The sequence below is a fragment of the Hyposmocoma kahamanoa genome, unplaced genomic scaffold (genome assembly GCF_003589595.1).
Source record: "Hyposmocoma kahamanoa isolate Upper Pololo Valley unplaced genomic scaffold, ASM358959v1 262, whole genome shotgun sequence".
NCBI lineage: Eukaryota > Metazoa > Arthropoda > Insecta > Lepidoptera > Cosmopterigidae > Hyposmocoma > Hyposmocoma kahamanoa.
The window spans coordinates 1,215,440-1,359,618 of NW_020653765.1; the positions used below are offsets into that span (position 1 = coordinate 1,215,440).

Below are 144,179 nucleotides of genomic sequence, written 5' to 3' on the forward strand. Positions count from 1 at the left end.
CAAAGTGTCCCTAAACACTTTTGAACGGTTGTGAAATACTGAAAAAAAAAATGTTATTTTTTTAACACCGACGGTTTTAACGGTCAATTTCATAATTTAAAAAATAAATAACTAAATAAATAATTTAATAAACTTATACTCATCATCATCATCATCATCTCAGCCCGTTAACACCCACTGCTGGGTATAGGCCTCCTCTTTTGCACGCCAGCTCAATTTTTTTTTTTGCACTAATATAATACAGGACTGCTGAGCCAGATCTACGCTGGTTAGTGGATAAGTAATAGAGTAATTTATTCTTTTAATTTGTAAATATGTATTTATAAATTAAAATAATATAATAAATAGATATTTGGTACTTGGTACTTGGTGTAACGGGCTGGTGTCCGCAACTCGACGTCAAGGCGCCTATAAATAGATATTTTTATTTAACTTGAATGGGGTAGGTAATCATATATTTCAAAAAATGCCTTGATCCCTATTCTTCACGTGTATTTATAATAAGTTTTTTTTAAACTATATACAAATGCGCGTTATTGCAAAATAAACAAACGCATGTTTTCCTCTTCCAATCTTTGAATAAAACTAAAAATAAAGCATAACGAATCCTACAAAACAAAAATATCAAACAGTCATAGGAATTCCATCCCATCTATTGATATAAAATAACTATCACCCATTATACAGTGTGGTAAATAATTGGTTATAGTAAAGTAATTAGAGGTTATAAATATAATTGTCCGCACGCGTCCGCAGCGAACGTGTTATTATGAATGATAACACCAAATTATGGTTACGATTGGCTTTAGCTATACATAAATAAGTATAGTACTTCTATTGTGTGAATTTTGATAAAAAAATGGTATTCATTTTGCCTTTTCCCCAATAATGAAATACAATAGATTTATTCGTTCATCCGCCACCACAGAATATCAGCGTTTAGTTCATGTTTAAACATGAACTAACATTTAGAATATACATTTAGAATATCAGCGTTTAGTTCGTTTAGGCTGTCCTATTGGAATGGCTTAGAGTTGAATTTAAATTATGCATTTAGCCATAGACTGACATATCGTAGGTTCGTGCCTATAATCTGAGTACAAATCGGTTACAATCAGAAACCAGCCGAAAAAAACCGGGACCACCTCATCTAAAGTCCACTATACCAACCGTTTCCTTCGGCCACAGGTCATTTAGGTCGTAGAAGGAAGGTTTTTTTTTTGTTTTATGATGCCAAGACCAACTGTCGTACTCCTGGTGTAAAACGATACGCCTGTCCACAGCAGTTGCAGTGCTATTCAGTGCTGTAAATTGCAAGTATCTGAGGAACACTGCTACTGCGTCTGTCACCCCGAGACATAAGTTGACAAGTTCCATGTGCCTGTAATTTCACCACCACCCTTACTTACCCTTCAAAACGCAATCATGCTCACATTATTGCTTGATGGCAGAAATTGGTAAGATGGCAGTACTTCCATGTACGAAATCTTTCACAAGGAGCGCTACTGCTACTACTGCGTTAGTGATGCCAACCAAATATTAACTATTTCGAATTTATTATATTTCCCGTAAAGACCAGTTTTAACTGAGAGGCGGCACTCATCGGCGTACAGGCATCAAAGGTCAAAAGCATTTTTTTCCACACAAACAGAAGTAACAAGGCAACAAACCCCCATAACATCCTTAGAACAACCTTGTCCAATTACGTACAAAACCATCTATCAAGTGTTAGTACATATAAATGGTCCCTCGCGCCATTGTGGGGTACAGGACAGACGGATCAATGGGGCAGCACTAACTAGCGAGCTGTGAACTTATACAAATGGTCGAATCGACATGAGAATGTTTTGTGTAATTTCGCTTTTGCGCTGCCTATTTTATGTTGTAGATATTTATTTTACGAAACGAAATATCGTCTCCTTTAACACGAAGAGACATAACTAACAATTCTGACAGCAAATAATTATTTACATACTTATTTGCCGTTAATACATATGTTCGTCACTTTATGATGTAAATCTCTTAGTAGCATTGTAACTGTTATGAACAGGCGTGTCGCTTTCCACCAGGCTCACGACTTGTTCGTCTTATATCACTAGACATTATAAGAAACAAAATTTAAAAAAAAATTCATCAGTTTGTAAAGCATGTAAGTGTAAACTTGCATACGTCCAAATTTTTGCAATTTTATATTTTTCCTTTATAAACAAAACGTGATGTAGAAAGAAACACTTCTAATTTGAATTTTATTACAAGGAAATCATCTTTACACATATTTATCACTGGTTGCTATAATATGTATAGTGAAATATTCGTTTCAAGTTAAAACACAATTACTGTATAATATAATAGATATATTACAGACACTTGTCAAATAGAATATATGGTACGGACAACAACACATCAGACTACACATTTTTGTTCGAAAATCGCCTCCAGTGCAACGGAACAAGATACGTCAATGTGTAGCTTAATGTGCTGGCGTTGTACATATTCAAATTTTTATTAAATTGATATTCAATTATTTTTTATGTGAAAGTACTTATTAATGAATTAATTAATTAATTACATCAGACACATCGCTGTTCAGATTCTTTGAGAATCAGTGGTTCCTTTTACTTGACACAGATAAAAATAAAATTATCTAAGTCAAAATTCTGTGTTCCAAATTGTACCTTACGTCATCATTCAGTATCTTACCTATTTTACATAAAAAAGAAAAAAATTATGTTTAAATTAGTTTGCAAAAGTGAGAGTTTTTTTGCCTGGTATATGGCTGAGTGTAAACAATCAGTACAATGCCCCACACGTAAATCTTTGTAATTCTATATCTATCTATCCAATACTATACAATACTCTTCAAGTCTAGAGTTAACGGGCATTTTTCCCACAAATTTGTACCCTCGTTAGTTAAATCGTTGCTTAACAGAAGATTGTGTTTAAACTTGTGTTTTTGCTTTAATAAAAAAAGTCATCTATAATATTAAAATCAAAAATCAAAAATCATTTATTCTCAGACAACTACATTCCATATTTTACAATTATAATATCAGCTTAGATAATTAGAATAATTAAACAAATTAAATTAAATATCAAATAAATCATTGACATGGTTTTAAATGCAGTTTCATGCAATGTAGCATGATCGAGCAATCCACTCTACCAGTCACAACGCGCAGAATCTCATTCGTACCGCAACGGATACGACTTATTAATGAGGCAGCTCTCTTTCTAAGGATAGCATGGAAACCATCGGTGTGGGCATCCGCGAACATGCCTGATGCGCTGCAGTACCGTGGCAAACCCAATACAACCCTGAACGCGTTGTTGTACTGAACGCGTATTAACATGGAGTTGAAACTTGCATTTCAAAAAGTGGCAGTATGCTTAGTTTGATTTGTGGCTGTATGTACACACTTACAACTTACACCTTTGCAACTCTAACTTACTATTTTGAGAAATATGTTATTATCAATGTCAGTCAGTAATAATAGAGATTAGTAAAATTAGAACTCCTTGTGAAAGAGTTCGTCCTGGGAAATACTGCCACGTTACCAATTTCGGCTGCCAAGCAGTAATGTTAGCATTACTACGTGCCGGTTTTGAAGGGTTACGGCCCTGGTGAAATTATAGGCATATAGGACTTGTTAACACCTTGTACACGACTGTTCGTCCCGTCACATGGTATTATAAAAAAAATAGTTTGATTCGTGGCAGTGCGTACACATTTACAACTTACACCCTCGCAACTCTAACCGACGCAACTTACTATTTTGAGGATATGATATTATTAATGTCACAATTTTGAATCAAACTATGTAAATAACTTAATTCGATCAAAATTGTAACTTACGCCCATTAAAGCTAAAAGGGACTTTATGACTCATAATCTAAGTACCCTGCCTATAGTCGTAGGTAGTAATCACAAAAAAGTCACGCCTTCATGGCGCCAAGAAACTTATCAATGACAACACAAATAATACAACTCAATTTAGTACTCAGCGACATACATTAATGAGTCAAGATAAAGTCGGTACGTTCAAAGAGATTCGTATAAAGATGGCGGCTGAAAAGCTTATTGTTTTATATTAAAGTGAAACAACAATAGGTAGCCTTTTCAATGGGAATGCCGCCACAATGAGAGATATAAGGGTGGAGTTACACGAGACTATTGTATGTGTTTGTTTAAGCAATTTTTAAGGCCTCAATTTTTTATGATAGCAAGTGACGAGACGAACAAGTCGTGCGCCTGGTGGTAAGTGACACACCTGTCTGTAGCAGATTGCAGTATCCCATAGAGCATTCAATCTCAAAGATTTGAGGGGTACTGAGACATAAGTTGACAAGTCCCATGTGCCTGTAATTTCACCAGCAATTTTGCCCTTCAAAACCGGAACGGCGGCAGAAATAGGTGAGGTGGCAGGACTTCCCTGGGCGAACTCTTTTACAAGGAGCTCTACTGGTACTAACGACTCCGTACAAGTGGTATAATAAAGCCATATACAATACATTACTTTTACACTTTGGATCGTTTTTATTGTAATTGACATAGAGTTGAATCAAAATTTAAACACTAAATTTAAGATTGCTGTTTCGTGTGTCTACCTTTGTTGATATGCTTCATGGGATTTAAATAAAAATATAATAATAATGTAACATAGTTAAGTTAACTTTAACCGTCATGTAAACCACCCCTTATCGAATCCCGAACACTCACGGACAATAGCGGACAAGACTCACCTTGTGAACATAATGTAAATGTGAAACATCACATTGTCCGGTCACCTGCGCATGCGCAACGCGATGCGCGTACGCCATTACTGCCTTTGTTTTTAGACTGATGATGTGACAATTGCACTTTGTTGCTTGTTTTTGTTGTCTTATACTTTTTTTAAGAGCGGTTTGAGAATTCATTGCCGGTTATCCAGGGTCTTATGCTTTTTTGAGAAAGGTGCTATAATGAGCAGTGTACACTTTGCAATTAATAATCACATTTTCGTTGCTCTATTACTAATAGTACAAGAAATCTGTCAAACTGAAAAAGTTTCATGGTAAATATTTGAAGGCATTACAAGTTTATGGTCTGTTCCTCGGCTTTATGTACTCAAGAGATGATGTTAAATGAAATATGCCCCATAAACCAGGAACAAGACTTTTAAGATCATTTGATGGGGTGCGCCTCATTCGTGTGAAATTCAAATAAACTAATTTAAAAAGATATGTCGTTCATTTAACATAATTTGTACTTTGACTTAATTAACTTCCTATAACTTGATTTCATATAATTCAAATCATTGTATATATTGTCAATTTAAATAATGTTTACGTGGTAGTATAATCAATCGCCGTGGTACTTGTCAGTTCGATACTAGAATGTAATTTAAAAGCCGGAGTGTGGAGTGTAAGCAGACCACGCCCGCTGTAACAAATCTTAAAATAATGTACTGTAGATAAGATTTTTAAAAGGGTAAGGTCAAATTTATGTACGCTCCTCCTTTAGTAGGTTAGGTTAGGTTAGAACATGAAAAAGCAGGACGAGCCGAGCGAGCGAGTGTGCCGCAATTGCGACTGGCGAGTGCCAGAATCGAATTTGTTTGCGTTTCCAAATATGCTTTCAGGTCGAATTATGTCCTAATTAATATATTATTTCTTTACAACAATTTCCTTTTACATTTCAATTTGAGTTGTTAGAAGAAATTAAATTTAGCTAAGCTGTTATTATGTTCACTGAAATTTATAACTTATGATTTTTATTAAATTTAGAATAAATGATTGTTATCAAACATGAAATTATAGAATGTAAGTTTATATGAAACGTCCGTTAAATTAAGTGAATTGTTATATTAAAATAAGTTTATATGAAATACAATTATGTCAATTAAATGTTATATTAAAAATGATGTTATGAAATATTACACACCCGTTGCGTGTATTCTTGTCAAAGAGTTCGTCCAGGGAAGTATTGCCACCTTACTTATTTCTGCTGTTAAGCAGTAATATGAGCACTATAGTCTTTCCGTTTTGAAGAAAAATTATAGGTAAATGGGACTTATCAACGTATGTCTCAGGGTGATCAACTGATAGACAGGTGTGTCGTTTATCACCGGGCATACGACTTATCTGTCTGGTATCACAAAAAAAAGCTCCAAGGGCACTATAACTTAGGAAATTTGGTTTTACAGGGTATCAAAGCTCGAGCTTCTTTGGTGTAATGCTGCCGATATTAATATAATCTGTGTGTCTTGCAAAAACGTTTCGTCAATTTAGAATCTGGGCTCCAGAGTGTCTACAAGCAAGAAATTTAAAAAAACCATTCTTTCACGTCGCAATGCATTCACGAAAATGTAATTTATGTTAAGAATATTTTTTTATATATTAATAATAGCGGTAAATATAGTGAGGAATAAAAATAAACGCGCTGTTGATTGTCGTCTTCACAAAGTCCCAAATAAATTTAAAAGGCAATATAATCTCTAAGATTCCGGTTTATATTTAAAATTTACCATTGACTAGGCTTAAAACTATAGTGAAACAAAAATTATACACTTAGCTTATTTATTGTACAGCTTCTGTGTACGTCAAAAATCCATGGTTGTAAACCGTTTAGCTCTTGCGGTTTGTGTCGATCTGTCATATTTGAAATAAATGTTGTAAATGATAAATGTCTACAAATGTTTCTTACTCATTCTTCTAAAGCGTAATCTACTTTACAAATAAGTAGTAGAGTTTAATAGATGTGATGATAGATTATTAATTTAAAAAGTAATTGAATATCAATTCAATAAAAATTTATTAAATCAGTGAATAGCGACATATCTAGCTAGGGCTGTTAGCTGCAAAGATATCTAACTGGATGACAAAATACTTTCATAGATTTCTCATAGATGGCGCTACGGCTAAAAAGTCATTGAAAAACCAAATACAAAGACACGACAAGAAGCACATAGAAAAATTCATGAGGTCCGCTGGTTCGTTCCGTGGCTTAGTTGGTATAGGGTTCGGCACGGTATGCTAGAAAACATCTGTCTGATCGAACTTCGATCCGGCCGAATCGAAGGAATTTTTTGTGAGTGTTCGATTTTTATATTAATAATTATAATAATGTGATGATATCCAATAAATGCAATTTTCTTACTAATTTGAGTTTGGGCAAAATGTACGAGAAATCAGATTTTTTGTGGCTATTTGATGGGAAACCCCATAGTTAAAGTTATTCGTTTTAAGTCTCTCAAATACCATGCAATGAAAACTGTAATCCTGTATATACATACACACGTATGTTCGTAAGATAAGTACTGTACCTGTAATTGTACTAATGGTAGAGACCGACAAATGAATGGAGAAATCTTGTATAAATTTTTAATCAGTTCAATATTGATTGGTGGACATTTTTTAAACTCCTGCGCCGGCAAGGTTTCGCGATATTTTAATGTTACGATTATAATGATAAAGCTACTACTTGAAGTCTGTTATTGGAAAGATTAATGTTTATAAGTTTATAATAAAACGTTCAAAGTCAGTATTTCCTGATTAGAGCGCTTTTTTGCTTATCTAGTTCTTGGTTACGCTTGGAACACCCTTTAGTTCTGTAGCAGTGAATGCAGGAAGTGTCATGCTTTAATTTGCAAGACGTCATGAAACCGGAAAACGTTATTTCTATGCATAGAGGGAAACTGGTTCTTACACTTATGTGAAAGTTGAATTAATACAGAGAAAAAGAAAGACAAATAACGAAATAGCAATAAGAGAACGTTACGGCTTGGAAAAAGATGTAGTGACAAAGTTAATAGATATTTTAGTTTGGAAATGTGGAGATATAGGCAATGAAAAATCCCATGGTCACGGGTGACTGTGACTATAAAGTAAAGTAAAGGGCCCGAAACTTTGGTGTATTTGCAAAAACAAATATACGAGATTTAGATCCGAAAAATAGTTTCATTTCCTATGTGTAACAATCGCAAAAATTTAAGAACTCGAAATGTGGAAATAATGAACGAAAAAATAATTATTGGGCTGTGAGCGGGCAAGTAGGTAAGAGGCAACGAAGAAGAACTTACCACGTCCAAACAAAGACGTCGTAAAGAAAGACCAGGTCAAGAGTACCTTTAACTGACGAACGTGCTTAAAAGCATCGGTGGGTATAGATGAAGTCAATGTCAAAGTCAAACAATCCTTGTTTCATTGGTAAGCAAATTACATTACAAGGGACCACCTTGAGCTACTTGGTCTGGACTTATCATCCAACCTCAACTTAGGGCGATACGTCGAGTGGTTGGCAAAAACTGCTACCAGAAAAGTAGGCATGCTTTATAAGGTCTGCCGGTACTTCACACCTGAACAGCTTTTAAATCTGTATAAAGCACAAGTTCGATCGTGTACGGAGTACTGCTACCACCTTTGGGACGGCTCTGCCCAATACCAGTTAGCTGCCTTGAACTCGGTGGAGTGAAAAACAAAGAGACGTATTAACAACAATTATCTTGTGAAGTCGAAGCTACAAAATCTCGACACTTCGACTCTCGAAAGTAGCCTGCTTGTCGGTTTTCTATCGGATACATTTCGGGGATTGTGCGCAGGAACTTTTCAATTTAGTTAGTATATATATATATATATTATTTAAATTCGCTCATTTCTAAGGCGATTCTTCTCAGAGGAATGAGCAAAAAACTCTAGAGGTTGCTTTTTATGCACATTTAACATTTACAATATTTATTTCAAACATCATAGATCGAGACTACTTGCAAGAGCTAAACGGGTCACTAGCACGCGTCATCCAAGTACGCAGAAACCAACATTTACTATAAAGTGTTTGTTTCACTGTAGTTTTAAACCTCGTAAATGTATATATTTTATTACAAATTTATATATTGCCCCTTAAAATGGATTCGTGACTTTGACGAAGCAAAAGATGCGTGTCAGAATCGTAACAATTAGGAGATTGTGGTATCTAGCTACCTTGATAGGTACTATATATGTATATATATATTAATTTCACCGTGGTATATGCTAATTGTAGTTTTATGAGTGTCGCAAAAGCGGCTCAAATATAATCCAAGATAGGCAACAGTATGTAACTAACTATGTATTAGATTACTAGTAAAAGTGGTCATGAACTCGCCTGCCAAACTTTGCAATCATATTCTTATTTTGAGAAGGGATTTGAACTTAGAAGTGGGTTATAATGTCGTCAATAAGAGAAATTTGACATTTAACAGAATTCTCACTAATTCTGCTTAGAGATCAACAATTAAAAGCAGACCTCCATCATTTTGAAAGCAAATAAAGGAAACAATTTTTAAAAAGTGGAATTCTGGAAAGTATTCCTTTTATATTTTCTTGTTTTGGATACTTATTGTTTTGCTCAAGTTTGTTCGTTTTTTAGTCGGCTCTGGGCACGGCTGCTCATTTGACCGGATTAACAATAAAAACGAAATTTGATCATTGTAAGCGAGTCGGTCAGAATTTGTTAAGGGTAAGCTATTGTGGATCAAGTTCTTTGCTACTTTATTTCCATGTGTCACATCGTCTTTGCCTTTGACCTCTCTATCTTTTTTTTACTTTTGCCTTATTTTATTTTATTACCCGTATTTGTTTTCTCTTTTTGTCTTATAAAAACTTGATTTATCTAAAAAACCACTATATGAGTAATATAATAAAAATCCCAAATTAAGTAGTCCTTTCAGTAGGAAATTAAACGGTTTATTGTATTGTATTTATTTGTACCTTCTTGTACACAACAGCATTTTTTAAATCAAATTTATTCCATGTAAAATAAGAATTTTTATTGTATAACGTGATATTAAGTACTTTAGTTGACTTAGGTTTTGAGCTCGAGTAATTTTGAAACTTTAATTAAACAAAAACTGACTAACAATTATCGTAATCGTTAGTTTCTAGAGTGTGCCTATAAAACGTGAAACTTTTGCTATTTAGTTCCACCATTAACGGTTCGATTTTTTTTTAGAGTACTAAGTGACGGGATGAACAAATCGTGTGCCTGATGGCAAGCGATACGTCTGTCCATAACATTTGCAGTGCCACTCAACTTTAAATCACAAAGATCTGATGGGCACTACCACTGCGCCCGCCACCCTGAGACATAAGTTGACAATTCCTATGTGCCTCTAATTTCACTAGCACCCTATCCTTCAAAACCGGAACGCTGTAATTCTCACTTTACTGTTTGGCGGCAGAATTGGGTATGGTGGCAGTATTTCCATGGATGAACTCTTTCACGAGCTCTATTGCTACTAAAACTACTGAACAGTTGCAGCGCCACTCAGAGCTTTAAATTGCAAAGATCTGCGGGGCACTGCCACTGCGCCCGTCACCCTGAGACGTAAATTGATGTAAATTCTTTCCATTACTAAGTATCATAAAAAATAAGTCTCCTATCAAAACATAAAAAAGTTACAGCTTAATTTTGTTCGCAGAATACTTAAAACTTATCTTCTGAAAAGTTGTAATTTTGCTGATGTGACATTATTATACCAAGGATGCCATATTACGGTCAAGCGTAAATCCATTTCTCTTAAAAATAAAATTGTCATAAAGTTTGATTAAATATAATCCCACCTCCTAACGCCCAAAGTCCTCTTTAAAGTACTTCAGCTCGTTAGTGGTTAAAGCCCAGCATAACAATCGATTTCATCGGCTAGACGCCCGGGGTCCTATTAAAAGGCCTTTAATTTCAATAGCTTATAGATTTTCAAATATCGCGGGGAAGTGCAAGCTATTGTATCCAAACGAAACTTTCAAGATTGTAGTTATCTGTGGACAACAGTAGTGCCAACCAAATTTGAATGAATCTGTCATTTTTGTCTTAACCTCAGAAAAGATGGCAAGACGGAGTGGACGTGGTAAGTAAATCTATTTGTTTCTTTGAAATCTTTACTTTTCTGATTATAATTTTTAACTGAAAATGATGCTAAAAAGGTAAATTTCGGTTTAACATAAAGATTTTATAACGAAACAGAGAAATTTCAGTGAAATTATTCTTTTAATTAAGAAGACCTTTTGAAAGGTGTGCGGGTTCTTACATCTTATTAGATTTTAAAAAGCTTATGGGACGCTATAACAATAAAAAAAAACATAATTTCCAGGATAGTTTTCTTTACGTCCAAAACATATTGTTACAAGACACTTTTACTGTTAGCTTGTTTCTTTGATTCGAATCAATGTTCTATTATTCTATTTCATTCAAAGTTCATGTTTAAGTAAGTACCACCTATCTAAATCACGTTAGTTGTTTCTCCGAACTTTTAAGTTTTTGCAAACGAGGGTAGTACGTAGTTATCAGATGTTCATAGCTTTTTTATTTGTACCAGGTTGTAATCCGCTAAATGAGGAAGAGATTGAATATATTCTAAATGAATCTGAAATTGAACAGCAAGATTCGTCTGAAGGAGGCGATGACATAGCGGACAATGATTTTAATTTAAACCGGGAGATAACCAGTTCATCCAGTTCTTCGGATAATGAAAGTGGCCAGTCAGTTACGCCTATTACACAAACGAGAGCTCGTGGACAAGGACAAAAGAGAGGAACAAGGTCACGAGCGCGACGTTTCCGTGGTAGTCGTGTCGGTCGTGAGTTTCTCGAGGGAGACGATGGATGGGAAGAGTGTGAATTTCAATCACCAGACGTGTTCCTAAGTCAGCCATCATATCTGCCGATTGACCGAAGTTCTTTTAGTGAAGTTGACTATTTTCGGCAATATATTGATGACTCCGTCATAGAAAACATCGTCGAAAAGTCTAATTGGAGTTATTTCGCCCGGTACACGAAGTCGTTAAACCTAACATTCGAAGAATGCAATACATACATTGCAATTTCAATGATCATGTCTTGCATTAACTACCCTAGTCTGAGGATGTATTGGGCAAAAGAATTCAGACTCCCTATAATAGCTAATATTATGCCAAGAAACAGATTTCTTTTACTCAGAACCGCTTTGAAGGTAGTTTTAGATGAAGATGTGGGTCCTGACGAAAGGCAATCGGATAAGTTATGGAAAGTGAGACCATTAATTACAGCTGTATTAAAAGGATGTAAATTACAAGAGAAAACCCAAGATCTGTCTGTCGATGAAATGATGATTCCCTTTCAAGGGACATGTGGGGTCAAACAATATTGTCCTGGAAAGCCCAATCCAGTGGGCTTAAAAGCATTTGTACTTGCGACGCCGCAGGGGTTGGTTTGTGACTTCCATATCTACCAAGGGAGTACTACGTACCCTGATTTCCACGGCACAGATTTCGGATTAGCCGAAAAAGCTGTATTGTCTCTGACACGGGATCTGATACCTGGGCATATAATTTATTGCGACCGTTACTTTACGTCACAGAAACTCGTTTTAGCACTTCAAGACAAGGGACTAAAGTGTACAGGCACAGTCATGAAAAATCGTATACCTCGATCCGCGCGAAGTGTTTTGACTGACGACAAAGCTATGAAGAAGAAACCTAGAGGATCTTGGCACATTGCAGTGAATAAAGCAAAGAAACTTGTTTTGACTAAATGGCTCGATAGTAAGCCCATAACATTTCTGTCTAATATTCACACTGATCAGAATGTGGATGAATGTCAACGCTGGTCAAAATCACAAAGAAAATACATTTCTGTGCCAAGACCTGAAGTGGTCAAACTTTACAACAGAAACATGGGGGGCGTAGACGTCGCTGATAGAATGTTGTCATACTGCCCCTACCGATACAGAACGAAAAAGTGGACACAAAGAGTTATTTCTCATTTCATTGATTTGGCAGTTAGTAATTCATGGATATTATATCGTCACGACAAAAAACAAGAAGGCGTAGATCTGAAATCAATTAAGCAGCTGCGGTTTTTCAAATTGGATGTTGCCAAAAGAATTATTGATGCTAATATTGACACAGGAGATGAAAATTCATTAAATGAAGAATCGCAGCAAGAAAACGAAGAACAATTGCAAGACGATAGTCAAGTGCAACGCCCACGTTTTAGAAAAAGAAACGCACCTGTGCCCCTTCCTTCCGAAAGAGAACGTTATCGAGGAGCTTTACATTTGCCCGAGGTAAGTGACATCCAAAAGAAGTGTCGGTTTGCTGGATGTCAAAAGAAGACTAAGATGATGTGCACGTCCTGCAAAATTCATTTGTGCCTCACTAACGAAAGAAACTGTTATAAAATATTTCACACTCCATGAAGAGTTTTCGACTTCATCTTTTTCTATTTCCCATTGTTATGGTTGTGATTGTTTCCTAAGAATACTTATGTTTCTAACTTTAATTAGTTTTGTTATTTTGAAGAATTATTTAGTTTATGGTATTTTAAAGTATTGAAAAGATTTTAATTTTGATCTCTTTTGTCGTAAAAAAAGCTGATTAATATTTTATACGACTGTGAATGATGTTAAATAAGTTGTAATAGTCTTGTTATTTTATAATTTTTTTTAGTTTATTATTGAGTAACTAAGTGGTAACTATAATTATCGCCAAGCTGCCTTATTTTTGATCTCTTTTTAATTTTTTTGAGACTGATATTTTAAGTGATTGAAGTTCAGTATGAATAGTTCAGATTTTATTAATCGTTTTGATAGGTAGCCTAAGATTTGGTATTGTTTTGTAGAGGGTTACAAATTAAATTTTAATTTTTAAATTCAATTTTACATTTGTTTTTAATAAAACAATATATCATTTAATCCAATATTGAAAACCACAAATTAACAATTAAACACTATTGTCAATGCAGTTGTTGTTTATTGTTTTAAAAGGCCTGTGAGCTTTTATCACTTTTTTAGGTATTGTGGAAAAAGAAAGAACATATTATTTTTACTACTTGATATATCCAAGTCCTTTTAAGTTAATTTTATAATGTAACTGTTGAACTGTGAACCCAGAAAATTGGGCATCTTATACTTAAATTATTCCAAAAAATATTCACTATTATTGGTTGAACAGCTCTTGTATAAATAAGGTTATAGTGACAAAATTTGAAGCATGTGTTTTTATTAAATATTATTAAATAATGTTCTTTCAGTTCATAAAAACGAATCTTTTCGCCTAACTTTTACTTCAAAATCTTTGTAAATACCCATTTTATAAAAATCTTAATTAGTCGGGATTACAACCCGGAGGCCTTTACGAAGGATGTTTAGTTTCAGCTGTTTTCCTAGATGAACGTCTTCTTTACATGTCCCTTAGTACCTTGAAAAAATTCTACGTTTGTACATTAACGGTAAAGCATATTTTCGAATGTCAGAAGTTCTGGGTCTGTACCATGTGAACTTATAAAAAGTACTTTGGGCGTCAAGCACTTGTTGGGCCAAAAAGGTCTGGGCGTTAGGAGGTTAATAATATTAAAATTCGTTAGAACGGGCTCACTAAACTATTATCATAATTATACTCTGTTACTTTGGTCATCGCTACCGCTTCGATTAAACAGCGTCGCCTTAACATCTAAGGCGGTGTTATCAGTTAATCTCGAATGTCCCGCGTGTTATAAATTTGACATTTTACTGCTCCGCCATTGTTATCCTCATTAACCTTTTGTCTCATTAGAACATTAATACAGAGTAACTTTTCACCCATATGAAATGTTTAATCAAGTTTCGTTTCTAGTGGGATTTTACTATACATTATCGAACGATCACATTTAACTGTCAACGTATATAAAATGACATTGGTAAGTTTTTTTACATTCTTTATAATTTTAATATTGGTGGGAGAGTTGTTGTTTATAGAATTATTAGAATATAATTATTTATTTTGTATTAACTATGTCGCAAAGTCATGATTTTTAAAACAACGTCAATTAATGCTATTTGTAATTAATATAAACAATAATCATTTACTACAACATTAAAAAAACACACTGACGTCAGTTACCAAGCTGGACTGCCATGCAAAGGTTTCGATTCCTGGGCCGGGAGAAATATTTGCATGGCCTAAATTTATTTCTCTTGTGAGTTTGGGTTCAATTTGTGGTTGTCTGTATGTGTGTCCATGACGTGTTTAAAAAAAATTAATACAAAATGTTTTCAAAATACGATTTCTAATATGTACTTACCTATGTACTTTAAAAATAAATTCAAAGAGATACAACACAAATATCAACATGCAGAAACCGTAAATGCAAATTAGTACGTAAGCTAAGAGTAGTTATCAAAATAACTACTTATGGTAACTGGAATAAAACAATTTATTGTACACTCCTACTTAAGGTAAGCATGAATTGATAAGTGGACACACTGGTAATTTTTAATCTATGCTTTCGTCGTCGTTATTTTTGGTTAATCTCGATGACAGCTCCGATTAGATACCTTTTTTAAACTTTAAAATTTTTTAAGGATAGGGTTTCATAAAGACTCCAGCCAATCTGTGTTGAACTCTTTACGACCTTAATGTCACGACATTAAGTTCCATGACATTGTTGAGTAAAATCCTAACTTTATTGTTACTTCTTTAATAATATTTTACGATTATCCGTATTGAGCTTTGTAATTGATATTGAAGCATAATGCGGTCTCATGTTTGTCCTTTATCCTCAAAGGTTTAAGTTGTTTTTACTCGACTTCGACGAGGATAGGTATCGATATCAACAATCAATCTATGAACAATCTTGATGTTCCGTAGCGAATAGTAGTAGCAGAAGAGCTTCTCGTGAAAGAGTCCAGGTAAGCACTGCTACCTCACCTATTTGATAACGTAGATATTACTGCGTTTCGGTTTTGAAGGGTAATAGTACCGGTGAATTACAGGTGCATGGGACTTGTTAATTTATGTCTCAGGGTTACGGGTGCAGTGGCAGTGCCTTCAAGTTTGCGATTTAAACTCTGAATGGCATTGGAACTTATTATGAATAGGCGTGTTGCTTACCGTCAAGTTCGTGACTTATCTATCCCGTCACTTGATAATCATAACAAAGGATTTATTTTCTTAAAATTCCGTACAGGGAACCTGCAATGTACATCATACCTTATTGCAGGTACCGTAAGTTCGCAGTGGTAGTGCCCCTTAGATCTTTGCGATTTAAAACTCTGAGTAGCACTGCAACTATCAAATTCAAAATTCAAAACTGTCCTGGACAGGCGTGTCGTTTACCACCAGGCGTACGACTTGTTCGTCCCGTCACTTGGTATAATTAAGAAAAAAATAAGTTATAAAATTTCACATATTATATATAATTTTTTTACGTAGTCCTTATTATTTTTAGGACTGTCATTTGATAAAAGCACTTTTGACGTAATGTCGTTGTTTTGTAGAACGGACGTAAGCGACATTTCGTAGATTTATCAGAGGAGCATGTCTGTAATTAAGTTTTAAAAGTCAAATTTCAACAATGGCTGAAGGTTGAAGAACAAGGACAACGATATGAAATTGCTATCATAGCCGTGAAAACTACGAAACTAAAAATGTCGCATTTTTTTAGTTTCTGTTTTTACATATTTTACATTACTTTAGTTATTATTTCTAATTAACTCTCTTGTATTGAACTGTGTTAAAAATATTGTTATTACCTTTTTCCAACAATTACATTACATATAGTATAAATTTGTTTGTTTTTGTTATTCCTTTTGATCTCGTTTGTCGCGCCCAATTTTCACGTTGATAAAATTACTGTGCAGAACTGTCAAAATGTTTTAAAATCAGCAGTAACCTTGCAGCCATGTTTGGCACCGTGTTAATCTTTTGTAGTCATTGGTCACGGCGCTGGCGATGATAAAAATGATAAATATGATGTCACGGTGCTGGCCACGTTAGCTATTTTGTTAAAATTTTGAAATGCCGGTTTATCACCCGAATTTGAAAACTAAATGTGGATTTAATAGCTATATCTAGGTGGCATACTACGGGGGTAGGACGAGAATATTTTAAAACAGTTATTAAAACCTAAAACATGCTTCCGTGAAAAATCTACGAAACGTCGCTTACACCCTTTCCACCAAACCCCCACACGTGACTTTATTATAACAAACAAGGGTACGCATTTATTCCGACATCCTACCTTAATACTCAGCACAATCTAAAATAGGCTTTTCAGTACTCTTTCCCAGACTCATCAAACTACCTACTAAATGGCGGTCTGTCTGTCAGTGCTTCTGTCCTGCCAGATAATATGCAACAAATTGGCACTATTGCCACGCGTAGGCATTTAACTGAAAAGCCACGTCGATAACGAAATACGGTACAAGTTATGTGATGTAGCGGTAACTTTAGGTCTAACCAAGCCTCTACCATGAGATTACAGAGACCATTTTCGCTAGCGCCCGCGTAAAATGTTTGTATACAAAATGTAGTTTAAAATGTAGTTTCTTCTTGTGATCGCTTATGGGCGCTGTCTGTCTGTCTGTAAACTGTCATAGTAAACTCGTGGTAGAGGCACTGAACCACATAAGTCAAAATTTAAAAAGGATTGATCAACCCGTTATGCAAATGGAAGAAATTATATCAGGCAGTACAGTTACATTTCTCTGAGGTGTTACATTATCGAGGCTGTTCCAGCAGCCCAATGCGGGTGTTATATATAAATGTCTTATATCTTATATGGCTTTCTTCTTAACGAAATCCGTTTTTTTGTTTTCTTGAAGATTTGTTGACAAATGTTACAATTTATAATACCAAATCGCTGTTATTACGGTGATTCTATAGATGGACTGTATTCTTAAGATGATAGGACCAAACGGAAAATAGCAATGTTTTCGTTCGCGAATAGCCATAAGCTCACCATTCTTTAAAGGAGATGCTCTGCACTTATACACTATTGTTTGGAACTACAAAGTGTCCATCGTCACTATTAGTAATAAGCAAACACCAAAAAGACACAAATAGTCAAAATAAAAATGACAATGTAAGGGATTTCCTTTGTCGCGGAAATGCACGCAGAAAGATCATCCAGCCAGTCAAGCATGCAGTCGCGACGTACTGACGTGCAGCTTCTCGAATGGATAGTACAAAAAATGCAAGTGAAATTATATCCATCGATCTGGCGACGTATTACAAAACTATCCACATTTTATAACGCAAAATAATGAAAGATTGTTTAGATAATTACGAATAATCTAAAAAGAAAGAAAATGATTATTTCATATGCAAGACAATGAACTACAATATAAATAAAACAAACGTGTCAAAATTTAGTTACAGAGGAGTTTGGTGTCCCAAACCAAAAAAAAAATTTAACAACACAATATAAAGCACAAATTAAAAGGAATCTAAATTCCGGGGCAGCTTGTTAAATATTAGCAAGGAGTAATAGTTTTTACACTTGTATCAATTGGTACATTTCCTGAACCACTGGCACTGGTTTATCAACCAAGATAATCTGGCTAAACAGTCAATTCAATTGCACCTTTTGTCGGTCTTCTATAGATTGTACCAATCATGAAAGTCGTCAGGGCGGCGCGGGCGCAATAAAGGGCCCTTTGCGCGGCGCGACTACACCTGTTCGTCAGCCCTTTGCGCTCGCCGCGACGATTGTCAAACTTGCCATCGGAACACGAAAACGGTAGAGTCGCCTTTTAATAGCTATTCCGTCGTTTGTAGAAAACATATACATTTACTTATATTTATTTACTTAATGTTAATAGATTATTACTAACAAGGATAAAGATTATACCTACCTAACTTTAACTAACAATATACTGACTCCAAACTTGATATTAAAATACTGTTTAGCGGTAGGGTGCAAGGGTCTGTTAAAGGCTTAGTGACACCTTTTATCAACGACGTCAGTAGCAGTAGAGTTCCTTGTAAAAGAGTTCGTCCAGGGCAGCCTATTTCTGCCACCCAGCACTAATGGGAGCATTACAGTGTTCCGGTTTGAAGGGTAAAGGTGTTGGCGAAATTACAGGCACATAGCTACCATCTACCGGACCTATCAACTTATGTCTCAGGGTGACGGGCGCAGTGGCAGTGCCCCTTAGATCTTTGCAATTGAAATTCACATAATATCATTAAAAAAAGACTCTTACGCACACTACGAGGAATATCAACACGCAGCATTAGATGACTTTGTATCATACTGTAATGTTTTTGTTTATAGTGCTTTTAAAATGTATTAATATGTAAAATAAAAGAATAAAAAGAATGATGCAATATTGATAGCCTAGTTAAAAGAATGCTTGTCTCGGTCGTACGAGGTTTTCGAATTATTGACAGTTCAGGTAGCTTATTATTAAAAGACGAAGGAAAATATCTGGCATTAAATAAAAAAAATTAATTCAATTATTTTGGAAAAAAATGAAAGTAAATAATAATTAAATAGGAAAAAAATTAAATTAAATAAAAAAATGAAAAATTTGAATATTTTGATCACCGAATGACGGCTAAAATATATGCAGAATTAAAATGTATAGGCAGAATTGTATCATGAATTAATTTATTAATTAATTTATTAATTAATTTATTAATTAATTTATTAATTAATTTATTAATTAATTTATTAATTAATTTATGATACAATTCTGTCCTGAATTATGTGAAAAAAAAAGAAAAAGAAAACAGCGACATCGGCTCCACAAATTTTCTTGTCCATGTTAATCAATTAAAGCATAGCCCCTGTCCCTTTCAAACTACATGACAACCATATCGGCTGGTTGACTGATCACCAATTAAGCCTCCAAAGAAAAACAATAAACATACTCGTACATATATTTAAAAACAATGATTGCATACTAGGTCCTATTTAGAGGGTTTTGAGTGGCAAAACTGCGTCACCACTAGGTTATGTCTGTCTCGTGTGCCTTGCGTAATTAGATACAAGGTTCGGTTCACATGAATTTTATTGTAGAAACAAAGAAAGAGTACAGGAAGGAAAAAGAACAGGAAAAGTAAAGGCGTAAAGACTGTAACAAAACAGTGATTTAAAAACAGGTACAATGGTATTAGAACACTCCCTACTGAAATTATATACAGGTTATGGTAAAAAGGAACTTACCCCAAAAGGGCCTGTAACTTCTAGAAATGCTATGCGTTGTAAGCGGTTCGGTTACATGATTTAACTAGTCAGAATTTCACATCAAGTCGAGTGACGCGTGGTCGTAGAATGGCAGGCGTCAATGATGTGAGATTGGGTTCTCTCCTTTGGCGAGAGGTGCGTTGTAGGAAACGTGACGGTGGCGCCAGTTTGAAAAGTTCTTCGAAGCAGTGCTAAGAATGTTCACAATTGGACAAAGTCTTGTTCTTCGTTGTCGTACACAACAATTAATATTATGAGTTGATGACGATGATATTTTTAAGAAATATAATCCACTAGAGCAGTAGAGCTCCATGTGATAGAGTTCATCCAGAAAAGTTATGCCACCTTACCTAAGGTAAGGGTGCTGGTGAAATTACAGGGACGTAGGACTTATCAATAGAGTAACGGGTGTAGTGGCAGTGCCCCTCAGATCTTTGTGATTTAAAGCCCTGAGTTTCACTGCAACTGCTATGGTTAAGCGTGTTGCTAACACCAGGCGGACGACTTTTACGTCTCATGACTTGGTATCTTAAAAATGCCGCAACAGGCATTCAAACCGACCTGTCAAAATCAACCGCTCACTACGTTATCGACGCTCTGACTTCGTATATGTTTTCAGAAACTACGAATTAAAAAACACATGTTGCTAACTGTACTTAAAGTACAGGGTTTTACCGTATCAGTACCTTTAGATAACGCTTAAATGTCGCTAATTACTCGAAGGCTACTTTTAAGCCAATTAAGACCACCCAACGGAAACTTTAAGATGAAAATAGACGCTATTATTTCACATTATATGCATACACTCGTATCTACTATGTAAAACCAGACCAAAGCACTGTAATATCAGTAATATCACTGTAACATTAATGAATTCGTCCAGGGAAGTACTGCCACCTCACTTAATTCTACCGCCAATGTAGATAAAGTAATGTCAGCTTTACTGTATTCCGGTCTTGAGGGGTAAGGGTGCTAGTGAAATTACAAGCATATGAGACTTGTCAACTTATGTCTCAGGGTAACTGTCGCAGTGGCAGTAACCCTCAGATCTTTGCGATTTAAAGCTCTCAGTGGCACTGCAAGTGTTCTGGACAGGCATGTAGCTTACCAGCAGGCGCACGACTTGTTCGTCCCGTCACTTGATAATAAAAAAAAATAAAAAAAATCGAAAACAGCATTTTGAGAAAAAGCTGTTGTGTTTTATTATATTTGAGGTTAATAACATAAAAAGATACATTTATCTTACATTGTACCATTAGATATTATAGAAATTTATCTAGCCATCTTCTATTGAAATTACTTTTCCCTCATTAAAATCCGAAAGCTTCTTGTTGTTATGAAATTACAAAACACTGTATTGAACTTTGTAGTGTTTTAGTTTGCCAAGATAGAATGCCGTTTTTTATTGTTAGAATTTGAGCCGCGACAAATGTTAGTAGACCCCCGCTCCTGAGACATTTGCGCCATCTGAGAGTTTTCGCTAACTGAAGCGCCCCGCAACACTGTATTTCGCGCGCGTAATTATCAAACCAAAAGACTGTATTACTGCGTACCGTATTATGTCAAAATAACTTATAAATTTTAAAACTTACAGTGTATTTTAGTTTTTAATATCTCATTCAAAAACACTTATACCTCCGAAGTTGAAATTTTAGTGTATAGATTAGGTCTAGAGAAATCTTATGAGCGCTGTTAAATGAAAACACTGTAATTGACTTTGTAAGGTTTGGTTTGACACGGCAGATGCGGTCCTCTAAATCATAATTTTGATGCAAAAATTCTTTTGTAATGATTCAGAACTATAAATCGTAAAGATCTGCTGATTGCTGTTGCTATCGCTGTCGTTGTCGCTGTCGCTATCACTGTCACTGTCACTGTCACTGTCGCTGTCACTATCACTGTTGTTGTTGTTGTTCATGTTAATTAATTGGATATGGCCGTTGTAATAAGCATAAATAATAAAATTTTTAAAAGTTTCTAACGTCACGGTAAGCATCACGCGTATCCATAGCAGTTGCAATGCACTTCAGAGCTTAAATCGCAACGACTTGAAGGGCACGGCCATTGCAACCGTTTTATTTATTTATTTTTTTTTTATTAGAAAATAGATTGTGTCGGAAAAAAATACTCTATATATAATTCGTCAATGCAATAAAATGTTTTATCCAACAAGAAATGTTTCAAACTCTTTTTGAATGATATAGAATACTGTGCTATTTTAAGTTCGGCAGGGAGACTATTAAACATTTTTGTTGTTTGATATCTCGGACTATGTTTAGCAATATTTAACTTTGGTACTATTACACCACGTCTGTCCTTCCTCCTAGTACAAGCCTATTTGACTCGGTCTCCTTACTAAATTCAGACGAACTTTCAATCACGCCTGTCAACAACTCCAAAATATCTCAAGAAACTGTATAACTGTATATTATATGTATATATACAGTATTAGTATTAGTATATGTATATTATATAACTGTATATATCACAAGAAACTGTTAATATAGACATTTGTCTAAAGTAAGATTTACACGACCTGGAACCTGTAAAGAGCCCGAAACATTGATTTATTTGAAAAAATAATTATATTTATATCCAAAAAAATGTTTTATTTCACATATGTAATAATCTCGAAAATTTAGGAACTAGAATAATGTCATAATAAATAAATGAAATAAAAAGTAAAATTATACAATACGCCATAATCCACAATAAGCCATAACAATTAACAATACGCCATGCAACCACACCAAATACTAGTATCTGGTTTCGAACTAGGAAATTTCATGTACTAAGAGTAGGTACCAGAGCAACGGAATTCACTCCGAAGCGGGTAGTGCTTCGGAGTGACTTCCGTTGCTCTGGTTCAGAACTAATTTAGAGAAGGTCCCAAATTGATCCTACCGGGAATCGAAAACTGTTTTTTTTATATAGAGTAGAATAGACATTTATTGCAACGCCACTAGACATAAATAAAAAAAAAACATTGATGTCTCTTAGACAAGCAAAACAAAATAAAAAGACTTAATAAACAAAATTAAAATATAAAAACAAAATGAGACAAAACAGAGAAAAAGGTAAGACAAAAAACTAAATATAACAATTACAAATGTTGTGCTGTATGTGTGCGGTTGTGGCGATGGCGTACGCAAAAGGACTTCATTCAGCTTATGCCACAGCCATAATTGGCTGTGGCGCTGGTTTTCAAAACAATAGTTTTATTCCAAAAAACAGTTTTGTTCCAAAAAACATAGTTTTATTCCAAAAAAATAGTTTTATTCCAAAAAACAGTTCTATTCCAAAAAAAATAGGATAATTCCAAAAAAATAGTTTTATTCCAAAAACTGCTTTATTTTTTGGTCCCATGGTCACGGTTTATTAAGCAAAGGGACTAAATTTTGGCTTGCAAAAAAACAAACATAAGCATTTTAGGTTCCAAATAGAATAGTTTCATTTCCTATTCGTAACAGTCGCCAAAACCTAAGTACACGATATACAGATTTTTTTTAATTGAACAGTATGGGGAAATCTGAAATTACAGCAGATTCGAGGAACCTGTCTTAAAAATCTTGAATTCTTTGGTCAAGCGTGAGTTGTGTATAAAAATGAATAAAATTGATTACATTTTTTTAAGTTTATGATTTCACTTTATATTAAACTTAATGGTTCCTAAGACAGTTTTCTTGTATATGTATTTTCTACAGCTTCGGATTTCCCCATACTGTCCCATTTTAAAAAACACTCTGTATAAAAATTTTAATTTGAGTTCATATTACACCATACTTCAAAAATTTCCAGTCACAGAGTTCAGATTCCAATTTCCTTATTAATTTCCTAATAGCGTATATGGCACAAAGGAAAGTCCTGATCAATATCGTCCAGTTCACGAGGTCGTAATTGTGATATGGACCGTGGGAATATTCAATTAAGCGGGCGGACTTAATTGCAACTTGATAAAGTTCGCTCTAAGTGAACTATCTTCTGAACTAAGTTAACTGACCATTATCTTTGCCTTTGTGCCTGGGTAGCTCGGTTGCAACCTAATTGGGGTGTGGTGTCAAGTGATTTTGGAGTAGATGTGGCATTTTTTTAATGTAAGAATACTTATTGCATTTGAACATAACGTAATCGACATATAGACTACAACCCAAAATGACCTCAAATTATTATTGCTGAAGATCCTCTCTTAAGAGGTGTAAGTTGACCAGTAACTAGCACTTTTGATGTAAAATGACCACATCTGCAACGACAATTTTTTAGGAGAAAGGATCCCTTCAGTTTTGGGCCCAACTGTGTATAAAGGTACAACTTATGCCAAAAGAACTCTAAAATTATACAGGTTAGTATATATTAACTGAATTCTTTTAAATTTTAATTAAAATGAAGAAATATATAATTCTACAATCATAGGAATAAATGATACTGCGTTCGACGAAACGTGCATTGTCGTAATTTGACAGCTGTAACTGTCTGTAGCTAATAATCGGGTTCAAATAATATCCCAGAGCTTAGACTGTGGAAACTAAAGGATGTGTTATGTTGACATACTATAAATCAGACGTTATATGTATACGATGCATTTCGACGTCGAAAACATAAACATGTTATTGTCTTTGTTTAACTATTGCGTGCTGTCTTAAACCAAAAGAGATAGCATTACATTGGTCTGTGTCAAACACGGGAATCGAAAATACGTAACGTCATCTTGAATGCCAACCGTGTCCATTTCGCAGTACATGAGGTACATGATACGGTTGTCAAAGGGAAGTACATCAAAATTCACATGTATTGTAATAAAATGGACAAAAATATTGACAGTGAGAACAATTAAGTATTAATAAAAATTCGTCGCTGCTGCATTACGGGATGTGGCATTTGAAAAAGCGAAGATCGACCAAATGTAACATTGTACAGCAAGTGTTATTTTTCTGTCTATAAATCACACAAAAGCCCAAATATCTCCTGTAATTAGACATATTTAAGTAGTTTATTCATAAATCTTGCCAAATTTTGCTTTGGTTTCTTCAGATTATCTGTTTGTTTGTATATTTTGATGATTGTTGTTAACGATTATTTTGAGATAGTGTTGTTCTTGGAAGCGTACATATTATCGATATTCTGTTATTAAAATAATTCACTACGAGGGTTTTACTATTTTTTTATTATTATTTTTACTATTTCAAGTTTACCTACAAATCAAAACAGAAAATAGAATGGTTGAAAATCATACATTAAATCAAAGACGATGGTCTTTGTCATTTATTCGCTTCATTTTGAAGAGTCAAATTTTAACATAACTTTGAATGTAACTAGATTACCTGATAATGCAATCCCATCATTAGGTTTATTGGTAAATAATTTTATATTTAATTTAGATTAAACACGACTCATTTACTAGATATTCTCAGTTCCTGAAAACAAAATTATCCACTCGTTTCCAATATTTTCCCACTGACTACGGTAACTACTAAAAATTCTTATTCTATAAAGCCAGCAATACAAAGACCATGTTGGTCTAACGTTGCCGTGTGAAGGCCAATAGCAACGTATAGACAGCCTATTTGCCTTGCCTTGCCTTGCCATCGGTCGATGTCACTCGCCTAGCTGACCGAGTGAAGGCGAGCGCTAACGTGTATAGAGCTCGGTTGACATGGCTTATCACAACTCGCAGTCGCTCGTGACCACTTGTCTTACTTCGGAGAAGTGTCGATTTTTCTGTACAAATCAAAGGCGCTCGGCCAATAGTAGTCAATTGACATCATATAATCAGACATTTACATGCTATTTAATACATGCGAAACTTATTTATACCAACACATCTCTTGTTGCATCTCCTGTTACACCATGTTTTAAGCAATATAAACGTATGATAATAAAATTATTATTGATAACTTTCATTTATTTCCAAAATTAAATGGTAGTATTAAAGATTCACTTAAATCAGTCACTGATATTAATTCTATACCAATGCATAAATACAAAAAGCTTACACTGTTCGGAATCTGTTTAAAAATTTCTCTATGAAAATATGAATCTTGAGGTTGGAAATGTATAGGATTTATATTTCAAAGTTTTCTCTATTTTATATACTCTCAAATTACAAATATTAATTTTTTCTCTGCAAATTCACGTTTCGTAATATTTGAGTATTTGTAAATGCAATACAATAAATTCTAAATTTCATGTGATACTCCCGGATATTTTCCTAATAACCTAAAATATTCCCAAATTGATCTACTTTAATTAAATGTTGCCATGTCCATAATGACTTATCGATAGATTATGGTACGACACTAAAGAAATCCGCCATTTGTTCGTTCAATTTTTGTTTAGGTATGCACGTTCTTTCCGTAGTTAGGGCAGCTCCTTTCTTTAATTTTTTTCCATCCTCTAAATCCCAGAGAACGAATCAAACGAAACTTCCTTTATATTTTTCCATCATGAACGAAACATGACTATGCCGTCGACGCGTTGACCGTGTGATTATGTGACATTTAAATAGTTTAACAGCTCGGGACATAGTTTTTTAGCCAACCTTATTAGATATTGTAATAATGATAATTGTAATAATGGACTCGTAATGAATAAATTATAAAAGAAATAGTGGATTATAAGCAAGACTTATTTTTTAAATAATCGCGGTACCTGGATACCTTCTATTTGAAACATAGACATTACCATGTGTTATTATTGTGTTGCCAGTCATTTATATGTCCGAGCGATATTGTGAGTGGCACAAGTGATTAAAAATTCTTTTTTATTTTTTTATGAATTTGCCCTAATTTTTTATTCTTATATGTGATAGTGCTTCTAACTAACTGCCTCCGTGGCCGAACGGTTAACATGCAGAGGTCACAGGTTCGATTCCCGGGCCGGGAGAAATATTTGTATGACCTACATTTATTTGTCTCGTGAGTTTGGGTGTAACTTGTAAGTGTCTATTTGTGTGTCCTTGGCACCCGCGACACAGGGTTTCCCTAGTGGGGGGCTATGTCGAGTGTGTGCGAATAAAAAATAATAATAATAATTAAAAAAAAATTTGTGTCCAAGTTGTACAGAAGAAAAAATGGATTCTTTTGTTTTAATTTAAATTAGTCGGTCTTAAGGACACCGAGCGCCGGTCGCGAGGTTTCCAAAAAGCCTGGGTCGCTTGCAGCACAATCGAAATAAACGGGCTAATTACTTTCCAATATCATTTATTATTGCATCCGAATTTCCGATCACCGAAGTTTCCATTTTGACTGCGTGCCTACAAAAGGGCACCAGGGTATTGGTTAACTACATGGGGTAGCGTCTTACGCCCTCAAGCCAATTGATAACACCCGCAATAATACCTTCTATTCGTCTTCTAGTCTTTGTACTATCTGTTAAGATGGTAGCCCGGTACCTAATTCCTTTCATCGTTTCAATATACCACATCCATCCTGTGTGTAACGTAGATTCCGCGATCCGGCGGCATGTCCGGTGACCGTCCGTACTCTAATCGAGTTATTGTGAACGGCACAATGCGGCAATCAGCGCGGTTACGCGCCGGACCGACTAGCACTTTGCAGGTGCTGTGCTTTAGAATATATACTCGCTATTTCTTTGGTATTGTTCAGTATTGTAAAATGAATTAAGACACACTATCAAGTGTCAGAGGAAATACCAAATTTAATTTTGACTGGTCATCAATCTAAGCGTTTGTAATTCTTTGATGTTCCCAAAAACGAGATATGACACACTTCAAAATGAAGTAGTATCTTAAACACCCTTTATTATGTAAGTAGCTAATATATTTTTGAAAAGGTTTTAGTCTATCGTGACAGTGATATATAATATCCCTGGGAGTAATAAGGCCACATCTGCAAATTTACAATTTTTTTAGTCGATACCTTTTTTGTTTATATAGGAGAGCTATAAAATATCACATATACGCATAGACTTACAATTATATGGACGTCGGGTCCGCGCTAAAAAGTGTCCGAACTTATAGGGCGTTAAAATCGTATACAGAGCGTCATTCACGCTTTAGTCTTCGTTTGTTCGACGGACAGCGAAGCAAGCAAAATTAGATAGTACTACGATGAAATTACAATTTAAATTCAACGTTTTAGCTTTTTCATATTCCTTTACATGTCACTACGTTTAAATAGGTTGACTTGGGACATTTTTTCGTGGTTTGTGTATTAGACCCGTCGTCCATTTATTTGTAAGTCAATACATATACGTAATTTGTTTCGTATTATTTTTATGACTTTCATAATAGGATAGAAGCAGCTTTTGACGTATGCTTTATTGTACTGAGGGTACGATATAGTGTATTAAGCAAAATATGACTATTTTTATTACACATTTTTCTCAAAGGTGGCGACACGACAAAAAAAAACTATGAAACCAAAACAAAGACCTACAGTAAGCACATAGAGAAATTCGTAAGGCCTGCTGACTGGTTCAGTAGCTCAGTTGGGAGAGCGATAGTTCGCGGTAGACGAAAATACCTATGTCCCTGATTCATGTCAAGTCATATCGAAGAAACTTTTCTTCAAGTTTGTTCGATCTTTGTATCAACTGTAACGACAAACTAATGTAGAACTTTCACAAAAAAACATACAAATAAATATTGAAAATATTCCTATTTAAAAACAACGGTCAAAAGTATACAAAACATTTAACTCCAATGAGGACAAGCATCCCGGACTATTTCCAAAACTGGACACGAGCATTAACAACATACGAGCATTTCTTTAAATAAAAACCAACACCTTTTTACAGCTTCATGCTTGCAGGTTGAGTTGCATGCAACCCACCACACGCAACAATAAACAAACAATAAGATGGAATACGAAAATACCGGTTGCAAAACAATACCGGCCGGCGGGATTCTTGACGTTTTTATCATTTCCAACCGAGAACAAAGGCTGAGGCTTCCTGTTGATGCTGCATCACCATTCTGGCAGGGCGACTTCAGGAGAAGCATACTGAGGTAAAGAATGGCCAACTAATAAGCCCAGACAGTATTCGATAGACTTTTGTGTGAAAATGTACTAAATAATCGTCTTAAATTAAATAAATAAAATACTTCTATTATTTAAATGTCTTGACATGCAGCACAGATTTTGTAAGATGATATAGGTACTCTAAATTGGTAGATTAGAGTACGGTGATATTTTCTTAGGTTTTGTGGATTTTTTAAAAGTAAATGGACCTGATCTTGATGCAAAGAAAGGGACTACGGACGCAACAAGGTCGCGCAATTGATACCTATTCTGTCACACCTTAAAGATACTCGGAAACTCAGACGCAGGCAGGAAATTCCATTCCTGGGCTGTGCGCATAATAAAAGATGGGGAAAAGTTCTTAGTACGCCTGAAATGAATATCGACCAAGTAGTGATATATAAACGGGGGCAAACGAAATGAGCAGTAGAGCTCCTTTTGAAAGAGTTTTCTTTATTCAAATGTAAGTGTGCATTTTACTTCCATCTCACCTGATGGAAAGTGGCGATGAGGTACACGTAAATAATGCCTATTCACTCTCGCCTTGAAAAGGTCCAAGTTATAACGTTCAGGGACCAAGTCCGCAGGCAGGGAATTCCACTCCATGGCCGTTCGCCATATAAATGTGGAAGCGTAACGCTTCGTGCGAATCTTTGGAATATCCACAACATGGGTGTGGAATCCAAGCTTTCGCCTTTTTGTGCCATCAAGCAATAATGTGCTTTAAAAAGCAACAAAGTTTGTGAAATAACAGGCACATGGGACTTGTCAACTTATGTTTTAGGGACACAGTGGCAGCGCCCCTCAGATCTTTGCGATTTAAATCTTCAGCACTGCAAGTATGGATAGGCGTGTCGCATGGCTTGTTCGTCCCGACATTTGATATCATAAAAAAAACATTGGAAAGAAAGCTTTCGGACGGTATTGCACAATTTATCGATTTTGTTCACCGTGTTCGACAGACCTGAGTAGCTCATCTCACTCAGCACTGTGCATTAACTTACAATAGAGGTAGACGTTCTATTCATCGCCACAATACCTTGATCGGCGATCGGTTAGCTGACGATCGCGCGTGATAGTAATGCGAATCGTATGGAAATATCCCTTATTCCGCTTCTTATGAATCGTGGCTCAGACGTAAGATCTGCTGTCACACTTTCTTCAAAGAATATTGCAATTTAATACCTCTTTTTAAGAGTATTACTTTATTTATGATATGGGAGTATTTTATAGATATTTTAAGAGCGTATTTTCTTTTTGCTCAATATATTACTCCGATTCTTGATGACGGTAAAGTTTAAATTTATCCTACACTTTCAAATACTTGGGAATTTATGTTTTCTGATTTTATTTGAATACACTTGTGCGAGTAACGGTCTATATTTACATTTACAATTTAAATTGTAAATTATAAACTGTAAACTCTATGTGACTTATAACAAGAAAGTTCAAAGTATAAAGTCTAGCGTAGTTCTGATAGACATTATTCAGAAGAAATTTACTTAGAAAAAGTCGATAATCTGCGAAGTTTTCGACTTGTTGATGGTAAATAATGCAATTGGCTTTAGATACTTGCTTTGGGAGACAACTGTAATAATAACTATTTCAAGTAGTAGCCTGTTACACAAGAAACAGCCATTAAATTTCTATTTAAACCATCACGCGGTATATAGATACATGGTGTATGTATAGCCACACGGTGTCACTAACAAACAGCTGTATTTTCATCCACCATTAAATAAAATTCTTGAAAAAAGGGATAATTTTTTACCAAAAACTTTAGGGTGCGTGACGCATTAACACTATTTTTTATTCTTAGGTACAGTTAACAGTCTAGATACACTTTTGTTCGAATATCGCCTCCAGACCAACGGAACAAGATCCGTCAATTTTTAGCTTGATATGCTACCTACCATACTTTAACCAAACATTACATTTACAACAAGTTAGCTACAAAATGTGTTAGCTCGCAAGTAAACATTTTTGAGTTCCATATCTTTTTGGAGAGTGCTAGAAACATATCCATTTAGAGCAAAAATGAGCCCTTTCAATATTCGACATAAGTTGCTTTTATCTGTGCACCGACTTCAATGATTAAGCATAGACTTTGCCCAAACAATTTGTTTGCAAGAGTATCACCAGCAATAATGAAGATATTTCCCACAAATATGGGTGCTTGGGTCGGTTATTTGTCGCGGTAACGAGCACAATGCGCGTTTCGGTCGCGCGCCCCCCGTTGCTAAGCATTTGTCGGCGCTTGCGCATACTATCGTCTATGTTAGGGTCGCAGCACATAAAAATTATTTTTATCTTAATAATTAATATTCTACAAGTCATTTACCTGCCTCTAAATGCTATGCCAATTAAACATTCAACTTCATTTCTTTGTTCATTTAAAATCATAGACTATTAAACAAACATAGATTTTAACATACAGCCCTGGGGCAAATGTATCTAAATTACGCTATGCAATACCAACTCGAAATTCGGGTAACCAAATTGTTTCAAATTAGAGTATTTTGTCTGGCAGATAATAGTTAATACGTCGTCGGAATTGGAATAAATGCGAGGTCGAAAGAATGGTTTATAAAAAAAGTAATAGTTTTACAGTCAATATTACAATACTTAATGCTGCCGCTTCTATGAATTTTAGATGATTTCGCTACTTACTAAATCGCACTCTTCATGGAAGAATTACAAAAGTGGAGTTACGTCAAAAACGTTTATTGCTCCATTACATACAGAAACCGTGCTCCGCAGACGTTTGCTGTCCTCCACGCTAGGAACCAACCACTTGACAGGATCCGTTCTTTTAAATACCTTGACTGTATGGTAAACGATCAGGAAAACCACAGCATAGAAGTTAGATGTCGCATAGAGCAAGCAATTTTATTAAAATGAGCCACCTCCTTTGCAATCGTAGTCTCAAACTATCGACAAGATGCCGTTTAGTGCGGTGCTACATATTTTCAATTATTTTGTACGGAGTGGAAGCATAATGCTAACTCAGACATTATGTAAACGGTTAGAAGCCTTCGAAATGTGGGTTTATCGGAGAATTTTGAAAATATCGTGGACGGATAGAGTCACCAATGCATGACAACGTATTGCGGAGGATGCACAAAGACTTGGATCTCTTAAAAGCAGTAAAAAAGAGGATACTGCAGTACTTCGGGCACATTATGCGGAGTAATAAATATTCCCTGTTGCGGCACATTCTGCAGGGAAAAATCCAGTGCCGCAGAAGACGTGGTCGTAGAAAAACTACATGGTTTCAAAATCTTGCAGAGTGATTCAACATAAGTACCACAGAACTGTTCCGAGCCGCAACTTCACGTACTCAAATTGCCACAATGATAGCCGACCTCCGATAGGAGATGGCACCCTAGGAAGAAAAACGTACGGAAAAATATAAGCCACATCCTCTCCAATTCTTGTAACTCTATGGACTAATAATGTAGAAAGAGTTACAAGAATTGGAGAGGACGTGGGATATATTTTTCTATATCTAACGGAGCAATAAACATGTTTGACGTAACTCCACTTACGCCAATCTTCCATAAGGGGTGCTAAATGCATTTTTGCAAATGGGTTTCGAACGTTAAATAATCCAAACATAATTTAAAAAAAAAAGAGTTTAAAACATCATCAGCAATTATAAACGCAAAATGATACAGAGACAGAATCATCAACAGCACTCGGTGTACCTCATACCTTCATAGTATAAACCACGTACACTTGTTCCTCGTAACTAAGCAACTGAATATCGGTTATCCATAACGTGTATTGTGTATTCTTTTGACAAATGCGCCCGCGCATCGCTCGTTAATACTGCCTACATGCCGATTATTTGTCTTTATGACTTATTGTTTTTCGTTCGTTTTTTTAGCTAGCTGAGAAATGATAATGCCACTATCCCATTAGCTCCGCTTCAGGAGATTGGTATTATAATTCGTAAATTAACATTTACAATTAGTACTTAGGGTTGTCACTCTCCTTAAGGAAGATAAGTGACCAGTAGTGGAAGGTGTAAAGGCAGATGATGAGGTTTTTGGCAGCAGTAGAGCTCCTCGTGAAACGGAAAGTATTGCCATCTTACCTATTTCTGTCGTCAAGCAGTAATTTCAGCGTTACTGTGTTTCGGTTTTGAAGGGCGTTGGCAAATTACAGGCACTTGTCAAATATGTCTCAGGGTGACGGGTGCAGTAGCAGTGCCCCTCAGATCTTTGTGATTTAAAGCTCTGCGTGGCTCTGCAACTGTTATAGACAAGCATGTCGCTTATCTGGTCATATATAAAAAAAAGCTTGATATGGTAACTTGAAACATGTTTAATGTCAAATTATTCAGCATTATTAAAATAGTAAAGTTGCGGTATGCACCAATTACACACACGTTCACAGAGACAGGCATTTCATTGCATTAAGCATTACTGTGTTTCCGTTTTGAAGGGTAAGGGTGTTGGCGAAATTACAGGCACATGGGACTTGTCGACTAATGTCTCATAGTGACGGGTGCAGTGGCAGTGCCTCTCAGATCTTTACGATTTAAAGCTCTGAGTGGCACTGCAATTGTTACGGACGGACGGGTAGCTTACCATCAGGCGCACGACTTGTTCATCCCGTCACTAGATATAATAAAAAAAAAGAAACTTCTTTGACTGTAGAACTTAGTCAAAGCGTAAGATAATATTTTTAGTGTTTTTTTCTGAAAGTAAGTTAAAATAACAACTTAATTTCGCAATCATCAACATCGCATGTCTGATTCTGGAGACTTAACGGTTTACATTGTGGGCGGCTGATGCTCTTCGGTTACACAGCGGTTATTACTATGGGCACTTGAACTTTTCTAATTGGTCCTGGTCCGTTTCTCTGGCACTCAAAGGACTATGCAATTGGTATAGTTGTCTGGCACACATTTATTTAATATAAAATGCTAAGATGGCGTGATCATTGAAATAAAACACGCAAGCATTTCGTTAACTGCAGACCCGTACAATGCATGTTTTTGTAATAGCTAGTCTTTAATACAAGTTTACTTTATTTAATAAGGTACATCTACAGTATCCGTATCACACTTTTCTAAAAACTGAAATAATTATTTTCATTTCTAATACATATCTCATTAAGGACTACACAACATTCAAAAATTATTTGTCACGTTAGATTAATAAGCAATTTGAATTTGAAATAGCATTGGATTCATATAACTATAAATTAATTTCAATATTATATAAGAGCCATAAGGGGGAAGCCACGTGTGCTGACACACGTACCCCATCCCATCTCTAGCACACCAGCAAGAGGGCTGACTCCGCAGCTGAGCTGACGGAAAGAATAAAAAGTAATAACTATCAGGACGTCGGCTCCGAATACCTATTTACAGTCTTTGGAGTCGAAACCCTTGGCCCGTGGGGTCCCGTGGGCATGGCCATACAACGGGGGAACGCTGCTAAATTTTATTCATATAATTTCATTCTAGTTTTACTTTCTAGTATTTAAGCTTTTATTGTACCTTACCTGTATATTTATAAAAATAAATAAATTTAAGGGCTATGATGATTTATACCACTGATTTTGTATATTAACTGCCTTCGTGGTTCGATTCGCGGGCCATTTCTATCGTGAGTTTGGGTGTAATTTGTCGTTGTCTATGTATGTGTCCATGGCATCCGCGATAAAGGGTTTCCCTAGTGCGGGGCTGTGAGTGTGTGCGTTATTATTATTATGCAATAGTTTGACACTTATCAATAATTCATCGTACATAGGTTGTGTCTTTTTGAGGACCCTTTCCTAGCAATTAATTAAACACAATTAAATTAGTTTGACAGATGTAAAATATAAGGTTTACGCTGAGAAAACAAGCTACTGAATCTAGTCTACTACATATTATTTTTTAAATCTTTTAGATATCTACATCATTTACATTCTTAATACGGTCATTAACACAAAAAATTACCTTGCCACCTCACTCCGTACTGAATACCTCCATGCACCTACATCATTAACAACATACAAATAATTATTGCAATTTACGCGTAAAGGAACGCACATGTCACTATCAGCGCCATCTCGTGGCAGAATGTGAAATTATTACTTTAAAAAATCAAATGCCACGCCAGGTGATAGCTATGTTAAATTGTTAAATATAAATGAAAAAGGAATTCAAAATTTCATCTTAAACTTAATAAAAGTAGTAGTACTGCCGCCTTACCTATTTCTGCCGCCAAGCGGTAATGAGAACATTACCGTGTTTCGGTTTTGAACGGTAAGGATGCTGGTGAAATTAGAGGCTCATGGGACTTGTCAACTTCTGTCTTCGGGTGACGGACGCAGTGGCAATGCCCCCTAGATCTTTGATTTCAAGCTCCGAGTGGCACTGCAACTGTAATGGACAGGCGTGTAACTTACCATCAGGCGCACGACTTGTTCGTCCCGTCACTTAATATTATTATAAAAAAAGAAAAAACAAACTAAGTAAGTAAAATAACCTAGTACCTATTGGGATTATCCATTTAATACATAGGCATACCCACTTCTTTACGTGGGTACTATATTTTGGCGCATGAATAGGTATAATAGTAGGACCTGTATAATAGTTTTTTTTTTGTAGGTTTAACTGCAAGTCTACCAGGACAATCTAAAGGTACTAAACGCGTTGAAGCACGTCGAATCTAAGTAAAATGGTGTAATTTTGAAGTTCAAGATCACGTCTAGTTGTAGATATCAAAATCAGCAATAAATAAAACTACTTTAAGACAAGACTTTGTTATTCCAAAAGCACGTCGTATTAACATTTGTACAAAACAAATCTAAACTCCTTTTAAAGTACGTATTAATACGACCTGTAATTATGTCATGTGAATGCAACACGAACACTTCTCGGGCAAATTCGGCGAAATCAAAATTTAAATTTCACAAAGTGAACGCTAACTTTTTAAAATCGCATTCCAGAAAACAATGTCTGCCTGACGCGCCTTAAGGCAGCATGCATTAACGAAGTACACCTTCTTTGATATTAAGCGTATTATTTTTAATTTTTTTTTTTGCTCTTTGTATGACGGCACTGGTAGCTCTCGAAGTCGCCCGGAGCAAATCGCGGTTTATTACCCACCGCTTGGTAATTTATTATTGCATTTTTTGTATTATCAATAGCCTATAGTCTTATACCTTTTGCTGTATTAAAATGGGTATTGTTTATGAAAAATCGTTGGAGAGATTCTTATCGGGGGTGGATGTGCGGGCTTCAATCAGTAAAGCCTTTTGTTTGGTAAAATAAGTTGTATTATGATTGGCTTCTGTAATAATATATTGTAATTTGCTTAGGGGCGTAATTTTTTAAACTAAATTTGCATTTTGTGCTTGTACATTTTCAGATCACGAAAGACACTCATTCTCATACTTAAAATTACTGTTAAAATTTTTATTTAATAAAATTTATCTGGCTTATTAAATTTTATACACTTTTAAACTGTTTTTTTTTTAATTATCATTTACTAAAATGTAAATACTAAAGACAATGTGCTTAAGGCATATGTATTCAAAACATTTTTTTTTGGAAATACATTGTAAGAAAATCACAATGGTTAACATCAATTTAAAAACCCTTTAAAGAGAACTGTCACGTTTTTTACAATCAACCAAAAGCAAAATGTCAAAAATGCAATCTCTTCGGCAACAACAAGTCTTAAAAAACCTGTTGCCGCCCTTTTATTTTACACGGAGCATATAATCTATTTAATTTACAACCTCTTTCGGTAACGTCAGCCAAATAAGATAAGTGCTTATCACTTTGAAAAGGACCCCTTAACTGCACAAAGTGGCTGAGGATATTAACAATCGTTCGCAGCTACAATTTTCTCAAATTGCCAGCGACAGAATAAAAAAGAATTGTTCTCAAACCAAATTAGGAAGCCGCAAAGAGGTCTCGACAAAAGAGAGTGACTACTAGTCTTTTCGGTGACAAACCTCTGAATACCTCCAAACGTCGCATGACTTAACTGGCCTGATTTGGTAAAAAATACACTGGCTGGAAAAAAAATCAGGAAAACCAATTGCCATTGTCTGTTCCAAATTCAAAATGAGGAAGACGCGGGAATAATGGCATTGGCGGTGAAACAGGAACGTCGAGTTTTAAAAAAGGAATCAGTTAAACGGAGGCCGTTTGCAGGTAATCACAGGCGACGTGCAGCGAACCTAAGGCTCTGGGCACAAAATTCGTGACTACGTAAATTAAAAATTTACGTTACATTTAAGTATCAAAATTATTTTATTAAGAAGAACAATAATAAGATTCTGTCCTCGTCGTCACGGCACCTAAAGTGTTTTTATGCTAAGAAAAATGTCAAATATACGCAGATTTTGCTCAACAAGAAAACTGAAACTGGGTTTTAGATAGGGTTGTAGATCTCGTTTCGCTTATTCTAGACGTTTTAATAGCTCAATTTCGCTAAAAATTCGATTATGTCATTTATGATAAGGATATTAATATTGGTATTTGAAAAATGACGTAAATTACTTTCTTTAGCATTTATACGTATAAAAACTCCGACAACGACATTAATTTTAATGTTGGTACTAATGATACCGTCGTATAATTATTGTTCCAGCGGAAAACGAAACGTGGTATTTATCACAGAAGAGACAATTCAGTACAATTAATTACAGAAATATTTGCTGTGGAAAAAAATTTGTTCCTGCAATAACTTCTTTCGTAATATACAACTTGCAAACATGTTCATGTTTTGTCGTTCTATTTGTAACTGCAACAATAGCAATAATATTGTGGAATTTGAAACGAGGAGCTCAGCCTTAAGCCGTATCTTCACTTGTTTAGTTGTATACCTTTCGGGTCACTTGTTGTAGTCTATCTTTTGTCTTTTATTGCTTGCTTATGTGCAATAAAGAGTGATTGTATTATTTATAAAAGTTTGTTTTTAGTTTAAGTTTAGTAGCAGTAGAGATTCTTGTGAAAGGGTTCATCCAGGAAAGTACTGATACCTATTTCTGTTTAATATTTTAAAGAAAGTCAATGTCGAAGATAACAAGACTGTGATGGACTACAACGATATGAAACGCTCGGTTCACTTTCCTAAATTTATCAATCAATAGATAAAGGTACCACTAATAGATGAAGAGATCACGTGTCAGTCATAGTATCTTCAAGAAGTCATTGGCAGCTGACAATACTCGGAAGTATATATTATAAATTTTAATTCAAATAACAATTATATATCTTAACTTTAATTTTTTGACCTATTGTTTAATTATACGCGAGATCAGCAAAATACAATCTACTAGACGATGCGGTGAAAGGAAATAGTGCTACAAACCTATTTTATACAATGGAATTCCTAGCAATATTGTTCATTGTAGTTCCCTAAAAATCCGGTAGATCGCACTGACCCATATTTACATATAAATGTAAATTCTACATCCAGGTGTCATGGTTTTCTCTTGAATGATGACCACCTTGACCAAATTTTAATTATCTGAGTGACCAGATCGCAACAGACTCACATTCCCCACAAAATAACCTCATCGGCCAGGATAAAAAGACGCCTCCTCAATCTGAAGTATCCAGTAGCGTCCTAAGCTGACTTAGTTTTTTATACGGGTTCAGAAGCCTTCTGCTCACCCTTTTGGCCGGTGGCGCAGTCAAGGCTATCAGATTATATGAGACAAATATCGATACTATCGATTGATTCTAGGAGTAGAGTCTTGGTAGGAACTACAGTCTGATAATTTTATAATAATAACGAAATTTATTTGTCTTCTTACAAAAACACAAGCCTAAAAAATACAGTTTGATCGACAATGGTGTAGCGAGACAGGTTAAGAAAATTCGTACATGGAGTTACTTTTGATTCCTACACTAGGCATAGCCTGTCTTGTAGGCAACCAATTTCACAGAGAATTAAATAAAAGGAAACGAAAATGTCTTCCGAGGATTTTTATATAACTTTTTGTACGATTGGTACCGCCGGTTACATAATTTCATCTGACACTTTGTAAACTCTTTTGAATAAACCTACTGAAACCAAAAGTTTTTGACTGACAGTCAGCCACGAGACCTGTGCCTCTACCACTAGTTTACTGTGACTTCACTATTTTGTATGGCTAATTATACAGCGCCCCTAGCGGTCACAAGAAGAAGCAACATTTTGTATACAAACATTTCACGCGATCGCTAGCGATAACTGTCACTGCAATCTCATGGTAGAGGGACTCTAAAGCGCCCGAAATGTTAGTTTGTTTGAAAAACAAATATACACAATTGAGATCCGAAAAAATAGTTTAATTTCCTATGTATAACAATCGCGAAAACCTAAGAACTTGGTAAACAAAAGTTTTTATACTTTTTCTCTAACATGTTTGTTCCTTCTTATAAAAGGGCGGATTTAAATACTCAGGAAAGTACATATGGCGGTTTCTTAAAGAGGATTTAATCTCGTAGCAAATAAATGATTTATGTGTACAGTTCGAAAGTGAATGTGACTACAAATTTACTACAACGTACCCGTTGCCTGACACTAGAAGGTCTCGCCATAATAATAAGACAAAATAAATGTGTCAGAGACATACATTTTGTCATGGTAACTTGATTGTTGAATTGTACTTTTTGCTTTTATAAAAAAAATAATTTGACCAGTGTGAACAGAACCTGAGATCGCGTGCATCGCGATACAGGTGCGCGCGCAGCCCGGAGCGACGCCCGCGCAGTCTTCATTCATTGTTACTCGCTCAGTAGTTTGATAATAACTTGCGAGATCGCCGCACTCGTTTTACAATCAAGTTGGCTGTTTCTAAATATGAAAGATGTAAGACTTGAGAAAAATGATGGTTAAAACGTGTACGTTTAAGATTTTTCGAAATGATATTTATAATAATCAGACGAGGAAACATTTATGTGAATTTTGTAATGAGTCAGGTTATCGTAAATCTGGTAGCTGAAGTAGTAGCCATTTTTATTCGTTTTGAAAGAGAATAATAATAATAACAATAATAATAACGCACACACTCATAGCTCCGCATTAGAGAAACCCTATATCGAGGGTGCTATGGACACTTTCATAGACAACCACAAAATACGCCCAAACTCACGAGATAAACAAATCGATACCGCCAATGAACAATGTACCAACTTAATTTTTGGACCTGTTCTGTTTGTATTTTGTCTTTTTCTTTCACAAAATTCGTTTTTTTTTTTTTCTAAATTTTGCTTTTTTTCGTTATTGTTTTGGCACAAAATTCGAGAAGCCTAATATAGTAAATAAACATGAATGTTTACAGAAATTACAAAAAATTACCAATAAATAAAATTGGCGTAATGTTCAATGGAGGTATCGAAATGTAGGCCGTACAAATATTTCTTTCTGGGATCGGGAATTGAACCCGGGACCTTTGTGTGGCATAGCAGCATGGTAACCGTTCAGACACTGAGGCAGTTATTTAATTCGTAAAGGTAACACTGTCTGTAGTTTCTGTGTAATGAATTATTGTTATTCTTTGGTATTATTATTGAACACTGAAGCTGTTTAAATAACCTTTAGTGTAAAGTTTTTGTTTCACTGCAGTTTTAAACTTCGTGAATGGTAAATTTTGAATATCAACCGCAATCTTATGGAAGCGTATACATTGCACCTTAAATGAGTTTCTGACTTTGTGAAGACGCTGTCAAGAATTGCTAGTTTCTTTTAGTTATAATGTTTATCAATATTTTTATTACAAAATATCATTTTTCTTGACATGAATTAAATTTTTATAAATGTACTGTGACTCTAGTGTAAGAATTTCAATTCTTTTAAGCTTCTCTTTTTAAAGACTCTTAAAATTAAACTGTGGCGTGTGAAGCCGTAAAAATAGCGCGTTTTGAGCCTTTTTATCTTTGCTTCCGTCATAGTGACAGTGCGATTTTTTGTGAGAAAAATATCCTCGATTTATGTAACTATCGACTTGTAAATGTTATGTGGTAATTATACGTTGCCTGAATAACTTAATGTAAAAGAAAGCCCCTCCATATTAATGTTTGTCAGTGTATGGATATACAACATACAGACAAAAGTCTTAAAAATATAATAAATTATCATTAAAAAAGCTAAAATCTAACGTACATCTTAATTAGCTCCTACCAAGAAACAACTTAATACAAAGTAAGCGCCGTAAAGGAAACTATTTATACGCGATAAAATAATTTAAAATAATTACTATGAACCGGTCTAGGGATGCACTGATGTCGACCATCACTCATAGAGAGTTTGTTCCTCTTCTCGATTTAGATGTATGAAAATGTCTATCTAGACTGGAACTCCTCTAACGATTACAAGGCAAGTCTAAGATTAATAAAGAAACGTTGTCAGATGAGTTTATGGTACACACTTTTGACAAGTACGGTGGCCTAGGGGTTAACACATTAGGTTAGGACTCGAGTTCGATTCCCGATAGGACCAATATGGAAACGAATTATTTTGCTTATCAGTCTAGTGAATTCGTTTGATCATCCATGGAAGCTAATAATAATAATAATAACGTATACACTTATAGCCCCGCACTAGGGAAACCCTGTATCGTGGGTGCCATGGACACACACATAGACAACCGCAAATTACAGCCATAATTAAATCACGCGAGAAAGAAATGTAGGTCATATAAATATTTTTCCCCTCCCAGGAATCGAACTCGGACCTCTGCGCGGCATAATAATAGTAATAATAAAAAACAATTGTAACCAGCAAGTTTAGGTAGCCGGTAGCTCATGGTACGAGTATGTTAGAGAACCAGGTGTTTTTTTAACGTTTTTCGAACTGTCCCCAATTTTGCTATAGCATTTCGTTATACTGTGTCAACCAAAATTCTTCTTTATCAACCGCAAATACAGTCCACTATATTTTATTATATTTTTTTTGCATTTTGGTTCCCATGAATCAAATTTCGCCTACTTATTGAAATAGTTGTTTAAAATCCACAAACTTGGTTTCATAAATAAATTAACATGTACATAATATTGTAAATTCTTCCATACACAACTAATTTCACCACTTGACTTCGCTTGTATATTATAGGTCTGTCCAAACAGCCTTGTAATATTAAGGGTTAAGGGTGCTGGTGAAATTATGTACGTGCACATGGGATTTGTCAACTTATGTGTCAGGGTGGCGGGCGCAGTGCCTTTGCCCCTCAGATCATTGCGATTTAAGCTCTGCGTGGCACTGTCACTGGCACTGCGTCCCGTGACTTGATTTGATTATAAAAAAAGTAACCATTCGGCCATGGAGGTAGTTAGCTAGAAGCAACAAAAAGTATTGACTTAAGTAAACGACATTACTGCTAAAGAATAATTTCTTTCGGATCAAAGAAAAGTGACCGAGGGATCATAAATATACATTTTTATAATATTGTTCTTTAGGTATAGGTGTATAGGTACGGAAACCTATAGCAGCCTAAATTATATCTCTTATTAATCGCATAACACCGGGCATATGGAGTACAGTCCCACTGACATCATCCAAACTACATTATACATACTGTTATTTTACCTTTGCGATGGTGTCAGAATTGTAGCTCATATGGCTAGACCCCGAACCCATAAACTATTTCAATATTGAAAAAAATACATCTTTTTCTGCTAATTTACTCCTCCGGTTCAACCATAAATCCTTTTGAATCTATGGAACTTCTAAGATACATTTAAATTGAATAATTAATAACATACATTCCTCTATAACATTTCCTGCTTTCGGTATCGTTCATCGAAACACGTTAGATTGATAACAGGGCAAAATCGAAGCCATCATTGCGCTTGCGCCGACGTGAGGGAAAGGGTATTTGAAATTTGAATATACAATTTGATATTCTGAGACGGAGGATTGTTTTTTAAATTATGCGTATACAGTAGACGCCCTAAGACATTATAGCTTCATGGTTGAAATTTGTATTATGTATTTATGTAGTATGCGTTATGTATTTGGCTTAAAATATTTCTTAAAACTTCATTAACTAATGATACAATCTGGAAGTCTTACTAAAACGAACACAGGTTAGAGGTTAAGTTTGTTTAACATTTTTATTCACACTTATCTACTCAGAACCAAATGGTCGGTTAGGGGGTCAGGTGCCTTAAGATATTCAACATTTACATGAACTCGGATTGGTTCTACCAGATTGTATTAATATAACGTACATTTCTTATGTACGTTTATTATTAGGTAGAATCTCAATTTTCTGCAGAAGTTAAGCAATATTCCTCATTTTTCTTTTTTCGTAACAAAGTTTTGCGATTGAATATTTTTCCCTTAACATGGTCAGATTTTAAACTCAATTATCTCAGATCACAAAATTTGGACTGGTTTACAAGCTTATTTTGTCCCACTGCTGGACAAAGGCCTCTCATCTCTTTTCCCATTGCTCTCGATCTTGAGAGAGGAGTCCAAGCCATTTGCGTCTCCTTTTTGAATTGTGAGCCTTCCACTCTGTGATTATCCTGACCCACAACTCACTCGGCATGCTGCAGACGTAACCAGCCCAGTTACACTTCAACTTGGCCGTCTTCAGAGCTACATCGACAATTTTGGTTTGTGAGCGCAGCGCCGTGTTCCTGATACGATCGTCTAATTTTACACAGAGCTTGCACTTCTGGGCTTCTGTCAAAAACCAAGTCTGAGCGCCATAGATGAGAACTGGGCGTATGCACATAATTTAATTAAATGTAGTTATTATATTATATGAACAAAAAACTTTCATAGTTTGTGGCGCTATAGCAAAAAAACCCTTTAAACCAAAAACAGAGATCTGCAGCAAGCACGTAGAGGAATTCATAAGATTTACTAATCCATAGCTCAGTTGGTATATATAATATCGCAAAGAAAAATTCCTTTCAATAGATTAGACTAGAACCAGTGACATTTTCGCTTTCGATAGCCCCATCGCTCCCCAAACTGAGCCACGAAACGAGTCAGGAAACTTTAGGAATTTCTCTTTGTGCTTGCTACCTACTTTACTTTTAACGGCTTGTTTGCCATAGCACCGTAACCGCGCATAAACACAAAAAAATATTTTGACCCAACTGGACCCGAATCAGTGTGTGTTGCCTCAACGTGTGTATGTCCGTTAGTGCAATTGATGTGTGATTGCGTTGTGAAAATTATGGTGTATTTAATTTTATACATTCTCATTTATTATTTCAATATGTCCGAAATTGGCTAAATTCGTATAATAATGCATAACGTCTACAGAATGTTTCTTGGATGGTCTAAATTGCGAATTGCAATCATGATGATTATCGAGAGAGAGAGAGAGAGAGCGAGAGAGAGAGAGAGAGAGAGAAATTAGGTATCTTGCGAAATACCCGTTTTAATAAAACGATTAGCATTGTAATAAATGTGTGAAACAAACATTTGCTACTCACTTCACAGTTAACTTTTTTTATGATAACAAGTAACGGGACGAACAAGCCGTACGCCTGTCCATAACAGTTGAACTGCCACTCAAAGCTTTAAATCGCAGAGATCTGAGGGACACTGCCAAGGAGCCTGTAACCCTGAGGCATAAGTTGACAAGTCCCATGTGCCTGTAATTTCACCAGTACACTTACTCTTCAAAATCGGAACGCATTAGTGCTTGGCAGCAGAATTGAAAGCAGAAGAGATGGCACTTCCCTGGAAGAACTCTTTCATAAGTAGTTCTATTACTACTAAAACTAACTTGAGTTTAAGATAATCTGGTTCATATGAAATTTAATAAAGAGGCAAAATTCGCACAGTATTAATAATTCGCACGGTAAGCCGCTTTTTAAAATTACCGGCTGCAATGAAATCATTACTACATAAAGTTATTAGCGGCAAGACCATAAACGCTTCACTTTGGCAATTTCTCTCGGTATAAATTCCCACTAATAGCTTTCGCTTCGTATAATGGCACAATATAAACATGTATACAGTAAGTTATGGTAACGGATACTAAGTGCATCACGCACGCGAGATTCTTGAGTTTATCTGAAATCATTGACTATAATCGTTACTTAAACAAACAATTAACATTGGAAGGGTCTATGGATGGTAAATTTCTAATGGTAATTAATTAACTGTGGCATTTAAATGATTACCTATTCCTTTATCATTATGCCGTATATAGGAGGCTACATAAATTTTTAGTCACAGTGATGTAAATTCAGTAGAATGCGAAATTTTATTTCAATTCAGATATTTGTGATTTGAAATACAATTTTTGGCAATTAAACTAATTTGTTGCGGTTTTAAAATTACGTATATTATAAAATATAAAACAATATAATTAAAATTTATGATACAATTTGCATAATAAAAAAATAATTTATAAAAAAAATAGTTAAAAACCAAAAACCACGATGTGCAACAAGAACGTTAAAAATATTGTGTCTGCTGGTTTCTTGTCCTTTACAGGTCCCATGGTCACGATGGACACAGTCAACCGTGACCATGGGACCAGAAAAGAACCCGAAACGTCGGTTTGTTTGAAAAAATAAATCTACGCGATTTATATCCGGAAAAATAGTTTCATTTCCTATGTGTAACAATCGCGAAAACCTAAGAACTCAAAAAATAATAAACTTAAAATTTAATATTTGATTACTGCAATTAAATAATAACAATAAAAATATATAACAGTAATGAAATGAGTCGCTCTGACATTGCATATTCTATCTGTTAGTGAAAAGGATTACATTAATATCACTGTATATTACTGAATTACTGCAGAAAGATTAGACCTTCACATTTATTTATTGATTATAACAAATATCAAGTTCATTTTAATGAACATTGACGTTATCTTCTTATCAATTTAAAAAAAAAATATTAACAATTGCTTTACTGATTATAGTTTATACGGTAACAAAAGGTGTTATTAATTACGCACATAGTATGATAAGAATATACCCATGTATTAGAGGCTTATGGATGTGCAGTTCTAATAATAGTGGAGAATTCTTAGACGGAGGCGGGTTTTGTTCCCTTGTTCGCAAAGACCGGTATTTTGTATCTTGCTTGACTTGGGGTTTCGTTTCCTGAGATGCTATATGTAGTAATCATAATTATGATGGATTTATACTGAGATAAATTGCAAGTGTTACCGTTAAGTGATATCGTTGACTTAGTAGCAGTAGAGCTACTCGTGCAAGAGTTCATCCAGGGAAGTATTGCTATCTCACCCATTTCTTTCGCCAAGCAGTAATGTGGGGGGTCTAGGTGCTGGTGAAATTATAGATACATGAGACGTATCAACTTATGTCTCACGGTGCAGTGGCAATGCCAAACAGATTTTTACGATTTTATGCTCTGAGTGACACTGCAACCATTCTGCCAGCTGCTAACTAAAAAGCGGCTACGTGACAAAATACTTTTTTGAAATATCTTAAAAAATCATAACGCAGTTTTAGAATATTGATATTGTTTAATGATATTTCAGCTTTGCATCGTTAGGGTAAGTTCCGGGAAGTCGGACACGTTAACTAATTTTTAAAAGACAATTTTGTGCTCTATCATTTTCTATTATATACTTAGTTATACACGCACACGCTCAACATAGGGAAACCCAGTGTCGCGGATGCCATGGACACACACATAGACAACCACAAATGGCACCCAAACTCACGAGAGAAATAAATGTAGGCCATACTAATGTTTCTCCCAGCCCGGGAATCAAACCTGGGACCTCTGCGTGGCAGTCCAGCATGGTAACCGTTCGGCCACGGAGGCAGTTAAATATTTAAAACGGATATTTGACCATTTGTCATTTTGGTTAGTGGATGGCAGTGTTATGGTCAGGCGTGTCGCTTACCGCCGAGCGCACGACTTATCGTCCCGTTATTTGGTATCATATTTTTTTGTATGATGCAAATTTACAGGACGAACAAGTGCCTCTGCTGTTACCAGTTGCCACTCACAGCTTTAAATCGCAAAGATCTAAGAGACACTGCCACGGCCGTCCGTCACCCTGAGACATACCTAGGTCAGTTGGCAAGTCACATGTGCCTGTAATTTCACCAAAATGTACTTCTTTCGGAGTTGCTTCCAGTTTCTTACACCTTGATCCCAATTGCTATTCACGATTACATTGCCTAACGTCGCTACCGCTATTAGAATCCCAGTCGTCCCTGAGCTAGGACCTCTATATCACTGTTGTCACTTCCACTAAACAATACTGAATGTGCTATTATTTTTCCTAATTTTTTAATAACACAAACCACAGACCACATAAATACTAGTAACTAATACAGTACTTTCACTTAAGCCCCCGAATTAGTCGGATTGCTACCTCCGATTGTTTACACTGTACTAAATGTCCAAATGGACAGATTGGTTATTGATACGCACAAACTGTCGTTTTCGAACAAAGGCGATTTGTGATCCGCTCTCTCAAAAATGGATTGATTTTTAAGATAGCTAACTCAATCCACGTATCGGTTATTTACATGCTTTGCCCAAAAAATGGATTGAAGTATGAATCTTAGGAATCTATACAACCTCAAATGGCTTTGGTTGATTCCGCATAATAGTCAAAATGTTCAACCAACCACTTTAGAAAACATTATATAGTATAATTTGAGGAATATACACAATTCCTAAAAACAAAAAAAAGTAAAACACAAACTTACCTCGAAATTTTACAAGAAAACCGATGAATTCGAGCTGCGATAGTGTCGACTCTTAAATAGCAACCTTTGGATCGGGACTAATTCCAAGAAATCCAGATTTTTCGATCAAGCGAAAAGTTATTCTCACTTTTTCTTGGTTCCGCTAACTGTTCTGTATCCATCTTAAGCCTATTGTTATACATAACTAATGTTATAATAGAACTAAACATAAGCCTATGAAAGGTCTTATAAGATTAATCCTTATAATAACTATGAAATAACATCTTAAACAATTTTCAAAATTAAACAGTTGTATTAATTACGGAACTGGCTAGACTCTCGACTCTTGTGCACGTCGATCTGATAAAAGTAAAATTGAATTGTCAATAATTGCTGGAGGCTCGGGTCGGGGTTAGACCTTTCGTTAACTGTTTTAGATGCATGATTAGTGTTTACACATCGGTTAATATTTTATGTTGTGAGAGATTCAATTTAAAAATTTTGGAGAAGAACCGAGAATTCAGCTGTAGTATTATTTGGCGGTGAATGTAAAAGTCGTGATGAAATCTGTACTTAAGAAAAACCTTAGAAGACGTGTGAAAACAGCTCTCTTTAGACGACCTGGTGACCAGCCATGTAATTTAAATACATTGGCGATAATAGAATTAACTGGAAGTATTGTAAGGCCTCAATTTAAGAACTTTTTAAAATGTTTTTACAGTTTCACGGCAATTATTCTTGTATACTATTTCGGCAGTCAGCGTAAAAGTGACATAACACACATTTAATTCTTTGCTATAAATGTTATTTTATATTCATTGTCAACCCATTTATATGTCCCACTACTGGGCATGGGTTTAGGCCAAAGTCCGCCACCCTTTTTTTTTTTTGACGGGGGAGAAATCTTTATGTATACCCCTGAGCCCAGGGAGACTCAGGGGCTATGTGGGGACTCTCCCTCCAGACTGGAGGGCCTACCCCACTAAAACCCCCCCGGGTTTCCCTCTCGCCGGTTGAGTCGGCGCCGTGGGATCAGTGAGCATTCATCACGACGCCGCCCGGCCGGCCTAGCTTACGCCAGGGCTCCCGCGCCAACAAAGTCCGCCACCCTAGCCCAATGCTGGTTGGGAACTTCACACGTTTTCCGAGGGTTGTGAACCTTGTTCGACGTGCAGGTTTCATCACGATGTTTTCCTTCACCGAAAAGCTCATGATAAATTTCAAATTAAATTAAATTTCGCACATAAATTCCGAGAAACTCAGAGGTATATTAAAACAAAATCAATTATTAAATATCCGTTCATAGTTCGACGCGTTTCTGAATGTATTTATAATAAATAAATCAATGGAACCTACTTATCAGCCTCCACGTTAAAATTGAATATTTTGTATCAACACCATTACAATTTAGTAGCTAAAATTCAAATGCAAACCATTCAAATCAATCTAAATACCCATCTGATCGCTAATAATTTCTCACTTAACGTTCCCACGTGCGTTCAAAATAAAAGATGGCCGGTGTGCGCCGGCGCAACTAATGCTAATGTCTAGCGGGAGATATGATATATTGACAGCAACCGACAGGTACAAGTACCGTATGCGTTCGCACTGAGTTACTTGCGTAGTGCAGGTTATTGTAATTCTCCTATTTTGTTAGGATTAGGCTTCAATGTCCATCTATTTTTACGATATTTAATCATACGGATGCCATATGATTATAATAATAACAATAATAATAATGCACACACTCATAGCCCCGCACTAGGGAAACCCTGCATCGCGGGTGCCTTGGACACACGCATAGACATCCCCAAATTAGGGCGCGTTTTCAATTATGTCATGACGACAGATAGTCGTGCAGTTTAAAGTGTCGTGGCCTGTATGTTTATATGAACTTGTTCACATATATAACACCAAGACTATCTCTCACGACTTTTTCACATTACAACGACAGACTGTCGAGATAATAGGAAGAGCTAGAACGACAGACGATAAATAAAACGTAACAATAAAAATGTGACGACAGATACTATTGTCGTCAAGTTTTAATTATCGCTGTCTCATGCCTGCAAACGACAAGGCGGCTGCCGTGAAACGATAAAATAAATGTCCACGACACAATCACGACAGATAGTCGTGATATAGGAGTAGGTTAGACGCGACAATCGTTTGACTACAAATAAAACGTTTCGACATAATGGGAACGCGCCCTTAGATAGATAAAAACTTTATTCACTTCCATAAAAACTAACATATTTACTAAGATCAACTAAAATTAACACTATAACTACTATTACTCACCGAATTGCGAAGTGTGTGGGATTCCTGAGGATGTACATCATTTGCTCATTGAGTGTGTTCAGACGGAGCCTATCAGGGCGCGGCGGATTATTTGAACAGGCTGGTTTCCGTACATTTAATGTTGGGTGGTTTCAATCTGTTTTGTCGGAGCCAACATGTAGCGCCGCGGAAATTTTATATACATGTTTGGTTAGATAGTATTTTGATTTATCTGTCTGAATTTTATTATGTGTTTTCTTGAGGTATTGTTTTTCTAATGGGGCTGACATGTTCAGCAACGATCAACGTCCCTACATAAATAAAGATAAATAAAACAATTAAAAATAATAACAAATTTTAATAACAGAAGGAAGCTACACCCAAGCTCACGGGAGAAATAAATGTAGGCCATGCAAATATTTCTCCCGGCCCGAGAATCGAACTCGGGACCTCTGCGTGGCAGTCCAGGATTGTAACCGTTCGGCCACTGAGGCAGTCATATTCATTCACATTCTTTTAAAGATTTGTTACTTTTGTCAATTCTAATCACAATTTACTATAATCACAATGAGAACAATAACAATAAATTTATTTGAATAAAAAGCACTACAATGTCAATGGAGGGAAAACTTTCGGGCAAACCAAGCGCTAGGAAGAAGTGATTCTGCAAAGCATCTTTTTTTTTCAGCATTGATATTTTAAGTTTGCCGCTGATGTCCTTTACTGCGCCATCGGAAGTAAACTTAAAACTACGTAGCGGGCCTGATGGCGTCCAAGTGAGCACGGACCTCTGCTTAGGGTGCTACTGGGGACTTCCGCTAGAACGGCGTCCTGAAGGAGTTAATCTACTAGTTTACGTGATGAAATTGGGGGCTATACGACCTCGCCTGCGAGGACGGTTGGTGTGGAGCTTGAATGATTAACGATCTGGTTGGCCTTTAAAGTAGCGAGAGTGATAGAGTCGTCAGAGTCGTTGAGAACTTCCCCTACACTGCACTGCAGACTGACTAAATCGCCAAGATGTTGACTGTTGACAAGTCCCACGTGCCTATAATTTCACCAGCACCCTTACTTTTCCAAACTGAAACGCAGTAATGCTCACATTACTGTTTGGCGACAGAAATAGGTAATGTGGCATTACGTATTTCCCTGGACGAACTCTATCACAAGGAACTGTACTGCTCTAGTGGATTATATGTGAAAGACATATCATCGTTATCAGCTCATAATATTTATTGCTGGGCACGACAACGAAGAACAAGGCATTGGTCAATTGTGAACATTCTTAGCAGTGCTCAGAAGAACTTTTCAAATTGGCGCCACCGTCACGTATCCAACAACGCACCTCTCCCCAAAGGAGAGAGCCCAATCCCACATGATTGACGCCTGTTATTCTACGACCACGCGGGCATTGTTTTCGTTGCATCCTCGAACCTGTAATGGTATTCTTCCGGAAGTAACAAGTATTTCAGTTTTGAAGGGTAAGAATTGTCGTGAAATTACAAGCACATGGGACTTGTCAACTTATGTCTCTGGGTGATGACCGCAGTGCAGTGTACCTCAGGTCTTTGCAGTTTAAAGATCTGAACGACACTGAAACTGTTATGGACAGGTGTGTCGCTTGCCACCCGGTGCACGACTTGTTCATCCCTTCACTTAGTATCATAAAAAAATACAGCCCTTGATAGTATGAAAGTAAAGACAATGAAAACCTAAAAGCTTTAACCTGGAGAAGTCTAGATTACAAAAAGAAAGAGTAAAGAACAAACTAAAGTAACTGTTAGTTGTATAAGGACAATGCCACCAATATTTTAAAAAAAGTTCTTCAAAATTATTTTACCGAAAATAAATAAATTAAAAATACACTTACTGTTATGTTAATTTGAGGGTTTGAAAAAGTGAACACGATTTATTATACTAAATTCTAAATTCACGAAATGAAAAAACTACTTAATAAATCCTTTTACTTACAGTTAACAGCGTTTCACGCAGTTAATAGCAACAACATCACGTCATTGACAAATAAAAAGAACAGGTCTTATAAAAAAAATTACTATCCGTTCCAAACTAATATATTCAAGTAACGTCACCAATAGAACTACCATTATATTTTGCATTCATTTCATCTCCACCAATAGCAACGCAGTTCGCACCTCCCGCGTTATCTCGGCCAATCACGAGACGTCATTTGAAAAACAATAGAGCATAAAAAATTCGTCACGCCATGCGCACGCGACGGTTTCGTGGTAGAACTGTTAAGATAATTTGAAGTTGTAGTGATGCTATTGGTGAATCGTCAGATATGCCGTTAGGAATTGTAAATAATATAAGTAGATTATAATGTATGGTGTACAGTACTTGGAAACGTAGAATGTTACAAAGCGATTATATTTGCTAAAACTGAGTCTTATGGATTTATAATAGTAAAGTCACATAATTATTTATTACAAAAATTGCACCCATTTTCCAACTCTTCAATTTCTATGCTAAGGTTGCCTGGAAGAAATTGCTACTTAGCAATAAAGCCGCCTGTTGTACATACCATATTATGTGATACTTACAGTATTGTTCTGTGTTGTCATTGTAATGTTTTAACACTCAATAAAGAACAATTCATTCCTTTACTATTATTTAGTTTAATTCAAAGCAATTTATGAAAAGAGATATCATGTACCGTAAGTCGTTTGCATAGCGTTCATATTTGCTGTACCAAACAAAACACAGTAATATAGCAACATGTGCTGTGGAATGCAGTTACGAAACATTTTGAAGGCATTGGAAGCGATAGATTTAACTCGATTAAAAAATACACACCTTTTGAACTTCGGTGTGTGACATCGGTCAAAAGTTAGTCTATAGAGTTCACGAGTTTCCTGGTTGTTCACTTGACGATTAACTCATGTTTATCACCCTGTATGAATGTTAATACATATTATAGTAATATAGTAATTTTTGTAGCGGTATAATTCCTTGTGAAAGAGTTCGTCCAGGGAAGACTGAAGAAGACTGCCACCTTACCTATTTCTGCAGCCGCGTAAGAACGCTGGTGAAATTACAGGCACATGGGACTTATCAACTTATGCCTCAGGGTGACGGGCGCAGGCGGGTGTAATATTGTAAATAAATATTAGACAACATCACATTGTGTTGCAATTGTGTTGTGGAAGTCGGTAACAATGACGGTACTACAAACACCCAGACCCGAGATAATTTATAGGAAAGTTAGTTTCTACATCGCCCCGGCCGAGGATCGAACCCGGGACCTCAGAGATTGGGACACCATGCAATTGGTGTACAAGCTACTCAGAGAGAGGCCGTTAAAGGGCTGCTGGTAAGGTTACAGGCATATGGGACTTTTCAACTTATGACTGATGAGCTCCATGGCAGTGCCTCTTAGATCTTTGCGATTTAAGTTCTGAGCGGTACTGCGTCTGTTATTGACAGGCATGTCGCTTAGTATCAGGCGAACGACCTATTACTTGGTGTCATAAAAAATATAGCCTTTCCAGTTCCAAAACAATATTATGTGCAAGTGGATATTGTAGCTAACCCCGTACCTTGTTTTGTAGATGCTTTTTTATAACATCCTTTTACTTATTATAAAAATATGATTTATCCCTTTGGTTATTGGTTTGCAAGAACAAGCAAGCTGCGTGTTGCTGTTACTGACCGCCATTGCCTGTACGCAAAAAACCCTTAAGATGGTAACGCGTCAACTTCGCTGATAGTAGTTTTTCCAATATTTCAATGTCCGTGCCTGTCAACTCGTGACCATGGAGCATGTAACCAATCAGCAATATTGGGAGAAGGACAAAAGTCATGTCGTGGGCTAAATTAATCTAGCAGAATGGTAATAAAAGCTAATTAAACAAAGGCCTTCCTTACACGTTCCACGTAGAAAGCGAACAGGGATTCCGACACCTAATGGTCCTAATTAGGGACGAAACAACACCTACGGGCCCTGCTCCTAACGCCGAGGCGTTAAATCTATTAGGGTTTGCAACATTTACTGATTTCAAAAGAAATTTTATTTTTACGAATTCTTTTGCATACTGTTTTGCATAATTGAAACCTGACCCGACTAAAATTATTTTGTTTGCAAGCGGAGATTATTGTTAGCCCTTCATTCCGTTGACAATTTTTTTTTTGGAAAACTTTAATAAAAAACATATAAAGTTTTTTTTTCGTGATACCAAGTGACGGTGTGAACAAGTCGTGCGCCTGGTATTAAGCGACACGCCTGTCCATAGCAGTTGAGTGCCACTCAGTGCTTCAAGTCACAAAAATCTGAGGGGCACTGCCACTGCGCCCGTCACCCCGAGACGTAAGTTGACAAATCCCATGTGTCCGTAATTTCACCATTTCTTCCTCTTCAACACCAGAAATAAGTAAGGTGGCAGTGTACCCTGGACGAACTTTTTGACAAGGACATCTTCGTTATGAGTACGATGCTATCCTGGATGGCCTTATTCATTTATTCTCTACTCGTCGCCTCAAACTGGCGGTACTTCTTTTTTACCATAGGGAGAATGGTTGCTTTTGAAATGAGAGGTCGGCGCTTCGAATTCATGAGGAAGGTGCATATATTTATGAATGTGAAGTGCAAAATAATTTGCAAAACAATAAATACATCTTTCTAACTGTGTTGGAAAACATCGCGACAAACCTGCCATTGTGAAACGTGTGAAGCCTCCTGCCCACTTTGGGCCACCGTTGCGGTCTTTGGCTCTCTCTTTAAAGAACATCCGTGCCCAGCAGTGGGATCTACACTGGGTTGTCGATGATGATCTAGTGTTACGGTTTGGAAGAAGAAATAATCACCATCATATCTAAAAACCAGAGCTGTACGCACTTAAGTATTCGTGTCGATGATTTCGTGCACTGCCGGGCGCATATTTGCATACTCAGTGAGAATCAAAACAGAATCTCCTACTTATTAGGCATTCTTCTCTCTGCTAAGCTATTACTGCTCTGTAGTTTTTAGTTCTTTATTAGACGGGTGTTCTTTGTAGAGACCATTACGCTACCTTCTACAAGTCATCGATGATTTTTATAATCGGGTCTCCTTTCGATGATCCACAAAACTTTGGAATTTTTCGGGGATCAAAGCTGCTAGTAATACCACGCTTAAAAATATTTAAGCGTGGTATTACTAGCAGCATAGTAGCATGCGCAATAGCGCATGCTACTACAAGAATTTTGGTGCTCATGCAAACTTATAAGACCGTTTAAAACTAGAAAAACATAAAATCTGTCAAGTGATCTGCTTGCGTGGCTATGGGCGGCTGTGTGTTGTGAATGCTTAAGAGATACTGGGAAAGGATGGATGCTAAGGAATCAAGTGTATTAGTAAAATGTATTGTCTTTTCATTTTTATTGTTATTTCATAATTAGCTTAGTTTCATAGTGCATTCGTTTTTAAACTGTAATATCGTGTATATATGAAAAAATAAAGGTAGGGTGAAAAAAACCATATACCGTACCGTACCGTAATCATATTTTATAATATGAAGTGACGGAACGAATAAGTCGTACGCCTGATGGTAAGCTACACGCCTGTCCATAACAGTTGCAGTGCCACTTAGAGCTTTAAATCGCAAAGATCTAAAGGACAATGCCACTCCGACCGTTACCCTGGGACATAAGTTGACAAATCCCATGTACCTGTAATTTCATCAGCACCCTTACCTTCAAAACCGGAACACAGTAATGCTGACATTACCATTACCATAAGGTGGCAGTGCTGCCCTGGACGAACTCTTTCACAAGCAGCTCTACTGCTCTTTAACTGCGAGCTGTAGAATTTTTTCAAAAAAGGTATTATGTATTTTTTTATAATATCAAGTGGATGAACAACTTGTATACTGCGGCGATCATTTAAAGAGGGCGATCTGTCACTTTTTTTTCTTACGTGGTTAAGGTATGAAGTTACCGCAAGGGAAAAGTAGATATTTTTATAATCTAGTTTCTTTAAACATTGTTTTCTCGGTTTTGTCACTTGCGCCTTTTCATAAACGGCGGCAGTAGACCAGAGCGGATAATTCTTGCTATCAATGACCCCTAGCACCAGATCTAGTCAAGAGATGAGGCGAATCAACCGAAAACTGAACTTATGCTAACTAACATTTTTTATTAAAGTGACGAATTAGGGAAATAAGTAATATGCATTAAGAGTAAATTAATTGCAATTCCTAACTTCTAAGTGTCAACCCTAGCCATTTGGAAGGCGTTGCGTGTAATTAGAGATTGTCTACATTAGCGAATACAAATAAAGCACAATGCGGCGAGCAGGGCCCGGCGCGAACATTAGTCTTAGCCAGAGGTTACCAAGATTTACCCCCGGTGTTCACTGGCCGGTTACACAAAGCCTTAATCCCCGTTTAATTTGTTCCAAATGACGTGATAGCCGAAATCTCTAAGCACATTTCTATTATAGAAAAAAAATTGTGTGATTAAATTTACGTATTTTTTTTTACTTCTCACACAGTTGTTACACGTTGTTAGATACTGATCATCTATTGTGGTAGTACTTATGTTTAGAGAAATAAACTAAATTTAATTTAGATTAATTTTGTTTTGTTTGGCACAAGTAACTAAAATTTATGTAAGATGGAAATAAACTTAAAGATTTTATATATTTATTAGATTTTATTTAAGAATAGCAATTTGCCAACGTCAACCATATCACATTACGTACTGACCCGAAACCAAAAATGAGAAACCCACACCGCATCACTCCTCCTTCGTTTTCAGATTAAGCTTTGTTGAGAATTCTACATTTACATTAATTTATAATGCTGTGTAGATTATTTTTGCCAATTGTGGTCTTGTCCAAATATTTAACTGTATTTTTACTATTTAATAACTGTTCTCTGTTCGTGTAGTGTAAAAATAAAATAAGAACTGCGACACAATACTGGTTATAAGTCAAAAAAAAATTCCATTGTAAGTTTTTTCGTGGGAGCTTATTAAACTTTAATTAAAGGTTTTTACAAAACCGGCCCTGTTCCTTTGCAACAGTGGCATGGGGCACTCTAATTAACATAAACACCAACTCTCCACACCATATACATATTAATATAATTATACATATATCACTTTTATTATTATTATATTATATATATTATAGCAACAGCGGCTTTGTTCAGCAATTATTTCTCTATTCTGTTGTCAGAGAATATAATAATAAGTATATATATACTCGTGTAATTTAGATGGTGAAGGTGTAATGAGACTCAAAATACTCTTAAATGTTTAGACTTAATAGTACTTCGACTGCACTGAAAATCAGTTTTTTAACTGACTTCAAAAAAAGGAGGAGGTTCTCAATTCGACTGTAGGTATGTTTTTTTGTATGTATGTTACGCGATAACTCCGGCATTTGTAAACAGCCATTATTTATTCACTAATATTATGCTCACCGATGTTGTGAAAATAAAAGACACAAAAAACAAAATTGAAAAAAAACCGAAGAAAACGAATTTTGTGAAAAAGAAGAAACAAAAAACAAAATAAAAAACAGAACAGGTCCAAAAATTAAGTTGGCGTAGTGTTCATTGGAGGTATCGACATTGAAACCAACACACGTTAGGCCAGTGTGACAGACTATGCCCTGAAAACTCGTCTTAGGCGATTATCACACTGCACCACGCCCCGCGACGGAGCGCGGAGCTGCGTTTTTAACGTTGTACTGAAGTACCTCAGTTTGTATGGAAAACACGCGCCGTCGAACACACTGACAACGCTTATCCGCGCGCGCGGAGGTGTGCGGCGAACCGCAGGGTATGGCACACTGTGCTCCGCACTACCGCGCAGATTTTTAAGCTTAAGGACATGTTTAGTTTTATACAATAGATCTCGACGTCGATAAATTTGCATTTGCTATTGAAAATCGACCAAATTTATCTTTATATTTTCTTAAATCTTTGTAATGAAGTTGAAATTTATCGATCTGGTTTTGGAAAAAGGAATGTATCCAATATCTTCGGTGTCTTTTTATTTGAGTAAACAAAAACCAAATGAGTCCTGAATGAGTTCTGTATTATTAACCATTCTTGTCAAAGAAGGATCTCTTTGACAAGAATACATATACAATTACTACAGCGAACAACTGCGAAGCGAATACTTTAAGTGACGCGGTGCCACTAGACCGCTGCCCCCGCGCAGATTAAACCGCGCGTTGACGCAGATCTGCGTCTCCGCCACCGCGCGAGTGATTCCGCGTCTCGCGCTCCGTCGCGGGAAGCGGTGCTGTGTGTTAATCGCCTTATGATGTCATGGTGTGGTGTAACGGGCAGGTGTTCGCAATTAGACATTTAGGCGCCTATTTAACGTGTAGTGAGTGCAAGGTCCTACTAGTGGCACAAATCTGATATCACGTGAAGGGATGAGTAAGTGCACCTGGTGGTAAGCAATACGTTTTATAATAACGGTTTAGGTACCACTCAGAGCTTTGAAAGATCTGTGACGCACTGCCACTGCACTCGTCACTCTCAAGACGTGAAGTTAACAAGTCTCATGTACCTATAGTTCTTCAAAACCGGAATGAATAATGTTTATATTACTGCTTGGCGGCAAAAACCTATAGGAAAATGAGGTTCATGCGAACTGACAGGTTACAATGTAAAGCAGATTAGGGATCAATCACGGTTCTGCCAATTACTGAAAATCAGGTTTTTTCTTAATTAATTATTTGTAACATTAATGGATGTTTTCTGGTCAATTTTATAACTTGAATTTGAAAAAGAAATTGACAAAAATTGTGTGTTATGTTGTATAGTGGTAGTAGTAGTTATATCAGTCAGTCAGGAAAGAGTCGTTACTACATTCAAAACCGGACCGACTCGGCGCCTGTGTATAAAAAAAACATTTACTTATATTAAATAACCTTTGGTATAATAGTACATGTGATCTTAAGTCAAAAGTGCTTTTTTCACATGAAAGTCATGAAGAAACTTATGTATACATATACATTTCGTTACACATTTAATGACTCTCTTATTTAAGCATAAGAGTTATCGACTAATTACGTACGTAGAATCTTTAAGGGTCTATGGAACCGCAAACGGCATTGGTTGATTTCGCATAACAGTGAAAAATCAATCACTTTGGAAAAAGTAATTGATAGGGTTGGTAGCTGTAAAGGTATCTTAACTGGGCGACGAAATACTTTCATAGATTTGTTATAATTATTAATACAAAGATCGAACACTCGGAAAAAACACTCAGAAAAAATTCCTTCGATCCGGTCGGATTCGAACCGACGTCTTCTTGCATACCGTGCCAGACGCTATACCAACTAAGCCACGGAACGAACCAACGGACCTCACGAATTTTTCTATGTGCTTGCGTCGTGTCTTTGTACTTGGTTTTTCAACGACTTTTTAGTCGTAGCGCCATCTATGAGAAATCTTTGACAGATTTATCACCCAGTTAGTACCTTTACAGCTACCAGTCCTGGCGAGAGATGTCGCTATTCGCTGTATTAATTAAATTTTTATTGAATTGATATTCAATTATGTTTTGTGAAATTACTCCACTAGTTTGTTATAATTATTAATACAAAGATCAAACACTCGGAAAAAATTACTTTCATAGATTTCTCATAAATGGCGCTACGGCTAAAAAGTCGTTGAAAAACCAAATACAAAGACACGAGAACAAGCACATAGAAAAATTCATGAGGTTCGCAAGTAATATATAGTAAAATTAAGGATATACACTAATTAATATACGGTGTGAAAACATGATTCATAAAAATTTTCAAAAAAAAAACCGCTGCATTCAATAGGGACTTTACATATACCAGCGAATTGTTTTTATATCAACTGTAAACAGCGTACGTATACTACACGATATATATTTTTCAAATCGCTTTAATTACGTTTGTAAAAAAAAATCCGAGAACCGTATTAGTACGGGAAAAATTTGAATTCGATCTGTGGTAGTAATTGACTCTTTAACCTCCTCCTAAAAAGTTGTCATTTTGCAAATGTCACCTTATTTCACCACAAGCGCGACTTTATTTTTAATTAGTATGTACATATAGCAGTGAAAGAGTGTAGTTATGTCCATTGGCAATCTGAATAAAAGTTGATTATTACCTATCGCATGAAGCCACTCCTGCGCGCCCCGGGCAGGCTTAGAGCGAATGTGAACAACAATTGATTTACTGTTCCTGTATCTCCTGGGAAGAATGTTGTATCGTTGTATTTTTATTTTGATTGATAGGATAGGTTGCTTTTATTATTCCGATGTATATTCAAAGACATATTTTATTTTTAGCGAACATTTTGATCGAGGTACAATTACTGGTCAATCTGAACTCAGTAATTACCTAATTGTATTCTTATTATTAATGCCACATGTCTGTAGGTGAGAGCTGAAGGACCTTAAATATTATTATTTGCTGATTTGTGAATTTACTAATTTGAATTTTTATCTGACTTAATTTTATTTTTTTAGTTACCTTAAATTTTTACTTTTAACACAATTATTATTGTTTCAGTGAATTCCATATTATGAATACCATGCTTTGAATATTTGGACATCTTGATTTTGAAAATTTTAATTTCCTTAGTAAAATACATATACTTCATATATTTCACCATACACTCAGTTATTACAAATATAGTATAAGGTTGCTTATCAACAGACTATGGACCTATGCTGTCTGAGAATAAAAGATTTTTATTTATGTAAATGCACAGTTTTGAATTTAGATGTTTTTACAAACATTACTTTGGAATGCTAAAAATCACACAATAGTAAAACACATTAAACTGCCTCCTTGGCCGAACGGTTTCCATGCTGGTCAGCCACGCAAAGGTCTTAGATTCAATTCCCGGGCCAGAAGAAATATTTGTATGATTTACATATTTTGTTTCTCTCGTGAGCTTGGATGTAATTTGTTGTTGTTTATGGATGTCCCCATGGTACCTGCGATACAGGGTTTCCCTAGTGCGGGACTATGAGTGCGTGTGTGTGCGTTATATATTACGTCTTAAGAGCGTTTGCACACAATGGCCAATTCGTATCAAGGGGTCTACTCTCGATCTCTGTCCTATATCCGTCCGAAACAATTACTGCCAAATAAGCAATACTTGACCAAATGAAAAGACGCGTGATGCGAATGAAGCTTCGTACTTGATACTTGTCTTTTAATTTTGTCGAATATTACTTATTTAACAGTAATTGTTTCGGACGGGTGTCGGACGGAGATCGAGAGTAGACCCCCGGTTCCGAATCCGAGAAATGACGGTCCGAAATGTCTCAGGAATCTTTTTATCTCTAGGTGTTCAAGCGATATTAGTATTTTTCGGATTCGGACTTAGCGGACATGCGAAATCCGAAGTGGGTCCGAGTTTTCTAGATTTGTATAGTCTCGGATTTAAACGAATACGACTCGGATGCAATGAGCAAAATACGTTAATGTCGTTTGTTTTTTATTTAAGATATTTTATTTGACCTTAACATTCATTTTAATATCTAATTAACAACCTCATTTTCTTTAAAACATTCGTTAGTAAAAATTATATATAACTATCTATCTGTAGTAAAAATCATTTAATCACTAGACAGTAATAACAATAATACGACTTGAAAGAAATTTAATCATTTGTTCATTATATGGACAACAAATCAGATAACTATAAATAATCATTGTAAAATGCTAAATATGATATTACAAAATGCCTGTCACAGATTGTAATCTTACGTATGTTGACATTATTATCATTAACAAGACAGATCTTCTGTTCACCATGTATTTACTTAATACTAAAACGACAAGGGAGTCAGTGAATATCTGTAAGTGCTAGATGAGTTACTATTCCTTTAAATATATTTGATTTTGGATCAATAATATCCAAACCGGAGCTTTTCATATTTAATAAATTATATAATATACTTTAACAACAGTCTCAGATCTTTGCGATTTTAAGCTCCATGTGGTATTGCAATGCTATAGACAGGCGTGTCGCTTATCATCAGGCACGCGACTTGTTCATCCTAGCACTAGGTATCATAAAAAATTAAAAATTCACACTAACCTCTTCTCCACTTACATTCATTTCACATCTCTACAAGGTGTTTTTACCATGACCTTTCCTTGTTGGTAGACCTTAATAAACAGTATTTAAATAGTAAGCAAATAATCCCCATGTCTTACACGCGATGTGCGTATAGACAAGTACATTTGTCATAAATTTAAATATTCTTTTCATTTCGTATAAATCGTGAACGTCGTAGTTCAGTAGCGTAGCTCGCACGCAAACTAATTAATATGGAGTAAGGTTCGATTTATTGGCATTTGCCTTAAGTTATGCCTTGCTCTGTTACAGGACATATTGACACTTTTTCTATCGAACTTTGTTCATGTAGAGTCCTTTGTATGAAGAGGAAATTTAAATACAACTTTTAGAAGAGCTCCTTGTGATTTTGCTATTATGTGTTGTGAAACAGTTCGTCTAGGCAAGTTCTGCCGCCAAGCAATAATGTAGGCTTTACCACGTGTCTCAGGTGGCGGGCGCAGTGGCAGTGCCCCTCAGGTCTTTGCGATTTAAAGTTCTGAGTAGTACAGCAACTGTCATGGGTAGTCCTGTCGCTTACCACCAGACCCACGGCTTGTTCGTCCCGTCACTTAGTATAACAATTATACCACATATATGAAAAAAATAACTGTAACAAAACTCCACAGTTTCAAAAAAATTTATAGAGGCACTATTATTGATAAATTTTTCATAGGTTTCTCATAAATGGCGCTATGACAGAAAAGCCGTTAAAATCAAATACAAATAATAATAATATTTTATTCAGGGACAAAAGTTACATAATTACCAATGCTAAGGTAAACAAACATAAGTACAATAATAGGCTGCTGAATGTACTCTTCAGTTAAATGAAGCCACTACAGTCGAACTAGGAAATCCTGTATCTCGACATGTAGTGCCTATCCCTTGGTAAAAGCAATGAACAGGCCATTTGCAGACGGAAAGTGATCAACATATTATATGAAATTCATTTTAGGAGATTAAATAACTAATTTCGGAAAAGAAACGAAAAACTCTGTTTGTGTGTGTGCGTGTGTATGAGTGAATGTGTGTTTTTGAGTAAGATCTGCTGACTCATACCGTATCGTTCGTTCCTACCGTAGGAATTTTCCTTTGTGTTTCTTGAATCTTCATATATATATATATATTTATAATATCGAGTGACGGGACGAACAAGTCGTGCACCTGATGGTAAACTACACGCCTGTCCGTAACAGTTGCAGTGCCAATCAGAGCTTTAAGTCGCAAAGATTTGAGATGCACTGCCACTGCGCCCTGAGACAACTTGACAAGTCTTGTAATTTCACCAACACCCTTACCCTTCAAAACCGGAACACAGTAATGCGGACATGCTTGGCGGCAGAAATAGGTAAGGTGGCAGTACTTTCCTGGTCGAACTCTTTCACAAGGAGCTCTACCGCTACTAAACTGTATCAATAATAAGAACAACAAAGCAATGGAGTATTTTCATAAAAAGTATATGAATATTCCGGAAGTACAGTCATCATGATATTTAATAAAATTCATAAATGCAAATAAATAACACACAGTTTAACCTGTTCCTGAATATCAGTATCAACAGTACTATTAAATGCCACCTACGTTTTTTTATAATACCAAATAATGGGACAAACAAGTCATGCGCCTGGACGCTGGTAAGTCCATAATAGTTGATCAGATGTTTAAATTGCAGACATCTGAGAGGCTCTGTAACTGCCACCCTGAGATTTAAATTGAAAAGTGCTTAACCAGCACCCTGCTCCACAGCTTTACTGTTATTACAAAAAAAAATACTGAGTCTCTTGTAGTTTACATAAGTCATTTTTTATAGTAAACAAATTGATAACAGTTCTCATCTCATCATCATCAGGGCTCATCTGTTGGAAAAAACTTGCAGTATAACAAGCATCCTTAAACCGAAAATATGTTACTTAGAAATTAAAGTAATAGATAGGTCATGCCACCACGGAATAGATAGTTTCCCCCCGCGCTGCCACCGACAAATGCAATTGGCGCGCCGTTCAATTTAATTCGATCAGGCGCTCCGATCGTAAACTCGCGCACGCTTATTGTGTATGCGTAGGCTCAACTCACACTGGCGCAGAGTCGAAGCGTCGGGTCGCGTACTGTTTTTCAACTACAACGTCTGGCGCAATGACGCTCGCATTAGTGCGCTTTACCGCTCGACTGCAACCAAGCGTCGACGCTTGACTCCATACTTGCATAACACAAATTTGTACCTTAAAAATGGGAAAATAGAGATGAATATGCAATAGGCGAAAAACATGACGCGTCGCGACGCTTCGACTCTGCGCCAATGTGAGTTGAGCCTTAGTGAAAATGGCGACGTCAGAAATTGACGTTTCTAAGGTTTCTAAGAAAACTTTACACTACGCATACACAATACGGAAGGGTGCGCGTGCGTACGATCGGAGCGCCTAATCGAACTGATATAAATTTGATTAGTATAGAAAATACGTTATTTTACTTTTTCCTTTGAAAAAGTATTTTTTGTAAAAATAAACACGTTATACAAATTCCTTTCATGGTCGCGCTCGCGCTGCCGAAACTCCGCCGCCGCCGACACCGTTTCGTCGGCGCGTCGCTGTCGGCTGGTCTATTATCGGCGCTCATATCTACCACGGGATACAGCATAAATACACGTCGAACCATCGACGTCTCAATTAAGAATTAACCAGGTTATCACTTTCTTTATCATATAGTTTAAATACTTGCTTGTCAAACAAAAAGCACGTATGTATTCCATAGTTAAGCATAAACCATCTCAAATTACAGCCGTCCACAAACAAACCTACGAATTGTGAAGATAGCATCGCGGCAGTCCTTGTTGAAACACTATACAGTCTTACGACTGTGTACGTCCCACTGTTGGGGCATAGACAAGTTTAAAAAAACACTATAAACCAAACAAAACAGTGTTAAAAATAATACTTAGGTCAAAATCTTGTTTGCTGCTTGCACTTACAGTGTTTTATGATTTCATTACAACAAGAACTTTCGGTTTTATCAAAGCAATACAAATTGAGTCGTTTTCAAAATTACTTATTTTTCAAAATACCTATCTACAATTATAATACCTGAATAGAAAATTCCTTAATATTGTTATGTAATATATAAATTAAGCGTAATTTAAAAACGTACTGAAAATACGAAAAAAAATAGACCGTCTGGGAAACCCAAGGGCCGGTAGCTACCTTGCCCAACGCATTACATAGCAATACAAAGGGGGAACGCTGCCAGCATCTTGGGCACCTTGCCGCGGGGACCCAATTTTATTCATATACCTAATTTAAAAACACTAATTTACTTTCTAGTATTTAAGCTTCTATTGTCTTTTTTACCTGTATATAATAACCGCTCACGCGATACATGCAGCCGTAGACGCATACCACACCTAGAGGTTGTTGATTTTATACCGATTTATCGGATATCGAAGTTATAACAGGTAAAAAACTAATATTAATTGCTATTTCGGTAACTACTCTAACAAACCATAAAGTTTTTAATGCCTCGGTCTGTCATTTAAAAAAAAAACAACTTCAAAAATACGTCACGACAATCCTGTGTGTTATTGTTTGGGCTGGTGATTTCGGTGTTTATTTATTGAAAACATACCGTAAGTAGCGTTTTTTAAGTTTACCCTGAATATAAATGTTTATAAACTATACTTTAAGGAGTAATTTCATGATAAACGTGAGTAAGTGAGTGGTTCTATTCTAACGGAATATTATCATATTTATCCAAGTACACCAAAAATTTCATTAGTGCTTTTTAAGTGCAGGATTTGTGGTGTATTACTGCATTTTACTGCAAAGCAGAATAATAATTTTTATTTATAAAAACTTGTATTTAAACTGAATGCTTTTCTAATTTGCGAAACCAAATAGCCGCCATTTTGCGGTAGGAAGAGCGCATCGCGTTAGCGGATAAAATGAAAAATCATTTCTGCAGCTTTTTTTAAATATTATTATGTATTTATTGGTTTGACACGGTAAGAAACAATTCATATAAATATTCTATTACACCCTTTGCTTGAAGAGTTTGTGTCTATAGTTCCCTGTCATTTGTTAATCTCTGTATTTTATTATGAATAATAAGAACAAATAAAAAAGAAAATATAAATTGTAAGAAAAATTAAGCCAAGCCTCGCAATTATTTCATCCAGAATTGCGTACAGGTAGACCCAGTCAACAAATTGCTCGATTACTATAAGTACTCGTATTTATTTACAAAGGGTACTTTGTAACTGTTAATTGACACAACATGGTCATTGGAGGTTTTCTAAAATCATAACTTTTCAGGAGAGAGGCTTCTTTATGCTTAAATATGAGAGTTACAAAATTTCATACATACGTAATTTGTTTCATGTAGTTTGCATTATGTGATAAAAGTACTTGACGCATGATCACATATGGCTTTATTTTTGAACTTCAGAAAAAAATAAAATACGAATATCAATAAAAACTGTGTAACCTAGACATATAATTCGCACTCGTGGTTGTAATAAGGCCACATGTCCAAAATATCAATTTTTCAGGCGAGAGGTGCCAAGATTCTACAAATAAATAGTCGATAACTTTTTTATAAAAGGATTATTTATTATGAAGGATTTTTTAGGATTATTATAAGGTTATTTATTATGTTAAATTTATTAGTGGGTGTGTACCTAAATAAAAAAACATTTTATTTATTTTATTTTTTTATTTATTATATAAATATTTCTCATATATTATGTACATAATTTGTTTCGTATAGCTTGTGTTATTTTTATCACTTTCATGTGATAAAAGTCGGCGAATGATCACATGTATTTTATTATTTCGCGTCGGCTTACTTTCTCAAACTCGTATCTTAGAGCACAAAGTTACTGAAATGAAATAAATAGATTGTATATACAAATTTTGCAGGCTGATTTCACATCACATTTCCTTCATATTTACACACTAGCTTATTTATTCTTAAAGTAATGCATCCAAATTAACACCCGTGATAAGAAATTTAAAATAAACTGAAATTTTTCCCATCTCCTAAATAATCACTCTTTATAAAATACGAGTTTGAGAAAGTAAAGGCCTTAATGGCCTTTCAATATTGAACGTCTCCGTGTAAACAGAACTCGAAAGCAAAAATCGTATTTCGAGTTTCTGTGCTTCTACCACGAGTGCAGTGCGCGAGGGTGTTTTGATTATCACTGCTTTTCTAAGACAAGAATTAATGGAACGAGGGCGAAAAAAAAAATTCAAATAACGGTGAGTGAGTGAGTGCCTCTGTGGTCGAATATAGCGTGGGCAATATAGTATTTAGGGTGCTCTCGTTTTAAATCCAGGATGAAAAGTAGTGCCCGCACTTTTCAAATAATGGCAAGTAGAGTATCGTTTTTGAGGTATTTGGGGGTGCTCATTACGAACATAGCATTTATTTCTAAATCCAAGATGGCCGACACGACTTTTCAAGTACTTTTCAATAAACACTCCTCATTAACTCCCCACTCACTCACTCCCCACTCATTCCCTACTCACTCCCTACTCACTCACTCACTCACTCACTCACTGACTCAATCACTCGCTCACTCGCTCACTCACTCACCACTCACTGACTCACTCACTCACTCATCACTCACTCACTCACTCACTCACTCAGTCACTCACGCACTCACTCGCCCTATAAATTTATCATAATTGTCAGTTTTTGTTTGTGTCAGTAGTTATAAAATTAAAAAAAAAATGATAAATCAAAATTATATTTCTATACAGTGCAATGAACTTAATATTATCAGCAGTTTCAAATTTGAATGGTTTTTGCATTGACTTACAAATAAATGGACGACGGGTCTAATACAAAAACCACGAAAAAAATGTCCCAAGTCAACCTATTCGAAATTTAAATTGTAATGTCATCGCAGTATCGCGCTGTCAGTCGAACAAATGAAGACTAAAGCGGAGTGTCGCGCTCTGTATACGATTTTAGCGCCTTACAAGTGCGGACACTTTTTAGCGCGGACCCGACGTCCATATAATTGTAAGTCAATGGGTTTTTGCATCATTTTGATATATCCATAGTCATACACCGCAGTAATCACTGAACTCGAATGGCAATTCTCGCACTCAAAACGGTTCGAACCGATTTGTACGATAATCGTATGAACTTGAAAAAATGTCATACGAGATCGTGTTTAGACAAGTCGAAAACTCGTAAGCAAGAATCTCCTTACTACATATTTCTCCGTATAAACAGTCGAGGAGGCGATTAAGTTGCTTGCGAATCTCGTATGACATAATCGTAGGCGAGATTTTAGTTCTTGCCTGAATGTAAACATTATGATACGATAATCTTATGGCGATTATTGCTTACGATAATCGCCTACGAGTTTTCGTCACGAAGCGTGCGAGAAACTCTCCCCATCTAAATGGGCCTTAAGGCATCGGTTGGGTTAGAATTATTTGTAATCCTTGAATAGAGCATTTTAATGAGCAACATTAGCTTGAAAAATCTTGTACACAATGCGGCCCTCCTTGTTACAAACAACATTTGCATTTTGGTGACTGTCGACATATTCGCACCAATAGAATGGAAACTAATTAAAATATTAAAAAAAACCGCTTACAGGGGGCTGTACCTAAATCTTGTTTTGCTGATTTCCGAAATATTAATAACTCACTTTGTTAAAACAGTCGATTACATTGTTTATAATAAGGACGGCAAAATAATATTGCTACGTTATCGCTCCCCTTTAAAATTACTCAAAAATAATTTGAGCGGTGTTGTTTGCCCTGTGACAATAATGTAGATTTCTGTTAGATGATAACACCATGTGATAAACAAGATATCTAATGAAATCAAACACTTTTAATGAACTAAGAATTCTTTGATTACGAAAGGTTGGTCTGTCTCTAACATGTTGTAACTTTATATCGGTAATTTTTTGTTTTTTTTTTTAAATTATTTTCATAGTGCGGTGATAATGTACTTAGATTGTTTGTGTGGAAATATTGTGATTTGTAAGTTGTTTCTTTTAGGTGCTTCCTGCGTCCTGGTTTTGAAAAGTAAAATTGCTTGAGAAATTACAGTCACATAGAACTTGTCAACTTCATGTCTCAGGGCGAAGGGCACAGTGACAGCGCCTCTCAGATCTTTGCGATTTAAAGCTCTTAGTGGCACTGCAACTGTTAAGAATAGGCGTCTTACTAACCAGTCCTACAACTTGCTCGTGACTTCATATCATAAAAAACTAACGTACATGGTTCGGAGCAGCATGGTGAAATGATCAGCCAGACCCTGAAAAGAAAGTACGGGCTGAACTGAGAGTTTCCCTTGCTCTCATAGAGTTTTTCAAAAAAGCAAGTAAATAGTGATCTCAAATAATAATGTGCCAGGTAGTCACCGTTAGCTGATCTCAAATTAGGAAATTCTCTGTACTGGTGCCCGAGCAATGGAATTCCTAGATTGCCCAGAACAGAACTAACTTAGGAAAATTCATTTCCAAGTTGGCTTTTCTGGTAATCAAACCCAGGACCTACTCATTTAGCATTCTCAGTCAAAGCCCTTGGGTCATCGAGGTCTTTTCAAAGACAGCTTCTTTTGTGTTGCAAATTTCCGTGGACAACGATGACCAACACCTATCACGAGACCGTCTCCTCAACTTATTTCTCGAGTTCTTAGGTTTTGACGATTGTTACACTTAGGAAATGACTCTATTTTTCCGGAGTTGTTTAGTTATTTATTTCTGTTTTTATGCAGGAGAAGTTGGTATAAGTGTAGGCAATCAGTTCAAAATAAACCATTATGCTGTACTTTCGCAGAATACCTCTCTATATATACCACTCACAAACTGAACATACGGTTAATTTGACGACCTCGGTTTAGTAGCAGTAGAGCTCCTTGTGAAAGAGTTCATCCAAGAAGTACTGCCACCTTACCTTACCTACCTTACCTATTACTGCCGCCAAGCAGTAATGTCAGCATTACTGCGTTCCCGTTTTGAAGTGTAAGAGTGTGGGTGAAATTACAGGCACATGGGACTTGTCAACTTATGTCTCAGGGTGACGGGCGCAGTGCCAGTGCCCCTCAGATCTTTGCGAGCTCTGAGTGGCACTGCAACAGTTATGGACAGGCGTGGAACTTATCATCAGGCGCACGACTTATTCGTCCCGTCACATGATATTGTAAAAAAAGACCTAACGGTTTACACTGTGGATGCTGAACAACGAGGCCCTAGGTTTGATTACAGGTAGTATCATCATATTCGGAAAATGTCTTGTCTATTTTTTCATACCACGTGCCAACCAAGTTAAGCACCAACAACACGCGGTTCCAGTGACACTCAGTGCTTTAAGTCGCAAAGATCTGAGGGGAACTGCCGCTACGCCCGTCACCCTGCGACATAATTTGACAAGTCCCAGTTGCCTGTAATTTCACCACCTCCCTTACCCTTTAAAACCGAAACTTGGTGGCAGAAATAGGTTGAAGCGGTTGTCTGGCACATAAATAAAAAAAAACTTGTAACTAGGCTATAATGCAACAGAGAACGTTGTAACGCCTCGAAATTAAGATGATGTCACTACATCTTTTAAAGTTTTCCTGTAGATACACCGTTCTTCAAAGCAAAGTAAAATTCTTGTAGAACCTTATACTTAGGTCTAAGTATGAGAGAAGTTAGGACATAGCTCTCAAGTTATTACAGGCTGGCCGCCTTTGAACCGATCGGCTGGTATTGAGAGATTTTCTATATCCGCAGCTTCCCTTTATGCTACGTGCAATTTTATCCCCCGCTGCCGTTATGAAATCCGATGAAAGATTTCTATGGATACGACTACAGGAGTTTTAATTATCTAGACATGATTATTTCACCAAAGTGCGTTAAGCAGCCATTGCGTTGTTAAGCTAAGGCATGAACTTTAATTACACAAGTGGACTGCGAATCTCCATACTACTACAGATCGTAATTCTAAAAAAGGTCAAAATTCCGTCTTATGTCTAAATGACGCTGATCGATATTCTGAAAGAAGTATATATTATATAACTGGTCGTCAGTTTCAGTTAATTATTCTTTAATACGAAATATACGACGTCAGTTTTTTCCTTGTAAATATGATTTAAATATTAATCATGAGCTATCTGAATAATAATATGCGTGTCAATAGATGGCATTGTGTGTTAAAAACTAATTTATAAATTAATGCTTCCTAGTATAGGTAGATGGCGCTAATCCTAAAAATAGTAAAAGAATAGTTAGCTCTATCCATAAAAATGTATGCATTAAGCTCCATCTAGTTGATTTGTTTGTCAAATTGGTTACAAAAGTAGCTATTTGTTATGGTTAACTATCAGTATCCGAAATGGTATTTTCCAGAAATAACGTTTGCTCGAATTGTCATAACCTCGAAAGTCATTTTGAGAGGAAAATGTTTTTTCTTTTAAACCTAACTTAAACCTAACCTAGCTGAACCTAATTGTGTCTTTGCGACAAACATCCCACATATCCTGAAAGAACAACGGTATCGTTATAATTAGGTTTTCGGTGTAATCAAAATTCGAACAAACGTTATTTCGGGAAATAAAATTCGAGTTTGTGATAGGTAACCATTTTGTACTCGTTATTCTGCCATAACCTTGTTAAAGTATTGTATTGTAATCAAATATTTATTTTAGGACATCGAGGCTTAAAATAGGTATTGTAATTAAGATATTTTATTTTAAAACATGGAAACCTAGAATAATTAACCTTATCAGTACCAATACATTCCAAGCGCAAGAGCCTGCTGTGTAAGTAGCTATTCTAAAGTTAAAAGTGTATGAATAAATGACTTATTTACTTAGTGATAAAAATGTTATATATCACAAGTCAGTGATTATATTATTCAACATTTATAATAAAATGAACATTACATGATTTACGTTACATTACATTCCAAGTTATTGCTTATGTGACTACCTTTTTAGATGTTTTATGATTAAGATGTTTTGTGTACACGTTCAACATGTTAACACAATAAACATAAAATCATAAAATACTTTGCAAAATACGTCGCGGGACACTCTTCAAAGAATTTGATTAAAAACACAATAACTCTTAGAACCTAAACACACAACGTATTTCTTACGCGCAGGTGACGGACGCGCTCATGATGCGCTTAACGCGAGTCAAACGAGATTCAGTCGCAGCCAGTAAACTTTTGCGTACGTTCTTATTGAGCCTCTACAACGCCGTGCGTGAAAAATCCTAAAGACTAAAAATTTAAAATGTATTTCTAAAGTACTGTCCACACAATTCCAATTCCTGATCGGACATCGGTTTCTTAGCTCCTTTAAGAAAATGCAGCTGACTCCGCGCCCTACGTTGCTTCTATTAATATTAGGTAGCCGTTCTGACTCTTTGATGCGAAGCCTTTCCTGACAAGTAATTAAATACTAAGATCACTTTGTAAAGAATACTTCTTACCTACTTCGTCTCCAAAGCAATAAGTCGATGAACCCTGCAGCCCTATATAAACTTGCAGTTACTAAGCTATAGCTTAGATTACCGAATTTTGCGTTAGTTTTGATTATAGTGACCCTCCCTACCGACCTTAGGGCACTTACGAGATGGGCACTATAACCTTTGCGGGCACTGGAACCTGATAACTTCAGGTTCTGACCCCAGATCAGCCAGTGTACAGGGTTGTCACAGACCTCTGTCACTTGACTTCATCCAGTTGACTTTTAAGGCAGCAGTAATCAAGAACAATGTACGTCCATCTATACAAATTCAGTCAGGGGAATTGAAAGGTTTAGTCACGACCCTCGTAGTTCTTTGTCAAAAGAAAGTCGGTCGTCGTCTTTTGTCCTAAAGAAAGTCGGTCTAATTTTGAATTCCTGCCAGTCTATTGAGTCTATTTTCGTGGCCTATCAATTCGCTGGTCATCCATGGAGACTGGACGCAGGTTATCCATGGAAGCTGGACTCGATAAACACAATTCGAGCTACCTTGCATTTTCAGTATTAAATGCTCCTAATAGGGCCTTTAAATTAATACGCTTATAGAAACGCTTATAGTACGCCGCGTTCATGTCGGAACCTTCTGAAATTAGTTTTTTTTTTATAAAAAAGTTATTATTATTCTACTTTCATTGCTAAAGAATATACAGTAATTTCGTTATTTGCACTAGAACGTATTAGTTACACAGATTTTTTTCGACATTGAAAGAAACAAAAAAATAAAAATTTTAACAAGCGCAAAAATAAATCCCAAAACAATCAATTAGAAAGAAAAACTGTCAAAGAAAGAAAAACGCCTTGGGAGAAAACAGGTAAAACAACATATAAAACTCTCTTTGAGAATTCGAACAAAACATTGATTAATGACGAAATGCACTCGAAAACAAACTGTCGAACTTCTTCAAATTCGCGATACAAATGCTTTCGGTATAACCCCTCGAAAATAATGGTTTCCTTTATGGCCGCAACTGGAATCTTTACCCTAACTACCAATATTATAAGACACGAATTTGACTCTAACAGTTATGGAAACAGAATTGAGTTTTCATCGATGACAGTTAAATAGGGTGAACAGTCCAAAACTTGCCCGAAGGATTTTCCCGAGAAGGTTTTGTTACTTTTTTGTTGTCACAAGGAAACGGAAGTGGTACGCTGTGACGTGTGTTTCCTTCTTTTTTGTTGGTAAATTGTTTCGGTGCCATTAAGCCGTTGACAGATCGGTTTCTTTGAGTAATGCCCTTGAATTGTGAGGGTGTATTTGTGTTACAAAGGTAAGGCTTTTGGGGAACGATTAGTGTGTTTTGTATTGTTATTTATATTTGTTTTTCTATTGGTAATTTGAGATGTATCTTTCAAAAAAATACTCGTTGTACAAATATTACTTTCTTAGGTGTCAACGTAGGATTCTACATAGATCCATAAGAATCTATTAATATGAAACGAAAAAGAAGAATACAGCAATATTTTGGCGGTTCTGGTTACTGTAAAGTACAAAATTGCACAGTTTTCATTCCATATTGTCTCATTTGCTACCAGGTCACAAATTATTGGTTTCACTGGAATCTCACGGCATGAAATTAATCAAAAAAGCCCCTAAAGTGCAAGTAGAATTCGTGCAAGTGGTTTTCCCTATCATAATTGCTATTAATATTAAAATATATTAAGGTATATAAAATAACTAAGTAGTTATAGATAAAATAAATTGTTGACGATTTTAATTCGATTTATAATAGGAGAATATATATTAGCAATTGGCTACTTAGAAATAAGGCTGCTTATTGTGCCCAGTTTATTTTAATATCACAGCAGGCAACTTACAGGAATTAACCTTAAGTTATTTTCCTGTAAGTTGGCGATTATCGCCAAAGTCATCGTTGTTTAAAAACAAACCGTAACTGAGTGGAAATAAGATTGAAATTTACGTGAACGCTATTCGATGATTACCCAATAACCTTCGGGTTATGGGCCGCCATTATTAGGTCGTATTCCACTATATTTTTTTGCAAATGTGTGCGTGTATTTTCATTTCATGGATGAAATAAATGCCAGGACAATGACGGCTTATTCATCCACCAGGAAAGCTACAATACGTCGTATTATCAAGGACTTTACGCACGCGTTTATTAATGAATTATTTGAAATTTCGAGTGTACGATTTTTAAATGGCGGGATATGCGCGCTGTCTTTTGAATATACGTGGAAAATTTTAGGCAAGCCGGTGGGAATCGAGTTTTATGGACGCCTCGCCACTGCGTCATAGTCAACAGTTTGAGCAACAAGTCATAATTTCAATTTCATTCAAATCAGTAGCAACATGGATATTGACTACTACTGCTACTCTTGCTCAGACGACGACGGCGGCGGCGTAGAATTTAGTGCCGCGAAAATGCGCGCGTGACGTGGAATGAAGAACGCGAGCGGAGGTAACTGCGCGAGAGCAGTCAGTGTATGACTGGTGATTGCTTGAATGCACGATGAAATTTCACCGCGCTGCAAGCCGCCCGAAGAATCACAACTGCTCGAGCAGTTCGGTGTATGTGTGTACATAGAAGACTGTAGTTTGCTATGTTGTCGCAGCTTGAAGCTTGCATATAGGCTTGAACCAGCTCGTATCTGCTTCAAGCTGCCCATGTATAGCCGCCCTAAGAGTCGAGACTACCTGAGCTCGAATATAAATTTTTGCCGTACTAATACGGTTAATTTTGCTTGCGTCGGGCGGCAGGGGCACTGGCTTTAATTCACAATTTATTTTTTGTATATCGTATAGTAAAAGTGTTCTATTTCGTCCTCAATTTTACTACCTATTTTTTCCACAGTGATCGTTTCAACACTTTCACTGTTGTGCGGAATCAACCAAAGCCATTTGAGGTTGTATAGATTCCAAGCGTAACAATTGTAATTGGAACAACCATGACCGTTGGTGATAAAATTAGCACGCAGCACAATAATATGTAGCATATGGTAGTAGTAGTAGTGTGAAAGAGTTATTCCATATTACTGCCACTTTAACTATTTCTGCCGCCAAGCAGTAATCTGGGCATTACTGCGTTCCGGTTTAGAAAAGTAAGGGTGCTGGTGAAATTATAGGCACATGGGACTTGTCAACTTTTGTCTCAGGGTGTCGGACGCAGTGACAGTGTCCCTCAGATCTTTGTGATAGAGCTGATTCTAGGAAGGAGTGAGTTCTCTGTAAATGTGGTCAGACTTTAGACCGCACTTCCTATTACTGTTACGAAAGTAAATCGTTAGCTATTTTTAAAATGAGAGTTAAGGAACATTACTTATCGACTATACCATCCATGTCTTACGAATTATATTAGGAATATGTATTTGTCTAAGCATTTGCACACATCATAAGCGTCTAGGAATCACGCCCATTTTTACTACTTACTGAAAATCAGGTTTTTAATTAATTTTTTTTAACACCGATGGAATTTTTTTCGGTCAATTTTATAATTTGAATTTGAAAATGGAATTGACCACAAAAAACAATATTGGTGTCAAAAAGTTCGTGTTGCTAATAATAATTTCAAATTTTACCAATTATGAAATATGGTTAATCTATAGATATGGGCGGATAGGAACAGCAACGAAAATTTTTATAACTACTTGTGAAAAAAAGTCGTTTGAAATTTCAAATTTATTATTTACCCGTTAACTAGTATCAACGGAAACTAGGCAATCAGTATTCTAATCCATAAAATTAAAAATAAAAACCTAATTTGTAATGCAAAATTATGAATAGACGAATATATTTAATCGGGTACAAGCGTAAACGTTCCCACGGTAGACAAATAATGGCGGCTATGTATTTAGGAATTATAAACTCGATGTTTGGAACACATAATTCTTTATCGACTTTAGAACATGTTGACAATGTGGTGTGGTTTGAGTGTCGAAGAAAAAGCGGTATAATAAGCAAGGGCTATTAAGGTGCTCTTTCACAAGCGAGGGGAGACGAAGACTCAAATTTTTATGGCAAAATTTCGATTCTCTCGTCGGGCATCTTCGGTGGAAATGGTCTGAATTGACCAGGATGTGCGAGCGAGAATTAAATTATTTGTTGGTATAATATTGAATGGTATTGCTGCCTGCATAGTGTTTTGTTGTAACGAAAACATGATTCACGCCATCCCTCGATTAATATAAATTGCGAGATTGTAAAAAAAGTATATGATTATTTCTTTTTATAGTCTCTTCACCTGATTTTTCTTCCGTTAACGTATTTCATAGTAATAATTTACGGGGTATATTACTTCCACCGCGTGTCTATCGCTAGACGAACTGAACAGCAATGTATGTTCACTATCGATCTCGCGAGTGTTCGCGATAGCTATTAATATCAACAGCGAGCTCGCGACAGCTATTGGGAAATAGGCTGGTGAGTTTTCAATTCTCATCTCGCCTCGTCTCGTCTCGCCTAGTCGGTGGAAAAGCATTGTTATAGCTAGCGGGTAATTGTTTCGTAAAGTATCATAACCACCTTTTGTCAATTATTGTAATATTATTTCATATGACTAAGTGAGACCTTGATGTCGCAAACTCCTTGCTCTTTTATACTATTTTACTGTATTTCTCTTTTTGGTTTTAGGTGTCGATTATCATTATTGCAAATCGTGGGGTGAATTTTGCGTATTGTGTTTATTTCTGTTCTTTTCCTTACTCACTTTCTATTTCTTTTCATAGTTTGTATCGGCCACTTCATTTAGGTTTCACACCATGTTTCACCACTTGATGGTCTGGCCACTCAGAGCTTTAAATTGCAATTAAGAGGCACTACGCCCTTACCTTCAAAGCTCGAACACAGTAATGCTCACATTACTGCTTGGTGGTAGAAATAGGTACAGTGGCAGTACTTCCTTGGACAAACCCTTTCCCAAGTAGTTTTACTACTTCTAAATGCCATTTCTACATTAGATTCTTGGTTTCCTTTTGGATTAGTCTCTCAAATCGAAGTTTGTTACTTGCCGAATGTTTTCAAATTACAGATTTTTTATTTATTTATTATTTAATTAAAGTCAATAAATAATTCTAAAGGAATATAATCAGAGCTAATTTGGAATAAGGAAATAGTGTCCGCCCCCGGTCGCTTATGACCACATCCACATCGTTAGGTCAAAAGGCATCCAGATGCACCGTTTCTCTTGGACTTTATCTGAATTGTAATCTTGTAAATGACTGTTTTAGTGCCTACAAGATATATTGTAATATTCACCGAATAATTTTGTATTTAGTTTGTCTCATAGATTTCACATTCGTGTTAGGTAAGACTTTTGCTTAGTCATTCATGTTATAAAATTAATATTAGGCAGGTTGTCAATTTTCTGCCGGAGTGAAGCAGTCCTTGTCATTTTGACGACCTTCGTGGTCAAGTGGCTTGTCCATGGTGTCACCATCTCTGAGGTCCCGGGTTCGATCCCCGGCCGTGTCCATGTAGAAACTATTTTTTTTATTTTCTCGGGTCTGGGTGTTTGTGGTACCGTTGTTGTTTCTGATTTCCATAACACAAGTGCTTTAGCTACTTACTATGGGATCAGAGCAACTTATGTGGTGTTGTCTAATATTTATTTTTCTTTTTTCACAGGTTTACACGTTTAAGCGCGAAAAAATTGTTTCCTTTTAAATATTTTTCGACATTTGAATTGTATTAAAGCTACATTTTTCCCGACGTTTCGGCCAGGTTGCCCTGGCCGTGGTCGCGGGCTGACGAAACGTCGGGAAACTAGGTAGGTGTGAAAAATACCTATTCGTATATAAACGTGTTTATTCCCTTTTCCAAATGTTAGTACAATGCAACGCGAAAGTTTAGAAGTATATATTTTTTGTGATAGTTTCAAATGTCATTCATATCGCATCTACCCGGTGATTCGGTTAGGCAATTTATCTATTTGCGTGAATGCCAAGAAAGCCTCACTCGCTGCGTTTCAATAGCTACGAAGGCTTCCTACCATATTCAAATCAAATCATTTATTTCTTTATGATATACAGATTATAAAGGCATTAGGCCTTGCGTCATTTAAAAGTTTTCATGCTTTTTATATAATTTTCATGCAATAATTTATAAATACTCTATAATCACGCAGTCCAAACAATAATAAAATATAACAATATAACAATAAGAGATTTAATAAGTACATCTAATATAAATCGTGACTGATAGTGTAAAATTTTAAGTAGAATATTCTACAACCGTGGTAGCCTAATGCTTTGACCTACTCAACGCTACTTTGACCTCAAACAGAGAAATTTATGTGCGAATTTTTTTTTGAAATTTACTATGAGCGTTTTGATGAGGAAACCTACACGTCAAAGAAGATTCATAACCCATCTCAGCTGAACTGAAGGCACTTTTAAAAACAAGAAAGATCCATTTTTCAAGAAAAACATATTATCAATTTTCTATCTTTAGTCCACTGTATAAAACAGACCTAATCAAATACCTGACAAAAGACAATGCAGCTGCCAGTGTCCTTAATATGTAACACCTTTGTACACATGTTTTGTAACAAAGGCATATTAAGTTTTTTTTAAGCATTCTGCACACGATGTACTGACTAGCGCATTGGTCATAAAAATACTGAATTAGTAATAAGTAAATTATAAACGCAGTGTAGCAAAATGATGAGTACATTAGAAATTACCTCTTTAAATCGTATTAGAGTGATAGTGTACAGAGTTATGAAGGGTGATAATTAACATAGGTGTCCCTCAAGTTCATTTCTAGGTCCAAGTTAGTTATCTATTTCTAGATCCGGTTAGTTTATATCAATGGCTTACCACGCCTCGTGGAAGGTTTTTAAGTAGCAGTAGAGTTTTTTGTGTAAGAGTTCATCCAGGAAAGTGAGCATGAGTACTGCTGCTACCTGTGGGATGGCTCTGCTACTTACCAACTAGCCACCTTGGATACAATTGACAAGTGTGCCAAGAGGCTTATAAAGGGTGACTCGGAATTAATAGAGACTAAGCTGCAGAACCTTGAACACCGTCGTAAAGTTGCCTGCTATCGGTATTTTACAGGATATATCACGGAGAGTGTGCGATGGAATTACAAGACTTAATTCCGCCTTCCCCTTTCCATCACCGGGGGACTAGGCGTAGGCTTGGGTTCCACCCCTATGTTGTGAATATTCCAAAGATTCGCACAAAGCGTTACGCTTCCACATGTATATGGCGAACGGCCATGCAGTGGAATTCGCTGCCTGTGGACTTGTTACCTGAACTTTATAACTTGGACCTTTTCAAGGCGCGAGTGAATAGGCATTATTTATATGTCACTCTCATTATCGTCACTTTCCATTAGATGAGATGGAGGTCAAATGCGCACTTACAATGGAATAAAAAAAAATGACTGCGTTTCGGTTCTGAAGGGTAAGGGTGCTGGTGAATTTACAGGCACATGGGACTTGACAACTTATGTCTCAGATCTTTGTGTCTTAAAGCTATGAGTGAAACTGCAACTGTTATGGACAGGTATGTCGCTTACCAACAAACGCATGACTTGTTCGTCCAGCACTTGGTATCATAAAAAATAACATGTGGGATTAAATATATAAATAAATAAACACTAGGGAAACCCTGTGTCGCGGGTGCTATGGACCACACACAGAGTACACCACAAATTACACCCAAACTAACGCGAGAAATAAATGTAGGCCATACAAATATTTCTCCCGGCCCGGGAATCGAACCCGGGACCTCTGCGTAGCAGACCAGCATGGTTACCGTCCCGTTCGGCCACGGAGGCAGTTTATGATTGTGGGAGTATTATTTGTTAATGATTTTTCTTTACTGATGATGTGGACAATGGTATTTTAAGAGTATTAGATTGGTTCTTCTGTAAAAAAATAAACGATATCTACATTACCTAACATTACACAGAGAGTCATCAACATCATAATTAAAAGTTTTAAAAAATGTAGACAGGTACAGTTATGTTTTTAGTTACAACTTTAGAGGTTATATTGCAAGGGATACACAAATATGTAACTAAATCATCACAGCAGCGCAGCCCTACAGAGTACACGATCGAAAAAAATTAAACGATAAATAATCTTCCAGACGTCGTAACCGCTAGATTGATTTATTTTAGCTACTTTCACAGTTTGATGGCATATGCCATGTTACTTTGGGGAAATGCCGCCGACGTTAGTAGAATCTTTATTATCCAGCAGAAACGTGCTGTTAGGGCAATTTATAAACTGGCCCCCAGATTGTTCCTAAGAGATAAACTTAGGATAAATTACCATTCTTGCACTGAGTTCACAGCACATTTACGAAAGTGTAATAAAAGTGTATATTAAATAGAATACAAACAGCAAAAGTGGTGAAACAGGGTCACATCTGCAAAATAAAAACTACACACAACACTACAAGTAGCCCAAGTGTTGGTTTGTTTAAAAAAACAAATATACGCCATTTAAATCCGAAATCGACTGTATTTTTGTAAGTATATTACGTGATTACTTTTGTGAACCGATTTTAATGATTATTTTTTTTGTTGCAAAGAGGGTACCTCAGTATTGGTACCATTTAAATTAGAAGAAAATATTCCACCTCAAACTAGGGGTTGAATCCGGCTTCGCGCTCTTTCCGATTGCAATAAAACTTGGCAAAGAGATGTAATGCCACGAACTTTTGAGGTCGGTTTTTTTTATAAAAGAGTTATAATAATTTAAAAAGAAATTACTATTGGCACCTTTCCTGTAAGGCCGTATCTGCACAATGACAATTTTTCAGGAAAGAGCTTTAAAGATTCTAGCAAAGAAATTAGCATCCCCTGCTTGCGGACTTGTTCCCTAAATAACTTGGACCTTTTCAAGGAGTAAGTAGGCATTATTTGGGTGTGCATGCTACATCGTCACTTTCTATAAGGTGAGGTGGAGGAGGGACGTTTGTTCGAATTTTCATTACACCGAAAACCAATTAATATGAATAATAACAAAACAGTTGTTCTTTCAGGAAACCGAATTATAACGAAACAGTTGATCTTTCAGGATATGTTGAATGTTTATTGCAAAGACATGATTTGGTTTGGTTAGGTTAGGTTAAGTTAGGTTTAAAAGAAAAAAACACACCAAATTACTTTCGAGTTTATGAAAATTCGAGAAAACGTTGTTTCTGGAAACTGTCGTTTCGGACTTCTTATAGGTAACCCCTAAACTTCTCTCCTGAAAAGTTGTCATATTGCAGATGCGACCTCATTACAAGAAAGGTGCACCTTACAAAGATAATTTTAATATGAGGAACAAAGACTTGTTCATACTAATTCTTTACAGGGGATTCCGCGTTACAAACGAGTAGCAATACTTAGTCAATTTGACTATTCATAGTGTAACTTGTTTACATGTGAATATGTAGATATTTTGAATTTAAATTTACTTAACATTTACTAAACATAACATGATAATACACTTCTATTGATACCAATATCCACAAGATTTAGTGCGCACACGCAGCTGAGGTCAAAAGTCATGTTAAGGCAGGCTTGTTACTTCGAGAAGATAAGGAAGCATGTACGCGATAAGTTTATTACATTTAGTATTCCCAAGGGTCCATACTCTGCAGTATGGACGTCCAAACAGAAACGATACTCAGCAATGAGTTTTGTAACATATACTTGAACTTAAACCATAAGAAAAAGACAAAACAATTTTAAGACAGTTTTGATGTCTAAACTCTCGACCTCTGACAGTTATTATCCCAAGAATATACCGACCTCAAACGTTAGTGGAATTGCATGTATTTGACAAGTTTTATTGACATCGGTTAACGGAAAGTGGTTGAAATCCAATGAACTTAATTTACTACCCTTAGTAGGGAATATATTTTCATGAAATGAAATTTCAAAAAATGAATCGTAGAAATCTGTTCATAATTAATGGCGGATTAATCGCGTAATGTACACATTTAAAAAAATTCAGTTGAGTTGAAAACTCCTTCCTTTTTTTCCCGGGGCAAAATCCGTGACTCAATGCGGTTTTGAAAATCCAAGTAAAGAAGATACTTTCAGGATTATTTCAAATGTAAGTTTTATAATTATAATATTATAATGATTTTTTTAGCTATAAACATAAAACTAAATTTTTTTTTTGTTTCTGAACATATTTTATGTCAAATTTATTTCAGTTTAATAATTTATTTAATTGTGTAAATTTAGATTTAATAATTATATATTTATATAATTATTATTTAAAATGAGTGTTATGGTTAATGATAGTTATCAAAAATGAAATTATAGAATGTAAGTTTATATAAAACATATAAGGAATGTTAAGTGAATTGTTCTATGAAAAAAAAATAAAATAAAATAAATAAATGAATAAAGTTCATATTTAAAAAAATGTATGAAAAGAGATACGTCAAAAATATTTTTTTTATTTATTTATTGGAAAACCAACAGAATTACACGTATGTGATTATTCTAGATATTATATTTACATAGTATTGATCTGATGTGTATTACAATGATAGATCAGTTCGTATCTGAACCAAAATGATGACTTACAAAATACATAAAATTGCAAATACTTAAAAATTTTATTATTATTAAAATTAATTAAAAATACGATGATATTTAAATGATACACCGCACATCGTGAAAAATGACGTCGGTTTTGTAGATTTCTTTAATACTGTTTAATTAAGTGATATAAGTTTTATTCATGGGACAGAAAACATGAGACTCAAGACCCGAAAATGCAAAAAAATACCGTCGAGAGTAAAGTAATTTTTGAAACCAAGTACCTATCCAGGAAGCTGTAACTTCTATCGATCAGGTTTCTTGTCACGGTATCATTTTTTTTTGTTTTCTCGATATTTCGTAACGGTTACACACACCATGGTCACTGGTTGATTGGCCAGTGACAGATGGCAACTTTAGGAAAATTTAGAATGTCCTTTTTCGCTGTATCGACGACTACCTGAAAACTATTAACGAAAGCCTTAAAATATAGAATAATATTTTAGGAGCAATAGGCCCAAAGCCTTCCTGTCGCTATTTTGTAATCCATTTAGGATTTGCACTTTTCCTCATGATGATTTCCTTCACTGTTAAAGCATACAAGCATAAAGTTCAATAGGCTTACAAGAGTAGGTTTATCATTTAGACAAGTTTACTTACTTTCCTTAATTAGTGTTACTGGTAATCGATCACATGAATGGATTTGCTGAATATTATAAATATACACCTTATTATAAGGTTAACAGCATTCATACGTGCAAACTTTCAAATCTTTGCACATCCCATTAAAACAACGAAGATTCGTTTCACCATACTCCACAGGGTTGCCAATAATTACTTACTACTTATACAATTCGTGCCAACTTCTATTTACCATTGCTGTAAAGAAACGTATTTAAAACATCAGTGCAAATTCGATTGGTCGATGTGCAAAGCATAAGTTTGCGATCCGGTAATGAGACTTGGTGAGTCCCATCCATCAATAGTGGCCAATTACAAGAGATCACGCGTTCGACCGTAGCTGGCGAGTGGCAACCCTATTTCGCGTCAAGCTTTTTGTCGATAGTGAAAGGTGATGTTTATAGTATTTGTAAACAGTAAGCTTTGTTTTATCTTAATAAATCATTGTTAGATAAAATGTTAAGCACAGCATTTCGCAGTCTCTGATATTTTTGGCCTAACTAAGACATAGGATCTTACTAGAGGCTTTCATCCCGGGAATATCGGTCTCGAAATTTTTCATGGCATTTTGAGACTTAAGACTTTTTTATGTCGGAAATTTTGAGTCTTTAAACAAGTCACTTAACTAAACAGTATTAAAAAATCTACTAAACCGACAGTTTTTTTTTATTCTGGTTACATGGACATGACATCACTGTAGAGTGGTAGTAAAATCTGTGGAGATAGAAGAACGATAGTAACAAATCAAATCCTCTTTATCTGAAACAACATTAAACGTCCTTTGTTTGTGCCGGGCCAATTATAAAAATAAAAAATACTTTAGAGTTTTTAATTTCAGTTAATAAAGACTTGATTAAAATATCATATTTTGACTGCCTAAATTCCTAACATATAAATATAACTAATTTGCTTTTAAAATAGTCTCCAAAATCTTAATTTTTTCCGGGATTTTCGAGACTGCATCGAATCCCGATTTTTGATCCTGGACGTGGATATTTAGTGAGACTGAAATAAAGCCCGAGATCTCACGCAGCTTAAAAACTTATACCTACTACATTTATTACCTTTATTAAGAACGACATTGATATGAAGTACAACTCACGATGTGCCGTGTTACACTGAAAAACGTTGCCCTTAAACATTTTAATATTGCTACTTTGAACAGTGTGTCAGGTGAAGGACGCTATTTTTTAGTAGGTAGGTAAGAGAAAGGTACTAACTCCTTTCAAACTGTGCTTAAAAACAATATATGCATCCTGCATATGACATGCCTATTACGTGTATACCAATTTTAGTTACTTTTATCTGCTTATACGTCTGTTATATGTCATTGTACAGTCGTTTATATGTCAGTGTACCAGTTGCACGAATACCCGTGTATCAGTTGGACTGCAACATTGTAATTTATGAAGTTCTAAATATTTTAATAAAATGACTTATGGTTTTTAGCTACCTTTGGTGAATATTATGTAACTTTTATATCTCAATGTGTTGTATCAGAAGATGTTTAATAAAATTTATAAAACATTTAATGTTACTGAATGACGTACTGCTATAAATATTTATACTGTAACACTAACTTCCACAAGAAGAACTTTTTGTTTGATTTCTAATTGTAAATCATGTAATTCCGTTTGAGGATACTTTATAATAACAAGTGGTTAGTTTTAATCAGAGAACACACTTGACTTTGATTAACTTATTGTTCTTCTTACAAAATCTTGATTGTTAATTTTTACATTGTAATTGAAGTTGTTTTAAAGTGTTCTAATAATTTCGTCTGTTTAAGATTCTTTTAACGAGCCATTTGATGTTCTTATTTAAGAACAACAGAAAGATTTTATTAAAGCACTTCACAATTTTCAACTAACTAACATTGAAATCTTCATCGTTTGTTTATGCTACTTCTTTTTTCCTTTTCGCTTCCTCAAATTTCACTATGTGCCAAACAATCAATCACTCATAGCTGATTTTGTTAATTTAAGTCATTGTGTATACATTTTAGTTAGCCGTAGCCGTAATAATGTGTTATGACAACAACGTCACGTGATTTGAAGTCAAATTAAAACGCATGCAACGCGTCTAAGAGCGGTTACACACACGGCGACTTGTCGCACCGATGCAAACGCGATGCAGTCGCTAATCGTCTACCTTTACATACGCGCGCGGCTTTAAGCAACGATGCAAACGTGCGACTGCATCGATACAAACACTGGATTAGATCGCTACACTTGTGATTTACAAGCAATTGCATCGATGCACACGCGCGTTTGTATCGATGTAATCGCGCGTTTTACGTACGCGCTTTTACGGTTAAGTACCAGTAAATGAACTTTGAAAAGAGTTTATCGAAACCTATAGATATTTACGATATACAAGGTATTAATTGTAAAATATAACAACCTTGCAGGTCTAATAATAAATATTACTAACGTAATAAATAACAACTTTTGTTCAAAGCCTTTTTTTCAAAACATAATAATAATTTAACGGAAAATAAACTTTTCACTTTTTTTATTGTACTATCTGATACTTTTTAGATCTGTTTTCGTTTTGCATTGAACTTGTATTTACGCTAGCGCTTTCTTTTGTTACTGCACAGAGTTATCACCATTTAGAGTGATCTATCTAATTTTTTTTTTTTTGGAAATGATGTTTTGTTCAAAATCATGGAACAGAAGTTGTTGTTTATGACGTTATTGTATATTCTACGAGATTCTTAGTACTACAAAGAACCCTGTTCATACATATATGTATTATTATATACATATATGCATTCAATTCCAGCATTGTTATGTATACTTATTAGAATAACTTCACATTTAAGTTAAGCATTTTGACTTACTATGTGTGGGGAGAGTGTGTAAACGTACCCTAATTTATATTTTATGTCTCGCTAACGCGTTTCACTCTCTCTGTCAGGTGACACACTCAACCAATGCAAGCTAAATACATTATTCATTTATAGAAGAAAACAGTGTTACTATTCAAAGCCTATATTGAGCAAATCGTAATCAGCCGAGGAACAAAAGATTTTAAATATGTCCATAATGCCACTGACACCTTTTCAATTTAGTTATCACGGAAGCCCTCCACGGAGCGGATATGGAGGAGAAGACAGCCGCGCACCCTACTACAATGCTCTGTAAGGCTAGCACGATAGGGCGCGACCAGCACGAGCGACATAAAGCGCGAGATCTCTATGCGAGAACAGCAAATCTGGCGCTTTATGCTGCTCTCGTGTAAGTCGCGCTTTATCGTTATAGCCCTACTGGCGTGAACAACTACAGCTCGGGTGACACGATCCAGCACTTAGCTGTGGAAACCGGCACGTTCCACCATACCATACCATAGCAAATGTCTATAGGCGGCAACAAACTCTATCAGGTGGATCAACAGACCGGATTGTATATCATGCAACAAAAAGAAATCGTTACTTATTTAAATACATTTTCCATCAACGTCAATGGCGCTCAGTTTTCCAGGATTTCTAAAATGGCATAAAATCCCGTTAAGAATTTGAAAAGTTTTCAACTCTACGTAATTTGTCAAAAGGAAAATAGGTACTAAAATGGAAATAAATTATAATGATATTTTTAATATTTGTACCGAAGTAACAGAAATAAATATTCACTATTAAGTCGTATTAGGCAAGATACAGTTGGAGCGACGAAGCTTAGCCCAGATCTATGTGATTAGCATCATAAGTAGGAAATCGACCTGTTATGTTGCTAACACATGCGCGGGAGTGGCTAATGTAAGGGTACTCTCATATACTATGTAAAGTTTTTCTTTAGATCTGTTAGAGTCGATGTTCATTGTATTCTTCAAATAAATTTGGTAAGCCACTTTAGTGTTATTCGGCGGGAGGACATTCTAGGTATCGCTGGAGCGATAAAGTCCAGAAAAAGCTGCAGGATTTCGATGCTAGTAACTGAAAAGAGCAGGCTCGGAGGGCCCGACACACTTAGGGTCACTACCTTACAAAAGTAAAGGAGTTACCACATATATTAACGCAGACTCGCATTAAGCCGGTTAGAAAAAGCGTTATGTCCATGAACGTAAGCCCCCTTGATACGCTCACTCTATCACGCGTGATCAAGAGCATACAGGATTGCGCGCGGGAAAGCGTTCGTAAGACGTTCTTTCGCGCGCGATTGCTCGTGTTCGTTTTTATCACAATAGACGCTCCTGGTTACGCGCTATACAGTGTCTGTGTAAAGGGGACTAATCGCGCACGATTGCTGTATCACACATGGTAGAGTGTCTATGTAAAACCCGCTAATGACGTTGTGCGTTACGGTTTGTACGAAAGCGGCTAGCCACAGGTCGACAACGAATCGGCTTCCTGCGAATTTCCAATGCGAACGTCCGTACGCTTGCTGACGAGGACTGATCCTGGTGTAGAAACAACTACCAAGACGGAGCGCGCACGGCCGTGTTAACGGCGAATCGGCTTAATGCGACAAGTATGGTTAAACACATTCGCATCAAGACGAATCTGCTTTTATAAGTTTGGTGGCTCCCCTAAGCAATGTACCAATATTCTTTGTTGAAATTTGTGTCTTATCTTATACTATATATGTATATTTTACAACAACGTTAATTTTAATTTCGAAATCGAATATACCGCAATCTCGAACTATCTAAGTTAGGGTACCTATATGGAGTGTTTTTTTTAAGACTGACTTGTAGATTTTTTGTATTATTATGACTTTGTTTCTAAATAAACGTTAACGACCTCAACGATCCAGCGGCTAGCGTATGATTTAGATTTTTTCTTTTCTTTTACATTAAGCATATTCAGTATACTACTTTGTTTATTAAACTACATGCTAATAATTGTTGTTCAAAAGTAAATAAATATAACAAAGAAACTTTTTAGTAACTAAAACATTTCCGAGCTTCGTTTTGTTTTATTTTATGACCTTTTTATTACAGCTGTTATAAATACACAAAATAGTAATGTTACGATGACAAACATGTTTGAAAATAAATGTACATTAATGCATACTATTATACGCTATACGCACTGTTGATAATTAACATGATAATTATAATATTGTCGTGCCATGTGTTTGTATCCGAGATATAAGTATCCAGTAACGTGTCAAATGTCCATCTCAAAAAAAATCGCAAACCAAATCCCAAAGATTTTTTCCGAGTTTATTACATTTCCTCACTATTTTTCAAACGACAGTTACTCAAAAATTAAAGAGACAAAAATATGGATCAGCATGGATAATTTTCGAATGTATATGAGATAATTGCAATGATAATTATCATAGAAAGTAAATTTATTGATTATTTTAACCCTTGAAAGAAACCGATATTTAATAAATCAACGTAGTACATGAAGTACTCAATACGTTTTCACTTTCGGAAAATGCAAAGGAAGTTAATTAGTCAAAGCCTATAAGCAGCGCAAGACTCGTTGCAAAATTAAACCTCTGTCTAGAAAACTAGATGTTTGCTTTCAATATTAAAGAGGCAGCTTTTCCGCGAATATATGATAAAGGATTCTAGCTTTGAGAAGAAAAATTCCGTTGATGTTGATATATGTAAGAGTTTATCCAAGCAGTACCCTCACTGCCACCTTACTTATTTCTACAGTAATGTGATCATTTTCATCGGCTTTGAAGATCTTTGTGGCTTAAAACCTGCCTAAACATTTATTTTTTATTTTTAATAGAGAGGCGGTGCTACAGTCGGCCAGGGTCATGGACTCAGGATCAAAACCGGACAAACAATACGTTTTATAATGAGCAGTACCGCTTTCTGCATTTGTGCTGGAAGCCACACTCCACAGAAATCCAACCACCTCAAGCTGCTAGCGTAGCTAACTGGAATGAAACCGTTTACGGACAAAACAATTGGAATTATTTTTATTATTATTGTTAATATATGGAAATTTACGAGATTTTGAGTCCTTGTAATATTTCAATAAGCATTTGTAGGAGTATTAGTTTCAAGGTTCTATCTACTGACTGTCATTGAGTTGGATTAGATATTCAAAAGAAGACCAAACTTCGTTTGATCGAGCGCGCTTGCTTGCACAATCCTCCTAACTATCCCACCAATTTAAATTAACTCCATTGAGGGATTCATTAGACTATCTTAGATTGGACTCATTAGTATTAATTGTCTAGTTTAGGTCAAGTTATTCTTGATTTTCTGTTGAAAAAAGCCACCTTACCTATTTGCGTCGCCAAGTAGTGATGTGAGCATTACTGCGTTCCGGTTTTGAAGGATAAGGGTGATGGTGAAATTATAGGCACATGGATTATATATTAGACAACGTCACATAACTTGCTCTGATCCCATAGCAAGTAACTAAATCACAAGTGTAAAAAACACAAGTGTGTTGTGGAAATCTGAAACAACGACGGTATAAGAAACACTCAGACCCGGGAGAACATAGAAAAGTTAGTTTACTACATTAACCCGGCCGGGAATTGAACCCAGACCTCAGAGATGGCGACGCCATGAAATCGGGGTGCAAGCCACTTGATCACAGAGGCCGTCAATGGGTGTCGCAATGCCCTCCAGATCTTTGTGATTTAAAGTTCTGAGTGGCACTGCAACTGTCATGGACAGGCGTGTCGCTAATCACCAGGCGCATGTCTTTTTCGTCTCGTCACTGATATAATAAAGAAAAAGATCTGAAGGGTGAAAACGGTAGAAAGAAAATAGATTAAATAAATCCATTTTCACATAAGCAGAGGAAATAAAACTGGAGCAAACAAAGTCATCTATCAAGTAACACAGTAGTGTTTAAAGTCGGGCTGATTAGTTGTGACCGATTTGGTGCGCCTGCGCTTGCCGATTGCTATTATTGGGCCTTACACAGAGGCGAAAGATGCCTTCGTGAATATAACGACATTGCCGTTTTCGTGCTCGTAGAGTTAGAAATGTCTGGGTAAATTTTAAAAATATTGATAAAATGACTTTTGAGAGAAAATAATAATGACAGGAAATATGTTTACCACAAATGACACCACAAAAGAAAAAAAAACGAAAGAGAACATAATCAAACATTCAAGCGCAAAATATAATTAAATAATTAGAAATCAAAATCACAACTTAAAACAAAAAATGAGTTAAGGTAATTTTTATTAAAAACAAATTGGAACCGACTTCAAAGTACTTATGCACATGCGAACTGAAACTAAAAAGTTAGCAATCATTTAACGGAAAGTGCGAGAAACTGCATACATCTGAAAAGCGCCAGAAAGCGTCTGTACAAATCTTTATATTCGCGTAATAGCCGGGGGTTTCAATGGCGGCACCTTTACATCCGGGTTTATGGCTTAATTTTTGGTCGAAAAACTATTGCAGCAAATTTTTGATAATTCTTTTGCTCCGACTCAACAGTCGGAGCAAAAGAATTATCACAATACAAAATACAAAATTTTTCGGAATACAACTATTATATGTTTTGTATTATAACTTGGTAAAGAATCAAAAATAAGATTTTAGTAAATGGAATTTGAAACAGACTGTTGTGGCGGTCGAGCTGGGACTGACCGTGGTACGAAAACAACATGAGAAAGTGAAGGAAGATGGAACAATTCAAATTTAAAATTTAAATACATGTAAAATAAAAAAAAAGATAGGATACAAGCGGAGAGAGGCGATACAAAAGGGTGAGATGACGGTGTAAGGAGGTCACACCGTCACACATCCTCTAGTTTGCTACCTTTAGAGGTGGAATATTATCTTCAAATTTAAATGGTACTAATACTGAGGTATCCTTGTTCCAACAAAAAATAATCATCAAAATCGGTTTACAAGTATGTAATCGCGTGACATATACTCACAAAAAAACATACTCTCGAATTGGGAACTTCCTCATTTTTAAAGTCGGTTAAAAATGAAATTAAAACACAAACTATTCACATAAACAAGGCCACTAAGTATAAAGATACTTTATGTGGTGCCAACTGCGGTGACAAAAGGATCACTAACTCAATAATTGCTAGATAACGTAATGTGCTTCCAACACTGGTTTTCAGTCACGACAATCAGAGACCATTTATAGAACTCTTGACATTTTAATTGGCATCAAGGTGTACATCGTGGAACTTAACTTCCCAAAAATATTCTTGCTTACCATACTTTGGCGGAATGAATAAAGAGTAATAAATACTAGGACTTCGGCTCCAACTACCTATTTGGACCTTCTGGAGCCGAAACCCTTAGCCCATGGGGTACTGGTGCCCTTCATCTTTACAAAATTGTATCCAAAAAATTGAGACCGCCTGAAAGACCTAAGGTCAGCTACCTTGCCCGACGCATTAGGATTGCCTTGCAAAGGGGCAAAGCTGCCAGCATTTTGGGCGGGGATCCAATTATATTCATATAATTTAATTCCATATTCAAGCTTTTATTGTACCTTAACTGCAAATTTTACCTTCTATTAATTTTGTCATGACAATTCGCTGATTATTATAAGGAGTGTCATAGTTAGCAAGGTATGAAGCTTTCGTGTCTGCAACTGAAAAGCACCTATCAAAAGAAAATAAAAATTATTTCACTTCTAACTTCAACGGTATTGTGAAAGCTGTGGCTAAATATAAAAAAATATAATAATAAAGAACGAAACAAAGTTTCTATAACTTCAAGATTATAAATTAAAATGGAACCACAATTAAAGCTCTGAAAACATTTGTTCAATTATTTTGAACAAGGTGAAACGGTGGCGAAAGTTTCATAATACTGAACAAAAAAATAACTATTCTTATGACAGGTTGCGCTTTCTCTCAAATGATATCCACTTCTATTTGTTTTAAGCACATCGTCTTTTATGGAGTTCGTAACCAATCGGGAAGTCTTCAGCTGTCAATCACCAATTACAACACAGTTTGTCCACCGTCACCGACATAGACCAATCACGGCTCAGAAATTCAATCGGATTCCGAATTCGAGTTGTGCCGTTCCATTCTTTCGCCTTTTGAGGAGTCGCAATAATGCCGTTAGATATTCCTTTTCCATACATTTTAATTGTGATGAACGTCTTTATAGGTTGTGAAATTCTTAACAATTTGTACCGAACTTGGAAATATAGGAAATTCATGTTTGCAGAAGAAAGGCTGCATCTACATTTCTTTTGTGACAAGTCATGACCCACCTTAAATCGCAAAGATCTGAGTGGTACAGCCACTGTGCCCGTCACCCTGAGACATAAGTTAACAAATCTCATGTACCTGCAATTTCACCAGCGCTCTTACCCCTCAAAACCGAAACATGGTAACTCTTTTAAAAGGATGTATGTATTAATAAATTACATATTTCATGCTACGCTAAGTAATATAGATATCGATGTTTCAAGGTAGATTATTAGCAGTAGATTTCCTTGTGAAAGAGTTCGTCTAAAGAAAAGAGTACTTGTGTAAAGTTCCGCTACTTTGCCTATTTCTGCCGCCAAGTAGTAATGTGAGCATTAGTGGGTTTCGGTTTTGAAGGGCAAAGGTGCTGGTGAAATTACAGGCACATGAGACTTGTCAACTTATGTCTCAGGGTGACGGGCGCTGCGGCAGAGCCCCTTAGATTTTTAAGATTTAAAGTTCTGAGTGGCACTACAACTGCCGTGGACAAGCGTGTCGCTTACCACCACGCTCATAATTTGTTCCTTCCGTCACTTGGTATCAAAAAAATACCCTAAAACTACTTCCTATTTACGCACTTTAATCATTCAACGCCATACAATGTAAATAAATAATTTGCCTACAATTTTAGGCACTCAGAGATACATAATTTACACATACTTCTCATAATTATATTACATGAAAATTAAGACGTTGCTGTCATTAATGTTACGAATTTCAATATGAAGAGAACGACAATTGAATTAAGCGTGGCAGTAAAAGACGACGCTGTCTAGGGATTTGTTCCCGTGTACATTTGGCTTTAAATTGTGCTTTATATCTCTTGCAGGGAGGCACAGTATGATGTTACGTCTATAGTAACTTAACACAATTCTATATTATTTATTCTATATTAGTTATTTTCATGTTTGATTTGTCTGAAGCTATAGGCGAAAACGTAATTGACTTTGTTTCTTTCCCTGTTTTTATTAAATGACTATAGCTGTTGGTTTTCCATGAATAAATAAATAAATCTAGTGTTATCTGACGGCCTCCTGTGGACAAGCGGCTAGCATACTGGTTTTCATGTTGTCGCCATCTCTGAGGTCCCGGGTTCGATCTCCAGTCGGGTCAATACAATACAATACAAAAATTCTTTATTATAAACCAAAACATGAAATAAATACAATACAATTCAATAAAAAAATAAGCGGTGGTACAATGGGCGGTTTTATCGCCTTGAGCGATATCTGCCAGACAACTTTCTATAACACAATTGGTTTAGTTACTTATTTTGGGATCAGAGCTACGTATGTAATGTTATTTAATACTTATAGTACTTATTTCTCTGTGTAACTGGGTAACATTCTCTGACCTACTCTTTATTTTAGTTCTTTTTTTAAAAGTGTGTAATTACAATTTGAATCCATCATTAACTTTAGCGATTTGTATTAAATATATGCAAAGTAATGACTTACAAAAGTAATAATGATTATTGAATTGAATTTAATTAAAATCGGAGACAAAGGCTTACAAAGCTATGACAATGGTCATGCCAATTATGCATATAGGTATAAGAGTTACGAGATAGTGTGATGACCTAATTCATTTGATTTGCGAACAATAAAGTAAAAAGAGTCTTATTCATTAAAAGGAAATATAGATATATTTTTAAATTCTCTTATATCCCATTAGTCACATTGCCAAAATCTTCCGTTGTATGAACACGCGTTCTGCCGTGACAAAATATTTTTTTGAGATATCATAAAAAACCATAACCCAGTTTTAGACCATTGAAATTGTTTAATGATATTTCATTTACGCATCGTTAGAGTAAGTTCCGATAAGTTGAACACGTTCACTAATTTTAACTGTTTTTAAAAGAGAGTTTTGTTGTCTATTTTTTGCTATTTAAAACGGTTATTTAACCATTTGTCACTTTGCCGCGTTTTAGTGAGTGGACGGCAGCATTCGGTTCAGCGCTCGGCGTAGTGTTTTGAATGTGACTTGTGTTTATTAGAGATAGTGCAGCTCTTGTCTAATATTTTTTTAAAATAACAAACTTTACTGGATCTATACATTTTACACTTTCCAGAGCTGCCCGAAAAGAAGTCCCACCTGTTACACTCTTGACAAATTTTTGAAGCAAAAAATTCAAATTGCAAACGCTTTTAATTTTACCATGATATTATTATTTTTTTGTCAAATTACTCTAATACTTTGTTATAATTTATTAATACAAAAATCGAACACTTAGAAAAATTCCTTCGATGGAGCTGGATTCGCACCAGGTTCATCAGCATACCAAGACCGTTTCTTATCGTTTTTTTTTTCAACAATCCATTTAACGGGCGTCTCACGCTTATGCCACATGTCGGGAAAGTACCTTAAATATCATAGATAGAAAATTTTACTGAAAGAAGACTCCATTTTGATTTTAAAAACAACTCGAACTGCATTCAAAGGTTTTTAAATAATCGCCTTCGTGTGGCATAACCGTGGGACCCCTGTATATTAATAACATCAAATTTTTTCTCAGCATAAAAGAACCTTCCAGTGACGTCATAGTATTCTTACTGTTTACAAAATATCTTTAGAGCATTCATGTTTTATGGTTTTTTTAATTTCATAACTGCCTACGTGGCCGAACGGTTACCATGCCTCGTAGACGTCTCAGGTTCGATTCCCGGGCCGGGAGAAATATTTGTATGGCCTACATTTATTTATCTCGTGAGTTTGGGTGTAATTTGTCCTTGTCTATGTGTATGTCCATGGCACCCGCAACACAGAGTTTTCCTAGTGCTGGGCTATTTTGAGTGATTTTTATTCTGGGCTATTTTTATTTTTTCCCAAAGTAAAGGAAATATCACACTTTAGTCATAATAGTTCAATAAACAAATCCATTTGCTTTTACTCAACACGTTGAACAACAACATTTTGACGGAGTCAATTCTGTTCTCACCCACACGTATGAGTATTATAGTATTAGATGGGAAGCACTCGAGTAATTCCAATAAAGTACCTTTTTAAAATTGCTTTTCTCATTTGATATACCATTATATTCTCTTGCCACTTTCGAGGTGTCAAACCTATCACATTACCTACAAAGTCCCCTGTTGTTCTACGAAATATCTTGTATCAGACAATAACTATAAAAATTAATTACTGATTATGTCGTAGATGGCATTCAACGTGTTAGTAATGTAGATGTAACTGAATGTATAATAAAATGGACTTTCAAAATCTCAACATATCGTATTATTTGTTTAGCTCTTCACATCATGCGTTGTTTATGTCACGTATACATGAATATAACTCTTTTATTGAATTACCTTGACGTGAGTTATATATTACTGCTTCTGTGGCTGAACAGTTAGTGTGCTGGACTGCCTCGCAGAACGCGAGACGTTCGATTCCCGGAAGAAATATATGTATAGCCTACAATTTTATTACTCTCGTGATTTTGGGTGTAAATTGTGATTGCCTATGTGTGTACCCATGGCATCCGCGATACTAGGTTTACCAAGTGCGGGGCGATAACAAACAAGACGAACAAGTCATGCTCCTGGCTATCCGTGACAGTTTCAACTGCAAAGATCTTAGTGCCACTGCCACTGCGTCCAGCACGCTGAGATCTAAGTTGAAAAGTCCCATGTGCCTGTAATTTCACCAGATTACCCTTCAAAACCGGAACGCAGTAATGCTACATTACTGCTTAGCGGCAGAAATAGGTAAGGCGGCAGCACTTCCCTGGACGAACTCTTTCATAAGGAGCTTTATTGCTACTAAATAAAAACTTTCAGATTTATATGTAATTTGTTTTATGTATATTGTATTATTTTTATGCCTTTCATGTGATAAATGCACTTTAGACGTATGATCACAATTGGCTTTATTTATACCATGGGTACGTTTTTGTGTGTCTGAATATCTATTAATTAATAAGTGTGTAGTACATACGATTGTGATGTGCGTCATAATATAGTCGGTGACTGTCAAAAAAATATTTATGTTCTATTTTAAAGCTTAAGCTTAATGAAAACCAAAATTGAATTTTAAAACAGAATGTAAATATTTTGAAACAGCCGTTAAAACCTAAAACATGCTCCTTTGAAAAATTTTTCGAAATGGCGCTTTCGCCCTTTTTTTATTGAAAAATAAACATTTTTTAACACTAACTAAAATCGTATATATTCTATTATTTATTCAAGGTCCTCCATGTTAATTATTTGGGGCCTTTACAATTGTTTATTTCTTTTCTTTCAATTATATATTGAGTAGTATTATTATTATTATTATATAATATTGTTTAATTAATGTACTTTCGTCCAGTCTATTCATCTCCAAATTAATGTATAATGTATATACTCATTTGATGAAATCATTATAGTCTTAAAAAAAATATCAAATACCGCAGAATACACTAGAGTTACTGGATATCATGTATCTTCACCCCAAAGCCGAGGGGTAAGTCGTAATGAAATGCATTATTAAACAGTGATTCGGTGACCCTGTTCGAAAGGCATTAGGCGGCGTATTATGTCTAATTTGCTTGTCTTGATTTGGTTTTGATTATAACAAAGTGTGCTATTTAATTATTCAATAAAGAGGGCTGTAGATTGTTTGTAGACAATCTGTCGGGCTTTGATTTGTAATTGTGAGGTTTCAGACTGCTGTTGTAATATGTGTCGTTCATCATAAAAGTGAATTATATCCTTGTAATTAAATTTTGAGATAACAATCTTTTTGCAAATTAATGAGTAGAAAAAAAGTACAAGTGTTCATTCATTGTTTTTAATTTTGTATTGTGTAATACAAATTGAAAGCATAATAATTTGTTTATAATGAAATATACGACGAAATGTGATATCATTTAGCAAAAAGCAAACCATTTAGGAGGAAGTATCTTATCTATTTCTGCCACCAAGCAGTAATGTCAGCAGTACTGTGTTCCGGTTTTGAAGGGTGGAAGTGCTAGTAAAATTGCATATGGGACTTGTCAACTTATGTCTCATGGTAACAGGCGCAATGACAGTGGCCCTCAAATCTTTGCGATTTGAAGCCCTGTGTGACACTGCAACTGTTGACAGGCATGTAGCTTACCACTACGCACACGACTTGCTCGTCTTGCTATCATAAGTTTCATTCCAACCACACATTCTGCATTGAATGTTTTCAGAACATCACAAACGATGCAAACGATCTTGATGAAACTTGCATGTCCTTGGATTCATTGGACATTCCCACCCTTTCCTTGGAGGTGATCCGAGTCAAACAGTAGAACTTATAAGAATTGAAAGGAAGGTGTAGATGTATGTTTATGTTGTCCTTTTCTAATGGCACTTTTTATACTGCAGAGAAATGGATGGACGACATCTTCAAAGTCGTGAAGGGTTAGCTGAAAGGGCGCTTGTGACAAAAAGAAAACAATGTTTAAAGGAATGTACCTAATTAAAAAATATCTACATTTCTCTTGCGGTAACTTTACACCTTATCTACCTAGGAAAAAATACAAATTGTGGCAGAAGACAACGGAAAAGAATGACAACGGAAAAAATATCACATCAATTTCAACTAGCGACGGAAGAATACGCACTTTTTGTCTGGGTCCTGGAAAGATTTTATTTGTCTAGATATAAAACCAGACAGCTGGAATTTTGATTGAATCAATCGCACCATGATGGAATTCATTACTTAAAATTGTTGCTGCAATCAGTATGTTTGATAGGTTTGAAACATTCATTATGATCTTTTCTTTTCAGTGTGGCTGTAATAAAGTTTTGATAAAGGTAATTTTATTTATTTACTTTCAACACTAACTAGCTATTATTATCACTAAGTTCACGACATACCGATGATCCTTTTAAAGTCTCAAATATCTGTAACAGCATTTTCTCCACACATTCAGCAATTTGTCAAAAACGACTAGGGTTCAACCCTTTAATTTAAACGGGTCCTTTGGTGAAATACTACCTCGCCCCTGTCTGTCATATGGGGAATAAATAACACGCTCAACACACGTACAGACATAAGTGATATTTAATTGGATTTATTTCAATTAATCGCATTTATTGTTAGCCGCTGCATTTTTTTGTGATATCAAGTAACGGGACCAACCAGTTTCCATCATCCTGAGATACAAAATTGTTAAGTTCACAATCTATCCTATGTTCTTATATTTTCACCAGAATCTTTGCCCGTCAAAACCGGAAAACAGTAATGCTCACATTACCACCTGTTGGCAGAAATATGCCACCTTTATTAGTGGCAGTAGATATTCTTGTCAAAGAGTTCATCCAAGGAAGTGCTGCCATGTTACTAATCTCAGCCGCCAAGTGGAAATATGAACATTACTGAGTTCCGGTTTAGAAGGGTAAAATCCTGGTGAACAGGCACATGGATTTTGTTACCTTATGGCTCAGGTTTAGGGGCGCAGTGGCAGTACCCCTCAGATCTTGACGATTTAAGCGTTAATGTAATTTTCGGTGTATAGGACCTATATCAAGTAGTAGGAATTTTAAGATTGGATAGATTGTGGTTTGTTTTAAATTTTGTTTCTCTGTTCAATGCCTCCCAAAAAAAGGAAATTAATTTGACATTTGTGCATGGAATAGGTTTTTTTTTTAATTTGAGAGAAGCTTTCGTATAAAAGTAGTTTAATTTCATATCAATATAATGGTTTCTGCCAGCTTTTTTGGATTTTATTAAAAAAAACAACAATTTGTTACCCTTGGTATAATAAAACCACATGTGATCGTACGTCAAAAGTGTGCTTTTATCGAGTCATAAACAGAATGCGAACCACATGGAACAAATTATGCTTATGAGAAATTTTATAACTCATATATATATGAAAAAATTACAAGGGTGCGGATTACAAATGATCAACTCATCAACGAAACAAAACGAAGTGAAATAATAACTTAATTTCCTTCTTCCAATTAAAAGTATCAAGATAGAGTATATATCAAGTCATTTGCATAGATAATGGTTGATGTAGATAAATCATATAGGGCGCAAAGCCGCCACCGCCTTCTGATGTACAGAGCCATCTGTGTCAACTGAATGAGTTATTATGCTGATATCCCACTAGGGTTGTCAAAAAATATGCCGTTGGCACGTTGTAGACTTGCTCAAAAGGAGAAAATAGCGCATTTTAAAATTGTCTTTTTAACCGATTTGAAAAGAGAAGGAGGTTCTCAATTCGACTATATTTTTTTTTCGTGTGTATATAAACCGATTTTGATACTGGGGAGTATTAGTCCCATTTAAATTTGAAAAAAATATTCTACCTCTAAAGGTGGCAAACTAGGGGATGAATGAATATGAAAATATGAATCCGGTTTTGCGCACTTTCCGGTAACCGATTTCAATAACACTTGGCAAACTGATGTAATTTCACGAAATTTTGAGGTGGGTTTTTTTACAAAAATGTTATAATTTTTATTATAACCTTGTCTTTCTATAATATGTGTACATAGTATAATACATAGCCACTTAAACTCAACACAAACATCTGCAACAAGCACACACAGAAACGAGTAAGGTCTGTTGACACGATCTATCGCTCAGTTCAGGGCGCTCAGAGCGGTAGCCTCGGTTTAGCAAACAGACGCTGGTTCATGTCTAGTCGGATCAAAGGACTTTTTATTTTTGTTCGATCTTTATATAAATAGTAATAACAAACTAGTGAAGAGTTTGTTCATTATCAAAAATATATAATCATAACCATCATTTTTCACAGATGGCGCTACGGCAAAATAAGCACATATACAAATTGATAAGGACCGCTGGTTCGTTCTTTGGTTTTAAAAAAAATGATATTGAGTGATGGGATATTAAGCTACACGTCTATCCATAACAGTTGCAGTGCCACTCAGAGCTTTAAATTGCAAAGATCTGAGGGGCAATGCCACTGCGCCCGTCATCCTGAGACATAAGTTGACAAATCCCATGTACCTGTAATTTCACCAGCACCCTTACATTTCAAAACCAGAACACAGTAATGCTGAAATTAATGCTTGGCGGCACAAAAATAGGAAGGTTGCAGAACTACCCTGGAGAAACCCTTTCACAAGGAGCTTTATTGCTACTGTCGTTTAGTTGGCATAGTACGGTTTGATAGAAGACTTCGAATCCAGCCGGATCAAAGGATTTTTTTCTAAGTACTCGAATTGAATGTAATGATGATGAAACATCCTGCCATTGAATAAACTTAATCAGTATTACTATATATCGAGTTCTCAGATTTTGTCGCGGCGCTGTGAAACGGTGCGATGTTTTCTACCAACGCTGTGCGAGGTAGCTAGACGGTGAGAGGATGTGCAGCAGCGCGGTGCGAGAATACGTTACGGACACTTTTCATCTATGCGCGGGCGGGGTAGGGTGTGGTAGGGTGAGCGGTGGCGATGTGTCAGTGTTAGTTAGTGTCATATTTTCAGTAGCACTAGTTTCCTACACCGTTTTGAGGACATTCCTCCCCCGCATCCCTCGTATACATCTCTCGCTATTTTGTATGCACAAATACTTAGCTCTGCTAACTCTTTTCCACCGGAGCTGCGCTGATCGAGGCTAGGAAAATGAAATAATCCTATTGGTCGATTTTTTCCTCGCACACCGCCTCGCAACGTCGCACATCTCTGGTGGAAAGGCAGTCTAAATAGCGTATATTTGTTGTTTTCCAAGAAACCGACGTCGGGTTGTTTGAAAAAACAAATATACGCGATTTAAATCCAGAAAAATAGTTTCATTTCCTAGTATTACTATATCTTTCCATTTTTAATTATGTTGTCGGCCAAAAATTATGTCATTTTGAAATTTTTTTTTTTTATCAGTGTACATAATTACGACTATTAAAATTACCAACCCTAATTTTACGCAGCATGATTTATAGGGCAACCCCTGCGAGATTAACCCTTTATCCGAGGTCAAGCGACAAGCCACGAGGGGTCACAGTCTTGTAATGTTATATTAATGTATTATAACAAAGTTATTTATCGTTTTTCGTTATGCTGTCCTTGACAGGTGCGTTTGTTGAAGATGTATTATTTGGCTGTATTTATTTATTTAAATGTGATATTACTTATGTATATAACGATTATTGCGATATTAAGTTAACATTAAGCATGGGGGCGAAGGGGGAATGCCAAACTATTTTATTTCAAAAAGTACCCATTATACAAATATTTTATTCCGGCATTTATACCTAGATACCACACATAGACAACCACATATTACACCCAAACTCACGAGATAAGTAAATGTAGGCCATACACATATTCCGTATATGTAACCGTTCAGTCTCGAAGGCAGCGAGGCCAGTAGTCTATAGTCCGCCACGTTGTGAACTTTCTTCGACGCGCATCACTATGTATTCCTTCGCCGAAAACTTCACAGTAAATAACAAATTAAATTTCGCACATTGAGAGGCGTAGGTCAAACCATTAGGCTACCACGGCTTATTATATTGTTAACCATTCATCATAATCACCATCATATCTGTATATAACTTCATGGTACTTGGTGTAACGGGCTGGTATCCGCAACTCGACGTCAAGGCGCCTATTTTGCGTGTGGAACTTCATGGTATCGTCATCATAGTTCGTCACATTCCATGGTAATAAGAAATTATATAATAAAATAGCCAATGAAATTAAAAATATACACACAACCAAAATTTTCAATAAACAACTACAGAATTTTATTAAAAAATGTTACTACTGGCTGAACGAATTCTTTGTGATAGAAATTAAGTTTGTCCAATATTATATTACTGCTGTTGAGACGGCGAGTTGTTGTAGTAGCGATGCGAAAAAGTTTGTTGCAGAAATCGGGCGACAGCTAAGAGGAGTGGACACAGGACTATAGAAAATAAGTAAATGATAGTAAGGATGTAGATTAGTTAGCATGTTTAAGTTATTTGAGATGTATTTATTTTTACATTTATATGTAGGTATATTGGCCTTTTTTGCTATACCCTTGCAGGGTGTCACATAATAAGGACTAAAATGTATATATTTTAAGATTTTTCTAATTTTATATGGTGCAATAAATGAAATGGAAATGAAACTTCACCCACTGCTGGGTATAGGCCTCCAAGTTTCTGTCCCACTCCACACGATCCCTGTCCTGTGGATAAAATTATAGTATTTACGACTATTATTGTTATTGACAACAATTTTCATAAATTACTCCTTCTGAACATGTTATACAAACAACAAGCTGTTTGCCATGATTGTTGTATAATACAATCATAAAAAGTTCACAACTGAATAAGTATATCAATGGTAATTTAAACAAAGTCGCCATAAAGCAGGGCTATGATGGCGCCGATTAAAACTACCCACCATTATTTCTAGCGCCTGCAGCTTCGAGAGATGTATTCTTTTAATAACCGTTTCCACTCACCGTGCTACACAAATAGCTAAAAAGATTAGACGCAGTGTACGGATTGCAAAAAACTGTAGCAAGATATTATTAACCTACTACTTCACTGTCGTATGTACACACACTGTTGTATGTATTTTAATGATTCAAATGCAAGATACAAATCGTATTCTTGCTATAATAAATCCACATGTGAAATGTCAAAGGTGATTTTAAGATACGAACGTCATTAAACTAATACAAACTACATAAAATAAGATGTTTATGCGAAACTTTATTACTCTCTCTATTTAAGTACAAAAAAGTCGTGTAATTACCGTTCGTAGTATCTTCAAAAATCTTTCTTGCAAATTTTGCCTTGTTGCACTAAAAGTGTGAAGTGTTTTACTATAGTAGTAGTAGTTTTACTATTAGAATTTAAATTAGAAAGCCGTACAACACCAGCACCACCAATCAATTTTGCAGAAATCTACTTATTCTTGTAGTTATCAATACAATTACCAGTTTATAACGTTTGACAATCGCTAATATGAATAAAACTTCGGCATGAGCTATAGCTGAAAGTACGAAATGTTAACCCAGAATACGTTCTAAAAATGTTTCAGATGCTAGTTACAACTCTTACCTTACCTATTTCTGCCGCCATGCAGTAATGTGACCATTACTGCGTTCTAGTTTTTAAGGGTAAGAGTGCTGGTGGATTACATGGGACACGGGACTTGTCAACTTTCATCTCAAAGTGACGGGCTCAGTGTCAGTGCCCATGGGATCTTTGCGATTTAAAGCTCTGAGTGGCACTGTAACCGCTATGGATAGGTGCGTCGCTTACCACCAGGCACACGACTTGTTGTTGTCCCATCACTTGTTGTAAGCATAAAAAAAAAATTAAACAAGAAAGAGTTTTAACCATTTTAAGAGATATTATGCAGCGCTTTAGCGCTCACAGGAAAATCAAAAATGTTTTAATTATAAGTAACAGGTCCTTTTTTCACTCTTACTTCATTTTCTATAAAACCTCTTCAATATAATTAAAAGAAATAACAATTACTTATGAAACGTATTTATAAAATTTTTTAGTTAGTTTTGACACCGATAAAAAGGTTATCGTCTTTTTAATGTCTCAGCAACAGACCAACATCATCTCGCCTTACATAGAATACTTAAAGAATACTTTACGTCGTATAACAAACGGTATATTTTAGAGATACTGATTTAACAGCGCGGTGTCTCGCAAAACCTGTCATTCACTATTTTCGTTGAAACCTTTATTATGTACCGCAAATCACACAATATTAATATTCTGTTTTATTTAGTTGTTAATATTGCCTGTAGATACATATAAGTTTTTATTAATTATTATTAATTGCTTATAGATTAGTTGCAACTTTTTCATAGAAAAAAAAACTGACCTTAAAAGTTTGCTTATCGGCTTTTTTCGATTTCCATGGTGAGATCCCATGGAAATCGAAAAAAGCTGTCTCATCAGATTCTAACTTCTTGGTGACAATGGGACTGTTTGGGACTCCTTTGTACATTTTTTACTTTTTTTTGGTTGTCATAGTGGCGGTGATTTGTTGATTACATGTATTGTGTCAAGTGAAAAGAAACTACCTCGAGAGTACAACCTGTCAAACAAAAAAGAATTTTCAAAACCGGTCTACAATTGACGGAGAAATAGGTAAGTACACTGATGCCTATAAAGTTTGAGGATTTTCCCCGATTTCCATGAATCACCTTATCAGGTTCTGACTTGGTGACAATGGGACCACCACTACAGTGCACCCTTTCAAACAAAAAACAATTTTCAAAATCTGTCCAGAATTGACGGAGAAATCGGAAAACATGCATAAAACATACATACAGTCGAACGTATAACCTACTCCTCCTTCTTTTTTGAAGCCTGTTAAAAAAAATTAGAACAACATACTTAAGATCACTTCAAAAGTCCATAACAGTTAAATTGTCGTTCAGAGTTTTAAGCCGCAAAGACCTGAAGGACACTGCCACTGGACCCGTCACCCTGAGACATAAGTTGCAAAGTCCCATGGGCTTGTAATTTCACCAGCACTCTTACCCTTCAAAACCTAAACACATGAATGCCAACAATACTACTCGGCGTCAGAAATAGGTAAAATGGCAGTACTTCCCTAAACTCTTTCACAAAGAACTCTACTGATACACCGACATTTATATTAACAAAGTTGTATGTATCTACAGGCCTTTTTGCTTAAATAAATAATTAACAAACTTCTCGTGATATCAAAAACTGTACCACAGAGAGAATATTTTACGCAAACTAATTGTGGCGTTTAAAAAGCAGTTAGCGAGAAGGTTAAAGTTACAAACAATTAGCAAAGTGTTCAGTTATTCTCAAGGAGGAAAGTTTGAAAAGTATCCTTATGCTCATTAATAGCTAAATAAGGGTTTGGAGTTTAAAATTGTCTTAAGAGTTTATAAAGGTTCGTAGCTGTGAGTGGGAAATTTTAACAACTGGCACGAAACAATTTTAAATTACAGTGGGAAAGCGCTTGCTTTCCAATTGAGAGATAGATGGTTCACATTCTCTACAGGATGTACCGTTTTTAAATTTCATACAATTGTCAACGTATAGTAGTAATATCTCTCATGAAACATTAAGGTTCACAAAAAAAATTAAGGTTCACAACATTCAAAAACATGTGAAATCCCCGCATTGAACCAGAGTATGTACAAGACGGTGTGACCTTAACCATATATTTTTGTGATTGTCAAGTGACAAGATGAAGAAATCACGCGCCTGGTAGTAAGAAACACGCGTACCCATCACAGTTGCAGAGCCCTCAGAAAGCTTGAAATCAGAAGAGCTTGAAATCGTAAAGATCTAAGGGGCACAGCCACTGCCAAATTTGACAAGCCTCTTTAGCCTTCAAAACCAACACAAGTAACGGCCACATTACTGCTTGGTGGCAGACATAGGTAAAGTTTCCCGGGACGAGCTCTGACACAAAAAACTCTACGGCTGCTAAAATAATGATGGGTTGCTAATACTGAGTCAAGTTTTTTATATTACTAGAACACTATTCAAATGTCCAAGTAGTAAATATTAAAGAAGTTTAAACGTCTGTAAAACAAACTTCAGATCGTTGTACCATCATAATCCAACTCAAGAGTTATAACTCTCGTCGGTGAATTATTTTCCAGTCATCTCTCTTATAAGCCAGCTCCTTGACCTCCTTGTACGACTCGACACCGGCCTTTTCCTTTCTTTGGTCTATATAATTGCGCCAAGACCGACCTCTTCCCCTCTTTCTCTGGATCTCCTCCAAAATGGTCTTAAGGAAGTTCTCATGTCAAATGTTCAATCATTTTGGATCCCGAATACTTTAGAGTCTAGATTCTATAGTATTCAGGATCGTTCTTTTCTCAATTAACATTCTCAACACATCCTCATTGGTTTTCATTTCTATCCAACTTATGCCCTTCATTTTCCTTCAGCACCAGATCTCAAAAGCTTCTAATCTTTCCCTATCTCATTGTGGCAGTGGCATGTTCCACATACATAAAGTGCAATAATTAAAATGTACATTTTGATTAAATGTTTTTGCTCTTGCATACCAAGCTACGTGATTTTAACAGTTATGCCATAGAGTGTAATTTAAATGTTGAGTGAAAAAGTAGACTTTGCGTTGTTTATATAATGCTGAAATTCGCAGTTTATGAAAGTCACAGTTATAGCTTAACGTGTTGTTCCAATGCGCTAAGGGTCAGTGAAAATTAATGTCATAGCATTTCGGTGAGACGACAAGATGAGTCATCAGACGGATTCCATAACAGCTTAGTACACAGTCTGTTATGCTAATAAGTAACGCTTTATTCGTATTATTAATTTCACTCATATTATAATGAGGCATATTGTATTTATAATTTTTAAGGACTGGAATTCCCTGCCTGTATAATAATTATAAAAGTAAGTGCACATTTGATTTAATTATTTATAAAAATGCTGTAATTTTATGGAATAAATTATTGGTTATTTCTATTCTGTGTCGCAAAATAGGTTTACGCGTAATATTTATTTGCTGCTGCATTTACGGTTCAGTATTATTAGCGACCATGGAAGAAAAAAAACAATTGAATTGACTTAAACCTCGATTACTATCTGAACCGATGTCGCTAAAACTCACATATTCTTAATTTGAAACACTACAAAATCTTGATATTATTGGTCGTAGTTTCAAATTTGAATAGAACAAATAAATTTATTAACAATTAAGAACAAATTCTGGATTGTTAATAAATTTAAACTTTACCCTGGTGGCTCGTTGAAAATTCAATCCCATCAATACTTGTTACTGCAAGTTACGTTTTGATATTATATTGAAATTTCAATCAATGTGCTGCCATCTAGCGGTTCAATGCTGAACGACGACGAATTGCAGTTATTAATTTAGTTCTCCAAACAAGAAGCGACTATTATATTGCAGGGGTATAAAGGGGCCTTCGTTTCTTGTAACAATAAAATTTTTTCGATAAACAAACAAATATTTTGGTTATCATTTTTGCTCTCCAAAACAGCACAATAAGGCATTTTTCCAACCAACCATACCAATAGGTCTTTCGAGACCTATAATTGGTACGCATCAGACTCTAACTAACCACTGCTACTGTATTTATTGTTCTGTGTTAGCGACGATAGGTGACAGGTTGGATTTTATTATATTTAATTTACTTTAAATTAGCCAGATGTGTGACTTGCAATATAACCTTATTTTGAAGGGAAGTTTTCGGAGAGATCACAACTAAGCGGAATGTTTTTTTTTTCCCTATATACTAAATATTATAGAAATTAATTATATAAGTTTGTTCAATTATTAGTTATAACAAGTAGTTTTTTAATTATTAAATATATAAAAATCCGCAGCTTTAAATGAAAATCGAAGAATGGATTCAGAAAATAGGTCTTATGTGCTTTAAAATACGCCATGTGTAGTTTATGGACATGCCAGTTTAAGGTTAGGGCATGGCCCTATATTGCACCGGTCATTGTCCTTTACCTTAAAAAAAATATTCCCTTTTTTAACAGTAATGCTCATAAATCATTCTTGAATAATTTTCGTAACAATCATCTCAACGACAAGTAAATAAATTGACCAAAATAAAAACCTTGCAAATTACATTCAATCGAAACTTATTTCCACTAATGGTAGAAGGTTAACTTTTTGTATAATTTGGAGATACTTAGGTAGAAAGTCGGTATGGTGAGTTACATTCGAATGTATTAACAATTTAACAAATTTTTTTGTTAAAAATTGCACCTTATGTCATGTACAAAACATTCAAATTTGCAGTTTTGTTGATTGATACTATGTATCGCTTTACCGGTGGATTTCACATTCTTAAAATTAACAGTTCGGTAGGCACGATAATTATTTACCTAATTATTGTTACTTGATTTCCAAATCTATATACTGACACCCTTAGATTCTCATTGGGGTAGGCATAGTCTCTACTATCGATAGCCAATTATCACAATCCTTACAAACCTCTCTTGCTTCACTTACGTGACTTACGTCATCAATCTTTTTATGCATGCCCTTCTTATTCTTCGTATTCTTCTCACTACGCACTCCAGCCATTTTAAGAACACTTTCAATTTGATCTGCTGATGGAGGAGGTTCTCAGTTCGATTGAGGTTTTTTTGTACATATGTTACGCGATAACTTCGGCCGACCCGATTTTGATGATTTTTTTTTTTGGAAAGAGGGTACCTCTAAAGGTGACAAATTAGGAGATGAATAGCTTTTGAGGTCGGTTTTTTTAGTACTCTGTATATATTTTTTTTTTTCAAATAAATCGACGTTTCGGGGCCCTTTACACGTACCATGGTCACGGCTGACTGTAGTCATTTCCAATGTGTAACAATCGCGAAAATCTAAGAACTGGATAATAAAACATATTATTATGTTACAAAATTACGAGTCCATTTATTTGCAAACGCTACTGCGTAATGCTGCAGGTTGCGCCGGCGCATCCAGGTAGCCTGATTTACTGCTGTCTTAATGAAACCTGTTATATAACTGGAATTATTTATTATTTCGTCCCAGGAACAGGTCTAGAAATTGCGCTTCTGTGTTAGGCAATAATTAACTTTCTATGACTTGATGGAAAATAAAAGGAGGCGCAATTAAGAACTTGTTTATTTATGTTAAGCAATAAAATGTTTGTTGTGAATGAAGCAGTTTGTTTTAGCCATGTTGTCGTTCAATGTAATAAAGTAACAGCGTTCTTCAAGCATTGGTATCTACAGTAAATACATAAATTTATATAGAGAAAATCGATCGTCCGTATTTATTCACACACGCGCACGCACACGCACACACACACACACACACACAGTCCTACACCAAAGAAACCCTGTATCACAGATGCAATGGACACCTACATAGGTACGCAACCACAAATTACACCCAAATTCACGAAGGAAATAAATGTAGGTCATACAAATATTTCTCCCGGTCCAGGAATCGAACCCAGGACCCCTGCAGCATGATAACCTTTCAGCCATGAAGGTAGTCACAATAGCGATTAGTTGTCAAGGTTGTACCAGATTTCTTTTTTACTATACCAAGAGACGGGATGAACAAGTTTTGTATATCAGTTGCAGTGCCACTCAGAGCTTTAAATCGCAAGATCTGAGGGTCACTGCCACTGCGCCTGACACTCTGAGATATAAGTTGACAATCTCATGTGACTGTAATTTTACCAGAACACTTACTACTGCTCACATTACTGTTTAACATTTTCATGTTTACGACATGGTAAAGTGCCAGTTCTTCCATGGAAAAACTCTTTCTCAAGGAGCTCTGCTATTACTGAAGATCTAAAGAAGCTGTTAAGCCATCGCTAGACAACCTATTTATATATATTATATATATATTATTTTAATAGCAGTAGAGCGCCCCGTGAAAAAGTTCGTCCAGGGAAGTACTGCCACCTTACCTATTTCTGCCGCCAAGTAGTAATGTGACCATTGGGAGCTGGGACGAAATTTTCTTCGTATAATTTAATCCTAGTTTTAGTTTCTAGTACTTAAGCTTTTATTGTACTTAACCTGTATATTTTGACTAGGGTATTTTCCAATAAATTAAATTAGGGTCACAAATTTGAAGCCTTTATGTAATTCGTCTATCTGTATAAAATTTATTTTCAGAACATGTTCTAATTTCAAAAAACTAAAAACAATTTCTCGCTCTATTCCTCCCTCGTTTAAAACAGTTTTAAAAATATTTGTCCAACACAGAAGAGGCTTTCATTAATTATGTTATTAAAACCAAAATAAAGAAACAGTGTTACTATGTACATTTCGTCGGTTTAAGTCGTTTCAAAGGTCGTTTAAAGACACGTATCGAAATATCTTGAGAAATCTATCGTATGTAAGACTAAAGACAGTAATTAATTTCATCAAAAATTCAACTAAAACATTCGAAGCATTTGCGAGTGGTATGGTACAGGTTTTGAAGATATATTTGTAGAGTCGTTGAATCCCCCAAACCTGTCTACTTCAAACTTTGCCCTACCTTTAACTCTTTTTATTTATAATTATTAATACAAAGATCGAACATTCAGAAAAAATCCTTCGATCCGGCCAGATTCGAACCAACGTCTTCTAACTTACCATGCCAGACGCTATACCAACTAAGCCACGGAACAAACCAGCGGACCTCACGAATTTTTCTATGTGCTTGCGTTATGTCTTTGTATTTGGTTTTTCAACGAGTTTTTAGTTGTGCCATCTATGAGAAGTCTATGAAAGATTTATCACCCGGTTAGTACCTTTACAGCTACAAGTCCTGGCGAGAGATGTCGCTAATCACTGTATTTTAATTTTTTTTATTGAATTGATATTCAATTATTTTTTGTGAAATTACTCCACTAGTATGTTATAATTATCAAGGCAAGGATCGAACACTCAGTTCTCTTTATTTATTTTTTACTTTTTTCCACTATTTATACATTATTTTTTCTCTTCAAAACAATCCATTACAATTTTATGTTAAAAAATGTTTATAACACCAGTACAAGGACAAGAATATGTCAAGCGCGACACCTATAATGTAAATTAAACTCTATGCTGCTTATGATAATAACAGTCTAATCCAAAAGTATCAAGCTTGATGTACTGTTAACTATACTATTTTATGCCAAATTGTAAATAGTTAAGTTTGAACAAAAAACTTAACACTCCCAACTGAAAAATTTAAAAGGAGACTACTAATTGAAACAAACATTTTTACCGTAAAGAACAAGCTCTGACATCGAGCTTCCCCCATTTTAATATAGTATAGTAATAAAATAGTAGGCGGTAATATCTACTCTTAATTATTCCTGTCCACAACACATTGTTTTCCGTAAACCCGTCCGAATGTCGTGTCGGCAATGATCATTTTTAACCGATCGCATCTCTTCGGTTTATTTACAGACTTTTTTACCTTTATTAAAACAATTTATTAATGAAACGATTATTCAGTCGTTATCGTATCGGCATCGCAAAGGCGGACCGACATACAAACTAACGCACAAGTTTTATTAAAATATTTTAATGATTATCAGAATATTATCTTTACTCTTTGTGCAGGCAATAAAGAAATATTTTTGTCCTTGAAACAGGACAACAGTCAGTTTACTGCCTGGAAGAAATTGAAAAAATAAAGTTACTAACTTAAATCATTAGGGAATAGCCCCCTTTACACAATCACTCTATCGCCCGTGATCAGGAGCGTACAGGATTGCGCAATGAACTGTTTGAAATTTTTTAAGCTAAAACGTTTTTGTTACAACTTAAAGAGCGTCCGTGTAAAGGCTAATAGCGCAAAATAGATCGCGTGAAACAGCGCGTGTTGCAGTGCGCGATGACACTCATCAGTCGTGGTCTTTCCCTTTTGCTTCCAAAGCCTTTACACGCGCGCTCAATCGCCCACGATTACTTTATCACGCGCTATAGTGTCTGTATAAAGCCAGCTATTATTTCATTAATTAATTCATCATATATCTAAAATCGGGTCAACATATCATCCGAATATAATCCATGGGTTGACGTGGGATCTCCAAATACACGACATAGGTACAATCGCCACATTTGACTGGTGATAACTGTAAAGCTTCAATCTAATTCCCAGAGATGCTGTTACAATCTGATACTGCTAAAGATCTTCTACTTCTCCTTTTCATGTATAGGTCTCATCATTCAGATGGTTCACCTATTATGGTTATATATAGATGTTAGCCATACTGAGGCATTATTCTTATTTATTCTAAGTAGTATAATCTCTTGAGATTCTTTTGCTTCTGATTGCGCTGTCTCTATTAAGTTTAATACCGTTGATGATTATGCAATGTTACAAAGTCACATTGTAATGACAATGTCCATTTATATTTAAATCTGATATAGTATCTACTAAGGAGTCACAAATACGTTAGATATATTTCAATAAAATGGGTAGACACTATTATCAAAGTCGTGGACTGTATATGAATGAGAAATCATGATGGATGGTACAAATAGGATATAAAAATGTGAAGTAAAGTTGGGCTGTGTGGGTGATAATGATTTAAATCCTCCTGGATAAGCATCAGCGCTTCTATGTCCGTTAACAATCATTACTATTACGTTCTGATTCTAAGCTCAAAAGTGTATGTAAATTATTGTGTAATTCAAGATACCTCTTAATTTGGATTTAAACAGTACCTAATTGCGGTAATATATGGATAGCATAACGGTAATACCTAATACCAGGTAATACCAAATGGGCTCTATTCAAGCCAACCTACCACCAATGAAAAATGTAAAATTATAACTTTAAGTACATTGTTTCATCGTAATAGTGAAACTTTAAAATGTGATTACCATAGAATATACCTACATATATTAGATGGTAAACATTAGGAGGGCATTGCATCAAAACTTTAAAGGTACACTGTACAGACAATGGTCTTCAGAAGTGATGATTGTCAAATCCAAGATAAGAATTGATAAAAGTTGCTTCATTAGGCGTAAATACTTATTAAATATTTGGAATTTTACTTAGATTAGCAATTTTAGCCATTGAGATACATTTTAAGAATGTCTATGTGGAATATGGATGATAAGAAATTTGGAATGTTTGAAATATGATTAATGTTTTCAATTGAGTTTGGGACTTGTTGTTGATAATACAGAGAACCAAACTAGTCACCTGGTCTCAAAGTAGGGCATTTCTTGTACTATCAATAACAGAGCAAAGAAATCAAATATGGTGCACTACCAAAAATAATCATACCAGAACTAATTGAGCAGTTCGTTTCGTTAAGCTTAAGTGTGTTCTCAAAATTCGTTCATCTTCGTCATCTGTCATCATTTAACTGTCTCAGTGGCCGAACAGTTACCATGCTGGACTGCCACGCAGAGGTCCCAGGTTCGATTCCCGGGCCGGGAAAAATATTTCTATGGCCTACATTTATTTATCTCGTTAGTTTGGGTGTAATTTGTGGTTGTCTATGTGTGTGTCCATGGCACCCGGAATACAGGGTTTCCATTAAAAAAAAAAGATACACAAGATACACATCTAGCGCTCTTTAATAATTTAGATAATTAATTTAGATAGTATTCTATTCTAAATAATTTAGACAGGTAGTTTTGTCATGATATTAAATTAAATATTACGCCTATTCGGCGTATCAATGCCTATACTTCGTTTGGAACGTAGAGCTGTCACATTATTGCCCCGGTAGAAGGGGCAGACCCAAGAAGTGCTGGCTTGACGTCGCCAAGGGTGATATGCGTGCCAATGGTCTCACCACTAAGGATGCCGAAGACCGTGCAAAGTGGAGGAGAAAGAGTAGGAAAGCGGACCCCGGGCTCCGCAGCAACCCTGCTGAGGACGCAACCGGGACAACGCTAAGATGAGAGAGAGCTGTCACATTATTCTTTTAACTGGATCAGTCACTCAAGAGGAGTGCTAATCTCCACACTACAGAACAGATCATAACTGTGAAAAAGGTCAATATCCCGTCCTATATCTAAACGGCGATGACCGATAGCCTAGAAGTGGTAACCTATTACAAACTCGAATTTTTTTTCTGAAATAACATTTGTTCGAATTTTCATTACACCGAAAACCGAATTATAACGAAACCGTTGTTCTTTCTGGCTATATTGGATGTGTATCGCGAAGACATGATTAGGTTAAGTTAGGTTTAAAAGAAAAAAACATTTTCCTCTCAAAATTACTTTCGAGGTTATGAAAATTGGAGCAAACGTTATTTCTGGAAAATGTCATAGGTGACCCTAGAAGTAGTTTCTAATATTATTTAAATGGCAGTGGATATCCATTAATGCCTCTTTAAAACGAAATATTTTATTATATAAAAAGTCAGTTTTTTTTCCTCGTAATATTATTTTATTATTGAAATATTAATCATGGTCTAAAATTATTTTCTGAACTTTAACAAATATGCCTTACCAATAGATGGCATTGTGTGTTACAAACTAATTTGAAAATAATGGTTATTAACATGACAATGTGTAGATGGCGCTAATTCTAATCAAATAAAAAAAATAGCCTCCAGTATCCATATAAATGTATGCAACAAGCGCCATCTAGTTGATTTGGTTGTTATCCCTAGAAATTGGAGTAGCTTTGATAAATTGCAGCTCGTCAATGTAAAACAAATTAGTTACAAAAAGCTATTTGGTACTCGTCGCGATATCTGGTGCACCAGATTAAACGTAACAACAGAAACCTACATCAACTACATGTACGATTTTCTAAATTGAAATTAGCTTGTTCTGGACTGCAAATTATGGTAACAAAAATTTACAATCACATACCAATTCATATAAAAGAAATTCAAGAATTTAAGATTTTCTCCAAACGTCTAAAATAATTCCTTAAAAATAAAAGTTATTATAATATTAAAGAATTTTTTTAAATGACAAAATATAATTTATTATGTAATAAATTTGTTTGTTCTCAATTTATCTTATGCATGTATAATTGTAATGATTTATTTAATATTATCACAATTTTATTGCTTTTATAATAAACAAGTGCTCTCATCACTTTGCTGTGCCCTTACAGGGTGTCACATTATACATTTTCAAGCCACTGTACTTAATACAATATAAGTGTGACAATGCAAGAAATGAATTAATAAATGAATACCAATAGGTACTAAATACCCGACTATTTTTTTTTTTTTTTAGTACCTGTAAGTTGTAAATATAATATGAAAAAAGAACAACTGGGCAGCAAATCCTTTCAACACAATGGCGAGTATTAAAGTGTATGATATCAATACCTTAAGAAAAAGACCTCAATCAAGAATGAATTTGAACCTGAAATGAATTTGAACTTGTTTAGGTAAGCTTGTGAAGCTTTGTAGTTCTAGAGTTACATTCCCCGCAAACGAACTTAATAGTAGCAAAACATATACAGCACAATGCACGACAGTATTAAAAGGAATCCCGAGAACTCTCTAACTAGGAAATGAAAAGGCACCAGAAAAACTAGGAGTCGTCCTAACAAAGGGGTCGAGGCAAAAAGTGCGCTGCCACCGACCAAACAAGTTGAGAAGATCTACCGACGGACATTCCCACATCTAGGCGACTTGGGTGCGCTTTTCCATTGCTTAGTTTTTCGACATACTTATTTATAAAAGAAAGATTTAATTTTATCCACCATTTGCTGGTTTTCGATATCGTTCGTGTGGAAAAAAGTACATCGTTTCCACATGGGCATTGTAATCATAAAGTGTCAAATGAAAATTACGTAAAATGACGTATCAGGGTAACAATGGTGGTGAGTTAATTTATTATGCCAAAATATAAATCTACTTGTTCTGTTTGTTTGTTATTTTAATAAATCAGGCTGTATATGGCAAATATCTGAGAAGCACTGTCACTTCGCCTGTCACCCTGATACATAAGTTGAAAACGGGTAGCGCATGTTATGTGGCTGCGCTGCGTGATGACCGACGAGCTGCGGCCTCAACAACAGTTGAGCGTTTTGAGGCGCCGACGACGTGGAACGTGAAGGCGACGACGTCTAACGATGAACTGCATTGTTAGTTTTTAAGGCCTTTGTTTTTGACATGACTACTCGACAGGTAACTTTTTTTTAAATAATTTTTTTATTGTTGCAAAAGCATCAAACGTAGTTTTACTTGAACCTAAACAGACTTGTGTATGTTGCAACTTATCTACGATGCAACTTATACGAAAAATTATGAAAGTATGACACAATTTTACAAAAACAAAAAGTTATACAAACCACCTGCTGTTTTCTGGCAATTATTGAAAACAAATCAGGTAGCCTACTGTACCAAACTAATTTTCATAGTTTTATTGGTTCTCCATACAAACTTTCATCATCTGTTTCCCTCCCTAAGATTTATTTTTGTGACAAAAAGTAGCCTACGTCCTTCTCCTAGGTCCCATCTATCTGTATACCAAAATTCATTAACATTGGTTCAGTGATTTAGGCGTGAATACGGCGTGAAGTTACTTTCGCATTTATAATATTATTATAATAATATCTGCCTAGCTAGATGCCAAGAAAAGGTACTCAAAAAGAAACAACCGATGTGCGACAAACTTGTATTATACACTAATTATTTTAGAAAAACATGAACAATACAATATGGGTTCGAATTTAACAAAATGCTTGCTTTTTATTTCGATGCCCACGCCATCTATTAGCGCTCAAGAGTAAATTGTGTGAATGAATTATGTTTGTTGTTTCAAACGCATTTCAAAAACGTTTCGAGCTTTTTAGAGGCCCCATGATCACGGCTGACCAGTTTCTAACTCCATCAAAAAAAATTTCTCACTATCTCAATATAGCTTAATTATTGTATATATATGTATTACAATTTTCGAATTTTCTTATTTGACGTAATAATGTTTATTCGTTCATGTGCCAATGGAAAATAGCAACATCGTGCGCTATCGTCGTCTAGGGCAACTCAAAGATCGATGTATGTAGATTCGGTATTAACATATGGTGGGATTACAATTTTACGAATTTGTTGCAACAGTTGCTTGTTTGAGTTCAGAATAAATGAAGCGAAACTCTAAATAAACATTTAAACTTTAAGAAACTGTTTGATAGTATTGTTCAAATTTATTATTATATTTAGTACCAAACAAACAACAAACACAAATAACAAAGCCACTTATCCTTTATCAAATGAAAGTATCATAAACAATACGCACGTGAAAGTGAATCCATGGTCAAAAATGCAGAGTGAAGTCTTCACATCAAGACTGTTGCTTCATGCGCCTGATGGTAACAGACAGGCCTATCCATAACAATTGCACAGGGTGGCAACTCAGAGCTTTAAATCGCAACGATCTTAGGAGCGCTGCCACTGCGCCCATCTCCCTGAGACATAAGTTGACAAGTCCCATGTGCCTGTAATTTCGCCACTACCACCGGAACACAGTAATGCTGACATTACTGCTTGGTGGCAGAAATAGGTAAAGTAGCAGTACTACCATGGACGAACTCTTTTACAAGGAGCTCTACAGCTACTAGTTGTTTCCTCGGTATCAGCATTCTACAGGATATATCGCGAAGAGTGCGACGGAATTGCATAATTCAATTCCGCCTTTCCCATTCCATGTTGGAGTTCCATGCCTATGTAGTGAATCTTCGCACGAAGGACGAAGCGTTTCGCTTCTACATTTATATGTCTAACGGCTAAGGAGTGGAATTCCCTGCCTGTTTGCCTGTTTCCCGAACGCTGTTACTTAAGCCGTTTCAAGACTAGAGTAAATAGGCATTATGTAAGTGTGCATGCTCCATCGTCAAACTCATCGTCGCTTTTCATCAAGTGAGATGGAGGTCAAATGCGTACTAATTTTCTTATAAAAAAAAGCATTAGTTTTTTCTTCCATACAATTTTGACCAAAATATGTATCTCAAGTATACTATCACACATTATTCAATAAAAAAATACGGTGAATTCATAAATTGACTATGAATCAGTTGTATCCATAGATATAGGGAAAAAATATTGTTAATGATTGTACCACACAAAATTATCGTTCGAACAAATAATTGACAACTATGCTTCAAACGGTTTGGTATCAGGTAGGTATCCCACTATCGGGATTATTTATAAAATAGGTCTAATCTCTTTTGCAGGATTGTAAAAAATAATCACTAATTCTATTATAATTTATTCATTACGAATTCATTATTGTACAGTGTGACTGGTTGAACGAGATAAATATTTAAAGAAGCGAATGTGTAGCTGATACCTACACCGAATACGTAAAAAAAACACAACCTTACTTTTAAATATTTCTCTCTAAGGAAAATATTGCCTGTAACATTTTGTAATACTCTGTACAAGATCGAACATGCAGCGAGTGCGCGCTACCCTCACCGGCCTCTGCAAGTCCTCTTTAATTAGGAAGGCTTGATACGCGGGACTTCAATTTCCTACCGCTCAGCTGTTCTGTTTCATAGAGTAGCCCAAATAAAGAATGTGTTATTATTTGGAAAGTGGCACGAAATTTTTTTGTTCTTTTGTTTAGGGGCGATTCTTTTTACATATTCAGATTAGATATCAGCTACTCGTTCGTCTCTTTAAATATTTAATAAGGTTAGTTAAAAGACTGTTTCAAAACTCTCCTCTTTAAGCGTAAAAAGTAATCGACTAACTTCGTTCGTAGAATCTTTAAACCCTTCTTCTCAAAAGTCGTCATTTTGCAGGTGCAGTCTTGTCACACGAAGGATGTAATTTCTTTGAAACATTTAAAATGAATAAAATAATTATTACTACCATTATCATTGCTTTGTTTAGTATCGTAAGTAAACAACGTACTTCTAATAAATAAACAACATATTTCCCCGTCTAATCCTATTTACAATCAATAGAAACTGTAATCTTTATCAATCACGTCGGGCACTCATTCATGGCAATAATTCGCACACTAGAGGCACCGGCTGCGCGGGCGCAAGGAAAGCTGTCACGGCATATGACCGATAGCGCTATAGTCTGACAGATATGCTACGCGAATTGATATGACTTCCTCGAGAAGTTGTACTCTTAGGCCAGGAGAATGGCGTTGTTTAAAAACAATTGAAACACGTTCACGTCAAAGATAAAATTTTAAAGAATATATTATTTTTCTAATGAATACACAAATATGCCATATACAGCCGTGGTAGCCTATTTGAGTTACCATCTCTAAAGCAAAGGGCGTGGGTTCCAATCCGGGCTTGCACCTGTGTATTTTCGGAATTTATACGCGAAATTTTATTTCCCAATCCGCGTGGGAACTCTCTCATTGTCAGGGGATGCCTTTGCGCAGCAGTGAGACTATAAGCTAACTATTCTCTATCACAATCAGTTTTGGTTTTATTACATCTCACTACTCTACACGTACACCCATTTTTATAGCATGCTTTTTACTTTTTGATTTGCATTTAAGTTTTGATTTACGCTTATTTAAGTCTATTGTATTTTCTTTTATCTGCTTGGACGAAGCGACATCATCCTTGTTATTTATTCGGCTTCACTGAAAACCAGCGTAACAAGGTGTTTTCACACGTCTTGTTACAAAAAGCTGAGTAGAGACCATTCTGGTAACTTTTAAATGTAATTCTTTTATTTTGTGTTTTATTATAACATTATTTTATATTTGTTATCATTCCGTTATATATATATTTTGCCATACGTTTACCAAATAAACTACTTTTCTTTCTTTCTTTCTATTATACAAATATATATGCCAGATCTCACTAGAGAATCTTCTTTACAGGATCTAGGAATAAATTGCGAGCGTTCAATCTATCTTTAATATATATTTTTATTATATCACGTGGTATTAATCGACACTCCTATCCATAATAGTTGCTGTTTCACTTAAAGCTTTAAATCGCAAAGGTCGGAAAGGCAATGCCGCTGCGCGCGTGATCCTGAAATAAACAGTTGGTAATTCTAAGCACCCTTACCCGTCATGATTGGAACTTATGAGCATTCGGCTCCGCACGACTGCACACGGCGGGCAACGTTATTTTCACCTATCTGAGCGCGTGCTAAGGTTCCTTTTTCCTCGTAGTGTCATTAGTCAGATTTAGAAGATTATTATAACGTAGGTATTTTCTATTTCGTATGAGTATGATGTATCTCTGTTACGTAGTAACTATTAAGCAGCGGAAGGTCGAACATTCACGGTGCATTCTAAAAAAATTAGTAGTGGTGTGGCTGCTTCTTCTACAAATATCTAATTTGAAGGTGCCTTTACGCTACCGTGGCTTTAACGACTTAAGGCGACGTATTTCAATGCGAGTGTAGATTTTAGGAGGTGAGCTGTGGGGGGTCACCTTTCAAGTCCCGCACTCGGCGCGCTGTAAATGAATATGAATAAGATAAGAGCGGAGCGAATTTGACACAGAACCGAAGTTGACAAGCGCCCGATGGCGACTGACGGGGCAGCAGGCAGCACGGCGTGTCATTAAACCGCTAGGCAATTTGTAAATTTTGGAATATATATGAGAAATATCTCTATATAAAAATTACGTACAAAGTTAGATATTTTATTCTTAAATAATTCGTTTTAGACTTTTATTTTAGCCTGTTTTCAGATTTTTTTATGATCGGGTAAAGTGTATCCCATCGTATAACATTAGCATATTCTTTAGCCAATATCCTTACGTGTAACGTATATTCATATTTATACAAAAATGTAGGTATTAACCTAAACAATTTCATCTAAAAAAAAAACAGTTTATCCCGTTTCTGCTTCAGTGACCCGCCTAAGAGCGTATTTTAGCATCGATGCAAAAGCAATGCAGTCGCTAATCGTCTACCTTTACACATGCAATGCAAACGCGATACAAACGTGATGCAAACGCGATACACTTGCGATTTATAGGCGATTACGTCGATGCAATCGCGCATTTGTATCAATGCAATCGCGCGTTTGCATCGATGCAGTCGCGTGTTTGCGTCGACTCAGTCGCGCGTTTGCATCGCTGCTAAAAATCGCCGTGTGACCACTCTTAAGTACAGGAAAACCTACTAAACAAATTAAAAAATTGTAAAAAGCACAAAGAATATAATCTTGAAATTATTAATTATTGAGCCTCGTTTATTTCCCAGCCCCAGTTTTAGGTTTATAAACATATTGCATCTACTTTCATATTGGAAAATAGTTAATATGTGCATGACTCACGATTTCACACGAATAATGTCGGTGTCGGACTTATGACATCGAGTTCCACTTGTAATTATTATTTAGAAAGTTTGAAATTTGTCAGAAGAATTATTGAATGTCATAGAAATAATGTCAGTACATAAAAAAGTTTCTAAAACTATTTTTTTTACCCTTTATGGAACTTAGACATGATAATATTTTTTTAATTGAAGGAAATTATACGCAACGTAATATTTTTACATTATGACTTGGAGAAAGATTATTCTATTATTTAACTGGGTTTTATCCCCTTTATTGAGGATATTCCTAGGATTCGCAAGAAGCATTATGCTTCCACATTTATGTAGCGAATGGCTATAAAGTGGAATTACCTGCCTGCAGACTTCTTCCGTGAACAATATAGCTCAAGTCATTTCAAACCGAGAGTGCATAGACATTATTTACGACCTCATCGTCACTTTCCATCAGGTGACATGGAGGTCAATTTTTTTTTCATTTATTTTCCATAACAAAATTATTTACATTGGTTCTTAAATCTAACCTATTGCAATCCCTTTAACGGGGTTATACGCAGGTGGCTACATTCATTGCACGGCATAATGCGCTTTCTTTTAGAGAACAAAAATATAATTATTAAATATACTAAATTTAAAGAAATTCATAATATTAAACAAGAGAAATTGTAACTTTTACTTCCAGTAATAATATTTTAAATTTTTATTACATTAACTGATATTACTACCAACAAAATAACCAACAATACCAACACTTGATCACATTTTTCATGAAACAGTACTAGAGTATTGTTTGATGAAAATGCCCTTAACCTGTTTTTGCATTGTTTCACATTTTTACATACATATTAATACCTATATGATGTTTAGCGTATATATGGGAGCATGTAATCCCTTCTTCTTCATCAATATATATTTTTATATATAGTTAAGTTGTAAGTCCGTAAGTACGATAAACTACGCAAATTAGAAGGTTATATGTGCATTTATAAAAAAAAACCTTTTAAACAAATTTTCTATATTCTAGAGATATTTTAACAGTTTTTTGAGCCTTGTATAGTGTCTCTCTCTCTCATCTTAGCGTTGTCCCGGTTGCGTCCTCAGCAGGGTTGCTGCGGAGCCCGGGGTCCGCTTTCCTACTCTTTCTCCTCCACTTTGCACGGTCTTCGGCATCCTTAGTGGTGAGACCATTGGCACGCATATCACCCTTGGCGACGTCAAGCCAGCACTTCTTGGGTCTGCCCCTTCTACCGGGGCCCGGCGGAGGTGGCATAGCCAGACATTTGTTTCCCACGTAGCAAGCCGGTTTCCGTAAGATGTGGCCGTACCAACGTAGGCGGCTTTCTTGCAGTTTATTTGCAATGTCACGGACATGAAGGCTGCCGCGGATGCGGGAGTTTCTGACACGGTCTTTCCGTGAAACTCCACACATCCAGCGCAGCATCTTCATTTCCGTGACACGCAGCTCCTGCTTATGACGCTCAAGTACGGGCCACGTTTCACTGCCATATAAAAGGACAGGCCTAATGATGGATTTATAGACATGTCCTTTCAGCTTAACCGGCATCTTGGGGTCACAAATTACACCAGTCACCTCACGCCACTTTGCCCAAGCGGCTGCGATTCGGGCTCTGACGTCGCAGTCGATGTCTCCGGACGCGCTAAGTACAGATCCCAAGTATTTAAACTGGCCCGTAGGCTCGACCGCGTCTTCGCCTATGTGTACGGGTAGGGGATCTGTAGCGTTGCAGACCATGTACTCAGTCTTCGCCACATTTAGTCTCAAACCGCCGTTCTCAAGCGACTCCTTCCACACATTCACTCGTCGTACCTGTCTCCCTCTATCCGCATCCGCCAGCGCGATATCGTCAGCGTACAGAAGCATCCACGGGGGTTGCTCATGCGTTTCTCGGATGGAGCTTGAGACCTCGTCTAATATCACGCTGAACAGATAGGGACTGAGAACTGAGCCCTGGTGAACTCCGACTGTGACAGGGAAGGGTTTAGTGTTACCAACAGCAGTCCTAACCATGGATTCGGAATCGCGGTACATGTCTCGGATGATGTCAATATAAGCTTCTGGTACCCCTTTGGATCTCAGTGCCCACCAGATCATTACACGGGGGATACAGCCGAAGGCCTTCTGCATGTCAAGAAACATGAAATGCAGAGGCGTATTCTTCAATCTGTATTTCTCCATGATGACCCTTAGGGCAAAAACAGGATCCATGGTCCCAAGACCAGGCCGAAACCCATATTGACCCTCCGAGACAGCACTCTCCTGTCGGATCCGAGAGTCTATTATACGCTCGAAGAGCTTCATGGTGTGGGACATGACCTTTATGCCCCGATAATCGCCACACTCCTGCACCGATCCCTTCCCTTTGAAGACTGGAGTGATAATACTCAGTCTCCATTGGTTAGGGATTTTACCGGTGAGGAGCACGCGATTAAAGAGGCCGGTAAGGATGCCCACACCACGGGGACCCATTGCCTTCCAGGCCTCGATGGGAACCCCATCGGCTCCGACAGCTTTCCGATTCTTCATGCGACGAAGAGCTAAGTGGACTTCCTCAGGCGTTACCGGTCGCACTAGTCCCTGATTCGGAGGGAGGACCGGTGGCTGCACCTCTCTGTGCTGCTGATTCAGCAGCTCGTGGAAATATGAGCGCCCTCTCTCCTTCACCGCGTCGACCTCGCATATAAGGTTGCCATGAGGGTCTTTAATGCAGCGACACTTGGAAATATCTTGTGCCGCTAAGACCCTCGAACGTGCCAGCTTAAAGATAAGCTTCTGCCCCTCAGACGATTCCAACTTGTCATACAACGGCTGCAAGTGGTCCCGTCTGGCTCTGGCTACAGCTTTCTTAGCGGCACGTTTGGCATCCCTATATGCGTCGCGGTCTTCAGAAGATTCGGACGCTTGCCACGTTTTGAAGAGGGCTTTCTTCACCCTCACCTCCCTCTGGACTGTGTCGTTCCACCACCAAGTTTCTTTGTCACATTTGCGACCACCCTTGGACAAGCCCAGCACCGCTTTCGCCGGCTCAGATATGGCAGCCTGAATGTTGTCCCAGTGGTTCTGGACTAGATCACCTTCAGTGTCGGCGCATTTATCGCCGATCGCTGAGATGAACTCCTGGGACGTGGTACTATCAAGCCGCCACCATCTGATTTGGCGTCGGCAGCGCTCAGCGGGCTTGTCGGCCGGCTTTACGCAGAGATCCATGACAAGAAGACGGTGTTGCGCAGTGAGACTCTCACCTGGTATGACCTTGCAGTTGGCCACTTTGCTGATATGGTGTCTCCTGGTGAGTAGGAAATTGATTTGGGTGGCGTGTCCGCCGCTCTTATAGGTGATTAAATGCTCGGGGTTCTTTTTAAAGAACGTGTTCACGATGGCGAGATCGGCCGCCGCACACGTTGTGAGGATGTCTCCTCCCTCCGCGTTGCGACTGCCGTACCCGTAGCCACCGTGGATCCGCTCGAACCCTTCACACGCCTCACCCACATGACCGTTCAGGTCGCCACCCAAGACGACTGCCTGAGACAAAGGAATGGCACTCAGCACTTCCCCGAGTTGATCCCAGAACCTCGCCCTGTCCGTGTCGCTGCAACCGGCCTGAGGTGCGTAGGCGCCTATCAAGTGGGTCACGACCCCTTCGATAAGCACCCTCACTACCATAAGCCGGTCGCTAAAGCGTTTCACTTCCAGGACGTGATCGTGAAACTCCTCGGAGAGCACCACGGCCACCCCGTTCACGCCCCCAGGAGCACCGGTGTAGATCAGCTTGTAGCCATTCCCAATGAGCCGGGATCTGCTGCCTTTCCACCGAGTCTCCTGCAGGAACGCCACGGCGACCCTCCGCCTGGAAAGCACGTCTGCTAGCTCCCTCGCGCGTCCAGTCAGCGTGCCAATGTTCCACGTGGCAAAGCGGAGCTTCCTGTGATGGGTAGGGGCTCGCCTCTTTAACCGTGCCCACCCTTGACACGGTAGCCCTAGTCCACTTGCCACAGAAGTCGGGCGAGGCTCCTGCGCGCCGTTTTGCGGCGGCGCCCTATCCCTATGCCATATCCTTCTGTTGACTTCCATAAGTTGATGTGGCGGTGTTGGTTTTTACGGGAGCGACTGCCGTCTGACCTCCCAACCCCCGAAAGGGAAAACCCCTCGCTAGAGCCTCGTCCGTCTATCAGCAGGCGCACCACTTGCAGGTGAGGTTAGCTTGGGCTCCAAGATGTAGGTGGAGCCCCCAAAACGCCCAAATGAGCCTTGTATAGTGTCGCTGTTCTATTTATTATAACAAATTTCTTTTTTAACTCCTTTTCTTCACGGACAGCGCAATTGTGGAAAAGACTCCCTTTCCATTTCCAGTCGAGCCCGTCTATCGCTTCTTTCAAGAAAAGGTTGACAGCGCACTTTCTTGCTGAATTATCTTTGTAATCATCTTATTCTCTTCTTTTTTCCATATTTGTTCATGTATGTGGACCTATTTGTGTATATGTATTGACTATGATTCGTCATAAGACTTGTGTGATTGACGGTATTTTATTTATGTAGTTAATGATATTTCTTTCTCATTCTCTCTTGCACGCTGTTGCCCGCTTATAACCTTAGCTCTCACTGCTTTGGGTTAGCTGGAAGTTTTCTCTGTTAGAGATGAGTTCACCTTTGGTCAACTTCTGTCAAACTAATATTTCTGTTGTATTTATTATGGTGCAATAAAGAATATATTATTTATATATTTCATTAACCAGCAATAGGACAAACTGACTCTATCTAAGTACATTTTTTATCTAAATTACATTCTTACGTACAGGGACTGTTTTCTTTTTTCGTGGGGAAATCCTCCTAGGGTACCTCTTTTATGGTTACATGGTTATATGGGACTTCTACCAGCTAAAACCCCCCGGTGATCTTCTCGGGTCCTCTAGTGGGGGGATCCGGGATCGTGCGCACACGGACTACACCAACGTGATTGACTGCCACGTTATTGCTGAGATTATGTCGGTAAAGCAGTTACACAGCGCGCACAGAGCGTCGAGAATCATAGTGACATTAATGTCATGTAGCGCGCATAAAGAAGACTGTTGGCAATGGCATTCCTTTGCCACGTGACAAACTCAAAATTTTAAAAAGTTAGATTTTTGTTTAATGACCTTGTTGATATCATACCAAGTGACGGGACGAACAAGTTGTGCGCCATGTGGTAAGCGACACGCCTGTCCATAAACAGTTGCAGTGTTACTGCTTTAAATCACAAAGATCTTAGTAGCACTACTACTACGCCCTTCACCTTGAGACATAGTAGACATTTCAGTAGCTATAGAGCTAGCTCCTTGTGAAAGAGTTCGTCCAAGGAAGTACTTCCACCTTACCTATTTCTGCCGCCAAGCAGTAATGTGAGCATTACTGCGATCCGATTCAGAAGGGTAAGTGTGCTGGTGAAATTACAGGCACATGGAACTTGTTTACTTATGTCTCAACATGACGCGCAGTGCCCATAAGATCTTGGCGAATTAAAGCTCTGAATGGCACTGCAACTGTTATGACCAGGCGTGTCGCTTATCAAAAGGCGCACGTGTTGTTCGCCCCATCACTTGGCATTGTAAAAAAAAAATAACTTGGAAAAAGTCCATGTGCCCATAAATCTATAATTTCAACAGCATTCTTTACCCTTCAAAACCGAAACGCAGTACTCACATTACCGCTTGTCGTAGAAATAGGTCACAAGGTGCTCTACTGCTACTAAATAATGGTAAAACAAAATAATATAATGATAATGTTAGTCGTCATAATACTTATGTAGAAGAATAAAAAAATTACAGTACTTCTATTTTGCACTAAACCTCATCACGCAGTTACCACAGCCATGTTAACTACAAGATAAATCCGATTGACAATCGGAAACAAGGTTTAACGATTGTATTCTCTAAACCCTTACAGTACGCACACAGTACCTTTACAATTGGTGGTACTAATTTACCCCGCGGTGCCTTATACAGGCGTGCAAAGTGTTAAGAATGCTGTGATCGGCGTTTGTATGTGGGTCTGGGAGAGCGTTTGACGAGAGTGTAACCAAATAGGGCTGCGGCGTGGTGAAAAATTTGCTCTTCAACCCCAGTTAATTGGGTGTCGCTATGCTTTTTTGCATGCTACATACTTGTTGAGGAGATTAACAAACTGTCCCAACCTTGATGTGATAAAGTCACATCTGCAAAATTACAACTTTTGTATTCTTAGATAATTTGTTTCATGTATTTCGCATTATTTTCATGATTTTCATGTGATAAAAGCACTTTCGATGTATTACACGTAGCTTTATTATACCTAAGGCACGATTTTTTGGGTCATATTGCCATATCATGAATATTAACAATTGATAATCATGATTTATAAAAAATCAAGCAAAAATTTTAATCATAATTAATAATAATTGCTTTCGTATATCGAGTTCTTTGGTTTTCGCGATTGTTACACATAGGAAATGAAACTACTTTTCCGGACTTAAATCGCGTTTATTTGTATTTTCAAACAAACCGGCGTTTCGGGCCCTTTACACGTCTCATGGTTACGGTTGACTGAGGTGGTACAGTCATCAACCAGTTATGTCTAATATTAATGCAAACCATCCTATTTTTTTCACTATAGTTACAAAAGTTATTAATTAAATACCTTAATTTTAATTTTATAAAAAACCATTCCAATTTACGCTACATTATGTTTTACGAATTATTTTATTTTAACAATATCAACTTTTATTAAGTTAAATGTATTATTAATTAACAATGGAAATTAGAAAACACATTAGTTGCTTTCATATTTTAGAAAAAATCATAGACAAACACTTATATCTCATTACGCCCGAAAAGCATCATTTATGACTAAAAAAACTATAATAATGAAGCAAAAAATAGTGTTACTATCACCACATGAGTTTAAAGTGTACGCACGTGCATCGTCTCTATTTTTATCTCGTTGTACGATCTTAAAGTCTGTATGTAATAACATTGTCACTGATTTGTTGTTGAGATGTTTCTGTTAGCAAATGTGACGTTGATTGCGATGGACGAGGTGCTCTTGGAATTGTTTATACTTTTTCTTGCTAATGAGTGCCAGTAGCTGATTGTACAATTTATATCCAGCACCACATCAGTCTAAATCTGCCCTCCTTGTACCATGTATATGAACTTTAGAGATAAATTGGCACCTAAGAACATATTCACATGATGAGCGTTCAACGCGCGTTAGGTTTTTGAATAACGTACACATGGTGGGCGAATTTCGGTCACTGTTTCAGTGCAATGCTTTACCCAATACTTTCTTCTTTTCGTTATTGTCATCTCCATCACGAAATATAAGAACAAATTCTTCCCAAGCCTTTCTCCTTCAAATCTTATTCGAATAATCCTTACTTGTCATTTTCCATATCACAGGACGTTTCTCAACTTCGTCTATGAATAAATCCATATTAAAGTCTTCTGTGGTACTAATTTCGAGAATAAAATTCAATTTCAATTACAAAACGCGTCTCACCGCGTCAAAAACGCGCGCTCATGTGAACGGCAGTACGGCAAATCTATGATTTCAAAGAGCGCTTCAACGCGCGTTGCCAAATGCCCGTCATTAGCGCAGCGTTGAGCGCGCATTGGCCGCTGGCATGTGAACACCTACAGCGATTTACGTTCAAAATTCGGTAAGTTGTAAGCTTGCGTTAGTGAATCGCGCGTTAAATGCTCATCATGTGAACATGCTCTTAGTTTTATAGTCGCCTAAAAAATGTCAATTACGCTGAGTTTGCTTAACAATGAAACTGAAACTAAATAAGATATTAAAAAACCGATTAGAGGGCTTTGTAGATCTAGTTTTGCTGATTCCAGATATGTTAATAGCTCAATTTCTCTAGAACTTTCGTTAGGTACGTTAGTTGTGATAAGGACAGTAGAAATAAGATCAAAACACAGTCCTTTTCAACTAAGTTACTTGGTTTGGAGAACGCTTGCCTTCCATGCGAGAGGTTCCAGGCAGCACAACTTAATCTTTCAGGATCACGTCTTAGTTTACTAAGTATCATTGTAAAAATCATTTCAGTCGAAAGACGTCTACAGCTGGACATAGGCCTCTCCCAAAGATCGCCACAACGACCGAACTGGCGGTGCTTGCATTCACCTTGTGGTTTGTTCATGTTCCGTTTTACGTTACTAATTATGATGGTATTGAAACATTATAATGTCTATTGAAAATAATGATTAATTCCCCAACTATGGATAGATATCTTTGGTAAACACTGAGTGTTACCTGGCTGTCTAGCTCATTCCCAATAGGCATACACTGTCACGTCTGTCCACTGTACTACGGTACTGATACTCTTTGACAAATTTCAACACTGCAACAAAACACTATCACTATTGATAGTATTTTGTTTGGAACATTTAGTTGCTGTGAATGTTATTGTCTATAGACTAAAGGCGTTGATTGAATAACCTATAATACTCCGGGGATCAAGACGAATACACAGTAAGTACAGTAAAAAAAAAAAATAAAAAAATTGACAAGAAACAAGACGTTATTTAAAGTATAACTTCTTTCCCTCCAAAGCCTATCGCAATGATTGCAGCAACAACATTTAAAATAATCAATTTAGTCATGTGTTTGATTCAATAAAAAATTCGCCACACTAACTAAAAAGCTTTAAAATTGATTGGAAACCGTTTTTTTTTCTTTCAATGTAACTTAAAACATTTCTCTGTACAAAACGTGCAAAAAGTATATAGGATCATTGGAACTAACCATAGGAGATCCATATTACCGATAACTACTATAATACACGTCATAATTGAAAACAACATAACAATAGCATAACACACTCAAGCCAAAATGGCGGACCTCGCGAGGGTGCTCTTAAATTTGTCTTATAAGAGTCAGTTGAATTTACTTAAAATTAAACAATAAAATTATATTTTATATCAATATTACATTACTTTTTTATTATTTTAATAGTCATAAGAAATATGATTTCACATGGAATTATTCCTAATAAATAGTAAACTCTATAAGAACAATATTTGTGAAATGTTCAAGTCAATTGAATTCTTTCTATAACGTATGTATTAATAATAATGCTAATAAGCAACCATTTGGTTTTATTACTCGTGTTTGTTTTACTGCTACTTATTGTTCAAGGAATTGAGCTTTTATGAGACCGGATCTTGAAACACGAGTTATCCATTAAAATTATCTCATACATAGTTCCTCTACTGGATCTGAACTAATAGCTTTAATGGTGTAAATATTATCCGACACTTATGAACGATATATCCTTTAAAGACTGGCTGGGTTTAACGATCTTATCTATATACCGGAGAAACTGTGAGAGAAAATAGTTAGGCTGTTTCCCTTGCACATACCTAATTCTTATTACATTTGAAATTTTTGGAAAATTGTTTATAAATGTTTTAATAACAAAAATAACGTACACACTAATAGCCCCGCACTAGGGAAACCCTGTACCGCGGGAGTCATGGACACACACGTAAATAACGAAACGAAAGTCAAAGTCAAATAACCATTTATTTAATAGGTAAAATAAATTTACACTTGAAAACGTTAGATTTAAGCTACTGCTCGTTCACTACGCTTACTTCCCTGAGAAGAAGCAATAAACTCTAGGGATTGCTCTTTTCAAATAAATTTTAATGCTATAGAATAAACTTTCAATCAAATTAGTGTGAAATCTAGAGTTATATCGTCTTTGCCTACATCTTTATCTAACACGTGGTTTTCAATTTTGTAATATGACTTTTTAATAAAAATATTTTTAATGTAGTTTTTAAACTTAGGAAACGATACACCTAATATATGCCCCGGAATCTTATTGTAAAAACGAATACAGTTCCCCATAAAACAGTTGAAATTATGTATATTTTTACGGGCATATAAAATATTTGAGTAAATGTACTATGATGTCACAGTCATGATATCAGTCTCCTTAAACTTCTCTCTGAGAGAATCATGAGAACCTAAAAGTATTTAAAAAAAGTATTATAAAAAATAAAAAATTGTATGAAGGTAATTCCACATACGTACAAAAACGTATTGCCAAGTGCATGTCTAGTGTGATCTCACTCAAAAGCCATGGCCGAGATTAAGCCCGTAGGATTGAATTACAGTGGATCAGTGTATACTAATGTGTAATGAGATATTTTGAAAATAGGCACCTGGACATCGAGTTGCGGACAACGGCCCGTTATACCACACCACACCAATACATTTTGATTGTTATTTGTGTCATGTGCTAAATGAACTACAATATTTTGACCTTTCAATTCTCAATTGGAACTTTCTCTACTAATAGCAAAGATAAATTTCAAACCATCCATTTTAAAATTCACTATCCGAAGATAAATGGCATCGACCAGTAAAATAATATCGATTTTAAATAAAGACATCACACGGCGGCGAAACGAAAGAGCGAAAGTCGAACAAAAAAACATGAAAATCGATCCAGTATCGATACGAGAATCGAGGACTTAATCGATTCAGCAAAACAATTTCTCGGCGACATGCGATTTGCCGATGCAGATGAGTTTTCTCACATTTGTAACTGGCATTTGTATAAAATATGTGCATTTATAAATAGTTTTGGATTTTACTAAAGGATGTTGTCATATCCTTAAGATTTAAGACCTTGGAGTTCTGCTATTCATTATCAATCTATTATAACTAATATTTATTTCATCGAATATCAAGATGTTTTTACTGACATCATATTCGCATATTTTTTATAAAGAAACTTTTGTAAGTCTCTCCTAGGTGGCGCTGGCGACAAAAGAGCCGTTTAAATCCAATGTAAAGATCTGCAACAAGCACGTATATAACACGACTTCCACTTTTATTTTGTTTTTATGGTTTTGGATTTCCCCATACTGTCCCATATAAAAAACATTCTGATTATAGGTTTTGTATTTTACTTATTACATGAGGAGTAAAAATCTGTTTTTTTTTCGTGTGGAAATCTTCTTAGGATAGATACCTATCCGTCGCGGGGGCAGCGCAGAGGTTATGTTGACTTCTACAGGCTTTAACCCCACGGTAGCCTTCTCGGGTGCTCTAGTGGGAGGGATTCATTTTGCACACCGGAACCTACGCAGCCAGTCTTTAAAATCTAACCTTTTTTTTTCTAACCTAACCTAATACTTCTTCTTAGAGGAGACCTGTGCTTGACAGTGGGTCGTATCAACCCATTGATGGTGTACGTGTGTAATGCTAGATACAACTGTTTCAGCAAATGCAACCCTTCAAGACCTTGTGGAGCCAATTTTGGTAACGATGCGTGCCAGTTTTTTGGGTGGAGTCGATAGCCGAGTGGCCATTTGAGACCCCGACACTCGCCGGTGGAGGTATAACTCTTCGAGTATGGTATACTCATATTATATTATCGTATGTTCAATATACATCAACTACCCTTTTCATACAATTTCTTTTGAAAAGAGTAGTTGATGTATGTGAGGCTTGAGAGTTATGTTAAGATAAAGTGGCGTTCTGTGGTCTCTGCTACCCCTCCTGTAGACTAGGGCGTGAGCTTATCATCTGAGCAACATCGTATTATCTGCTGATTCGGAATGTAGTTTAGTTGGTAAGAGTGGAGGCCCCGGTGTGGCAACAGACGCTGGTTCAAGTCCAGTAAGAGTGAAAAGTTTTTCATTGTGTTATTCAGACTTTGTATCAATAACGCAGGCTCAGTATCGATAGTTTTTTTATTTAATATTTTATTATTCAGGAATGACAACAGCCAACTTAATACATCTTACAACGATGTATTTAAGTAACAACGAACGATAACGAAAAATATTTGTCCAAATAACTTAGGCCAAAATAGTTATCCACAATGACATTAATTTTGATGGTTTATAAACGAATAGAACAAAACAAAACTCGTAGTGAGCTTAGAGAATTTTAAATTTAATTTTAATTAAGGTTTAAATTAAAATCTACAATAACTTATTTGTCGTGATGATACATGTATTAATAACATATGCTTAAGATATAACTAATGATATATTATATAATATATAATCGATAACATCTATTTATATAATTATATAAAATTAAATAAAAAAACTTTTAATTAGTTTAAATTAGTTATTAAGACATTTAAAAACGTGCAGATTATGTAACGTGTTAAGACGTTCAAAAACTTTACAAACGGTGTAGATGTTACGCATCTATTTGATATACAGATTTAACATTTTTTAAGAAACCTTCTTTACTACCAATGAAAGGATCGATTTTACTAAAGTGCACATTATAACTGTTGACAATGCGTGACAATACTGCATTCTTCCTACAGTTAGTAGAGTGGGGCGGGACGTGGAATAAAGCCGTGTGACGAGTGCGGCGCCCCGGCACCCGCAGCGCTATCTGCTCCAGACGTCAGGGCAGTCCAGACGTTCGCACAAGATGTCGTACAACAAACCCATATCCAACACCGTACGACGTTCACTCAGCGTTAGCAGCTTATACTCCTGGCAGATGTCCTTGTAAGATGAATCATCACACGGAAATCTATGCTCTAAATGACGTACGAATTTCCTCTGTATACTCTCAATCCGATTTTTGTGTACGGCGTAAGTTGGAGCCCATATTGGGCAGGCGTACTCCAATATACTGCGAACATAGGCGTAGTAAACGATTTTGAGGCTAGTGATAGATGTGAAAGGCTTACAAGTACGCATGACAAAACCCAAATTTCGGTAAGTTCCATTGACTATACTATCAATATGAAGGGAAAATGACATTTTCCCTTTTTTAGACAAGACGCCGAGATCTCTTATTGATTGTACTCTTTCTAGTACATGATCGTTGATTTTATATTTAATTGATATTGGATTCATTTTGCCCGTAAAGCTTTGGGAAACAGTAGTTAGACATTTAGAAATACTTATTGTTATTTTATTATTCACGTAATAAGACATTAAATTGTTGAGATCCTGTTGAACTAAATTACAGTCAGATATAAAATTCATTCGCATAAAAACTTTCTTCTCGGCGGCATAAAAAAGGTGTTTAGCGCTACTGAAGCGTGTGTGAATATCATAAATATACGCATTATAAAGGAGAGGTCCAAGATATGAGCCCTGTGGGACACCTGATGGCACAGAAGTGAAGTCAGATCTATATCCACCAAGTGCGGCTGCCTGAGAGCGATTGTACAGATATGACGTGATCCACCTCAACACATCACCATGTATTCCTAACGATTCCAGTTTTTGAAGCAGAATAGACTGGTCCACATGATCAAGAGCTTTCTCAGAGTCCATGTAGATCACATCAACCTGTCCTCAATTTTCCATCTGATCTAATACAAAGTTCGTATATAAAGCTAAGTTAGATATAGTAGAGCGACCCATCAGGAAACCATGTTGGGATGTAGTTATACTTCGAGTTATCACTGGGTAAATGTGCAGGCATACTATTTTTCCAAATATTTTAGCTACGGTGTTCAGGATAGATATTAGATGGTAGTTATTAACCACATATTTGCATCCTTTTTTATGAACGGGATAATATTGGCTCTTTTCCAAATTGCAGGAAAGACACATTGAATTAAAGATTTATTGAGAAGAATAGAAATTGGAAGAGTCAATGACTTAGTACAATTGGATAGAAAAATCGGAGTTATTTCATCACAACCCGCGCCTTTGGGTATGTCCATGCTATTGAAGTGTTTCTCCACTACTAATTCTGATATACGTATTTGTGATATTGTATTATTGCCATAATATAAACTATGATGACTAGATGAGGTGGTATTCTGTGCTGACATAATAAACGCATCCTCAAAAAACTCATTAAATACGTTACAAATCTGTTGCCCCTCTGAGGAAGTTGCATTACCATTAGTGAAAGCTTTGGGATAATTGGAGCCTCCTCGTTTTGGTTTCACATACGTCCAACAATATTTAGAAGTATTCCGTATATTATATTTAGTGTTTTAGTGAATTCTCTGAAACTCCCCTCTTACAATCCCTTCATGCGGTTCCTTAATATAGAGCATTCGTCATAGTCGTCGCGTAATATTGTACTTGGTACTTGGTACTTGGTGCAACGGGCTGGTTTCCGCAACTCGACGACAAAGCGCCTATTTTGCGTGTGGTGGGTGCAGGGTCCTACTCGTGCCACCCAAGCTCCTCCAGGAATCTCAGCAGCCTCCTTGGTTTGCTGAAGACTTCGGGGAGCGACCTTGGCACTCCAAGGTACTTTGCCCTGTAGTTGGCCACGCCGGAGCACTGGAGTAGGATGTGCGCAGCCGTTTCCTCCCCCTCCATGCACGCTCTGCATAGAGGGCTGTCTGTGATACCTAAATTGAAAAGGTGTTTATTGTATGGACCATGACCCGTTAGGGCGGCAGTTAGAGTGCGAAGCTCTTGCCTTTTAAGTTTAATTAGTATTCGAGATAGACTGGCATTGAGCGTTGGGAGTGCTTCCCTCGCCTGTCTACAAACCGTAAGGGTGGTCCATGTGTTATTATGTAAAGATTTTGTACCTTTGTGTATAGTTGTTCTGGACCATTGGCAGGGGAGGGACACTATCGGTTCTGGTCCTACAGCGTCCGTCTCCGACCCTTTCCTGGCTAGTTCATCTGCTGCATCATTGCCACGTGAGCCGCTGTGTCCTTTAATCCACTGAAGAGTTACGTGGTTTTGTATACATACCTCCATGAGTGCTTGATGGCATTCGTAAATGAGCCCTGAGTTTATGTCATAGCTATTCAGTGCTTGAAGTACTGACATACTGTCGGAGAGTATTCGAATGAAGTAGTTCTTTACTCTTCTCGCTATGATTGCTTCTGCCGCCAACTTGATGCCCATGCATTCAGCCTGGAATACTGTGTTGTGGTCACCAAGCGGTGCTGATATCCTAATATTGAGGTCTTCTGAGAATACCCCAGTACCTGTTCCTGAGTTTGTTTTAGATCCGTCAGTGAAGACTCGGACCTCTCTGGGGTTCAGTCCTTCGTTGGGATCTTCAAATAATTGTATCTTGTATTTTTTGTCAAAGATGTATTGTTTTGGGATCCTATCCACAACCGCCTCCAGTAGCGGTTCCTCATTGACAGTCTTGTAAAGGATTTCTGTGTGTGGGGTCCTCATGTGCTTCCAAAGGCCGGCTCTGTTTAGACGCACTGCTGTTGACGCCGCTTCCTGTCTGATGAACAGTGGGAGGGGTCGAAGGTCCAGCATTGCTTCGAGGGCCGCAGTTGGAGTTGTCCTCATGCAGCCGGTCGTCGCCATGCAGGCGAGTCTTTGGAATTTGTGCGTAATATTGTAATATTAAAGAAGAAACATTATTAAATCTATATCACGAATGGATGTATCATATACACTCATTGCCTCTACCCTTAGAGCGTCTGCACACTACGTCCGTTTCATATCAGTTCCGAATCCGGGAAATGACGATCCAAAATGTCAAAGGGATAATTTTATCTCTAGGTGTACAAGCGACATCCAAAGTGAGATCGAGTTTTTTAGATTTGTATAGTCTCGGATTCGTTCCGAATCTGCCTCCGTGGCCGAACGATTACCATGCATGCCGGACTGTTACGCAGAGGTCCTGGAATTGAATAATTAATTTCCCAGGGCGGGTGAAATATGTGTATGCCCTGCATTTATTTCTCTCGTGAGTTTGGGTGTAATTTGCGGTTGTCTAAGTGTGTCCATGGCACCCGCGACAAAGGGTTACCTTAGTCCGGGGCTTAAAAAAAATACAAAGAATACGAATCGGATACAGTGTGCAAATGCGTTTAGTTTATAGTTAAGGTTGTCGCCAGCGATCGTTTTAAATTATTTGATAACATCGTATGTCATTTTACAGCGCCCCTAGCGGTCACAAGAAGTAACATTTTACCGACTTCGAAAAAGGGGGAGGTTCTCAATTCGACTGTGTTTTTTTTTGTGAACCGATTTTGATAATTTATTTTTTGTTGGAAAGATGATACCTTAGTCCCATTTAAATTTGAAGAAAATATTCCACCTCTTTTTCGCGCTTCGCGGCAACTGATTCCAATGAAATTTGGCAAATATATGTAATTCCACGACCTTTTGAGGTCGGTCTTTTTAGTACTCTGTGAGATTATTGTAAACAACTATTTTAGGTGATCAAGCGGACAAATGTCACTCGGATCATTCACACAAAAGTCCGATAAATATGACTGTTTTTAAAAAAATATATATTAAGATAATACAGACTCGAAATCCGTACTCCTTTTTAATTAATTTCTCGCCTTTAATATTTGTTAAAAATATCATATTTGCTTTCTGTATATTTTGTTCATTAACAATGCAAAACTTAGGTGTGTTGTGATCCTGAATTGGACTTATGTGCTTTAATCGACCGATGTATTGATTTAAATGAATGATTTGTAGGCCTCAAGTCTCCTTACAGGTAAAAATGACTTGTAAAAAGTGTATTGTCTAATAAAATCGTCTTTTTATAGTATTGATGGTTCGTCTAGACACGGAGTTGAATTATATCCTAAGACCATATCGTTGAAGGATACCTATAGCCAGAAATAATAATAATAACGCACACACTCAACATAAGATCTTAACCTTGGACACACACATAGACAACCACAAATTATACCTAAACTCACGAGAGAAATAAATGCAGGTCATACAAATATTTTTGCCGGCTCGGGAATCGATCCTAAAACTTCTGCATGGTATAGCATGGTAATCGTTCGGCCACTGAGGCAGTTAAATGAAAAGTTAAAAAGAAATGTATGATGATCCAAGAGGTATTGTTGCAATAAATCGCTCTCTTGTTGTAATAAGGACACATCTATAAAGTTACAACTTTTCAGGACAGAGGTTCAGAGATTCTTCGTGCGAAATTAGTCGGTAACTTTTTTAAGTTTAAATAGGACTTCTTACTTATTAAAAATAATTTTAACCTTGAAAACACCTGTCAAGACACAAAAGAAAATTCCACTGTTCACTATGGTACATGATACAGCATCAACTAATCTTGATCGTTAATCCATATTTTAGTTGTCTTATTGTAACTAAAACTTACTTGCTTAAGATCATTTATAAAATCCAAAAGAGAGTCTCCTATTGATCGTAGGTTATTTTTAAAAAACCGTACCTATTGAGTATTGTCTATCTCTTGATGTCACTACATACCATCCTGTATATTGGTTGTTTTAATTGGCCACCAATATTTATTGTTGCGATGAACATATCACGGGCCGCTCCGACATAAGTCAGCTTCTGTTGATCGTGATTCTCCATTTTGTATCAGAGTATACGATAAGTGGGACAGGGAATACTGTGGAGTAGATCTTGGAATATATTTAATATTTATTTATTTATTTATTCAAACATCTATCAGTAGAGCTCCTTGTGGAAGAGTTCGTCCAGGGAAGTACTGCCACCTTACCTATTTCTGCCGCCAAACAGTAATGTGAGCATCACGTTCCGGTTTATAAGGTTAAGGGTACTGATGAAATTACAGGCACATGGGACTTGTCAACTTATATCCCAGGGTGACGGGCGCAGAGGCAATGCCCCTCAGATCTTTGCGATTTAAAGGTCTGAGTGGCACTGCAACTGTTATAGACAGGCGTGTAGCTCACCATCAGGCGCACGACTTGTTCGTCCCGTCTCTTGATATTATAAAAAAATAAATCATTTATTAGATTAACATTTTTTGGTTGTTACATAGCTATCATAAAATTTTAATAGTACTAACATAATCCTGTCATGGCATTACAATTGAAAATATAACAAATTCAAATAACATTTTTTGAAAGAAAATTTATGTAAACTAACATGCAACAAAAATAATACGTATTTCTCAAACAAAACTTTTGCAGGCAATAAAACTGTTTTTTTTATTCGTCAGAATATGCTATAAAATTTTTAGTAAATAAGTTATACTGCGTTTGAGAAGAAATGTCTTTGAGCATTGTGTTAAAATTTTTAATAACCATTATAAATTGTCCTGTGAGCCATTTGTAATAATCATTGCAAATGGTCTGTTACTTTAAACCAAATTAAAATAAAAAGTAACAGTGCATAACTAATAAAACACAAATAAAACAAGCAGTAACACGAAGTTTTTTTGATGCATATTTAGCTAGGAAGTGTTCTGCTTTATCTATTTGGATTCGTTTACGTGTTTTCTTGATATATTGTTTTTCTAATGGACCACATATGTTTAATAATGACTAAAGTTGAAATTGAAATTCGATACAATTTAAATGTAAAAGCTTGAGTCTTACAAAACAATGCCTTTAAAAACATCTAAATTAGTTTTAGTGATAAAAAATATTGTATTACTAACTCTACTCCATACCATTACAAAACCAAGAGATAGCAATTTAACGAAGCAGCATCACAACGTCTTCATTTATTGAATAAGAAACAAGAACAAAAAAGCGGATTACAATATCAATTTAGGAAAGTGAACCGAGAAATTTATTGTTATGTTGCATGTAAATATTGTTGCGCTGAGATCGTGTACCTTTTGTTTTCGCTAATTGCTAGCAGGAATTGATGGCTAAACAGTAGTCGGTCGAAGTACTTAAAAACTAAATTATGAAATGAAACCAATGAAATAATTTATTGCAGTCTAAATCAATGTAAAATTAAAAATTTAAATCAAATACTACTAAGTCATTAATTAAAAAAATAAATATTGACAATAAAAACTAATTATAATAAATAACATAAAATTGTAATTATATCCGTGGTAGCCTAACGGTTTGACCTTCCGCCTCTCAAGCAGAGGGCGTGGGTTCGATGCTTGCACCTCTGCGTTTTCGGAATTTATGTACGAAATTTACTGCAAGTTTTTTGGTGAAGGTAAACAGTATCGTGACGAAACCTGCACACATCTGCAAAGCATTAATGGTGTGTGAAGTTCCAATCGACTTTAGGCCCGCATGTGAGAGGAAGACTGTGCCCAATAGTGGGACTATATTGTATAGGCTAACTAATATTGTAATTAAGATTACATAACATCAATAAAAAGAAATGAAATGACGTTACCATTGAACATTAAAATTTGTTAAAAAAATATACACAGTCAAAAAGATCTTGCTGAAAAAGGTAGAAATAGTTATTTACTATATCATTATCATCCTCAATACATTGTACGTGCCGGGGCAGGGCACGGATCCAACCTATGGCATGATAATATCAATGCCTCCAATAAACACTACGCCAACAAAATTATTTGGTCATTTCTGTTTTTATTTTGTTTCTTTATTTTTGTTTTCAAAATTCATTTTTATGCTTTTCCTCGAATTTTGTTTTTGCTTCTTTAATCTTTTTCACAAAATTTGGAGAGCATGGTATTAGCCGCTCACGCGATGCGCTCATCCTACCGCAGAATGGCGACTATTTGGTTTCGCAAATTAGAAAAGGATTCAGTTTAAATACAAGTTTTTATAAATAAAAAATATTATTCTGCATTGCTAAATAAATACCCTCCGTACTACAACAAAAACATCTCAAATATAATGCAGTAATACACCGCAGTAATACATACAATGAAATTTTTGGTGTACTTGGGTAAATATGATAATATTCCGTTTGAGTGGTTCTAACGTTTACCATGAAATTACTCCTTAAAGTATAGTTTATAAACATTTATATTCAGGGTAAACTTAAAAAACATTACTTACGGTATGTTTTCAATAAATAAACACCGAAATCATCAGCCCAAACAATAACACACACGATTGTCGTGACGTATTTTTGAAGTTGTTTATTTTTTTTAAATGACAAACCCAGGCATTAAAAACTTTATGGTTTGCTAGAGTAGTTACCGAAATAGCAATTAGTATTAGTTCTGTTATAATTTCGATATCCGATAAATCGGTATAAAATCATCACCGGTACCTCTAGGTGTGGTATGCGTCTACGGCTACATGTATCGCGTGAGCGGTTAGTAAAGAAATAAAATTACCAAAAATTAAGTAAACGCCAACTTAACTTAATGACTTTAAAATCTCTGTCAGCCGTGACCATGGGACATGAAAAGGGCTCGAAACATTGGTTTGTTTGAATAACAAATATACGCGATTATCTGAGAAACTAGTTCCATTTTCTAATTTGATTAATTATATCTACTTAACTTTAATCAGTCAAATATAAAGCAATAAGAGTATCGGGATTTAATTTGATGACCCAAATAATATGTGCCTTAAGGACTAACATACATATAATATAATAAAACACTATTTCTAACTAATCTACACGAATTGCACTTGTCGGCGACGCGACGTGTGATGCAATCTAGTGTCAGGTAACCGACCGCGAAATCGCCGATATATGACACCCTTCGGCCAAAATTCACTCACCACAAACGAATTAAAATTCACGTTGTGGCGGAACTCCAACCGCTCGACCCTCAGAATTCTGAATATGATGGTTGTTATAATTAACCCGTGTACCTTCCACTACCAGGAGAGGTTTACGCCATAGTCCACCAAGCTGGTCCAAGGAGATTCGAAATTCCACACATCTGAGAACACTTTTGTAAACCGTTTCGGATGGTATTCCATCACAGTGAAAGCAATGTTGAGTAAAACTTTATTATAATATAACTAACATTAGACATTTACAACTGCACTAACTTACTTACAAAGTTGAACTATTAGTATTAAACACAGTAATTCACATTTTCATTAATTAGTACATATATTTCAATGAAACGCATGCATATTTATCATTATGAATAACTTGTTACAATGTTAATTATCAATTGGTTTAACTTTGATAAGTAATATCGATAGAAAACTTGCTATTTTGGTGACGGTTTACAAAAATATCTAATATGTCTTCAAGTCCCTAACCCACATTGAATTAATCAAAAACATGCCTGTCAATAAGATGTGGTGTGACACACTCAGACATATAATTATCGTGAGGCAATCTAGGTTAAAACAATCCTCAATAACTTTCAAACTCCAAGATCAAGGTTTGCCAAAGAACGATGGAACGAAACGTTGGTGTAAAGAGGATGGATAGAATCCGGAATACTACTCTGCGCTCGAAAACTGAAATGAGACAGAGCTGGACACGTCTGTTGCATGCAACCACAGAGATGGGCTCATACAGCCACTTGGTTGGTGCAGGAGAACGGCCAGCGAAGACAAGGCAAACCAAGAAGGAGATGACGATATTTCTCTCGTGAGTTTGGGTGTAATATGTGGTCGTCTATGTGTGTGTTCATGGCACCCGCGACACAGGGTTTCCCTAGCGCGGGGCTATGTTGAGTGTGTGCTTTATTATTATTTCGTCAATCAGGGAACTGTGGAAGTCGAGACGAGAGGCTTTTGCTCAGCAGTGGAACACGTTAGGCTAGTAAAAAAAATTTTCAAACTCCCCAATCTACATTGAATCAGCATGACCAACCATGGTTCAAACTTTATTCTTGATCATCATGAACCAGACCCACGTCTTGACGGATATATAAATACCTACGTGTCCACACAGTATCAGGAATTATTGCCCTTGGCTACCTAAGTTCTGAGTGCCTTGTTTGAAAACTATACACGACTGTACATTTGTCTTTATAACATTCGCAGTTAATCAATTTGATAATAGTAAATTCAATCATCTATTTATATACCTTAGAGCTAACAGTTTATTTTGTCAAGTCAAGACTACTTTTTAAACAATTTGCGAAGTGTGTTAATTTATGGCAACGAGTCGTAGCTATTAGCATTGGTATAAGTCAAAGACTTTTATTCATTTTAACACAAACGGTAAATTGAACCTGTTGACACTTTTCGTCTAAGCCTAATGACAGCATTTAAAAAAAAGTAAATTTAAATTCCGATATGAAGTAGAGATGCAACTGAAATAATTTTTTATTATAAATACAACGTATTTAAGTTTTTCGCTTACGCTTTACTTAATCGCTTACCACCAGAAGCACGCCTAGTTCGTCCATCACTTGATATCATAAAAAAGTTTTCAATGGCAAACTGCGCCTGCGCCTGTCACCCTGAGAGTTAAGTTGACATTCTCATGTGCCTGTAATTTCACCAGCACCCCTTACCCTTTAAAACCGGAACGCAGTATGCTGCATTCTCATTGTCGAGTTGTGTAATGAAACCAACGCGTTCGTTTAATTTTTATTTTTCTTTATTTAGGATAACAACAACCACCATAATAAAAATATTCTTAAGTTACTGACATTGGTAAAAGTAGTTATACTCTAATACAAAGTTAGATGAACAGTCGTATATAGTTTGTAAGCCGTTATTAAATATAAAATCAAGAAACTTAATAATCAAATCAAATGACAAAATGATTTGAGATTTCAACAAAGCGTGTTCTCTACGATATAGTGTAGGCACATAACCTAGACTAGCCAGTCAATAAGTAAAAATTTTACAAAAAACAGTTTCTTATATTTATAAAAATAAATAGGTAAATAGGTACAGATACATAAATACTTATACAGTAAACGTAATATATATAAAAAAAATTAAAATCACCCATCTGATACTAACTACACTCTTACAACTTATTCCACACGCAATCCAGCTGCTAACAGCTACTCTGTCATCAGATAGATCGGGTTGCCGGTATGCAGGTCGTTGCACTGTTGGGCAACACGACATTTCGCACAACGACTGTTCAGCTTTACGCGTCTAATTGGTGAAGACCTAGATGTGTCTAATCAAAATGGTGGGAATAAATAAATCTAGATCTCGAGTGAAGGGTCGTGTTTATTATGGAAGTTTGTTATGGATATTGCGACTGCCTCATTTGGGATTCTCGACCCTTATCAGGCAATGATTGTGCAATAATATCGTACAGCAGATTTATTGTAATGTCTGTGTCGTATAAAGTGGCGTAGAGTCCTCTTTTGCACAAATAGACGTAATTTAGAATTTTGTCAGAAAAAAGTTATTTGCATAATTCGATTTAGAAGTTCATGTTTTATGTTGTGTTGTTAATAATAATAATTTATTTATGTCAAATTGTAAATTACGACCT

At 36.2% G+C, this 144,179-nt stretch overlaps 1 protein-coding gene across 1 annotated transcript; it reads left to right on the plus strand.

The window, feature by feature from the left end:
- The first annotated feature begins 10,837 nt into the window (after positions 1-10,837).
- Positions 10,838-72,094, plus strand: LOC113228905 (piggyBac transposable element-derived protein 3-like). Its single transcript, XM_026462342.1, has 3 exons — positions 10,838-10,859; positions 11,328-13,054; positions 71,978-72,094. Exons 1-3 carry the CDS (start codon positions 10,838-10,840, stop codon positions 72,092-72,094), a joined length of 1,866 nt encoding a protein of 621 aa, XP_026318127.1.
- Positions 72,095-144,179: the final 72,085 nt, after the last annotated feature.

What these genes read in the sequence shown, in the direction of transcription:
- LOC113228905 (XM_026462342.1), top strand. Translation starts at nt 10,838, where the DNA reads ATGGCAAGACGGAGTGGACGTG. An exon ending in GGCAAGACGGAGTGGACGTG is followed by an intron (nt 10,860 to 11,327) that starts GTAAGTAAATCT and finishes TATTTGTACCAG; the next exon opens with GTTGTAATCCGCTAAATGAG. An exon ending in GAGCTTTACATTTGCCCGAG is followed by an intron (nt 13,055 to 71,977) that starts GTAAGTGACATC and finishes TCTTACGCGCAG; the next exon opens with GTGACGGACGCGCTCATGAT.